The 120,760-nt window shown below is 33.8% G+C and overlaps 3 protein-coding genes across 3 annotated transcripts; 1 reads left to right on the top strand and 2 right to left on the bottom strand.

The window, feature by feature from the left end:
* Positions 1-47,731: 47,731 nt before the first annotated feature.
* Positions 47,732-85,077, bottom strand: LOC140436750 (myeloperoxidase-like). The gene is made up of 14 exons (XM_072525822.1): positions 84,947-85,077; positions 71,672-71,928; positions 71,486-71,612; positions 71,160-71,377; positions 67,497-67,734; positions 66,488-66,755; positions 66,211-66,430; positions 65,824-66,053; positions 59,433-59,694; positions 59,096-59,379; positions 54,531-54,700; positions 52,123-52,631; positions 50,491-51,403; positions 47,732-47,960 (listed from the first exon to the last, which is right to left on the bottom strand). The coding sequence occupies exons 1-14, from the start codon at positions 84,949-84,951 to the stop codon at positions 47,831-47,833; spliced, it is 3,831 nt and encodes a 1,276-aa protein (XP_072381923.1). The 5' UTR covers positions 84,952-85,077; the 3' UTR covers positions 47,732-47,830.
* Positions 85,078-98,750: 13,673 nt separating this feature from the next.
* LOC140436742 (zinc finger BED domain-containing protein 5-like) lies at positions 98,751-99,620 on the bottom strand. Its single transcript, XM_072525810.1, has one exon. The coding sequence runs from the start codon at positions 99,618-99,620 to the stop codon at positions 98,751-98,753; it is 870 nt and encodes a 289-aa protein (XP_072381911.1).
* A 5,412-nt stretch (positions 99,621-105,032) lies between these two features.
* LOC140436734 (GPI transamidase component PIG-T-like) lies at positions 105,033-113,646 on the top strand. The gene is made up of 2 exons (XM_072525798.1): positions 105,033-105,174; positions 113,195-113,646. Exons 1-2 carry the CDS (start codon positions 105,033-105,035, stop codon positions 113,644-113,646), a joined length of 594 nt encoding a protein of 197 aa, XP_072381899.1.
* Positions 113,647-120,760: the final 7,114 nt, after the last annotated feature.

Below are 120,760 nucleotides of genomic sequence, written 5' to 3'. Positions count from 1 at the left end.
ATGTACTATCCTTTTATGTCCTTTCATTTCTTTCTGAGCCGATAGACACGAGAGAATTCCAAATTTTATTATACCACCTTTTGATTAATCTTTTTTTTAAACCAAAATTTTAAGTTTTTAAAATTTTGACGAGAACTTTTAATTGAAAATTAGGATGCTTTTTTGATACTAAATCAAAATAAGGGGACAAAATAATGTTTTAAATCAATAAAATTACAGTGTATTTGGGACATAAAAAGGTAAGTTTACGCCAAACTGCGTAAAATTTTTTTTTTTTGGAAAAAAAATAAAAAAGCAAGAACTCATTTTTATTTATTTTTTTTTTAAATGAATTTAAATGTGAAAAAAGGATAAATGCAAAAGTTATAGATCTTTTTATTACCTACAACTTTACCACTTAACTTTTTTTCATTTGACGTTTATGCTATTAATTATGTTATTAGAATATTGGACATTAGTTTATGTTATTAATTGTGTTATTATTATTATTTAGATTTAGCTATACGGCTCACATTCCCTCGACGGGGAAAATTCACTTATCCCAGACACCTACGGTATCAAAAGGATTGAGCTCTGGTGGGACTTTTTCCGTGTTATCGAGCCCTAGGTGACTTGGTACGTTGGAGTATCTAACAAAAATGTTTGTACACATCTGGACGTTGCGAAGAGTACAGCTTTTTGCATGGCCTTATAGAGATGTTCATTTAGACCCAGAGATGTTTTATATTTTTTAGGAGGTTTTCTGGAATAACACCAGTAGTAGGTAGAATAATAGGTACTGTCTGGGTACTTTCCATTCTCCATTGCCTCTTGATTTGTATTTCTAGATCTCTGTACTTCGCTATTTTTTCGTTCTATGTAACACTCAAATTATTGGTATTGGGTATCGCCACATCAATAGGTGTTGTTAGCCTAGTTGTAGCATTTGCAAATTCTTTGAAATATATATTGAAATATATTGAAATCCTCTCGTATGTATTAAAAGACGAAGTAATTTTTTTAATTCCTCTTAGCGTCGCCGAGTAAAATAAACCATTTTTAGAGTTGTTTACATTTCCTCGGTGTCCTTTGATCATAAAACCGCTCGATATATGCGTTTCAAATAAACATCCATTTAGATCGCTGAAAAATTTTCGCCGGAAAGATAATTGTTCACTCTCGCTAAGGCGGCTGTCGGTTATAGTCGCTTACAGTGTTAGTCAAAAATGTTTCTTCGAATTTATATTGTTTCCTTGTCCTTCGTCCTTTTTTGATGGAAAAATGTGTAGCAGTGTTCACTCTCGCTGAGGCGTTGTCAGGGATAACTGCTTTCAGCGTTATGTCCAAATTTTTCGTCAAATTTGAAATGTTTCTTTGTTTTTCGTCTTATATTATGGAAGATTAGTAGCTTTGCAGTTAATTGTGCAGTACGTGTTACGTTACGTGCAATGGTTCTAGTTTTGTAAAAATGTGCTGCTGATTTGTTTCTACCTCGCCTTTATTTGTCTCTGGTCGTCTTTCCAGACCATTTGAAGCAGCCCTTTTTGTCGTGCATAGCAAATTCCAGTATAATTTCAGTTTAATCCCGGAAGTGTTAGTGCATTGTTTTTTGTGAAACCAACGTAATTTTTTTTGAAAAAGACAGTCAAGATTTAATTTCACGTACAAAGCGTCTATGTATCTGTTTATACTTATTTCGCCTTAATAAGGCTCATCAGAACAGATATTCATAGGCGTTCTCAACGTGAAAAATAAATCTTTCCTGTCTTTAAGAAGCAACACTAAAATGGCTTCGAAACGGACGCATTAGCGACATCTAATAATAAATCCGTAAAATAGTTTCGAAACACAATTCAGATTTCTGCCTTAATCTGAGCCTTCTGAAAATTGCAAGGCAAAGCAGACGTTGATAAATATGTTAATAGAGATATGGGGAATCTAAAATTTGCATTCCACGACATGTCTCCTGGAAGAGGAGAGTGCCTTTCGCACAGTTTCGTTTATTTTGCTTGCCCTATCTCCACACCCAGTAGTTTCTGTCCCCAGTCTTCGAACCCCTTATAATTATACCCTATGTGGTAGGCAAAATATTTCGTTACATAGTAAGTTTATTAACTAGTATGAGATCCGGTCTATTATGTGCCACTGGTTGGTCTATGAGAACAGTGCAGTCCCAGTATAGCTTGTAGTGGTCATTTTCAAGTATTCTGTTAGGGACGTATTGATAATAAGGAAGATGGTCGGTTTGTAGAAGTCCCAGTTTGTCAGCTAGTTCTTGGTGGATAATCTTTGCTACTGAGTCATGACGTTCTTTATAATATATTTCTTGTGCTTGGCATCCATATCAGCATTTGTCATTTTGGACTTGAGGATATTTAACAATATATTTCAAGTGATTTTTAGTTGGAATAAATTGATCCTGAATGGCAAGTAGGAAACCCTCAGTCTCGGGAAACATCTTTCCTGATATCAACCAATAGTTCGACGCTGTATTGTCGACATATTCTTGGCTGATCTCATTGAAATGTCGCCCATGCAGAGGTTTACTCTTCCAGGTGCTCATTTTTTCTTGCTTATTCAAGTGGTTTGTGCGCATTCATTTATTGTGAAAAGTTCTTAAATTAATAAGCTGTTTATCCAGTTACTCACCTATATCCATAAGTCCTCTTCCCCCTTGATATCGCGGTAATGTTGTTCTCTCTACTGCACTGCGTGGATGGTGTTTTTACGCCTTTGTGAGAACTTTCCGCTGAAGACTTTCTATATCCGTTTTTGAGCACTTTATAATACCAAATGAGTAGCTCATCGTGGAACACGCGTACGTATTTTGTAGCATTTGTAAATTTCTTAGTATAAATTGAAATCCCCTCGTATATGTATTAAAACACCGAAGAATAATTTGAATGTATTTCTCTTTCCTTTCGTACAAGTTAAAATACCGAAAAATAATCTTTTAATTCCTCTTAGCGTCACCGAGGTCGATAATAGACACATTTTAAAAGTTTGTTTATATTTCACAGATGGATATTTCCTCGATATTTTTTGATCGAAGCCGCTTTTAGGATATTTTGCGTTTCAATTCCCGTCTAAGTGTTTTCTTTATACCAAGTTAAGCAAATGCTTTTTAAGAATTAGCGTGAAGAGTGGTCGATTTCAGCGTTTGTCCAAATTTTACGTCAAATTTGAAATGTTTTCTTGTTTTTTGTCCATTCTTATAAGTATTATAGTTTTGTGGCAGTTAATAGTAGCAGTTCAATGTGTAGTTGCAGTCTAAGTGAGATTTTGAAAGATAACCATTTTGCCATTGTGTTCAGTTTTACCTGTTTCAGTTTTTTAAGGAGAAAAGTTTCCAAAGTTTGTATTCCAGTGCCCCAATTTCCAACTTCAATAATTCGCAGTGTGATATGCAGTTTTTGTTCGTGTGGCAGAGAGTTTAAGCCCAGTTCTACCCTCAGAAATTCCAGTGAAGTCTAGTTTCCACCCCCAGCATTTTTGTGTAAAACCCCAGCGCAATCCAGGTAACTTTTGTGTTTAGATTTTAAAGGAAAAGTAAAAATAAACATTTTTATAAATAATTGTTTTCATGGGAGTTTGTAAAGATAAATTTTTATTTGCAATAATTTATTTCTGCCACAGTCCAGTAACAATTTTTTGTAAGTTTTGTAGCACCTCCCACTTGTAAACAGAGTTTGTAAACAGATAGGACATGTAAGTTTTCTTTGTTATAAATTTTTGTAACTATGTCGCTACAATTTGTCACCTCGAAGCGGCGTCCTTATTTTAAATAGCTAGAGGTCCTTCCTGTTGTTTTGTTTCTCCATTTGTTCCTGGAGATTCATGTAAGTAGCCCTTTGTTTCATTTTTGTAGTTGCCCCAATCCAACCCCCTTGCCATTCACTTATCCACGACCCAGCTACTCCCAATAAACTTTGAGTACCGTTTGCATAAGTTTCGTTTATTTTGCCCTATCTTCACCCCCAGTAACTTATGTCCCCAATTTTCGACCCCTTATAGCAATATCCTATGTGGTAGGCAAAATATTTCGTTAGAATTTATTGCCCTAAACAAATTTTTACTATTAAGATATGACCGATTTAGTTGTCTTACTCTTCGTACGAACTCGGAAGTTAGTTCGGTTTTCATTTGTTTATGGTCAGTTTTCCGCACTTGCTTTACTCCGAGGTATTTGTACATATCATTTTCACCCATTGCCTCGATGTTTTGGCCATCTTGCACATCGTAACCTCTGGGCTGAACCTTTCCTCCGACTATATTTAATATACGGCACTTGTCCAGTCCAAAATGCATACTGATATCATTTGAGAAAGTTTCTACAGTTTTTAGCATCTGATCTAGGTGGTTTTGAGTGGAAGCCATTCATTTCAAATCATCCATATGCAACAGATGATTAAGCTTCGTCACAACAGTATTGTTATTTTTGATGCTAAAACCTGGGTCAGTGGAGTTCAGTAGCTGAGATGTGGGTTCATCTCTAAACAGAACCAAAGTGGACTCAACGAGTCCCCTTGGAAAGGCCCCGGTTAATTGGGATATCTTCAATTTCAATGTTGTTTTTACCGGGTATTTGAACGTGAATTTTAGTCTTCCACACCGTCATTATATGCTTTAAAAAGGTTACTATATTATCAATCGACTTTATATGTTTTCAATATATCTATAAGCTACATGCGGTACATTATTATTATTATTAAGTTATTAACTAGGTTTTTTTTTAGATTTTTGTTATATTTTCTTCCTTTTGCAATGGGTTCCATCTTGTTACTATTTTTGGTCTCAAAAATTATTGGCTCTTTACAGATAAAAAACAACTATTCAGGCGCATTTATTTATTCTTTTATTCTTTTTTAAACAGTTATTCTGCTATTCCGGTCAGTGACAAATCCAACGTTATTAAACTCCAATTCTTGAGTTGTAAATGGTATAACTAACATGATTTTGCAATTACATATAATTATTGTGATGCTAATATATCACCTGTGATATATTAGCATCACAATAAGCCATTTTTTATTGTTTTTCATTTTTATATGTTTTCTTTTAATTTTCCTATTAATAGCTTTACTTTTAATAATTAAGTTGCGCCTAAAAAATGTTCCGGATAATGCCGGCATCCTTTCTTAAATTTAATTTCTCCTTTAATTGTTACAATTAACGAGGTGCCTTAAATTATATCTGTTGCTTTTTTAAACCAGTAAAAGAACAAAACAGACTTGAAAAAAGTAGAATAATGATCTTTTTTAACAATTCTGTGACACTTTGTTTAATTGCTTCATCTAAGCGAGATAAGTCGGGTAAGAAAACCGACACAGACTGGTTTTACCTCGTAAATACATCTGTGCAGTATTTAATCTTGAATCGAGCGAGGATTAAATATGGCAATCGAGATGATATCCGGTTGACATACATCCGGAAACCATATTTTTTCGCCAGACGTGCGACAGATTGTTTATATGGCTGATCAAAATCTTCGATCTTTTTAGAATAATTTGTCTTTGTAGTGAATTTTTAAGCATTATAGTATAATATAGTATAAAATAGTAATACATATTTATATTAAATCATAAATAAATTTTAAATAAAGAATAATTTGATTGATATTGGCAGTAAAAAGTGAATGTTTAGGTAGGATAGTCATTTATACTTTTGCGCATACATTTGAGTTGTTGCTCTATATTGCTATGAGTCGATTTATTTATTTAATTACTTTACAAATACAAACTTTATTTGTAGCAAGTCAAGAATACATAGTATAATAATAATATCGTATGGCATTTTTGCAGGGAGATCCTTTCGGACAGGTTTCGGCGATATTTGCATCATTAACCCTATTTCAAATAGCTAGTGTCGATGCACGCAGTAGCCTAGGGGGGCCCACGACTTAACGTGCCCTCCGAAGCACGGTGAACGGCTCGTATCATTTTAGTAAGTATATAAAAAAGAAATATAAAACGTGACTTAAAATTATCACAAACAAGAACACAGATTAACAGAACATTATTGATAGCAGTTGAGTGGATATTCTCCAATGAGTCATATATCTTCTGAGCAGTAAAATTAATGTTTTAGCAGATATTTCTTATAACTTTCTTAAAACTGTGGTGTCCGTACACACTTTGTATATATTTTGGTTGATGTCTTCAGGATTGAAATGAAATAATGAATGTACTTGTAATTTGTAAATTACATCGTATATTTCTGATATGAATAATGCAGTACAATGAATGTAGGTTAACTCCCCACCGCAGAACAATGACAGCATATCATGTCCTTTTATGACAGTTGGTGTGTTCCGTAGGTGTAGGTCGGAACAGCAGTTTGTAATATTATAGAAGATATAACACTCTTCCCCCCCTAAAATGTAATACTATGGTACCATTATAAATCTAACCTTTTTGGTGCTACTATAGTTCTTTTGGAACGGCGCAAAGGAACATCTGAGCAAGGCGAGGAAATGATACTTGAATCACCTTGACTATGTGAAGATAATCTATTGGCATCCATTCGTTTTGATTGTACTTCAGGTATATTGGTATTATCACCATTTGGAGTTGACTCACAAGCAGCTGTTTGTTTCTCGATATATTCATTTATAACTGTGGGCACATAAGGCATAACATTATTTTCAGACTGTAATGGTGTATTTTCCCCTATAGCTCTTAACTGGTCAATGTGTCGTTTCCAATACTGGCCATCATCTAATTTGATTATATAGTGCAGCTTTCCCAGTTTTTCTACTACCCGTCCAAATCTCCATTTGTTTGTATGTATGTAATCTCTAGCTTCCACTCTTTCCCCCTCATTTAAAACCCTGTAACTATCATCTTGAGCTTTGTCACAAACAACTTTTGGTTTAAAAGTATCTAACCTTGACCGTATCACTCTACCAAACATAAGGGTTGAAGGACTTAAACCTGTAGTAGTATTAGGTGTAATTCTATATTGAAATAGAAATTTATTTAACTTTAGCTCTTTTTTAGGGCATTTATTTGCTAAGTGTTGCCCAGACCCGCACCTAAAACAGTTTAAGACTTTATTTACATGATTTCCACTATTTGACACATTTCTTGATGTTGTATTAGCTGATTTTTCAGTCTTATTTTCCACACTAACTTTATTCACCATCCCTGCATGTGATTGATGTAACTGGGCAGCATCTCTTGCTGATGTTTTCATACTCAAGGCTACTTCAATGGCCCTTTCGATGGTTAGATCTTTTATCTCCAGCAATCTACTCTGTATACGTTCATTACATAGGCCAAATACAAATTGATTTCGTAAGGCTTTCTTTTGGTACTCACCAAAGTTGCAAGTAATTGCCAATCTTTGTAGGACTGTTAGGTAATCTTTTACACTTTCCCCTTCAATTTGTTTTCTCTGTAGGAAACGAAAAATTTCTGCTATTTCTAGGGGCTCTGGATTGTAATGCTCTTTCATAATATTCACTACTTCATCATATGATTTCGCATCTGGTGTTTGAGGAGATAACTTATCACATAATATATCGTACGCTTCTGGTCCCATATAATGTAATAAGTAAGCTGATTGCTTACCCTGTGGGATGCCGAATACTTTAAACGCACTTTCCAACCTCATCAGCCATCTATCGAATTTCTTTGATACGTCGTACGATTCTATGGAAAATACGGTCTGTACTGTATGATGGACCGTCTCAGCTAGTCCGCCTTGGTTTGGGGTAATCGGCATGTCTACAGTATTTGGCATTTTCCAGGTTGTTTTGCACAATTTTTAAAAAATATTAACGTAATTCGCTCCGTTCTCGTCGCCAACTGTTGTGTCCGTACACACTTTGTATATATTTTGGTTGATGTCTTCAGGATTGAAATGAAATAATGAATGTACTTGTAATTTGTAAATTACATCGTATATTTCTGATATGAATAATGCAGTACAATGAATGTAGGTTAACTCCCCACCGCAGAACCTTTTATGACAGTTGGTGTGTTCCGTAGGTGTAGGTCGGAACAGCAGTTTGTAATATTATAGAAGATATAACAAAAACTATTACAGCTTAGCTTTTCAATATTTTTTGGTAAAATATTGTAATAGTTATAGTTAAAGCAATTTGTATCCGAAAGGCGCAATCTACAGCGATTTTTTTGTAAGTAGTAACAGTTCCGCGTATTGTGAACGTGACCATCAAACTACTTTATTAAATTGGTCCGTTTTGCTGTGAATTCCAGTCAGAACATGAAATATCAACAAAGTATGAGGTAGCGGCATAATTTTTAATTTTTTGAAGATAAATGTTCTAGATAACTACCCCTGCTAAAATCCTGATAGCTGAAAATTTAAAGTGCGTTTGTTAAATTGCCCCATATGATTAATCCGGAGCTTAGGTGTGAGTGAAATAAAGAAAAATATGTCATTTTTAATGTTTAAAGTTGACAACCATTGCTAGTTGGCGAATAACAATAATGAACTTCATAGTATGTTTCCTGATATAACGTATGCCATGTCATCTACGATTTGTACTGATTTGTATGGAGACATGAATTTAGGTAAATCGTTGACATAAATAATAAACAAAAGTGGTCTTAAGACCGAGCCTTGTGGAACTCTATGTGTTGAGTGAAATAAAGAAAAATATGTCCTTGTTAATGTGTTAAAGTTGAAAACCATTGCTAGTTGGCGAATAACAAATAATGAACTTAATAGTATTTTCCTGATATAACGTATGCCGTGTCATCTACGATTTGTACTGATTTGTATGGAGACATGAATTTAGGTAAATCGTTGACATAAATAATAAACAAAAGTGGTCTTAAGACCGAGCCTTGTGGAACTGTATGTGTTACGGATAGAAAATCGAAGAGATGACCCTAAGAAACTCCCTCCTGGTGCCTACCACATAGAGAGAAGTTATAAGCCACTCAATCACCTGGCTCACAGCATTATATACCGCGTTTGTAGTAGAACGAGTACTTTGAATTCATCTTGTGAGTTGCTAAAATAATTGTTGGACTCAAAATAGGAATATAATTGTTGTTTGATAACCTTTTAAATCATCTTTCCAAAACTAGAAACAATGCTTATGGGTCTATAACTGTCAGATTTTGAGGAATCATCTTTTCTATAGATAGGTAGTACTTTTAAGTATTCTAGTACTTCCGGAAATGCTCCAGTTAATAAAATTAAATTAATAAGCTGAGCGAAAGGTGTTAAAACTACTTGGTAAGTGTCTTTTAAAATTATCTATTAATTTCGTGAACGTCCCTAATTGTTTGAGAAATCTCTTCTTCCATAACGGGACGAAAAAAGGACTTGCTCAAGGACGAGGACGATATAACATCTCAAAATTCCCTAAAAACAAGTCAAAGTCACCTTTACCCGATCTTTATACAGTTTAAAATATTGGTTTTTATTGAAGATACATAAATTGCTCAAAACTCTGAACTTTGCTCTACATTATAATCATTTAGATTAAGAGAAGATTACATAAGATTTTCTTTTACATAAATTGCAGCTCCACCTTGTCTCTTTTTTACCATACATAAGAAATTAGTTAATACAAAGCTGGAGATGCTAATTAATTTTAGATTTTCTTCAGTTTGCCAGTGCTTTGAAAAACATATGATGTCATAGAAATTTTGATCCGCAAGAAAAGCATTGATTGTATCGACTTTATTTGAAATAGTTCCTAGGTTTCTTCTTCCGTCTTTCTTTGAAATTTTTAAATTTCTTTGAAATTGATCTTAAAATGATATACTTTATTTGGCAATTTACGATGATTTCCGATGTTTGCGAAATCACGCAATTGGATCACTTTTGTAGAGGTCTTTGACCAAATAAAGCAATACAGATTTTTCTGTTACTATGTGTTACATTCTCTTTCATTATCATTCATAATTGACCACTCATTATAGACCTCCATTAATTCTACAGCATTCCAGTTCTGGCTCTTATAATTACATTTAAAACTCTGTCTAAGTTAGAGCTAGAAGTATACCTAGAGGTTAAAAAGACGTGAGTTAATTAAAAATAAATATAAAGCAAGCAGTTCGTCAGGGTTTCATTTCTTCTCCCTTGTTATTTAATGTGCATGCTGAACACATCAGTGTATCCCTTCAGGGGCGTTCAGAAGAAGCCAGAATAAATAATATCATCATTATTAATATAACATGCAGACGATTTTGCGATATTAGCGAAATTAGAAGTACTAATGAATATAGCCCGTTCGTTTCCGTATCTAGAACACACATTTTATAAACCAAAAACAAATTGGAACTCTACAAATAAAAATTAAAATCTAACAAAAAGACAAATTGATACAAAGGTGTACCATCCCTTAGTATACATTTAAATTTTTATATTTTAATACACCAGAACTGTGTGGCAAAAAGATAGGTATACACGGTTTTTTATATCTGTATAGACTATTAGATGACCAGGAGTCTGTATTATTGTTCTAGAATCACATTGGTCAACCTCAGCATAATCTCACTTCACTTTATTACTCCAACAATTTGACACTCCTCTGCTCAGTCGGTTAAGACTTGTCCAATTGTTATACCGTAGCTCATGTCCAGTTTCTGTGGCTATTTGTTTTTTAAAACAATTCTCGATGAACTTTGTGAGGTTTAGAATCTGGCTGCTTTTCGTACACATCTTAGCCAATTCTCTTCAAAACCATACACTCGAACACCTTGTAGAGATGGCATAACAGCGAGGCCGGACGAAAGTTTTTTAGTTCTATTAGTGATTTCTCCGGTTTCAAGAGTACCACTACGTGGACTTTTCTCTAGAGTTTCGGAAAATATCAGCTCTCAAAGCCATTAGTGTGTAATACGTCCAAAACACTTTATCTGTTTTGTCCTGATGTCATCGGAGTAAGAGTTTATGTGCTATTTTATCTAGCCTTACTCTTGAGACGTCAGGGTGTAAAATCTATCATATGATTTCTTGAGATCAGTCAATAACATATGAGCATTGAGTTCTTTATTCCTGTATTTTTGTATCAACTGCCTTATAATGAAAATTGCATATGCTGTTTTTCATGCTCAATCATATTATCTTATGGATACTTCCAAAATTCTATTAAATAAACTTATTAGCAAACTTCTTGATGTCTCTGCTAAAGCTATTCACACTTCCCTTGGTCCAACTGCCTTTCCTTCTTTGTTCTTTGAAGTCCTTTATTATCTTCCTTGTTTTGTTATTTTGGTGACTATTTTCACAAAAATCACATTTGTTTACCATTGGCTGTTATTGTCTTCGTAAGCTCAACTGTTTTCTGTCAAATTCTTCATCTAGTAAACTATCATATATATATATATATATATATATATATATATATATATATATATATATTAAAGACATTTTAAAATATATGTAAATGTTAAATTCTCAAACGTTCTCATGAGACTCCGATCTAGCACAACCTACACACATCTATTCTTGCAGGTGGTTTACTGTTTATCTACTTCATAAGTATTGTAATTCTTTATCTATAAATGTATTCATTAAAATTATCTTAATTTCATTAAACCGAGCCTCGGAAAAATGTCAAAACAAAATGATAATTTGATTTTGAAATGAGTCACGGCGTGACCCACTTGCACGATGGCCTGGTATAACGAGGAGGGCCAACAACAATTTTGTTATTAGTCTGGCGGCTTAATACATTTTCTTCTTTAAATGCCAAATATAAGAATTACAAAAGAAAAATTTGGAAACTGTTTTTAAAATCTGTTGACAAATACAATGTTTGGTGGCACGCTTGGTAATTGAGTAGCAATAGCACGGTACTATAATCGTATCAGAGTTAAAACACATCATCAAAAGTGTCATAAACTAAGTTTTACTATCCTTACCTAAATTTTAGGATGTATTTTGTCCATTATTTTATATTTGTGTTAATAATGTTGAGTGTCAAAGCTTTTTATAAATAATCTCAACGACTAGTAAATTGCACTGACGAATTGTGATAGTTTGTAAACATTTACACATTTTTTTATCTATATTACAGTGTCTTGAAAAAGGAATAAAACTATTCAAAACAAAAGAGTGTTTCTTTAACATCCCGGCCAAACTTCTGACTGCAGCCCTAATAAACTGCGTTGTTTGTATATATATATATATATATATATATATATATATATATATATATATATATATATATATATATATATATATATATATATATATATATATATATATATATATTGTATATATATATATATATATATATATATATATTTATATTTATATATTATATACTAGCTATATATATTAAGACAATACTAGCTTTATTTCTTCTTGCATGTTTTTATCGTGTTTTTATCGCTCCAAATCTCCCATACAGATCTTCTGTACGCTAGGGAGCCTACGAGGTATTTTTTACTGTAAGTGTGTTAATTAATTATTCAAAATATTTCCCCCAAATATCTACAATCTTCGTTTCAGTTGTCATTAAGGTTTAAGTTACTTACAAAAATAAACAAATAAACAAATATTTTGATCTCGAATCAAATCGAAACGACTATATATAAAGAAGTCGTTTTGATTTCACATAAGAAATAACTAATTTTTTACAAAAGCAGCAATATTTATACGGTACTATGAATAACATAGAAATTCTGCATAACTAGATAATAAAAAAACAACTCATTTTCAACACTATAATAACGTAGGACTGATTATCTACCATACTATAATGATATATTCTCGTTTCAAGAGCACCGCTTCAAGGACACTTGATTTTCGAGGTCTTCTGCCATGTAATTGGCCGCAATCGTTCATATCTACACTCCACGAATAACCACAAAAAAAACGAGAAAAATTTCAATGAAGACGGACATGGAGTTATACCTTTAAAGCAAATAGGACAGAACAACTAAGGATTTAGACAGAGAGAAAAAATTGTGACACTTAAAATAAGGAATACTTCTGTAGAAAACTACAGAAGTATAAACTTGTTAAATACTACGCTAAAACTTACAACGAAAATTTTACAAGTGCTAATAAATCAGAGGATAGGTTTAGCAGATGAACAACAGGGTTTTCGTAGTGGAAGATTATGTACAGATGCAATATTGGTTATAAAGCAAATTACTGAGAAATCACTAGAGTATAATAGACCAGCATTTCTATGTCTGATTGACCTAAAGAAAGCGTTTGACAAAGATGTGATCCATCTTCTGTATGGATCACATCTTTGGAATGGATCACATTATATGGAATAGAGAAGTTCCCCTAAATATTATACAAACTATCGAAAACATCTACCAAAACAACAAAATGGAAGTCAGGATGGATGGACAAGTTACAGAACCTATAAAAATAGGCAGCAGAATAAGATATGGGGATTCATTGATCCCCATGCTCTTCAATTTGATCATGGATGAAATCATCAAAAGCGTTAACAACGGAAGAGCATACAGAATGGGAAACAAAGAAATAAAAATACTCGGTTAGGCAGACCACGCCATATTGATAGTCCAAGATGAAGATAGTTTGCAAAGACTGGTCCACATATTTAACATAAAAGCAAAAGAATTTAATATGACAGTCTCATCTCAGAAAACTAAAATAATAGTAGTCAGCAAAGAACCAACCAGATGTAAAATAGAAATTGATGGCATTAGTATTCAACAAGTAATGAAAATAAAATACCTAGGAATTACACTCTCTAGCTATCTTCTTCTTCAAGTGCCATCTCGGCAATCATCATAGCTATTCGGACTTTTGGGACGGCTGCTCTGAAAAGTTCATTTGATGTACATCCGTACCACTCTCTCAGGCTGCGCAGCCATGACATTCTACGCCTCCCTATGCTTCTCTTTCCTTGGATCTTTCCCTGCATAATCAGTTGGAGCAAGGTGTATTTCTCTCCACGTGTAATAAGTCTGAGATATTCCAATAATCCTTCTCATAACCTCTTTGTTTGTGATGTGTTCTGTCCACGATATTTTCAGAATTCTTCTATACACCCACAGCTCGAATGATTCCAGTTTTTTCATTGATGTCGCATTGGCTAGCTATGGAGACCTGGGAAAGAAAGGAGAGATTAAGTACAAAAGCAAATAGACTGGCAGGATACTCTAATAACACTATATGGCGAAACAGACACATTAACACTGAGATGAAGTCAAGAATTTATAAAGCCAGTGTAAGACCAATAATGACATATGCCTCAGAAACAAAATCCGACACAGCCACAACAAAAAGACTACTGGAAACGGCAGAGATGAGAGTACTAAGAAGAATTACAGAAAATACGCTGAGAGATCAAAAGAGAAGTGAAGACATTAGAAGAAAATGTAACGTACAGTGTATAAATGAATGGACACAAAATAGAAATAAAGAATGGAATAACCACATAAGCAGAATGAAGGAGACCCATGTCGTCAAAATAGCAAGAAATAAGTCACCAATCGGCAGAAGAAGTATCGGACGACCGCGAAAAAGATGATGACAACCTTCACAGATATTAATCCGCAAATGAACAAGCAGAATTGCTTATAAAGAGGAAGAAAAAGAAGTAGAAGAAGAAGAAAATAAGAAAGTCAACGTCGGCGTCGTCTTAATCACCCTTTTTTCTTCGTTTTCCAGCCGTCTTCAAAACTTCTCTTTAATACCACCTGCTAAATAAATTTTTTATTTAGTCATTTTATTACGTATCTTGTTCACGTTACAGTACATTACGTACAGAAATCTTTTAAAATATAAAGAGGTTCTACATAAGGGTCATCTTCCACCAGCTTATAGTGAAAAGCCCTATGTATTGTTCTCAATAAAAATCAAAACAGAATTTTTTAATGATGTCCATGGTCCCATATTTAATACAGAAACTCAGAACAGATGGCCTAATTATTATTATATGTTTACTGACGGTTCGACAAAAGCAAATAACATTGCATGCGAAGTATACCAACAGAATTCTGGACAATGGTATAAATATAAGTTATCTGATGAAGCCACCATCTACACAGCCGAAATGCTAGCATTAAAGTTTGCTTTTTCTCACGTTTTGACAAATAAAATGAAGGACTGTGTAATATTTACAGATAGTAAAAGTGCAGTAGAAAGAATAGGTGTAACAAATCAATCAAAGCAATTAACCTATCTTAATATAGAGATTCTAAAATTGTATTACGAGGTTTGCTAAAGGTTTGCCAAGGTATTGCTTGGATTAAAGGCAAATCCGGGATAAACGGTAATATAGGTAACAGATGTCTTGGTCAAAAATGCATTATTAAGCGGAAAAAATATAAATAAAATATTCTATTGGCATCAGAATAAATTGACAAGCAAGTTATATGAAATCCGAAAGAGAGTCATCCTTTAAACAATGGCAACACGAACTTCTTCAAAAAAGATGGTTTTATTTAGAGTCCAACAGAATTTTAATGAAAACTATTAATAGAATAAGGTCAAACCCTGCTAGAAACCTAGAATCTCTTCAAGAAACTACAAAATTAATTTAATAGATACTCCAAACTGTACCTATGAAAAAGATGGAGATATATATTAACACACATCCTATTAGAATGTGAAACAAAACAGGAACTAATTGCATGTTCTTATGAAGACTTGCCAAAACTAAATGCTTGCATCCCATTTCTCTTAAATGAATCAATTTTGTCTGGAAATATAAAAATATTTAGTTGCATTTTTATATAATTACAGAATGTTAACATAAACGTCAAACAAAATAATGTACTAAATATAGAATTAAAGGCTAAACTTGTAAGCAATCTGCGAACTACATCAATTTTGTAATAAACCATATGATACGAAAAAATTAAAAAAGAAAAAACAAGAAAATTAAAACAAAATTAAGATAATTACCTCTACCTCTATACCTTGTACATGCTTGTACCTATCTAACGTACTTTATAGAATTGAAATTAAATTATTTAGGCGGCCTCAAGAATGTTTTAAAATTATAAAAAATGTTTGGCTTATAAACAAAAGTTTTATTTAAATTAAATTCAGAAAGGGCGTCAGAAAAAACTCGATTAGATGTTGCTTTTAAAATAAAAAAAGTTGAATTATGAGCTGGCGTTCCTGAGATACAACCGATCAAAGTTGATCGGCATTTGCGATAAAGTTATAAATAAACAATGGGATGGTAATCTTTGAACCTTTACCTTTTGCTTTCGGAAATTATAGAGTCTTTCTTGATCTTAGTTTTTTTTTTAAATCTTTTGTCCTTCTTATATCTACAAGTATTCGGCTACTTTTGTTTTGCAATTCTCTACAACAAATTACTAAACCAAAGCTATAGAGAATATGTAAATTACATTTATTCATATAGAAATAAAACGTAAACACTAAAATCCTTGGGTTTCGTGAATGAAAGTTCAAAAAACTTATACAAGAGATTGAATGTCAATGTTACAATAAAGTTTACTACAGACAAGACAAGTACCTACATTGTGAGCACATAACCTTGGTTAACATTAAACCGTTCCCATATTAGGTGTACACAAGTGTTTATTTAGAGATAGAAGAATTTACAATTGTTATTTACTTTTTGCAGTTTTTTTTTAAATAGATGTGTAAAAGTCGTCTTTTGAAACAAATATGATTTGATGCAATCTAAAACTGTTAGTTCAGATCATCATTTGGTGAGATCAAGAATATACCATATCGTTCACAATAGTCTAATCTAATACAAATAAAATGTAATCAGGGTAAAAATATAAAATCAAAAAGCTACCATACAGATAAACTAAAGGACGAGTCGATCTCTTTTCTTTATAAATTTAAACTAGCATCAAAAACGAAAGATATACAAGAAATAGCAAATGAAGAACTATATAAAAACATGGAAACCCAAACACATCTAGCAGCAAAAGAAGCCATTGGAAGGGAAAAGGTCATAAAAACATAAAAAGATATTGGTGGACAACAAAGAAAAAGAACCAAATAAAAGAAAAGAAGAAAGCTTACCAAAAGTTGCTGACCACAGGAGATCTAGAAGACAAAAGAGAATACAGAAGGCAAATGTTCTCATTCCTTGAGCCCTTGTCAGGGCATGGTCATGCTAAATATTGTTAGCTTGCTGTCTGTATTGGGATCCTGTATCATATAGACGGATTCATGTAGGGATTTTCTCACCAGAGTCTTCATTTGGTCTTCGACCTTCTACCTTACCTTCTACTAGGTGGTTAGGTACTTTCATATTTTCCATTATACTCCAGAGGGGATCCCATTTAACTGAATCGAAGGCCTTTGTGTAATCTACGAAACAGAGCAGCATTGGTATGTTGTGTTCCCTCCCTTTTCGATTATCTGTTTGGTGTTGAATATTTGCTCCCGCGTTCCTTTTCCTGGTACAAATGCCCATTGTTCTTCAGCTATCTCTGGAAGTCGAAAGTTCTTTAGCCGTTCATTGATTATATGTAGTAGGATTTTGTTTGTATGAGGAATAAGGACAATGATTCTGTAATTGCTGCACATGGTTAGTGATGCTTTTTTATGGATGTAGATAAAGGTTGATTCATACCACTCATCACATATCCAGTATTACATCTAAGTCAATCTCGCCCATTGCTTTTAGAGTCTCCATTGGTATGCCATCGATCCCTGGGTTTTTTTTTGGTTCTTACTTGGTTGAGTGCCTTCTCTACTTCAGCTCGTAAAATTGTTGGTTCTGCCTATGTTTCTTGTGTTCTTAGACTGATGCATCTTTTGAAGTATGTATAATTCTGAGCAGTAATTTTTCCAGATCTCTGCAATGATCTCTATGTCGGTTTTTAGTTCTGCATAATGATCTTAAATAGCTAGGTGTTGTAGCTTGAACTCTCCAGCCAAATATTTATCTTTTTTGAATAATTCATGACTTTCATGGCGGTTTGCATGTCGCTCCAGTTCTTGACCTACGTTATTTATATGCTTGTTTTTATCTCTGCTGCACATAAATTTTATTTTCCTGCTTAACTCCGCTTTTTCTTAAATATTGCTTCCTGTTTCTGTGGTAGTTTGTAGCACAACTCTTCTTGTTTACACTAATTTTAAGGTTTTCTTTGACATCCAATGTTTGTTCTTTTGGGTGTTAAGTGGTGTGTACTCTTTTCTGCTGACTGTATCCAGATTTTTATTCCATTCCACGTATTATTTATTACACGTCTTCTAATATTTGTGGGTTTTCTTTGTTTATCAGTTTTATCTGGAATTCTTCTGCACTAATAATTGAAGTCAACCATTTACTGCTAAACAAACTTTACCTGTTATCACTAGATTGTTTTCACTCGCAAACTGTAGAAAAAGTTCTCCTTTGTTGTTTCTAATGCCCAAACCAAATGACCCGAGAATATCTCTCAAATGTTAAAGTCTCCAATAATATATACTAGATCTTTTTTGTGAGATTTTCTTCAAGATGTTTTCTATATTGTTGTCAATGTAGTCAATGTCTTCATCTTGGCATCTGCTGTGGGTATATATACCTGAATGAGATGAAAATTTTCTGGTTTTACTTCTAATGTTATTTTTATAAGTTTATTGTTCCATATTGCCTGACATATTTCGATATTCTATTGTTTATAAGTATAACTACTCCATTATATCCTGTATTTTCAGATCCTGATATTTAGATAGTGTGGTTTTTTGTTTTAAAATATCCTTGATCTCTTCAGTGTGTTTTTGCTAGACCACATATGTTTATAGTTTGCCTTTTCTTTCTTTCTCTACTATATGAAGTTTTTCTGTTTCGAGAAGACCAATGTAAGACCTTGGAAATCAAATAGAAGGAAGAAAAACATACATATTTACAATGGAAAAAAGAGATGTAGATGTATAGATGTAGAAAATTGGGATGTACTAAACGATTAACAGAATATTCTGTGTAAAACCTCCGATCGGGTCAATAGACATAAAATTTAGGACATAGTTGAAAAAATATACCCAATCCACGTAAACTTTTTCCCTTCAACAATCATAATATTATGTACACCATATCATTGGCATTTGCAATTTCATAGTTTTCGTTTCATATGTACTTTAATCTGGTTTATTTTTTAAAGTTAATCATAAAATTTAATAACTTTAATAGCAGCTACTATTTAAAACACATCGATATTACTGTTCGGATCGACTATATTATGCGGTTTGGCTAACAACCTACCTGCAGCTTTTTAGGTCAAGTTCATAAAAGTCCTGTCTGCACGTTCGTACCAAAAATACCCACATGCACAGCGGTACTGCCTACAATTCATAACATCCTGAACGAAGCGTTCTGTAATAAAAATAACCGTTAGCTAAATTTGGGGGTCCTCCTTCTCATCTCTTTTTTCTAGGTTACAGTACATCTTATTGAGGATGTCGTGTTGCGTAATTTTTGATAACTATCCGATGACACAGGTATGCAAAACATGTTGTAAGTTGATTTATGAATTATGAGTGATTGCGAAATATTGTATGTGTCTACATATTTTGTTAAAGGAATTAATAGTTATAATAACAAACAAGCAAGTTTTTTTAAGTACTAAAGGTGAATAAATCTATAAAGTGAAAACTACAAAAGCTGTTCCATAACTACGTGACCTAACAGATATTTCGAGGAAATCATCTTTATCATTCTCTATAATCACCTTTTATGCTAAAGAAATATTGAGGGTGGATAACTAAAGGAGAGTAGTCAAGGAAAGATATGCTTTGAGGCGGATGCTGGAGAAAGAGAGAGGAAGATAAGAAGATAGAATTCCCTTATATCCTTCCAAATTTCTACAGTTTCAGGAGTTTTGTGGAATCGAAGTAAAGTCATTGTGAAAGAATATGAGTTTACAGGTTTATATAAATATGAATATATTTATTAACATCAGTCTCTTAGTCTTCAACTAGATCGAGGATTCAAAAGATAGAGAATTGCTAAAGACTGTGGAAAATGTCTTATCTGAGCCATATAGTGAGGGGAAATCAATATGCTTAATTATAATTCATCCTTGAAGGCAGAATAGGAGGCCATAGAGGTGTAGGAAGAAAACAGGTTTCTTTGTAAAAAAACATTCGTGAATGGACTCAGATAGCAAATGCAGAACAATTATTTCATGTGGCAAAAGATCGAGAAATTTTCGCAATGGTGATCGCTAACGTCGGATAACTCTGATATGACACGTGAAGAAGAAGTCTTTAATTCTGCAATTATATCCCAAAAAAAAGAAAGTATAGTTTCAGTACGTTGATAGTGCATTTAACAATGATCACTATCAAAACACTTTTCCCTATTTTATCTATCACTTTAACACACAAAAACCAAAATCTTGTAGAGGAGATATAAAATAATAGATACCTTCTCTATCTCGACTTATGATTCCTCGTAAGAAAATTTGTCGATTTAGTCTTTTGGTTTACAGAAAACCAATTTATACAACTAATTACTACCACGCTTCATCACACTACTGTCCAACCTAAAAAAATTCATTAGGTCAATCAAATGATCAACTAGGTTATGCCTTTTGTTTAACCGGGACAAAGATTAGGAAGGTATCTTCAACAGACCCTTCTTTCGAACGGTTACCTTAAGTCCAAAATCCCAAAAACTACCATCCTCCTCCTCCTTATTTCTTAAGTCCTTGTCAGGGCGTGGTGACATTTTAAATATTGTTACCTTGCTACTTCCATTAGCTGACATATGAATGGCTTCATGTAGGGATTTTCCTATTCAAGTTTTTATTTGGTCTGATCATCGTGTTGGAGATCTTCCTCTTGTTCTTAGGTTTTCTAAAGGAATTGCAAAAATAAGGGCATTGACTAACTTGAGCTTAGTATTCATCGTTACTGTTCGGTCTTTCCATATTTTAATTAATTTAGTTGTTGCGGTTCGATCCATTGCTAGTCTACGCTTGAATTCTGAGGAAAAATCGCCTCACAAATTGTTGGTTATCAGGGAGGCCAAGTATAGAAAATTTGTCTACCACTTCGAAATTCGCCACTTTTTTTCTGCCTCCTATAGTGATTCCTACATCCCATTCATCTAGTACTTTTCTCATTATATATTCAGAATGTATGTTGTATAATAATGGTGATACTATGGAGCCCTGTCTAGTTCCTCACTTTGTTTTGAACGCATTTGAATATATTCTGACTTTTAGCTGAGTGCATTTTGACTTTAGCTGAGTTTTTATCGTACATATTTCTTATTCGGTTAACTAGGTGGTTAAGTACCCCCATATTTTCCATTATACTCCAGAGGGGATCTAATTTACTGAATCGAAAGCCTTTGTGTAATCACGAAACAGAGCAGCATTGTTATGTTATGTTTCCTCGCATTTTCTATTATCTGTCTGATTTTTAGTATCTGCTCCTGCGTTCCTTTTACTGATATGAATTGTTCTTCAGCTATCTCTGGAAGTAGAAAGTTCTTAAGCCCTTTATTGATTATATTTAACAGGATTTTGCTTGCATGAGGAATAACGGCAATGGCTCTGTAATGGCATCATACATTTATTCAACCTATTTTATGGACAGGGGTAAAGGTTGATTCGTACCACTCAATGCAATTCACCTGTGATCCATATCATGTTGCACATATCCAGTATTACATCTGCACCAATCTCGCCTATTGATTTTAGAGTTTTAGCTTGTTTGCCGCAAATCTCTGATTTTTTTTTGTTTCATAATTAGTTGAGAGCCTTCTCTACTGCTGCTCGTAAAATGAATGCTTCTGCCTATCTGATTGCATGTTTCTTGTGTTCTGAGACTGACGCATCTTTTGAAGTGTCTATATAATTCTGAGCAGTAAAATTTTCAGGTCTCATCCACATCTAAATTCCTACCCATCCACAGAGTTTTCACAGGGAGGTCAAGTACAAAAAAACAAATAGACTGAAGATAAGAATACTGAGGAGAATTACAGGAAATACCCTAAAACAGAAAAAGTGGTCTTTTTCTTCTTCTTGTCTATCCTGACCTTGTTTACAGCTGACCTAAACAGTTCATTAGTGGTACAGCCAAACCACTCTCTCAAATTACGCAACCATGACATTCTTCTACGGCCTAGATTCCGTTTTCCTTCTATTTTTCTTTGCATTATATTTTGAAGTAATGCGTATTTATGTCCTCTCATCAGATGACCCAAATATTCGAGTTTTCTTCGTTTGATCGTTGACTAAATTTCTTAGTCTTTTCCTATCCTTCGCATTACTTCAAAGTTTGTAACTCTTTCAACCCAACTTATCTTCAGCATTAGACGGTAGCACCACATCTCGAAACTTTCAATATTTTTTATATTTTTCTGCTTGAGAGTCCAGGCCTCTACACAGTATAATATAGTGTTAAATACGTAGCCCCTTAGCATTCTTAATCGTAGAGGGATGCTTATATCTCTGGTGCAGAAGAATTTCCTCATCTTTATGAAAGTGGCCCTGGCAATTTCGATAGGTCTTTTTATTTCATTGTTATGGTCTCCAGTTTCGTTTATTGAAGTACTCAAGTATTTGTAACTTGATACTTTTTCAATTTGAATGCCGTTTATACTAATATGTGCTGGTTGTGACATATTCTTACTGAAGACCATACACTTGGTTTTTTTGATATTGATACTTATGCCATAATTGTTGCAGGCAATGTTTATATTTGTAAATAATTGTTGTAATTCTTCTACTGTTCTTGCGACTAGTACAGTGTCGTCTGCGCATCGAATATTATTTACAACATCTCCATTGATTACGATTCCTTCGTTTGCTTGCAAAAGGGTTTCCTGGCAGATGCTTTCACTATAAACATTAAATAGCAGCGGTGACAAAATGCATCCCTGTCATACTCCTCTACGTATTTTTATAAAGGGATTTCCCATAGTCTGAGAAAATTATGAGGTGATTATTAAGTCGTTAAAGTACTATTAAATTGAATCTTAATGAGAAATTTGCCACATATTTTGACTATATAAACACTGTAGTTACCCTAACACATTTATGCGCTCTTTGATTTTTGATAAAAAGGTCAAAATGTCATCCCAGACCAAACAAACTAAATTATCGGACGAAAAGCGTTTGAATTGATTATTTTTCACCATAAAAACGACAAATCTAGTCGCGAAATAGCATCCGCAGTAAACTGTAATCAATCTACAGTAATTAGAGTCATTGAGAAGTATGCTGAACAAGAAAAAATCGACGACAAACCGCGTAGTGGCCGTCCAAAGAAAACTTCTGTTCGGGATGACGCTGCGTTAAGAAGAACAAGTCTTGCAGACAAAAGCCTTAATTCCACCCAATTGACGAAGCTGTGGTCGGAATCTACAGGTGTAAGCGTGTCAACTTCCACTGTGAGAAAAAGACTGCTTAGTTTTGGACTTAGAGGATGTAAGGCACGAAAGAAACCACTGCTTTCAAAAAAGCAAAGATTGTACCGTTTGAAATGGGCCAAGGAACATCGAATCTGGACTGCAGAGCAGTGGCAGAGTGTACTGTTTAGTGATGAATCCACTTCAAATATTAATAATCATGCAAGAAATGCGTACGTCAGAAGATTTCCTGGTGAAGAATTTTCTCCAAAATGTGTTCTTCCCACAATTAAACATCCAACCTCCGTTATAATATGGGGTTGCATGTCCGCTCGAGGAGTTGGTCGCCTACACGTTGTCTCTGGGATGATGAATGCTACCAAATACATTGAGGTACTACAGAATAAGATGCTGCGTAGTGGAAAAGACCTGTTTGGCGAAGAAAAATTTATTTTTCAGGATGATAATGCTCCTTGCCATAGAGCAAAATTGGTTAAAGCTTGGATGGAGAGTAATGAAATTGATAGGATGGACTGACCAGCGCAATCCCCGGACCTCAATCCCATCGAGAATTTGTGGCAAAGGATATCAAACATCATTTCCAAAAGCAAACCCACAAATAAAACGAAATTAATCGAATCTCTAATCCACGCTTGGTATCACTGTATTTCCATGAAGGAACTGCAAAAATTAATAAATTCCATGCCCAAAAGATGTGAACTTAAAATGTGATTAAAAACAAAGGCTGGCCAATTAAATATTAAAATTAAATTAAATTACTTCAATGTGATGTACAATATCGTCTTGATGTAAATAGCCTAATTTTTGTAATTTTGAATAAACAATTTTCCGAACTACATTTTTTTTAATCAAAATTTTTGCTGTGTTTCCATTTTATAATATTGTGTTTAAGGGCTTGTTTGATGTAGATAGTAAATGGTTAAAAAATATTTAAGGTAAATGCCTTAAACTTCTATTTTCATGTATTTGGTAAGGTGATGCAGGACTTATTAACACCACTGTATGTCCTTTCTTTCAAGAATGTCTCTTAGCTTATCATGGCGTAAAAAGTGGTCACAAGGTATCAAAAGACAATATAACAAGAGGTTAGAGAGAATTAAGAAAGGAATAATTATAAAGCACAAGAACAATAATAAGGGAGACTAGAGTGGTCAAAATAGCAAAACACAAATTACCAAACGGTAGAAGAACGGCCAACCGCGCAAAACATGTAATGAAAACCTTCTATAAAGGTTTCATGGTATCCGCCCATAAACAAGCAGAATTGCTTATAGCGAGTAAGGAGAAATCTTCTTTTTCATGTGCCGTCTTCTACCGAAGGTTGGCGACCATCAAACTATAGGTTTCTCTGTTTTGTGCCGCATGTATTACGTTCGCAGCTTCTGGTATTTGAAACCATTCTCTCAAGTTTCTTAGCCAGGATTTTTTCTTTCTGCCCCAACCTCTTCTACCTTCAATCTTGCCCTCCACGAAAAGCTGTAGCAGACTGTACTTATCATTACGGAACACATGGCCCAGGTATGACACTTTCCTCCTTTTAACAGTTGTTAACAATTCCACCTCTTTACCCATTCGTCTTAATACCTCTGTGTTGGTCATTCTGTCTGTCCAAGGTATTCTCAGTATGCGTCGATACAGCTACATTTCTAGAACCGCTAACTTCTTTATAGTTGCTGCTGTTAACGTCCACCCTTCAACTCATTGCTTTCCTCAGCCAACTAAGCATTCGCATTTGTAGAACATACATTCTTTGTTCTTCTTTCTGTTTAAGTACTTAACAATCAGTGCCCTATATCATAACTGGTGTTATGACAATGTGGAAAAATTTACTTTGCAGTTTCATTGAATCTTTGCTATCACTTAACACTCAACTCGTTTTCTTTTAATTGGTTTATTCTCCTCTAACTCTACTACACGTACTCTTTTAATTTTCAAGTATATTTAAATATTAACACAAATAAATGCACTTAAAATTTAGTACAAACTTAATAAAAAATTCATTTTTTTTTCAGACAACAGATTGCCCGTGAAATCGTGGAATACTGTTATTACCCAAACCCCTATAAACATTTCGGTCCGTTTGACATATGCCAAAAGTAATCGAACCCTTTTTTTCTCTTAATACAATAAAACGATTTAAGAAAATTGTTTTTATAAGAAATTGAACGGTATACTTACCAGTCAATAAAAGGGCGTGTATAATGAAGGGTTATATATAATAGGACATGGTTGTGTCTGGATTTAAGTGGGTCAAACAGGGGTACCTGCGTGAGGACGGTTTTACTGCTTTGGTAATACGTTAACCGGTGGTACTTAACGGCTAGTTAGATATTAGTTACACAATAGAGATTCTTCAGTTATAAAATTGTTTCATAAAGAATCCTAATTTACTTATTGATATATAGATACTGTAATATTTAAATTTTTATTTTAAACCTAATATTTATAAAAAAAAGTTTTTATAATTGTAACAGAAATCTGTCTTTAAAAACGGTTCTATGGTTTTATAAAGCTAATCTTTTTTCTGAACTGCATACATTTGCAAGACTTATCAACCAAGGGAACAGGCAGGATTCCGAAAAAGTTACGGAACAAATGACCATCTACAAAGTATAAAAACCCTAATAGAGAAAGCAGTGGAATACAATAAACCTCTAGTTCTAATATTTATCTATTTTCACAAAGCCTTTGACACAGTTGAGCTAAGCAAAATATTACAGGCGCTTAAAGAATGCAGGCTAGATTATAGATATACTAAATTATTATACAAAATATACCTGCAGGCAACAACCACTGTCAGATTACATACTAACAGTAATCGCATAAAAATAGAACGGGGGGTTAGACAAGGAGACCCAATGTCACCTAAACTTTTTAATACGGTGCTAGAACATGCTTTTAAGAGTTTGGATTGGATGACAAAGGGAATAAAAATAGATGGAGAATATCTAAACAACTTACGTTTCGCCGATGATATACTTATAATAGCTGAAGATCTAGGTATGGCAAGAGAGATGGTACAGGAACTCGTTGTGGCTACAGAAAGTGTAGGTTTAAATATAAATATCTCGAAAACAAAAATCATGACCAATTTGGTACCCAACCAGAACATCAGTATTGATGGAAAAGAAATAGAACTCGTAGATAGATATAAATACCTGGGACATGAAATTATGATTGGCAGGGATAACCAGACTCATGAACTGAAGAGAAGAATCGGCCTTGGGTGGGCAGCATTTGGAAAACTGAGAGAAACTTTTAAAAGTGAGCTGCCCGCATGCCTAAAGAGAAAGGTATTTGATCAGTGCGTCCTCCCAGTCTTGACGTACGGAGCAGAAACACTTACCTTAACAAAAGCAGCAGCTACCAAACTGAGAGTCACGCAGAGAAGAATGGAGCGGTCCATGTTAGGAATAACTCTGCGAGACAGAATAGCCAACGAAGACATCAGGAGAAGAACCGGAGTGACTGACATCATCGAGAAGATAGCCAGACTAAAATGGAGATGGGTAGGACACATAGCCAGAATGACAGATGGGCGATGGACAAAGAGGTTATTGGAATGGAGGCCAAGGGAAGACAAGAGAAGCGTCGGTCGACCACCTACAAGATGGACTGACGATTTAAGAAGACTCGATAAAAACTGGATGAGAGCGGCGCAAGATAGACGGGGTTGGAAACATGAGGAAGAGGCCTATGTTCAGCAGTGGACTCTTGAGGCTGGATGATGATGATGATGATACATTTGCATGCGTTCGAACCAACTGTCATTTTTTCCATTTTACTCCAATCAGCTCCTACATAAGGTTTTAAATGTGTCGCCGAAGTTTCTGCTAGCACAAATCGTTGTTTTGCAATTGATTATTGATATTTGGGTTGGGACCCCAATAATTCGATTTTATGAGTGCTAATAGAGTTGATTTTTAGAGGAGATGTGCGGCAGCTAGTTTGCCACGATTAAAAAAAATCAGATGTTGCTTGTTTCGAGTTTCTTTTTCGCAGGAGATATTCTGTAGAATAGTTCTAGGACGGACACATCATACGCAGTAAACAAATTTGTAATTAGGACATCAGAAAATATTCTAGTACACTATACTAGAACATTATAATACGATAAACGACTATTTTGTTTTTTTAATTTGGTAGAAAACTTCAGACAAACAAACAAATGGTTGTGAACATAATTCTTCGAAAAATAGACGAACATTTGTTTGCATGTTCTTATAATACAACACAACAACAACAACAACAAGACAAACAACACTAATTGAGGTAGCGATACCTAACAACAATAATCTGCATGTTTTAATACAATGAATAGATCCCCAAGTATAGTGATCTGAAAATTCAAATACGAAGAAAATAGAGAATGGAAAGTACCTAGACAATAACTATTATTCCCTCTGCTAATAGGGTAATTCCGAAGAACTTCATAAAAACATAAAAAAGCTGGGTCTGAATGAATATCTCTCTCAATGAAAATTTTTGGGAGATATTCCAGCATACTTAGTCAAATAAGTCCCGATAACACGGAAAGAATCCTTTTGGTACGTAGGTATCGGAGATGAATGAATTTTCCGCTAAGAGGGGAAGTGTGAGCCATATGGCTAAATTTTTATTACTTAATAGTAAAGATTTATTTAATACAATTAAATTAATTAAATAGGATGTTCCGCGCTTAGCTATTTGGTATTATTAAGTGGTCTAAAACTAATACAGAAAGTATAACATTATAGAGAGTTAACATTATAACATTATACAAGAGAGGGAACAACATTACCACAGTATCTAAGGGAAGAGAACTTATGGATATAAGTAGAAATTGGAAAAACAGGTTGTCAATTTAGGAACTTATTTTCAGAAACAGGGTGAGACATCTACTTTACAATACGAAATTTGCGCAGTATGTGATTCTTTTTTATGTGCCGTCTTCTACCGAAGGTTGGTGACCATCAAACGATAGGTTTCTTTGTTTTATGCCGCACGTATTATGTTCGCAGCTTCTGGTATTTGAAACCATTCTCTCAAGTTTCTCAGCCAGGATTTTTTCTTTCTGCCCAAACCTCTTCTACCTTCAATCTTGCCTTCCACGATATGCTGTAGCAGACTGTACTTATCATTACGGAACACATGGCCCAGGTATGACGCTTTCTTCCTTTTAACAGTTGTTAATAATTCCACCTCTTTACCCATTCGTCTTAATATCCCTGTGTTGGTCACTCTGTTTGTTCAAGGTATTCTCAGTATGCGTCGATAAAGCCACATTTCTAGAGCCGCTAACGTCCACCCTTCAACTCCGTAAAGTAGCGTAGAGAGTACGTAGCATTTCGTGGCGCGCCATCGGAGGTTAACGCTTAGGTGGCGGTTGCTTTAAGAGCTTTCTCATTTTGATGAATTTGAATCTTGCTATTTCAATTCAATTTTTAGTATGTGATTACACCGCTTAACTGAGAAAACAAGAAACGCACATAAATCATCTTTCAAAGGAAGAGATGTGAATTTGAATGAGTAAACGTCTGAACTGGTGACATCCCAATGAAGTCAGCGAAGACTATGTCGACAATATAACGGTAAAATATTGGTTGACGTTATAAAAGATGATTCCTGAAACAGAGTGTTTCTAACTCAATATGAATATATAACTAATTATAAAGAAAGGCATAACTAAGAGTAAAGATTTTCATCAGAAACTAACTAAAAAACTGGAACACCTCCAAACCAAACACCTCCCTGACTATCAATACGTTCCTGCTTTAATACGTCAATGCTTTAAAATGACAACTACAATATATAGTTGGACCACACTGTGCTTACAGACCAATCAGTGGCATAATAGACTAGATCTCATACTATAGTGTATTTTAAAAATAAGATCTTCCCAGAGTATCTTCTCAAAATTTTAATTTCCTAGACCCAACATACATACGTGTGAAATGTCTAAACGTTGAAAAGATATATTTCATGAGTATGTGATGAAGGTTTTTGTTATGTATGTATTTATGGAAGGTTAAATTTGATCGGTGTGCATACAAAAACATCTGCACATAAATTTAAAACATAGTGTTAAAAAAACTGAACAACAAATCGAAAAAAAAACGTAAAATATTACGATTTTACATTTTTACATCTGTTATATTTGTTACTTTTGATCGTCTTCTTATTTCTTCGTTGGCTATGCAATCGCTGAGCTTAATGTTGGGCATTCTTTGTTCCATAGCTCTCTAAGTCCCTTGAAGTTTGTAAAATCTGTTTTTGTTGTAAGCCCATGTTTCAGTTCCGATAATGACCGGCAATACTGATACCGAAAATTCTTTCTTTAAATGTATTTGGTAAGTTTAATTTAAAGATGCTTGTAACCTTCCAAATGCTGCCCATATTCAGGAACATCTTCTATTTAAATCAGCCTTTGGGTTAAGTTTTGAGAGTTTGATTTTTTGTGCGAAGTATATATACGACTCTGTCTTTTTTATATTATCCAGAGTTATATTCTCAGTTATATCTAGAGATTAACTTCTTAGATATTTCATTTTTGCTAGATTAGTTTTTAGTCCTACTTCTTTTGTTTTTATAGTTAGGTCTAATAGTATTTCCTGCAATTCTTCTCTGTCATTTTCTATTAACGCTACATCATCGGCAAATCTCATATGGTTCAGGTTTTTGCCCTCTATCGTCACCCCTTTATTTTGTAATTGTAAAATTCGAAACATATCTTTTAGGACTACAATAAAAAGCTTAGGTGAGATAAAATCTCCTTGTTTGTCTAACTCCTCTCGGTAGTTTTATTTTTTCTGTTTTTTTTTCTGTTTTTATATCTGATGTTGCATTGTAATATATACACTTTATGATTTTTGTATATCGGTCAATAATTCTTAGTGTTGCTTAAGACATTGAAGATTGCTCAAATTTCTATGGAGGTGCTGATTGTCCTGTACCCGGCAGGTAAATCTGTCATCTGTGTGATCCGGCTTTTAAAATTCTGGTTATTTAATTTGTAATATTACCCAGATTTAGCCATACGGCTCACACTCCCTTTCAGGGGAAAATTCACTCATCGCAGATACCTACGGTATCAAAAAGATTGAGCTCTGGTGGGACTTTTTCCGTGTTATCAAGCTCTAGGTGACTTGATATGCTCGAGTATCTCCTAAAAATTTTCGAACACATCTGGACGTCGCGAGAAGTACAGCTTTCTGCATGGCCTTATAGAGATGTTCATTTAGATCCAGCTGTTTTAAGTTCTCTAGGAGGTTTTTGGGAATAACACCAGTAGTAGATAGAATAATAGGTACTGTCTGGGTACTTTCCATTCTCCATTGTCTCCTGATTTGTATTTCTAGATCTCTGTACTTGGTGATCTTTTCGTTGTATTTAACACGTAAATTATTGGTGTTGGGTATCGCCACATCAATAAGTGTTGTTTGCTTAGTAAGTGTATTAACTAGTATGAGATCTAGTCTATTATGTGCCACTGGTTGGTCTGTGAGCACAGTGTGGTCCCAGTATAGTTTGTAGTTGTTATTTTCAAGCATTATGTCAGGGACGTATTGATAATAAGGAAGATGGTCGGTTTGGAGAAGTCCCAGTTTGTCAGCTAGTTCTTGGTAGATAATCTTTCCTACTGAGTCATGGCGTTCTTTATAATCAGTACTGACAAACGCCTGGCTGCCACCGGTAAGATGTTGGATGGTTTCTTGGGCTTGGCATCCATATCGGCATTTGTCATTTTGGACTTGAGGATCTTTAACAACAATTAAAAATAACAATTGTCTTTTATATGTCTCTTTATAATTATTATTATTAATATATTAATTTAAATATGGTATTTATTTATTTGATCTTTACAAGTAGGTTACGGTTATTCATACCCTACTGAGTAATCAGTCTGTTCAGTTGTTTTAGCAATCCTGGACGGTCTTTCTAATTAACTCTACACAGTTCATGAAGCTTTTAGGAATTTGAAGCATTGATGGTTAGCTTAAATAACCGAATAATGTTCTAGCTTTCTGTAGAACCACTATTTAAATATTCTTGATGATAAACAAATAGCCCTGTTTTTCTAATATTCCGCTATATCTCATTTCTTATATAGTGACACTAATATGTTAATCCCTTGGTGTAGTACCTACTGTCTATGCTTTTTTAATATAACTTATAGCAATTTTTTGCTCATTTTCCTTACCACTTTATCATCCTTGATTGCACTCCCCGATTTTCTTATATATATTCTTGCTTTTCCTTTCTTGATGTATATGATGTTGATTTTTTTTATTCTAGTATCATTATTCAATCTAAATCTAAAATTTAAAGACACATTAAAGATTACTTTACGACCAAACCAAAAATCAAGAAAATCTGAAATCGGAAAACCGATTAAAATAAAACTAATGCAATACATATGTCTCTGATTTGTTTTATTTATTTATTTTTTGTTAGGCTTAATTACCTTGCGGTTTTTAATTTCAATCTTTTTCCGTAATTTACTAAATTACTGTATTCACGTCATAGATGTTCTATTTTTAGCAGTTTTGTGATAAAATTAGACAATTAATAACCTGCTATTCTATTTTCGGAGTCGATTCGGTAAATTCCTACACAAATGTCATGAAGACGTACTTAATTCGACTGAAGAATCATGGAAGAATACAATTTAGGTTGCGGTTGAACAATCGGAGTCCGCGTTAAACATTGATGCCAAGTATGACTTTGCCAATTTTTTTCTGTTTTAATGTTTTAGTTATTTTTCATTAACGGTCGAGTAAAAATTGATGACACTTTTTAAATGAACCACTTACAAGTTTTTGTTAACAGCAATGTACGGTAAAGCCGCGAGGAACTGTTGATTATATTCGTACCATACAGATGGCGCTAGTACGTTTTGACGCAAAATTATGTTTAAAGGTCAGATAATTTTAGGGCAGAACTATTTTATTTCTTCGTGTCTAAGCCTTACATTTTAATTACAACACGTTTTTTAAAGTAGATCGGTGAAGCAGAGCTTGGTGAAATCGAGCGATATCATCAATAGAAAAAAATGGGATAAACTGACAAGAAAATGACCCAATAACCAGATAAATGACTAATATGTGGCATATCTATAATTATTCATTATTTTACTGTTAAGACTAAGATTCGTGCGAGACTAGCATCATCAGAGATAGTGAAAGATCCTCCTCCAAACGCATCACTTGAAGCCAAATTTTTTGTTTATTTAATTTAGAATACAGCCATCTAAATAAGTCGAATGCTGAAGTTTAGCACCCCAAGGTAAATTAAAGAGAACACGTAGATGACAAATCTCGTAATAACAGTCTTGTAACACAGTACATTTTCAAAATATCATTAGAACTATTCAGATAGGTCTGTGAACTTATATTGGACTGAACGCTCACCAAAATCCAATAAGGATACAGATCTATCAGAAAAAAATGATACATGCTTCATAAGTATATTAACAATCGTTTTCAGACAATCTTCTTTTTCCAATTACTGGAGGTTTGCGATCACTACATCAAAATGTTCTCTATTCTGTGCCACTCTTAGTAATTGTTGAACGTTCATGCCCGTCCAAGTTCTGATATTGCGGAGCCATGACATGACTCTTCTGCCTACACCACTTCGGCTCTCTAACTTCCCTTCAATTATTATTCGTCGCAGGTTATATTTGTCATTTCTCATTATGTGGACTAGGTACGAGGTCTTTGTTTTCTTAATCGTTGCTCTTTATTTATGGTGTTAAATACTGTTCGATTCGTAATGTGTACAATATATTCTGAGCATTCTGCGATAAAGCCACATGTCAAATCAAAGCTGTCTCATGGTATTTAATTTTAATGTTAAGGCTTTAATTTCATATAGAAGGACCTTTTTGCTAATCACCATTATTTTAGTTTTTTGAAGAGTTATTGTCAGTCTCATTGCTTCACTTGCATTATTAACTATGTCTAGTATTTTTTGTAAGTCTTCCATTTTTTCTGATATCAGAACGGTATCGTCTGCATAACTTCATAACTATTAAACCCAGCCTGTGAGACATGTGCATCCCTTAGAACTCATTGGAGTGAAATGTATTAACTCGAGTAAAACAGTCGCTCCTCCTCGCTCCAATGCTCCAGACCATCCCTTTCCCCTATGGCCTCTGTTGCGCGATATGGGCACAAGTATCAGCCAAATGCTCTTTATGTGGGAGTCCTGAGTAATAGAACTCCATCATGGTTCCCTAATCTATTTTAAATTCAGTACAGCATGACGAGCTTTATTCCTGTTATTCTCATGTGAATTATGTGAATAAAGCGTTTGCTCTGAGCTGACGCCCAGTTCAAGGACTTGGTGCTCAAGACTTTGGGCCCTACGTGCTCGGGTTTTTTGGTTTTATTAAATTTTTTGGTGGCTTGCGCCGGTTTTTAGTTAGTATTTTTATTAATTTCTTTTGGTAGCCGAAGCATTTTTTATGTTTTTTATACATTTTTTTGGACTTGTCCTATCCAAACCCTGAAACTCCGGCAGCTGAAGTACGATGAGATTAGTCTCGTGATTGCCCCACTGTATGCGTAGCCTCTCATTTTGTAAATTATCCCTTTGTGGGGAGACTGCTCCTGTGTATCGTTGAATCCACATGCTATGTAAATCTGAGTACTTGTAGTTCGCTGGAATGTTCTGATCTAAATCCGAATTGTGCTTTAAGTATTGCCTGTTTGTTTTAGCTTGGATATTGTTAATATATTTATCGTTAATTTTTGTACCAATTTCAGCGCCGTCTAGTGTTTTTTGAATATGCACAAGTTAAAGATCAATAGAAACATGATAGAGCCTTGTCGAACGCGTCTTTGAATACAGACGCTTTTCGTAATGGGGTTAGAATATTTTAAGTTTGCTTGTTGGTTCCAATAAAGGTTTTGAATTATGCGTAGATCTTTTTCAACTAGCTTTAATTTCTGTAATTCATACAACAATTTTTCATGCTGGACTCTATCAAAAGCCTTCTGGTAATCGATGGAACAGACATATACTACTTTCTGGTGATCAGGTATTTCAAGATTGCGTGGTAGAAATGTATATCCACAATATTGTATTTTTTGATTACTTTTATTTCTGATTTAATGATTTCTTGGTATGTTTTTAATCTTTACATGTTTCAATCACAACACATAATATCTTGAGAAAATACTAGCATTTTGTGTCCCAAGTATTGATTGGGCTCTAGAATGTAATTCAAAAAAAAATTATAAAAGTTTTTTTATAAATTCCAAAAAAAAATGAAGATTACTTTTAGAAAAAGACAAAAAAACATTTTGATATGAACCAATGTAGTTCAAGGTTGACGAAGATAGAAGTATGAGGCTCTAATTTATAAAAAATGGAAAAATGTAGTCCCAGGTCGATAAAAATAGAAAAATGTGCAGCATAATTATAAGAGAAACAGATAAATAGATAAATCTCAAATTGTACAGCTATGTGGAATACAGTATTCATTTATTTATTTGCCTAAACCTACAAATAACCCTAAAAAAGCTTTTAATAAACATTCTTGTACTAGAATATTTACAAATTCCACTTAAACATTTTGATTAATGGCAACATTGCCGCTCCAAATTGCTAAACATGTTTATGATAATTGGTTTTTGTTGGGTACGATCAGATAAATGCATAATGCAAGTATAAACGTACACGGTACCAGTACTACCTGTTTAATTGATCTTATTGATTACACAATCTGTTCGGTTTTATATTTCGTTTAAGGCCCGAGGCGCCTCTTCCTTTACCTCGCACTGGGTCAACAGGAGCTGCTACAAGGCAGTGAAAAAGATGTGTATACTAAAAATTTTGGTCATAAATTAAGAATTTTATTGATGAATAATAACTGAATAAGCAACTGAATGGAAAGTGTTTAACAATAAAACATTATTCGCTTTGTTTTTTTACTTTTTTTTATATATTTTTTCATTTCTTTCTTTGAAGGACCAAAAATCTAAAAAAATTAGATTAAATATGAATTACGACAAAACAAAAGTAATGGCAAATCGCGAAGAAAAATTAAAATTCTACTTAAGAAATCAAAGAAGTTGCTTATTTTAGTAAACTTGGTCGAATAAAAATAAAATACTGTAACGTTTATTTTAATTTACTTAAACTCTTAAAATTTGTATTTTATAGTGACTCTAAAAATCTAAATTGCTCTTATATGTACTTACCCCGCTATTCGAAACCATCACAGGATTTTATTGGCCACCTTAGAACAGCTGTGGATCGAATCGCGTAGTATATTCTGCAGGCTGGCGTAAGATTGTCCCCTTCTTAAGATATTGTTTCTTCTGAATTCCCCCTTCTTAAGATATGGTTTCTTCTATCTTGATCAAAAGCTTGGTAACTTGACCCTCTTTTACAACTCCCAGTTGTATAAAAGTGGCAAGGGACGGTTTTCGCTTTGCACCGGCAACCATGCGGATTACAACAGACTAGTACTTAGAGTTCGCTGTCTTAAAGATTTCTTCCATCATATTTCGGACCACCCTCCAATCCAATTGACGGCACTTTCCATTTGGCGTGAATAATTTTTACACATTTTACTTCAGTATGTGCTCCCTTAATTAAAGTAATGTCTCCCATACATCCCGGTAGGTATGCAGTGTCTAAACAAACCAGATGGAAAAGGTATCGTGACACATTTTAGAATTTCAAAGTTTTTCCGGGAGCTGGTAGTTAGTATTGAAGTTCTGCAACTCGACCAAACTTCCTTTGAAAGAACGATACAAATCCTTGTGTGTCTTTCATACTGACCGGAATGGTATGGACAAGTGAGTAGGCATCTGGAAGTGCTGGTAGATTTTGCCTTTCTTCCGTGGTTACACCATGCCTTGCTTTACTGGTACGTCCATATGTCCCCATGAATTCCTCAACCGTGAGATCAGATACGTCTTGGACTTGGTTTACTTCTACTTTTTCGTCTATGTTGCGCTCCTATTTAAATGGCTCCCTTCGGTTATGGTGTACTATCATCGACTTTCCCCTCGGAATCTTGTTTATTTGATAGATAACATCGGCAATCTTCTCTCTAATAAGATGCGGACTTTCCCAGAACTGCTAAAACTTGGGATAACAACCCTATTACTTCTTTGGATCATCGAGTTAGACTTTGTCATTCTTCTTAAAACATTCCTCTTCGTCTTGGATATCGTATCATTTCTTCAGTTAGTCTCTAGCGATCTGAATCTGGGAACGAACCAACTCGTGTATATCATCCATTCTTCTTCGAAATTTATTCACATAATCTTCATCAGGTATATCTTTTCCAGGTCGACATCCAATTCGACCTCTAATTCCTCTGTGTGGTGCCTGTTTCCTCCATACTATTTTCAATCTCCTTTATTGTTTTTTCAAAAGACGAAATATGGCAGCAACTGTGTTTTCCAACGGATGTAATCAACGAAATCACAGCAGCCTTCTTATCCTCAAATGCATACGTTTTTGGATAAAGATCCTGTTCTTTCTCTTTCCTTCAGCTTTCTCTCCTTCAGCTGTTGTAGTAATTCAGCTTTTTTTAAATAATTTAATTCTATATCCTCCAATTTAAGCCGTAAATCGTTTGCCTTTAAATTACTAAGTCGTGTAGCCATCTTTTACAGAATGGATGTAAATATCCCACTTCTGACACCAATGTAATGTTTATTTTAATTTATTTAAAGTCTTGAATAGATGGGAATCGAATCGCGTAGTATATTCGATCAGAGGCGTATCAAGAGTTTGGCGTAACAATTTATCCCCAGTATCAAAACACAAAAGACATGCATAATATAGAAATACATAAGGAACCAATAAAAAGTAAACTAACGTAAAAATAGAAGTGCTCATGGATCGGGTACTGGATAAACAAGAATTGAATTTGTTTTAAAACAAATGTAAAATGCAATTCTCGTTACAATCAATTGTGGTTTATTTTCATATAAATACATACAATATGTAACTTAAACGTACCACAAGAAAACAGTTTCAGAATCTACTTTGCAGTAGGTGTAACCAATATTCTCACTCCCGATGGCGCGTCATATTTTCCTGAATAATATAGACGAGTTCTACTTATTGTTTCAGTATAACCTTTTCCTTTCCATTTTACCTTTATCATTTAAAATCATAAATTAAATCATAACAAATATTTTATTTACTCGATTAAGTCAAGGAATGGAGGAGCTTAAGGGAGGCCTATGTCCAGCAGTGGACGTGATAAATGAAGGCTGAATGATGATGATGATGACCCGAATAAGTGCAATATTGACTTGAAACATAAAATTAGATGAGTAATTGCTCAAGCTAGAAATAGTTCATTTAAACTTTTCGACCTACTTTAGGATACGCATCTTAATATTAAAGTGAGATTGAAATTTGTCAAATAATACATTTGATCTGTTGTACTCAATACAGTAAAATGAACTCCAATGATGAAAATTCAGAATAATATAAAGTTTTTTAAAATCTGGGTGTCTCTGAGAATTTTAAAAGTTCATGGATGACACGAAAACCAAATTAAGAAGTCCTATACAGATCAAAAATATAGACGCACAAGTATTGAGAACGACAAAAAATAATAATAAATAATACAATATTTAATTAACTATTTTGGTATAATCGAGGCTGTATCTTTAATTCTGTGAGCCAGTATGGATTTTTTTACCCCAGGTAGGTGGCCAACCTCACCTTAGGGACCCTCCTCCTTTATCCGGGCTTGGGACCGGCAGTGTCATCCGATGAGCTACTCAATCCACCCATCAGACAACTCAGGCAGAGTTCTCAGATGTAAGTAAGTGGTTGAGAACAATCCCATAGAACAGGTGATGCAATTCAGATATCTGGGCATAGATATATCAAGCACACACGACCCAGTAAAGGACCCAATGATTCAGACCAACAAAGCATCCGCATTGTAGGGATGTCTGCGGGAGATAGTCTGGTCAAATCCGTATATGCGCACAGATAGTAAAATTAGAATCTACAAGACTTGCATACGACCGATCATGACATATGGCATAGAAGTGCGCGAAGATACCAACAAAACGAAACAGATGCTAAGGGTTGTCGAAATGAAAACCCTAAGAACAATAGTGGGCAAAACAAGAAGAGACAGGGTGAGAAATACATACGTCAGAGAGCAGTGCCAAATTCAAGATATTGTAAGATGGGGAAGGCAGCGTAAGAGGATGTGGTACAATCGTGTAAGAAAAATGGCTGAGAATAGACTCCAAAACATTGCCCTAGAAAACAACCCGCCCGGTTCAAGACCTCCCGGAAGACCATCTAAAAGATGGAGAGATAGTTGGCAATCTACCTCCCAGGAAATTAACCAGAGGCAGCTTCAGAATTAAACAGATCGAAAGATCTCCAAAAAGTAGAAGAAGAAGGTATAATCGAGAAAAAGGTATTAAAAGACAAAACTTGTTCAGATCGCCGAATAATAAAAGTTGGACAGAATTAGATTTTAGAGAACGAAAACAGAGAACGATTTCATACGATAACCAGAAACCTAAAATAGTGTAGACGGTACAATAAGAAGAAAATACGAAAATACTAAATATAAACTAAGAAACCAAATGATCACGTGTCGTTGTCTAATAAAACGTATTGTTCCAGAAAATACTGAGTTTTTCACAACATTCTAAATTTGACATTCTAAAATATTTTGTATAATTTTAATATATTGTAATAGCGTCTAAAGGTTAAATATTATTTCATATTATTAATTTATTACCTTACATCTTAGTAGATTGCGGCAAAATTACATATTTGAAATTCAATCAAGATGTACCGTTCGAGATGTTAATCAAAATAGTTTTTAATATAAATATTCATGTTTTTGACGTAGCTGTACCTTACCGAAATGGTGATCGCTGAGTTGGTATTCTTGGTTACCTAGTAATTAAAAGGATTTTATGAAATCATTTTTTTAAACAGTTTTTGTTCTGTGTTTTATTTTAAAAGTTAAAGAATATTCCTACTCATGTTTATGATATTATGTTAATGAAATGGCCACCTAGAGTATTTATTGAAAAATAATAATAATACTCATATTGTGGTTGCCGTTGATAGGCTTATATTTTTTCCAGAATACTATCGATCATTACCTATATTTATTTTTAAATTCATAAAATTTATTGTCGATTTATTTTGGGAAGATTTTATAAAACTCATATTTTACCGTCCTCATCAGATTTTGTCCCATACTTATCCCATATTATTCTGTCCCATTAAGTTCCTATTGTCCCATACTTATTTTTTCTTCTTGGACATTTGTAAATTTAGTGGTTTTACAACTGACATAACTTACGTGTAAGCCCAGAAATGAGGATGAAAATATCTCTATAAAAAAATCAGTGTTCAGCTGACTCAGCTGATATCACCCTTTAAGGGTCCCAGTCTAGAGAACGAGTGAAGCAAAAGCCAATGAGCCAAAGAGCAAGTAAGGAGACAGAATCCTAATGATATGAAGAGCAAATAAGCAAGTTGTATACTATGGGGTAGGTTGAAACCCCGTAGTGTTTGAATATAAGCAATCCCCCACTTACTGACCCACGGCTTTAGGCGGATGACTAAGTGGTACAGCACTATTTTGTTTTAGGGTTAGAAGAAATAGGTCAAAGACGTAAGGATGTAGCAGACAAGGAGAAACTACTACTTTAAAGATCCATATAGATATCTCTTGTACATAAATCATGGCCAAAGCTTTGAGAGTGAAAACTGATTCTGTATACTGGAATACAAGATCTAACAGAAGAGGAATAACGCAACAAAACTATGAGGCCAACCAGGTCTTAGCAAGCAAATTCCATATTTAAAAGGGCGCGTCCAAAAAATCAAAGTTTATTAAAATATGCACCTGGAATGCGAAGACCATGTACAAAGCAGGCAAAATTTAAAATGCCATCCATAAAATGGGGAGACTGAATATCGATATAATGGACATCAGTGAACTGCGATAATCTGATGCTGGAAAATATATTACTCTGGAAATACAGAAGGTACAACCATAGCGTCGAAATCATTTTAAATAAACAAATAAAAAAGCACGTTACCAAATTTATTTCAGTATTCGAGAGAATCATGCTCATCCAATTGGGTTTATTCTCAGCAAAAACCAACATAATCCAAATATACGCACCAACAGTGGACAAATTAGACGAAGAACTAGAAGCTTTTTATTACGATTTAAATTAAGTTAAAACTTAATGAAGTAACGCTAGTTATGGGTAACATTAATGCCAAAATCGGTGAGGGTATTTATGGTGAAGTAGTAGGTTCATAAAGTTTGGGAGAATGAAATGAGACAAGACAACACCTATTTACATTTGTTATGGAAGAAGAGTTAGTAGTCATCAATCTTCTTCTTCATGTGCCTTGTCCGTTCCGAACGTTGGCAATCAACATGGCTATTCTGACTTTGTTTACGGCAGATCTGAATAGTTCAGCAGATGACAATCCGAACCATTGCCGCAAGTTTTGGAGCCACGAGTGTCTTCTCCTCCCTGGACCCCTTCTGCTGTCTATTTTCCCTTGAACGATCAGCTGTAGTACTCTATATTTTTTATGTCTCATAACGTGACCCAAGTATTCCAACTCAATATATTCTTTAAATTACCACAAATAAGGTTGTACACATAATGATCATTCGCTGACACGTCAAAAATCCCATAAGAAATCAGATTGACTATATTTTAATAAACAAAAGGTTCAAAAATATTCAATCACATCAGTAAAAAACGTCTACACTGGTGCAGATATTAAGTCGGATCACAACCCACTTGTTGGTAAGTTTGGTCTAAAATTTAAAAAAATCCGCAAACCTAATGCTATCAGATGTGATCTTAAAAAAAGATTACCCCATATATAAGCTTTTAGAGAAAGATATAAGAAAAGCTGTCAGAGAAGCTAAAAATAGAATTAAGAAAGAGATATTTAACCTCCACAAATTGATCAAACAAACAGCAGGCCCCTATAAATCAAAAAGGCTGGGAAACAGAGACGATCAAGGAAATCCAATAGTTGATATTCAAGAAATGAAGACAATGTGGATGAATTATGTGACAACATTTAAAGACAATAAGAGTGTTGCTATCACGCAAAATAAAAATGACGATCCTATCATCGAAAAGCCGCAGGACTAGACGACCTCTACGCAGAATTTTTGAAAAATATAGACCAAGTCGCAGTAAGAAGACTCAAGCACCTTGATCTTCAACAACATATACCACAGTGAGAACAATTGTCGGAAATTATGATAAAGATTGAGAAGGCCAGATCGGACTTCGTCAAAATGAAGGAAATTAAAACTGGACAGTACTTTAACTGAAGGATTACTGAAAAGGATCAAAGCATTTAAAATGTGGTGCTATAGATGCATGTTGAGGTTTTCCTGGATAGATAAAGTTACCAATGAAGAAGTTCTAGAGAGAATGGATAAAGAGCGCCAATTAGTCATAACCATAAAACGTCGCAAACTGGAATACCTGGTTCATATAATGCGTAATGAAAAACGATACTACCTACTTGGGATCATACTTCTATAATAGGTAAGGTGCATGAAAAAAAAAAAAGGTCCAGGAAGAAAAAAAAAATCCTGGCTTCATAAACTACAAAAATGGTTTAACTTGACCACTACCGGACTTTTTAGGGCAGTAGTAAACAAAGTCTATCTGTAGTCTGTCCTTCTTACCCCTATCGTTCTTCTGAGGTATTTCATATTTGCTGCTTGTATCCTATTCGGGTGTCTTCTGTTTAAGATCTAGTTTTTGCTCCGTATGTCAACGTTGGCCTATATCGTGTTTCATATATTGTCATTTTTGTTTTCCTTGATATTTTTTTGTTGTTGAGGAATCCTCTATTTAGTGCCTGGAATAGTTTTCCTGTACTCTCTAGTCTGTTGTTAATATCGTCCTCGATGATTTCTCTGTTATTTATTGTATAGGTTTGTTTGTTTTAGTTTTTGTTGATTTATCACCACTTCGGTTTGGTTTTTCGTGCCTTTTTTTCTTGTTGTTTTCATTATCACTGTCGTCCTTCCGAGAATCCTTCATACCACAAGAACACGAAGGCATTATTTGTGTCCCCTACATGTATTCCAAAGTTAAGACAGGAAAGCTATGACAAGTAGAACATATCTAAGTGAACTAACGTTGACACAAAGCATTTGAGATCCAAGCAGATCCATGGATAAGCAGCAAACCTTGCTAAAAGGTTCTCTTGCCATTTCGGCTTTCCTTTGGTAAAATTTTAGCTCACATTTTCACTAATGGCTACTACCTTTGTTTATATGGATTTCACAATACAATCTATAGTAGATGTGACATTCATCCATTCGAGGTCGTCGAAAAGACAAATTTGGAAATTCGCGTTTGAAAATAGATATATAGAATTTATAGTTATGTTACTTTAGTATCTGGATATCGCTCTTGATAAGCTCTGAACAAAATATTAATATTCAATTCCAGGCTTAGGTATCTTTTACTGGACTTTACCTCATATAATGACCAATATCGCGGGGTATTAAATTAATGTGCTCTTTTATATCACATCGATCTTCAGAATATAGCGATTTTTTATGAGACATCCAATTATCTGAGAAAAAAGTTTCGCCAAGTTTCTTTTCATTTACAAGAACTTCCAGCTTTTTCCTTGTTAAAAAGGTATTCATGAATGTATTCTTACACACTTAAACAATGGCTCCATCTTAATTGAGCGGGGTGTAGCTTACTGTTGTTTGACGTCTACTATCTTCCGGAAACTCATAGGTACCATGTCGGCGCCTCCTAACTCGCAGGAGCTGTATAACACCCATCAGATAGGTACCTTGAGTTTTGGTAGTCTCTTGTTGAAACTTTACAAACAAGGATTTTCTCCAGCGATAACTGATAGTTGTACAATTAAATTTACACTTACAAATCACCTAAAAATAAAAGATATATAAACTAAGATGGAGTGCAACATGATAGATTATGTTACAAACCTCCTGCGTTGGCAACGTTTTTGTTGCTATATCTTTACGTTTTCTAGTTTTATATGCTTTGCCAGCCTCCCAAAATTGTGCTTGTTCCTTGCCAAAGCTGCCCGTACCATTACTTCTTTGGGTTTTCACTTCACTCATTGCAACAAACTGTACCCTTTAGTTACAATAAAATTAATAATAATAAATTTGACAGTTTGGCACGTAACCCCTTTGTAAAGCAACAGGCAAGACACATACTGCTAGCGCCATCTTACAGTCCCTATACTACAAAGTTTAATACTAGAAATGGCACCTAGCGCCTTTGTAAGGACGTAGAACATGGCACATACAACCTTTCTACGGCAATAACTCTAAATCAAAAGTTTTGGCACTTCGCACCTTTGAAACTTCCACTTTTTAGATTGTTCATTTCTTAATATAAATTTTATTGTCATTTTATTTATTGTTCTATTTGTGTTGAAAATGTGTATTTATTATCAATATCATCATGTTATTGTCTAAACAGAATTCAAGTAATAATTTGTTATTATTGTTAATTTTGTCCTCTCCGTACGGTCCTATATCACCCTTCCATTTTTCTAGTTCTTTTCCAACTCTAGCATTTATATCTCCTGCGATTACTATTTTTGCTGTACAATCATTTACTACTTCTTGCAGTTTGTCTCAGAACTCATTTTTTCATTTTTTGTTCTTCATCAGGTCCATAGCATATAATTAGGTTTTACATATTGCTTAGGTTATAATTGCTTCCTTTGAGCCCATGTCTATATCTACTCTAAGTATACGCTCACTGAAATATATCCAATTCCTTACTTTATTGATGATATTTTTCTTTACCATGCATGATACCCCTGCCTACGTCATCTTTTTTTCTTCTGCTCCACCATTTATTAGTAAGTTTCTATTTTCCAATATCGTCATTTCTCTTTCTTTTGCCAGTTTGACCTATATACTTTAAGCCTGTTTACGTTTACGTTATACATTATTTTATTTCATTCATAAATCGTCAAGAATATTTTAACCTGCTATTTACTTTTATAACCAACTAGTTTTTTGTCAAAATTATAAGTAAATACTTTAAATTCGTTATTAAATAAAAATGATTTATTAATGGCACAATTACTAAATTGATTTGTTTAGTGAATATATGTAAATGAAACAACTAATATCTTCATAATCTACATCAGTATTTAGGTAGTAACAAAGTAATTAACATTTTTTGTCTTTGTACTGCCGGTAAATATTCCGATTCAACAAAGTCATCAATTTTTGGGAATAGCCTCGGGTAAGTAAAACAAGGTCGCTTTGAAGGAATGCTTAAAAGACAATATTAGTATTAAAAAATATTTCGTTTTAGGTAATTAGAATAATGTGTTCTTGATGATAATAAAAATATATTCATATATTAAATAATAATAATTTAACGATGTAATACAGTACATTTATGACATTGTTTTAGTTTTCAGAACTTGTCTTTTAGTCTCCATGGGGGGGTTTAGTCATTTATATATCCCATGACTATTGCAAAGTCTCTAGACTTAGTTGTATCTTATTTTTCTAAAAAGGGAATAAATATTAATTGTGAAGTCACTTGCGTTTTGCCGATGATACTGTTATTACCTACAGATGAAAGTGTAAATGAAGCTTACAGGCAGTAGAACAAGTAGGTCTGAATATAAACTTTACAAAAACAAAATACATGACCAATTTAGCCCCAAGTGATGTAATGAGAGTAGGTGGCAACAAAGTACATCAGGTTTTTAATTATATTTACTTAAGAACTAATAGTAGAATATAAGACAATCAGGATACAATTAAGAAGACAATCAAACTTGTAAGATTCAGCCGGTAAGAAGGTTTGGTAAGATGCGACATATCCTAACAGAAAGGTAACCGATCTGCTTAAAAAAATTTGGACCAACGTATATTATTATAGGTAATAACATAGGGTTCCAAAACATTAACATTGGCTAAAAAATCTGCCAGAAAATTAAGTGTAACCTAAAGAGCAATGGGAAAAGCATAACTGGATATAAAAAGAACGGGTATGGTATAAAACAGAATAGTAAGAAAGAGGACCAAAACAACAGTTTGTACAATCCTGTGTATTTCCTTTAAGAAAGTTCTTGGAATTGGATACAAACAAACACATTGTTCTATACAAACTGCAAGTGGTCTGGGGTGACCCATGGAAACACAAAATGGGCAAATCTTGAGGATGACAAACATAGAATTGGGCTTCAGATTATCCTGGATAATAACAAAATGTAATCTTCAAAATTCCTCTCCTTAATTCTTACTTAAAACCATGTGGACCTCTTAAAATATTGGAAACGTTGTTTTTCAAGTTCCTCGCATGGGATACAACACAACAAATCGGTGATTAACTAACTCACTAAACAAAGACTGTCAAATAGCATTTTGAGTTTAAATTCACCTCTTAACTCATGAAATCAAGCAAAAAATTGCCGGTTTTGAAAAAACTACATGCCGAGATCTTATCTCCTCCAAATCTAATCTGCTTCTCCTAACTGCTACTACACTTTACACTATTTTCCGATGACAAAAAAACTAATAACAAATAATGAATTTGAAGAAAATCCGAACTAAACAATGAAACCAGCTGCTTTGGCTGCGGTTCGTCGGAGAGTGTCATATCATTCTCCCAAAAACGGTCTCTTGTCCGCATCAGCGAAAAAAATCCTGTTTATTTGCAACGCAAAACGGAATCAAGATCAAAAGAAATACCAATTTGTGTTTTATAAACAACTGTGCAATTATATTATCAATCTTAGCGACGCAAAAAAATTGAGAATATTTTTCGATGTTTTAATATATACGAGGTAAATCGAAATGCTACAAGCTTACAAAAGAAAAACAAGAATTTTAGGAAAGTAGCGATTTATTTCTCAACACAGTCTCTTTTTAACTAGATACACTTGATCCAGCGGTTTTCCAACTTCTTTGTCTGCAAAATACGTTTTCTCGAGGTCTGCAAAGTAGACTTCCGTAGCGGCGATGACCTCCTCATTCGTCTTAAATTTAGGTCCTACGGAGAATACTGTGGGTGGGGCAACAGTTCTTAGCCCAATTCAACCAATCTCGTTATATCGACGGCAGAAATTTGATGCGGTACGTTGTCATGGTGGAAGAGCACTTGTTTCTTCGCCAAATGAGAACGTTTTTTCTGCAATTCGACGTCGAATTGGTCCAATAATTCGGCGTAGTAGAGCCAAGTGACCATTTTGTCCTTCAGGTAGTCGATGTAGATCACCCCTTGCGAAACCCAGAAAATGGTAGCCATCACGTTTCCGGCCGATTTGACAGTCTTCGTCTTTTTCGCAGTACGTTCACTGAGTGCCGTTTACTGTTTTGACTTTTCCTTGGTCTCTGGTGTGTACCAGACAAACACGGTTTTTTGAGATACCTACTATCTCAGCTATCTCGAGCACCTTTAGTCGGCGGTCGTGTTATCCTCTGTGGTAGTCATTTTCGGGACACCGAGGCATGGCTCATCAAAAACCGACGTGCGACCACATTGAAACTTGTTTAACCAATTTTTGACGGTTATCTTCGAAGGATAAGAGTCACCGTACACAGCATTTAAGACCTCTTTGATTTTTCTGTGCGATTTGCCTTCCAAAAACAAGAATTGGGTCACCGACCGATATTGCTCTTTTTCAATTTTTCTAAAATCCTTGAACAAACCCACTTAAACACGTGGTCAAAACAAAACTACGAGTTCGATTTGACTGAAATTTTGGCATTACCCATCTATTAGAATGTATTACACGATAGTAGTTTTCTCTTGAACTAGTGGCGTCTTCGGACAATGAGGCAAAGTACTTATTGGACCACCTACGTACCTACATATTATACATTGTTATTTTATGACTTAATACTTACATAAATAAATTTGTGTCTGTGAAACAACCAATATCTAACAGCCAATAAGCGGCACAGCTGCTACTCCAATTTCTTAAACATTTATACCGCCAATTTTTTCGATGGGCGATAGAAATATGGAGGCAACTATAACTTGTCTCACTCTTCAGCTGTTCGAAATAATATTTTAAAGCCTAATCATGTTCAGTATCTATCTTGTCAGTTGTTATCTATGTTGTCCTAGCACGTTATTTAAAAGATAACAAATTCTTACATTGTAGTTAAGGATTTTTTTATTTTAACTTCCTGGTATGTCTTGTAGTATCTTAGCGTAAATAATTTTGAAGGTAGCTATAAAAAAGTAAGAAGTTTAAAGTAAATTAAAATAAAATGTAAATTGGACCAAATTAACCAATTACACAAATATTTGGAGACCGATGAGGTAGTTGTATGACCTGCAGAAACTGATATATAATTAAAATGATACTTACCAAATTATCTAAAATGTGTTTTTACATACAAACCGATTTGTATTCAGATCCGATAAATGAAAAAAAAAGGTAGTATTACACAATTTTTTACAGACTTCTCTTGTCTTATTCATTTTTTTAATCTACATATCAAGAAGAAAAAACAACAAATATTGCCATGTATTATTTTATTTGTTTTATTAAAACATTGGATCACTATTTAAATTACTATCTATATTAATAAATAATTTACATATGTCTATAGCAGTTCTGGTCTAATTGTTTCTATTCTTTGTTCCAACTTTTAAGTGGCCGTGGAATTTCATCACTACATATAGTTTGTATATTCATATGCGGCATACTTAATCTAGCACCCAGCGACTTAGATTCATCAAACAACAACCAGCTTTTGTCACTAAAAGAAAGGGAAATTAATTTTTGGGAGCACGAGGGATTATGGATATTTATTCGTGTATACTTGATACCTGAAGAGAGACATACATACAATACATACTATTTCTGTATACCTACTTCTTTTATAATTCAATAGATACTCTTTTCTTTTTTGTTTATACAAAAAACAAAATTTATTTGAACAACACTGTTCCGGAAAATTAACCGGATCTATAAATTAAAAAATTATAAAATAAAAAAGAAGTGTCAAAATATTGATTAATTTTACAATAAATAAAAAGTTTCAAATTTATTATTGTTATTTATTTATTGCCTGCTTGATATCCCATAGCTTGATAGCTCTCACTATTTTTGGCATAGACTGGATAAAAGCAGCAATCTTGTCTTGCGGTATTTGTTCCCACTCATTTACGAGTGCCATTTCTAACACTACCATAACACTGAGTTTCAAACTCAGATAGGCATACTTTTGCATATGTACTCTTCCCAAATTGTTGCACAACTGCTCTATGGGGTTAAGGTCTGGACTTTTAGAAGGCCAGGCTATTACCCGAATATCAACATCTATAAAATATTGCATTGTTACCCTGAATGTGATCGAGCATTATCCTAATTGGGAGAAAATGTTCCCCTGTAAAATGCATATAAAATACCACTTATTCTTCTAGACATTCCCTAATATTAACTTATCAGCATTAAGTCCACTCCCCCTAACATAACTGTTTATCTGTATGTGGTTCCAAAGATAGAAAGTTGAAATAGCACTTGCATCATTCATTAAACTTAAAAAGTTTCTTTGTTGTCGGGATATAAGGTTAGAACTACGCCTGAGAATGCTTCGACGTTACGTGTTCTCTACTCTTCTTTATGGCTTGGAAGCGTGGACACTAAAACAAGTCCATCTGAATAAGTTGGCTGCCTTTGAATTTTGGTGTTACAGAAGAATCCTACGAATATCATGGATTCAAAGAATGTCAAACGTGGAAGTAACTAGAAGGATAGGAAATGAGGCAGAAATAATATTAACTATCAAAAGACGAAAACTTGAGTACTTAGGACATGTGATGAGAGGGCAAAAATACACATTACTACAACTTATTATACAAGGCAAAATCCGAGGAAAGCGAAATGTGGGAAGACGAAGAATATCCTGGCTTAAGAACTTAAGGGAATGGTTTGAATGCAGTAGTGCAGAACTTTTTAGAGCAGCAGTCAACAGAGTCCGCATAGCCATGATGATTTCCAACCTTCGATAGAAGATGGAACTTAAAGAAGAAGAAGGTTCCAAAGAAATGATGCCCCATACCACTATATATGATATGAACAAAAACTTTGTTTTCCAATTATATAATTGACGAAATCACAGCAGAATTCGTGTCTTCAAACGCGTAAGTTTCTGGATCAACGCCTTTTTATCCTACGGCGTTTCACGGCGTACTCACAGATTCTCATAGCCATTTTTTCAAAAAAGATATTTAAAGTACTCCACTTCTGACACCAATTAAACGCAGTTTGTTATTTATTACAAATTGTGTTTTATATATAGCTCGCCTTTGCCTTTCTAAATCTTCAGATTATTCACTCGTGAACATCCTAAAATCTTTACCTGGGACTCGTCGATGGATACCTATTTTTACTCGTATTTTCTCTTAAGTCGCAGGTCATTCTTCTAGAATTTCAGTTAAGGTAACACCACCAAAATGTATTCTAGGAGAGAAGCGATATTGGCCATAGTATTTACCGATCCTTCTTCATACCCTTTGGCGACCAATAGGTTATTATCTCGTAAAACTAGTCGTCTGTAAACAGACCATTTCAATAATCTTCAATATCGCAATTTGCATGAGCACGAGAGAATTACAAGCATTATCTTTGATAAGCTGCGTCCAAGAAAAGGTCTGTAGCAGTTACATAAGACCGACGGTATCAGGTAAAACTATAATAGTACCATGAACATCTGAAAGTCTGGTCAGCCCTAGTCAAAATTCGGACAGTTACTGCTAGCAGTAACTGTCCACTCTTGAAGCACTTGAAGTATATGAAACCGACTTTCCACGGCGAATATTGTATTTCGCAGAACGCCAAACATTTTTTCGATATATCGGTTGAAACACCTATTATTAAGCAGAGCAACAGCTTACGCTACTTGATCTCTCCTTATTGTAAGTTATTCTTCGTTATTAAAAATACTTTTTTCTCCCGAAAAAGCAGCCGGCAATATACCAAAAAGAAATGTAATCGATTTAACAAGCATTATTGTAAGTTTTATCGAGAGCACCTGAACAAAAGTTTCTTTTTACCAACAAAAAAAGACAAACTTTTAAATAGCTAATGGCTAAAAGCAACTTATATGTTGATAAATATATTTATTTATTATACATGGTAATTTAACCAAAACAACGAAAAGAAGGAAACTTTAGAATTTCACGGTTAATTTTGGGGGGTAGTGTATATTCAGTAAAAAACAGATTAAGTATTTATTGCACGATTATACTGAAAAATTACTATTATAAATTACAATAAAAACTTACTTATTTTCACTGGGAGCAACATCTAGTTCGACCAATCTCAACATTTCGGACCCTTCTTCAATAATATCTCCATCTCCTTCACGCTGTAAAACTGTATTAATAATAGCAGAATTTCCAGATACGCTAGCGTGAGACTTGACTGAAGATATTTTAATTAGTTTGTTATCATTTTTGTTAACCAAGCGTGACTTGAAATCTAACTTATCGCTGATATCACTTGGATCTAATTTTTGGACATATCCTGTAGAATAAATTTTAATCGGACGATCTTCTGGTGCTAAACTATTTTCTTTGTCGTACTTGTTTTTATAGAAGTACCCCGAAATATCATCATCGTAAGAACTCTGGACAGGCCTCTTGGTAATAAATATTTGATTAAACAAGTGCTGGTTTGTACTGGGCCTATAGACGTTAGGTTTATTTGAAGTAACAAAAGGACTGTCTTCAAATATAACTTCGTCGTAGTCCAAGGAACTGCTAGGTTTATTAAAGGACGTACCAGGTCTATCGTAAGAACTAACTGGATTGTTAAACGAGCTACTTGGCCTGTCATATCCACTTGGTCGATCGTAAAAACTGTTGATTCCATCGTAAATGTAGTTTGGTCTGTTACTGACTGAACTTGAATCATATGCCGGTCTGTAGCTAACTGAGCTATATGAAGCTGCTGCAGGTCTATAACTGGCAGAGCTGTAAGAATCAGCCGATGGTCTACTAAACATCTGAGAAGGTCTGTAGTTGTCTGAACCATATTCGTTAACATCACTAGCACCAGTTATAGTAAAAGTGGGTCTGCTAACGGTAAATGTTGGTTTATTGCTAGGAGGTTTATTGTAAGTTTGAACCGAAGGCGATTGGATGAAGACTGGATATGACACTGGTTTTTCTTCTATGTAGGTGGAAGAAGGTCTATCTAAATAATTAAAAAATATGTATAAGTACACGTGTATTTTGTATCAGGTAAAATTTTCTAAATCAGGTTATTACTTTATCTATTAAGGCCAGGAAGATATTATTTATAACTATAATACATAAATACTTAAGTTACCTATCATTTTATAACCTTTTCTAATAATAATAATAAGAGAAATGTACAATTTTTGCGAAATAAATATTTATTTTAAATTGTTGAAACAAATTACTGGTTAAATAAACAATTCTCAAATTAATTATGGTTGATTAGAACGCAAGATATTGCGACTTTTATAGATTTGAAGTTATAAATTCAAATAAAATAGTAAAATCGAGAGTGCAAATCGCTCCGCTTTTAAATCCTTAATTTTGGTGCATCATGGCGCAAATTTTTTTGTCAAAACATGAACTTTTATCTTCGATATTAAAGTTTCTTAATCTAATAATAGATTTGGGGTCTAGTTAAGAAATAAGTTGAAATTTCAAAGTGCCAAAAATTACGCGCAGAAAGATAATTGCAAGAAATGTATTCGCCACATTGTCAAAAAGTGAATATGTAAAAACTTCACTGTTTTGATGTTTTTGTTGTTTAGTGATTGATTAGTGTTGTGATTAATTATTTTGTGTAATGTTTTAAGAATTTAGAGTAATGGTTAATACATTAATATTAATAAATATAACAATAAAGAATAATATAAAAATATAATATTTGTAACTTACTTAATTGTCCCCTCTTGGTTATTATAACAGAAGATGGTGTTTTTGTAGGATAATACTCTATTTTAATATTGACTTCAATAGGTCTCTCTGTGGTTTTTCTCAGTCTCGAGCTTTCCGGACCTTTAGTATTCTGAATAATAACCGTATGGCTATTAGTTACAGCTGTTTCTGGTTTCGGCTTCGGTTTTTTGTATTTTAGTTTCGTTGTCCTTTTCCTTTCCGCAGCTGTTTCCTCCAGATCATCTAAACCTTCTCTCGAAAACAATCTGTTTTCTATATCATTAGAAATATTTTCAATCCACGGAGATAAATCAAAGTTTTTCAAGACTGGATCTTTGCAAGAGAGTCTCTTGTTTTTATTGGTGTCTGGCGATAAGAATGAAAAAGGCTGAATCGTTTCAATCTCGTCCATGGTTTGACAAAGAATGCTTGATAATGTTGCTCTTCGTATTTGCTGTAATTGAGCTGGAGTGAATGATGATAGAAATTCGCCGTTTTCGTACCAAAATCTAAAAATGACTTTAAAATCTATCTATCTCAAATAATATTTTGTTGAATTTATGTACTAGTTTTACATAATACAATTCACAATTTTTGTCTAGTAAAAACAGTAAACTGCAAAGTTTTGCACCCAATTTGCCCCCAACCCAATTTTTATTAACGCCACTCAAAAATACTACGAACAAAACTTTGCAAGAATTAAAATGGGACAAGAAATCACCTCTCCTTTTTAAACAACAAAGGGACTAAGACAGTTATGCTGTCTGTCACCCACCATATTTAAAATCTATTTGGACAGATCCTTAGTGAAATGGGTAAAAAAATATAGAAACATGGGAATAACGGTGGAGGAAAACACACTTTTCTTTGCGGATGACCAGATAGTAATTGCCGAAGACAGCTACGATCTTAGCTATATGGTAAGAAAATTGCAAGAAGAATATGAGGTGGCAGGTCTAAACATGAATATGACAAAATGTGAATAGCTCTCAGTGGGAACAGATGAAATATGTGACCTAGTCTTGGAAGTCGAAAAAATCAAAGGCGTGCAATCCTGCAAATATTTGAGGGTCATTTTCAACAAGAAGGGAAATAGCGCAGATGAAATCAGGGAAAGAATAAACAAGGGCAGAGCAGCGACCCGTGCCTTAAACTCTCTTCTCTGGCAAAAAACAATTCGACAAGAAACCAAAAAACACATTTACGGTAGTATAGTCCAAAGTATTACACTTTACGGTTAATAGAAACAAACTTATGACGATAGAAATGGATTATCTGAGACGAAGCTGCGGTAGATCAAAACTGGAGAGAGTTAGAAACGAATGAATAAGAAACGAATTGAAAATGGAGCGAAATATCAATGATGACATAGAAAGAAAACAATTAATCTGGTTCGGACATGTTAAAAGAATGCGAGAGAACAGATGGCCTAAAAGAGTACTGGAATGGATCGCTCCTAAAAGAAGAAAGGGAGGACGACCACGGAGAAGTTGACCTTTCCTTTTCTTTTCAATGAAACATACAGAACCTATAGAAATAGACAGCAAAATAAGACAGGAAGACTCCTTGAATCCTATGCTCTTCAATTTAATATGGATGAAATCATCAAAAGCGTTCACAAAGGAAGAAGAAACATAATGGGGAACAAAGAAATAACAATACTTTATTACGCAGACGATGCAATATTGATAGCTCAAGATGAAGAAGTCTGCAAAGACTGGTCCACAGATTTAACATAAGAGCAAAAGAATTTTGAATCATTTTGAATTTTAAAAAGAATCAGCAAAAAATCAACTAGATGTAAAATAGAAATAAATGGCATCAGTATTAAACAATTATTTAAACAATTCAAACAAGTGATGGAAATAAAATACCTTGAAATTACACTGTCCGGCTATGAAAACCTGGACAAAGAATTGTTACATTAAGTACAAAAACAAATAGACTGGCAGGATGCCTTAATAATACTGTATGGCGAAACAAACACATTAACACTGAGATAAAGTCAAGAATTTATAAAGCCAGTGTAAGACCAATAGTGACATATGCCTCAGAAACAAGACCCGATACAGCCACAACGCAAAGGCAAAGGCTACTAGAAACGGCAGAGATGAGAGTACTGAGAAGAATTACAGGAAATACGCTGAGAGATCGAAAGAGAAGTGAAGACATTAGAAGAAAATGTAACGTACAGTGTATAAACGAATAGACACTAAACTCAGTCAAAATGACAAAAAGAAGTATCGGACGACCGCGCAAAAGATGGAGTGACTAGTTCCATAGAGGTATTATTGCGCCAATGAACAAGCATAATTGTTTAAAAAGATGAGGAAGAAGAAATATTTATATGATATTAAGCCACAATTGATTGTATTCAGAACCTTATTTGTCAAAAAATTGTCACTTACCTGTCTCCTTTCCTAAGATTAACAAACTGTTGAGCTATGATGCATGCAAATGTTGGACCTACCACTGCTCCTTTTACAGGTTTTTCTGCTAAACCACCACTGAAGAGATCAATGTCGTCGACATGTCGGTATACCTTCCGGAATTTTTTTGTTGTTTCCACGCTGAAAATCTTAAAAACAGAGTTCAAAAATAAAAGCACAGCAAAGCACCATTTTTGAGCTGGTACTTTAATAGAATGTTATTTAAAGTGTGAAATTAAAATAATTAGAAAAATCAAACTTGGTAATTTAAAATTCAAAAATGGTATTAAAAGTATCAACATTCTCTTCTGACTGGTAATAAAAGCTGCAGAAGAAACACCAGCAATAAATTATGCAGGCAGATACATCCCTAGAGCGGTTTAATCCGAAAAGAACGTTTAGGAACGGAATATACCGACACGTATTTCGAATATTCCAAAAGATTGGGTAGTTTCAAAATTTATTACGTTACCAACGAAACAGAGAGCGAAAAAGTGCGAAAAATATAGACTAATAAGTCTAATGAGCCGTACACTAAAACTGAATATTATACATCGCATATACAAGCTATCCGAAGAGAGAATACAAGACACACAGTTTGGATTGATGAAATGCGTAGGTACGAGAGATGCACTATTTAGTCTACAGGTATTATTCCAAAGATGCAGAGATATGACTTGTGATATCTACACCTGCTTTGTGGACTATCAAAAAGCATTTGACACAGTTGAACACCGAAAAATGATGGATGTTCTAACAAAAGCTCAAATAGATGATAAAGACCGGCGTATAATACAAAATTTATACTGAAACCAATCAGCAACAATAAGAACAAATCTTAGAGATAAACCGACAGAAGCGGTTGAGATTCTATGAGGCGTTAGACAAGGATGTATACTTTTACCTATATTATTCAACCTATATTCAGAAGAAATATTTAGTGAAGCCTTGGAAAATTATGAACAGGGAATCCTTTTAAATAAAAAACGCCTTAACAACATCCGTTATGCAGATGACACAAGTAAATAAAGTAAGTGAACGATTTGGACTACAAGTAAACATATCAAAAACGAAATTTATGGTCATCATCATCATTTGGCTCTACAACCCTATGTGAGTCTTGACCGCGTTTACTATTTGACTATTATTGACTATTATTGACATTGACTATTATGACTCTACAACCCTATGTGAGTCTTGACCTTTCCCAGAATGTTTCGTTCAGGAGTTTTTCGTCACTCGATCTCAGTACGTGGCCCGCCCATCTTATTCGGTTTGCTTTAATGTAGCGTACTATGTTTTCATCTCCATATACTGTCTGGAGTTCATCATTGTGTCTTCTTCTCCATTCTTCTGTTGTCTCTTCTCTGTAAGGCCAATAGATAGTCCACAGTATCTTTCTTTCTAGTACCAGTAATTTTGACGCTGGTTCAGACTCCATGTTTCGCTCCCATACGTTATTGTGGGATGAATTATTGTCTTGCACATTCTTATTTTTGCTGGTATTGAGTGTATTTTTGATTTAAGTACGGTCAATAATGAGTAATATGCCCTGTTTCCTGCAATGATCCTGGCTGGCACGTCCTTTTCATATTTATTTTCAGATATTATGATCGCTCCCAGGTACTTGAATTCTTTGACGACTTCAAAGTTGCATTCATTGATTGTTACGTTTTGTCTAACCCTTGGTCTTGGGTTCTTCGTAACCACCATGTACTTGGTCTTGTCCTCGTTGACCTAAAGACCAACTTCCTTGGCTCCGTTTTCGAATAGGGTGAAAACTTCTTTTGCATCTCTGGTGGATTGTGTAATTATGTCCACGTCATCCGCAAACGCCAATAGTATTTTTGATCCTTGGCTGGCAAATACGTTTCTCAGCTGTGGTTGAGCTTTCCTTGCCGCATGTTCCAGTGCAAAATTAAATAGCAGGGGGGAGAGAGGATCTCCTTGTCTAAGCCCGGTGTCAATGAGGAATTCCTCGACGTGGTGCTGCCAATTCTGATCCGTGCATCAGCAAAAATTAAATAAGAGACGTCTAACTGCTTATCAAGAATACAGCAGTGGACCGAGTAAAACAGTTTACCTATCTTGGAACAATAGTAAACGAACAATGGGATCACTCACAAGAAGTAAAATGTAGAATAAAAAGGCTAGAAGTGCATTCAACAACATGGCCAAACTCTTTAAAAGCCACAAACTTAATCTGGAAATAAAAGTAGGGCTCCTACGATGTTATATCTTCTCTCGATATTATACTACGGAGTTGAATCCTGGACACACACTGAAGCGATGGAGAAAAAACTTGAAGCCTTCGAGATGTTTCTATACAGAAGAATCCTAAGGATATCATGGACGGACAAGATAACCAACGAGTCTGTACTACGAAGAATGGGGAAAGAAAGAGAAGTGATGTATACGATTAAAAGGAGAAAGTTAGAATATCTCGGAAAGTATTCGGAAAGCGAGGAATTGGGAAAAGAAGAATATCATGGTTAAAAACCTGAGGAAATGGTTCTCCACAACAACAACTAATCTATTTAAAGCATCAGTTCGAAACGAATAGGCCCCAAAAGAAGAAGAATTTCGAAGAGATTCGGTGAAATTTTTTGTTAATAATAATTTGTTAATAACAATTGCCGGCCCACATGAAAACATAGAAAAATAATACATTTGAACTTTGAAAAGTATATAGAATTTATTAAAAAAGGTTTGCACTGCAAATGCAAAAAAATAGTAGGCATATGGGGCAGTATGAGGGTAAACCACTGGCCTAATATAATAATATAATCGCTTATTCTTCTTTAAGTGCCATCTCCCGATCGGAGGTTGGATATCATCATCACTATCTTTACTCTATCTACTGCTGCTCTGAAGAGTTCTATAGAACTGCATTTAAACCAGTCCCTTAAATTCTTCAACCATGACACTCTCCTTCTTCCTATACTCCTTCCTCCTCTTAACTTTTCCTGTATTATCAGCCTTAGCAGTTCATATCGCTGTCCCCTCATTACGTGTCCCAGATATTGTAACTTTCTTATTTTTATTGTGTTTATTATTTCGCATTATTTGCCCATTTCTCGCAATACTTCCGTGTTAGTTTTCTTCTGTGTCCATGCTATTCTAAGCATCCTCCTGTAACACCACATTTCAAAGGACTGTAACTTATTTAGGTGTTCTTGCTTTAATGTCCAGCTTTCAAGTCCATATTGCAGTATCGAAAACACATAGCATCTCAGTACTCTTACTCTCAGTTCTAATCTAAGGTCTCTGTTGCAGAGAATTGTTTTCACTTTTACAAACGCATTTCTTGCTATTTCTATACTTGCTCTTATTTCGGTTGTTTGATCATTATTGTCTGAAATCCAGGTTCCTAGGTATTTGTATTTATCAACCCTTTCTATCGGTACATTTCCCAAATGTATGTTTGTTGGTATATTTTGGTTTGTTGGTTTTTTTGTTATTATCATGTATTTGGTCTTTTTTATATTCATGTGTAGTCCATATTTTTCACAGAAACTATTTGTTTTGTTTAGCAGTAATTGGAGTTGTTCAGCAGAGCTTGCCATAATCTCGGTGTCATCTGCATATCTTATGTTGTTAATAGATCTTCCGTTAATTATTATTCCTTCACTTTGAGATAGTAATGCTTCTTTAAAAATGGCTTCGCTATATATATTAAATAGTATATCGCTTATTGGGAGGATATAAAGCTTTTTCAAGCTGATAGTATGAAAATTTGAAAGTATAATATTGTTACGATAAATAGCATGGCCTATAAAACTGTGAATATAATATGACTAATTATTTTTTATTCTAGTTATTTCGGCGCTCAGTTGAAAGACCTGTTTACCTGCCGGCAGAAATTTTTAGTCCCTTCGCTAAAAGACCTGTTTGGTTCCACGGCGATCGGGGAAGTTCCGGAGGGTCAATAAAACCTCGAGAATAACTGTATTTTATATTTAAAGAGGAATTTTGTTGGAAGGAGGACAGTTAGTTTCTGAAGATCGCGCCGCGTTTTAAATTGTAACGCACGTATTATAATAAATTATATAATCATTAGTGTAAGATAAATTAGTAATAAAGACTTTAATAAATTTGTAAGTGTTATAAATAGAACCTTCAATAATAAATAAAAACTATAAATTAGAATTAATAAAAACATAACAATATAAAAAGAAGCCAGCAGGGTATTTAGAACAAAAAATTTTCAATAATAAGTGACTATAAATAATAAAAGTATGGAAACGAGAGAAAACAATTTAAAGTGGATACGGTACATTTAATTTTAAAATTTTAATTATTATTCGAATTATTGAGCGTCAAGTTCCCAGAAAGGTTAAATAAGAGTGCCAAAAAATACTCGGCGAGACTTTGCTGTAACAGATAATAGATACACTTAAAAATAAGAACATGAATTAAATATAAATGTAATATGAGGAAAACATTACATTTATATTTAATTTAATAAATGTAATATGAGGAACATTAACAATGATAATAGTACTATAAAAAATACAACAGCAAGATCTTTTTTTGGTACTGACCTTTTTTAAATCATTCCAACCTTTAATAGGTGTGAGTCCGCAAGGCTCTCTCCAAGATGTGTAAGGTGGTATACCATGATCCCTCCCTCTTTGGATATTAATAGCTGCCAAATCCATACCAAACTGCATATCAGTAGGTTGAAATAAGTGATTAGATAACTCATCACAAATAAATTCATCCCGTCGTTGTGCTGGTTGGTTACAAAACCCCAAAATCGTTCTGTCTACAGAACCAAAGCTCCAAATATTTTCAAAATTCGTAAATTCTTCATGAAGTGAGACATCTACAATGTACATTATTACTTAAACTTACCCTTATATATGCTAGATTGCTTACTGTTAAAGATGGGTCGATGTCGTCCGTCAGTTCTTATGAAAGAATTCTGCACCATACTGTGTCCAAACCTATAGGCTGCAGTACTAAACGCATTTGCTATCATTGGATTAATTTTAGTGTCGTAGCCCTTATAAAATCCTTTGAAGCCGAGTTCTAACTCAAATAAACGCAAAACTTCTGGACCTAAGAGTATAGGCAAGAATTCATTGTAAGTGATGTGTTGGATAAGAGAATAAATAATTTTTCTTGTTTCTTGGTAAGTCTAAAAATACAAATTTCTAAAGTTTATCTAAAATATGTATGAGGATATATAGAAACCAAAGTATTTATAAAAGTGACGATTAAGAGCAAGATTATTAAACAAGCATAAAACCACAGTTATCTTGGCACAATCTTTTTATTACACCAACAAGCTGAGGGTACTTTGTACTACAATCTGGTCAAGTAAATCACTGAGCAGTTCTATTCTAACCTTAATTATTACAGTTGTCATTTTATGAACAATATTTTAATTCAGTAATATTTCTGTAGGTATTAACTTACTTACAGCAATATTTATACTTTACACATGTATGTTATGTTTGCACAATCCTCTGCTTTTTAACTAACTTAATTGGGTTATCTCCTATTTATAGTCCTTTTTCATCATATTGATAGCACATTATGTATGCAAATCCTCAACAGGTCAAAAAACCATAGGCGTCACCCTATACTTGTTTTGAAATAAATAAAAAAAATTAATATTTTAAGATGCCGTCAACAATTCATTATCTTTTAAAAAATCTTCTGTAAAATAAGTGTCCACTAATCTCACTATAATTTTTTTGTGCGTAAAAAACGTCGGTATATATGCCACACGATTATTGTTAGTTATACACGGGTGATTAACGAGAGAATTCAATGTTTCACAAAATAAATTAATGTAAACAGTAATTTAAAGGTGATTATTGTTTTCTATACAAGTTATCTCCTGACACAAAAAGAATACCTTCTTTGAACAATTACCTGGAATTACTGGTGATAAGGCTTCACTAATGATAGTTTAAGTAGTTTTTATGCCACATTACAGCTTATGCCAATAATATAAATTAGAAATTGTTTGCAACTTCCATTTAGTTTGTAGATGTACATTGTTCATGTCTTACCTACCTACGTTTTTGGTGTCGATATTTTGTTATTTGCATTTAAAAATGACGTCGACAACAGGTTTTATCCCGGTTAAGTGTAAGTGTAAAGGTGCCTTCAGTCTAAGAGAGAAAAATATAATATTAAATGTACACGATGCACTTGTACATCAACGCCCTTTAAGTAATGTTCGTGAAATCGTTAACATGTGTTCAAATATGACAGGGGTTGGAGAAGCAACAATTTATAGATTCCTAAAAGAAAGAAAAGGAGGAAGTGTTTCATCTCCCAAGAAGAGTGGAGGGAGTAAACCCTTGGAAATTGAAGAAATACATAAAAACATGATAAGACGCAGCGTCCACTCATTTTTTTTTAACAAAAAATTTCCAACATTGGATAAAATCCAAACATTAATTAGAGAAAACGAAGAGTTACCAATCATAAACAACAAGAAATTATGGGGACTATTGAGAGAGATGGGATTTCGTTGGCAAAAGAATAGAAGAAAATCCGTTTTAATTGAAAAAGATTACATTGTATGTTGGAGACGAGATTATCTAAGAACTATTAAAAAGTACCGAGAAGAAGGGAAAACAATTTTTTATTTGGACGAGACTTGGCTAAATGAAGGTCATACTGTACCATATCTATGGGTTGATACAAATGTGAAAAGTTCCCGTCTGTCATTCATCGAAGGTGTATCTACTGGAATAAACAATATTCCCGTTGGAAAAGGACGCAGACTCATAATAACCCATATTGGAAACGAATACGGTTTTGTCAATGGTGGATTATTAAGTTTTGCCTCAAAATCAACCAAAGATTACCACGAGGAAATGACTGCTGACGTTTTTGAAGAATATTTTGAGCAAATGTTGGATTGAATTTCAAAAAATTCTGTCATAGTCATGGATAATGCTAGTTACCATTCAAGACTAGCAGAAAAATTGCCAACAACGGCATGGAAAAAAGGAGAGATAATCGAATGGTTGGATAAACACGCAATTGAGTACAAGGAGAATTCGACAAAAAACGAATTATTACCTATTGTAAGGCAACATAAAGCAACTTATAAAAAATATATAATTGATGAAATGGCATTAAACCGTGATGTAATTATTTTACGTTTACCCCCATATCACTGTAATCTGAATCCGATAGAAAATATATGGTCTCAAGTAAAGGGTGAAGTCAGACGCAACAACAAAACTTTTAAATTAGAAGACTTACAACAAAAATTAGAACATTCCTTATCAAAGGTAACTCCAGAAAATTGGAAAAATGCTGTTAGTCATGCTCACAAGGAAGAAAATAAAATGTGGAATTTGGATAATATGACTGATGCAATGCTGCAACCGGTAATAATTAACATTGGAGTTGAAGATTCCTTAGATTCTGAAGAAAGCAGTGAATCTGAAATGGAATTTGATTAAAATAATATTCATTTTTTTACAAATCGGCCCCTGTTACGGCCACAAATTATTTTATATATAACCAATAAAATAAACATCTTAAATTTCTTGCAAATTCATTAGTACCTGTTAATTTCCATCACTCCGACACTGGCAACTTTATTTAGGGATTAGTAACCCTCAAAACTATTGTATTTTATTCTGCTTCAACCTTTATACCTGGTGGTCATACTCAATTTAAAATTGTTTTCCTATATACTTCTGTAAACTTGTTGACAAATATCTATTTTTCATTGAGTCACCCGTATCAACAGTTTAGGGATTTGCATACATAATGTGCTATCAATATGATGGAAATGGACTATAGGATTCTTTACATATCTATTTACATGTTAAATTAGACGTTGTTTATGTCTGCTAGCATATTTGGCAATTATTTGTTCAATTGTATCAATCTTCATGCGTCCATCTTCAGTTTTGATGCTCCATAGAGTATCAGTGCTGCTCCTTAGTACCCTATTCTGAAACTTCTGTATTACTTCAATGTTGTTTTTACTGTATGTTTATACTGATATTAGTATGTGTTTGTAAATCAGTATTTTGTTATCAATTGATAGTTTAGAATTTCTTCCAAACATCCAGTTCATCTTTTTAAATTTTATGTTGATTTCTTCTTGTTCTTTTCAACGCAGTGTCTTATTCAAATGAAATCTCAGTTATTTTGCAGAATCTGCAACAGGGACCTGAATATTCGAGTATGCTGATATCGCTCTCTTTTATAGGTGAAATTGACATGCACTGATTTTGTACCTTTAATTTTAATTCTACATTTTTTTGCCCAATGATTTATTTTATTCCCTGAGATCTGCAGTTTTTTGCAGCTTCTTCATAGTCTTGTCCAGCTGATATGATAGTTTGGTCGTGAAAGTACCTATCTTCTTCAAGGTTTGGAATATCATTAGAGTATAATAGGTAGAGTAACGGTCCCTGTACACTACTTTGCGGTACTCCGCTTTGATTTCATTCCGGCCAGAATAGGCCTCCTTCTGCTTGACTTTGAAGACTCTGTTTAAAATGTAAGATTCCAATAATTGAGAGAATTGTTTTGGTAGTAATTTTCTTCATATGTGAATGGGACCCTTGTGCCATACTCTACCGAATCTTGAGCAGCACAATGCATTCCTCCATTGGTTTTCTATTAATTTAGTTATTCGATGTAGGTATTTGATCCAAGGTCGAATAATTTTCCCTAAAACCAAAAGTGATATGAGATTCCTTTCGTCTGTTATTAGTTTTAATCTTTTTAGCAATAGCTTTTCAAATAGTTTCGATATTATAGGCAAGGCATAGGTCTGTATGATGAAACTTTATTCTGCGGTTTACGTGGATTTACTATCATTATGACTCAAGTCTGAATGATGTATTTAATATAATAAATTTTTACTACGGTTTCTTGTGAAAGCTATTTTAATATTTCTTCTGGTATCAGACGGAATTCATGGGATTATTGTAATTCTGTCGAGTTTCTTCTATCAATTTAGATGAAGCCATTTAATTCTTATACAAATTAGTAGGTATGACTATTGATATGATGACTATTGGTATGACTAGTGGTATGACTACTATATTTCTAGAGTGCCTAAAGACAGCGATTATTATTCCTCTTTATAAGGGTGGTGAAAAATCTAATATCTGCAACTATAGGCCTATTGCCTTACTACCGGTCCTATTCAAAATTATTGAGAGACTTATAAAAGCCCGATTTATGTCCCTTCTCGTTGAAAACAACATTTTATCACAAAATCAGTTCGGCTTTTTATCTAATAAATATACCAGCGATGCTATGTTTTCTGTACTATATGAGGTCTATCAAGCACTAAACAATAATCTTTATACTGCCACTGTTTTTTATGACTATGCCAAAGCTTTTGATTTGATTTGATTTAATTGTGTAAATTACGACATTTTGATAAAAAAAAACTAAATTTCTTTGGAATTCGAGGTATTTCTTTGAATTGGTTTCAATCTTACTTGAGGAATAGGAAACAACTAGTTAGAGCAAATGATACTGACTCTAGTCACAAAGGCATTGTATGTGGAGTACCACAAGGTTCAGTACTGGGTCCTCTACTTTTTCTTATCTTTATAAATGACATCACTAACTTAAAAATTGATGCAAAATTTTTTCTTTTTGCTGATGATACTAGTGTTACCTGGAGGAACTCTAATATTGTAACTCTTCATGCAATTATAACTTCTGATCTACTTCAAATAAAAACCTGATCTAACTCTAATTTACTCTCTTTTAACGTGGGTAAGACAGTAACATTATCCTATAAAGGAGCTCTTCAACCCTTGCTTTTCTTGGTATTTTTATAGACAGTTACCTTAAATGGTCCCTTCATATCGATTTGTTAAGTAAGAAACTAGCCTCAGCCTGCTATGCAATAATATCTGTTTCGAAGGAAATCAATTTAGCATCTTCCAAGATAACATATTTTTCTTTGTTCGAGCCTCATATTCGATATGGCCTTCCTTTTTGGAGTTCTAGTACAGCTGCCCAATCAGATGTTATTTTTAAATTACAAAAAGAGCAATACGGTATCTTTTTGTCCTCAGTAGAATAACACATTGGAGAAGCTACTTAAAAAATCACGGGATTTTAACTCTTCCCTCTTTACATATTCTAGAAACTGTTTGCTTAATTCGTAAACACTTACATGTTTTTCTAGCAAGACCTAATCATGACTACTCCACCAGAAATTGAAGCTTTCATGTGTATTTACCGATCCCGTCCACTGAGTTAGTAAAGAAATTTAAAAAACCACTGAGTTAAGTTCAGTAAATTGACAAAGGCCTATATATCTGAAAGACCATATTTTTCGGTAGAAGAGTTTCTTAACGAATAACTAAGAAATTACAGTACGTTTAGGTAAAAGCAACTAAAGTATTTTTATATATATTTGGATATCACATGCATCAACTTAAACTTATTCGTAAACTAGTTCGTAAGGATTTATTATGCAATTTGCAATTTCGTTAAATTTTTCAATGGATTGTATACTTTATTATCTTTTATTTTGTGATTCTGTGATATTGACGATTCATGTAATTTTAGTAAATTTTTAGTTTTATTTTTAGTTTTTTTTTGACTTTTTGTAAGCTTTGTCCATAAAATTGTACAATTTTCAGTGATAATAAAGCATATTTCTATTTTATTCTAAATTGGCAATCAATAAAGTATATTTTTCATTAAATTTGAAAACTATCTTTATTATATCTGTTGCAGGAACCAAAGGGCACACCAGAAGGAATAAAAATTGATGAATAACCAAATTATAGTATCAGATATGCTGATGATACAGCCATTCTCCCAGAAAGTATAGAAGAACTTGTTAAACAAACACACACTGTTAAACATTTGATTAATGTAATAAATCAAAGTGAATTACAGTTGGCAAAATAAATATAGCTCAATACCAAATTTGGATAAATGGAGAGAAAGTAGAATGAGTCTGATAAGATAATAACACGAATTACAATACCACGTAAGGCATTTATTACATGAAACTCAGCTCTGTGTAATAAAAATCTGTCATGTAATCTAAGTCTTTAACTATTTTATAGTTGCGAGTCATGGACTCTAAAAGCAACAACGTTGAACAAATTTATTCTGCTTTAAGTTTATGTTTTTTATAATTTTTGATTAGATATTATATTAATAAATACGCTATTTGCGGGTCTTATTTTGATACGATATAAATAAATAAATTAAAAAGAAAAAAAAAATGTGTTATTTTTAATTATAAATTTAAAACGACGAAAAATGTTAGAAAACCTATGCAACTATTTACTTTTTCGTCACTCCAATGCGTATTAAGTCTCGATAGCACAGCAGCTACTTGATTATGGTACCGAATCCAAACCGTATGTACAGCAGTAAGTCCAGGCTGTTCCGTAACTCTACCATCTCCTGGCTGAAAGCAGTCTGTTGTCAAGGCTCCTGCGTTGCATAGCTCACCTCCTGGTGGATCTGGAGGTTGAAGGGGTCTATCACTAAGAGGTCTACCGTAGAAAATTTTACCTGTAGTTAACATGGTATATAATTAGCATACCCAATAGCTCATTAAAGTAATATAACAAAATTTATATAAAATATAGAAAAGTATAAAACTGGTTGAAAGTTTATCATGATCCTAAGATTTGAATAAAAGTGAGAGTAGAATAAACTAATTTCTTACCCTGTCTAAAGGTTCTTATCGAGTCAGCTCTCTTCAAATCATTTCCATATATCATGGAAGCGTCAATAAATGAAGTTGCTTGATTGATTTGTTCTCTCCATCCCAAATCACAGTTGATTCTTGTCGACGGAGCACTTCTTAAAAATTCCATGCATCCTATCTTAAATTTACTAAGGAACCAATCATCTTCAGGTACTTCAATAGGAAGACAAGAGGGATGCTAAAAATATAAATAAAAACTTCTGAACTATTTATCGTTTATAGAAAATCTACTTACTAGTAGTGCTTCTGATAAAACCTTCTTTCCCGTTTTTTCACAACAGCGCGGTACTGAACCATTAAAACCTCTGGATTTGACAACTGAGGTAATGTCATGGTCAATAAACTGACCCCACTGCATGAACATTAAAGTGATAATATTCAGTTCCTGATCCTTGTCTTTGTGTATTTTAGTACTTATTTCTCTAGCTGAAGGAAGTCTTGTGCCCAATATAGATCGCCTAATACTCTGAATACCTTTAAAATGAAAATTTGGTTGTACGCAGTTTTAAAGTTTGTTTTAATAGTATGTTTATGTCGGTTTTGGTAGCAATAATACCATTACGACAGTTATGTAAGATATACAGTTCCATATACAAAAAGTCCCTTAACGAAAAACACAGTATTAAAAATCAAGAATGTTCTAGATGTCATAGATATATCCCGAAATTATGTCTCATAAAGTCTGAAACGTCAGAATGAATATAAATGAATATAAAATGAATGATTATTGAATGAATGAATATAAACATAGCAAGTTGATAGTTGGAATACCGGTAGTCTTTGAGTTTTTGAATAGTTCTATCATTCAGTTAAAATTGTCATTAAGTATTGTAATACTGTTTGCTGTTTTGCTGAGTAACATTGGCGACAGCGGTGGGATACAAAATGTATTAAGTAATTTTAAATGATTAATACAAGATCTACTGAATTTTATAAAGAAATGGATGCGTTCGGAACCACCGCATGGTTTTTAAAAATTTTAGAGGAAGAGAAAGAAGAAGAAGAAAATTGTAGGCAAGAGAAGAAAGAGGTAAAGAAGGGACGTAGACATCTGTATCTGTATCTGTAGAGTAGGAAGGGCGAGTTAAGTTCCATAGCGCTTAGGCCACAATTGACCCATTGTGCACCCTCCCAGGGAGTTGTCACCCTTAGCTCATTGTCCATCCTGCCATTTCTAGGAAGGTGGACAAGTCACCAGGAGACATCTCTCTTATGTGGTCAGGTGTGGGCCAGGACTCGCGTACTATCGCGATTCTGATAAAACCTTCTTTCCCGTTTTTTCACAACAGCGCGGTACTGAACCATTAAAACCTCTGGATTTGACAACTGAGGTAATGTCATGGTCAATAAACTGACCCCACTGCATGAACATTAAAGTGATAATATTCAGTTCCTGATCCTTGTCTTTGTGTATTTTAGTACTTATTTCTCTAGCTGAAGGAAGTCTTGTGCCCAATATAGATCGCCTAATACTCTGAATACCTTTAAAATGAAAATTTGGTTGTACGCAGTTTTAAAGTTTGTTTTAATAGTATGTTTATGTCGGTTTTGGTAGCAATAATACCATTACGACAGTTATGTAAGATATACAGTTCCATATACAAAAAGTCCCTTAACGAAAAACACAGTATTAAAAATCAATCTTTTAGCTCTACCATCTAAGTGGGAGTTCCATTTTAACTTTCTATCAAGGGTAATACCAGAGAAGCGTAGACATGAAGAGGAAGAAAAAGGAAAGGGGCATAGACAAGAAGAGGAAGAGAAAAAGGAAAGGCATAAAAAAGTAGGGGTGAAAATCATAAACAGTTTATCTTAAATTCACGAAAATTTTAAGTTAGAGGTAAGTCAAATTAATAGTAGAATAGACAAATTGGAGATAAAGTATTGGGTCAGTTATCCAAAACGAAACAACTGGTTTGATTAGGAATGTACACGAGTAACTAAAAAGAAGAATGCTGCGTATCTGAAAATGATCAACAGAGGAAGTAGGAGCATTGTTAAAGAATATCGAGTAATGAGAAGAAAGGAAAACAAAAGCACAAACATAAAAATCGGCAGTAAATCAAAAAAGGCCTCGAAGAAATGGAAAAATTAAATAGAAAACACGAACACAGAAAATTTTACAAACAAGTTAACACAAAAAAAAAGATTTTCAAGCCACAGGCGAACCAAGTTAAAGCACATAATTGAATTCTTTTGAACGACAGAGTAGAAGTACCGAAAAGGTGTCAAGAACACTTTAGTATGTTTTAATGGAGAAAGTAGAGCTGAAGGTAGAGATAATATAGAACTAGAACTGAGGAAGCTGAGCAGCCAACTTTGGAAGAACTGAATAAAACAATTCAGTCTCTAGCCAGAAACAAGTCACCTGAAGTAGATAACCTACCGGCAGAAATATTTCAATGTGGCGGTCAAACATTTGTAACCCTCTTTCACAAACCATTAATAAACGTATGGATAGAACGCGCTTTACCAGAAGATTGAATTACTGGAATTCTATGCCCTGCACACAAAAAAAGGAAACGTGTTTGACTGTTCCAACTTAAGAGATTTTCCTTCTTAATACGGCATACAAAATTTTGTCCCTGATACTTAACGAACGACCGGCTCTGTAAATACTGACAATATAATAGAATCCTATCTACAGTATACTGACAATATAATAGGATCCTACCAAAGAGGCTTTTTGAAGATCTACCATTGATCACATAATATCCATCACAAAAAACGACGGAGTACGACATGGACTACATTACATTTATAATAATGACTTATATATTTAAATAATGACGTATGCTGATAATGTCGTGATCATTAAAAGAACACAAAATGAAGCAGTTGAATCTTTCACACGTATCTAAAACGCCGCAGAAAACATCGGACTTCTGGTTAACATCCATAAAAGTAAATATATATACCGTCTATATTAATAATGCAACAAAATAACTGCAATAAATTAGAGGGTCACTGGTAGACTGCAAAAACGACACATCCAAAGAAATAAGAAAAAGAATGTGCGACAAGGCCAGTGTGCGACGAAAGCCAGATAAGTGAGATTTTTGTTTCTCAAGCATGAAGAGATTGGTAGATATCGTATATACTCTGAAATAGTGGATGATGTATAGATATATCTTCTTCTTCTTTGATTTCTGTGCCCAAGTTTTAGGCATGGGTAGCTTCCATGACGATTTGCCGATATAGTTCTAGATCTTGCGCGACATGTAATAATTCATCTGCTGATAAGCCAGTCCATCAACGAAGGTTTCGGAGCCATTAGTATTTCTTCCTACCAATTTCTCTTTTTCCGTCGATCTTTCCGTTGAGTATCAACTGCATTATCCTGTATCTACTTTCTCTCATTATATGCCCCAGATATTCAAGCATTCTCTTTTTTATCATCTTTATTAAATCGCCTTCACCTTGACCTATTCTGTTCAAGACTTCTCTGTTTGAAATGTGTTCAACCCATGATATTCTGAGCATTCTATGATATAACCACATCTCGAAGACTTCTAATTTGTTCATCATGTTAACCTTCATAATCCAGGTTTCACATCCATACAGTAATACAGGATACACATAAAATTTTAGGAACTTATCTCTTAGGAACTCTCAGCTGTAAGTTCAGCTGAGAATTGCTCAGAATAGATCTAAATTTTATAAATGCTCGTCTTGCAATAGATATAGATATACATACATATCATATATATATATATATATATATATATATATATATATATATATATATATATATATATATATATATATATATATATATATATATATAACTATAGACTTTTTAGTGATACAGATATCGTAAAAACCATCAAAATAAACCGGTTAAGATGGGTGTGCCACGTTATAAGGATGGATGAGAGTGATTCTGCTAAAATAACCATGCTATAGAGGCCACTCAGAAGAAGAAGAAGTAAGACCCTAACTTAAATATCTGGACGATTCAAAAGAGATTAGCGTAAGGGGATGGAGAAGACATATACTCGACAGACGACGGAAGAATGTATTGGCTCACGAAGGGCTGTAGCGCTAACTGATGGTGATAGGCAAATTAGAAGAACAGCAGAACGATATATAAACCGATTTAGAAAATAAAATAGAACAACAACAATGCCGATATTCTTTCTAGACGACCCTGTCGACAACGACAATGCCAGTACTGTAAAAGACTAAAAAAAAAAGAGAATTTAACCGAAGAAATATTGATGATCACAGTTAAACAGGAAGACGATAATGAGCAGACTTCCCTGAAAAACGTTAAAAAGAGTCAAAAGAAGAATAATGGCTTGATAGTCATACGAGAATGATTTAAAAATAAGGTATTAAATATTTGGCAGAAAGTAATTACACATAGTGGAACTATAAAGGCGTACTAGGCTCAATGGGAATCTCTGTACTGTTTCAATGATTTCCATAATAGGTATCGAAAGTGGGAAAGTCCCGATGGAGTAGAGTACAGTCAAAATAAACATATTTTCAAATGAAATTGTGGTTAACCTTGATTACAGATAGTAAAATAACAAATTCCTCAAAAAAATAGCTTCAGAACAATAGTAAATTGCTCATTTTTCTGAATGATTAGATAGTAATTGCGTAAAAGCAATAAAAGGTATTTGTTTAAAAAAAATTATTGTTGAGTCATCCGCAAAAGGTAAATATTGAAGTTTTTTTACAGGGCAAAATTATTATACTTGTTGGGTACTTTGCATAAATTCTATCATCTTTGATAGTTTAATTTCTCTAATTTCTTCAATTTATTCGGAAAATTTTCCATAAATCTTAAGAAAAGTTTTATTAAGTTGTATATTTACTGACTCATGCTCAATATAGCTCTATGGTAGAAGGAAAATTGTAAATGCAGTGTTTACTGTATATTTCCAAAAATGACTTACCATCTTCATAAACTGGAGGTAGAAATCTTTGCATGGGAAGAAGAGACGCACCACGCCATGGATTCTCCAAGTTATTACACGTACCATCAAAAGTTCTGTACCTCTTAGATGACAATGGACATCTCGGCTTTACTCTCAAAGGACAATCTTCTTCAAGAATTTTAGATTTTAAAGATATGGGTGAGTCGCTTATTTGGCGACTTACATTTTCTGGAAAGCTAAGAACAATCATTAATTTTTGCACTCCATTAGTATCCCTAAACATAATGTAGAAATGAATGAAACATATTAAAAAGAAACTAAAAATAATACTACAAAAAACTTACGATTCTATAATTTTTCTTGTGGCCTCAAGTGACGCCATTCCAAAGTTAGATAACTTTTGAGCTCTCTTATTAGGTTTTCCAAATTCAGCAACTTTACTAGCAGGATGATGTTTGTTCAAAAATAAACCTACAGAGAATTATAAGCCTATAAAAATGATTTACTTATCAACCAAAAGCCAAACTTACCCAGTTTAAACCAAAGTGGCTCCTTTATGGTCAATAAATTTTCTACAGAATCTAAACCATATTTGACAGCTTCGTCGACATTTTGATGTTCAAGAGTGTTCTTTTCAAATAAATTTCGACTTTTTTGGTCTTCAAATACTCTTTGATGTTCTCTGTATATTTTGGTGTTATTGGCTATATACAGCTTTATTGCTGATGTTACAATAATGGATTGGATCAACAGAATATGATATAGAAATAATATCCTGCTTGAAGGCCTGTGTACATGAAGCAGACATTTTATGTTTTTGTAATTTATTTTAGTATTTTTTGAAAACCATAATTTATTAAAAGTGCGAATAAAAATATTCTTAAAAAGTCATGAGAAAATATAGTAAAAATCATTAAAAGGGAAAGACAAAAGGCAGAACAAGGGAAAAATATATCAAGAAAATATAAATTATACACACAATATATTTATTTATTTATTAATATACGGGATGGCCCCCATTACAAAAAAAATATATGTTATTTTTTTTATGTTTTTTATAGTTTTTTTATAGTTTTTCTGCCGTATTTCGGTACATTGCAATCAATTTAAAAGTTTCAAAAAATTCCCACGCATAGTTTAGGCTTTTTCAAAGATTTTCTATTTTTTATTCGCTCCGTGCGTGACTGACGCGACACCTACCGCCTTCATCTGACAGTTTTGGACCTCCCAATTTGAGGTTAAACATATGTTAAATACATAAAAAATTGACAATTATTATTTAGTTTTTTAATTATATTTTTCCAGTTTATGAACAAAATGGATGTAGTATTAAGAACTGGGTTTCTAAAAATTCATCATAATTTGTCTTTTCAACCCCAAACGAAAAAGAAAGGGAAAAATCTAGTACTGGCAAATCACGGTTGTCGTATGGGAGAGCATTTAATTAAAAACAATAATAGTAAAAGTTATCACATAAAAGCTAAAGTCATTAGGCAGGCTGCGGTTAGCTTGAAGCCTGAAATATCTTTAAAGGTTATTTATTATATTATATTATTTAATTTTTTCCTATTTCAGTTGCATAAAAATGAGATTTTGCACTTTTTCATATTAATAGTACGAATCCATCTTTTTCTTTTCTCTAATTTATATGTAATCTTTGGAAATCTATATAAACTACACTCACTATTTTTGCTATTATTACAGAATTAAATACGCAAAATCTATTTGCACCCATTTTTGACAAAATTTATGCGTAAAAAGATAGGTCCAATTTTGTCATATTTCGCCGCTACGCAGTCTGGCATTGTTTCAAGGTACCCCTACAATGGTTACGCACGGAGCGAATAGATCCGTAGGTGGAATGTAGATTTGTGAAAATATATTTGTGATTCTTTTCAGATTTTTTCCCAAGGTACGCCCCTGTTAAAAACCCGAAAAACTGGTTTTAGGGGTTTTTGGGAATTTTCTGCATTATATAGACTTCAAAATAGATCAAATCAAGGTTTTATTTATATGTTATATATAATTTGAAGTAACTGAGACCTTTGAAACATTTAAAAATTGGGCAAACCCCTTTAAACCCCCAAAAACATGATTTTTCAACGTTTTTAAGGGTTTTTGCCAGTTTTTGCGTGGGTTAATCATGTTTTTTGAGAAAGATACAACTTTAACAATGCGTCTTCAATTTATATTAAACAATATATGAAAAATAATATTTTCCCGACTCAAAAATGCAAGTTAAAACTATCAGCGATTATGCAAAAAACGAAGCTTTTAAGAGTTATTCGGGGGATCTCTATTGGATTTATCTAACTCTTTCTACCTTTTCCCTTTCTACTTCTTCTTCTTCTTCTAGTGCCGTCTCCACTAATGAAGGTTGGCTATAACCATTGCAAATTCGTTCCTATCTCCTGCTTTTCTTAAGCAGAAAAAAGGCTCTTCTGTTTTTCAGCCAGGATATTTGTCGTCTACCAGGACCCCTTTTTCCTTCAATTTTACCCTTTTTAATCAGCTTCAAAAACTCGTACTTATCACTTCTAAGTATGTGCCCCAAATATACTGTTATACTGTCTTTCGCCTTTTCTTCTTCTTCTTGCAGTACCATCTCCTATCGGAGGTTGGCTACCATCACAGCAATCTTTATTTTGTTGGCTGCAGCTCTGAACAACTGTATTGAACTGCACCCATACCACTCCCTAAAATTTCGCAACCAGGAAATCCTCCTACGTCTCACATATCTCTTTCCCGAGATTTTTCCTTTTATTATGAGTCTAAGCAGAGAGTACTTTTCTCCTCTCATTATGTGGCCCAGATATTCCAGTTTTTTCGTTTGTATGGTTTTTATGACTTCGCATTCCTTCCCCATCTTCAGCAGAACATCTTGATTTGTTACTCTTTCTGTCCATGGTATTTTCCACATTTTCCTGTAACACCACATCTTGAATGCCTCAATGTTCGCCTTTTAATGGTGGTCAAAAATTCTCTGTCTCTTCCCATTCTGTGCAACACCATTTCATTCGTAATATGATCGGTCCATGGTGTCTTCAAAATTTTCCTAAAAGGCCACATCACAAAAGCTTCCAGTTTTCTCATTAAGTCAACATTAACAGTCCATGCTTCGATACCATAAAGAAGAATATAGTGGATATAACATTTTACCATCCGATATCGGATTTTCAGATTGATTCTTTGGTTACTCAGAAATTTCCTCATTTTCAAAAAGGCTGCTCTTGATTGCTCTATTCTTGAAGCGAATTTCTGATTTCGGATTCAGATCTTCCGTAATCCAGACTCCTAAGTATTTCATTTTGTCCACTTGCTTAATATCTTCATTTTTTATCTGGATCCTTGTAATGACTTTGCTCCTCTTACTGATAACCATGGTTTTTGTTTTCTTTGTGTTTATTGTTAAATCAAACTGTTCTCCAGTATCACAAATTGTATTTAGTAACGTCTGCAGGTCTGTCTCACTTTCAGCGATAATGACCGTATCGTCAGCATAATGGATGTTATTTATATTTTCACCATTTATCTTGATCCCTTCTGTACAGTTTTCAAGTGCTTGCGTAAATAACTCTTTGGAATATATATTAAATAGTAATGGTAAAAGTGCACAGCCCTGTCTCACTCCTCTACTTATCTGTTGCGCATAAAGGTAGCACCTTCTACTCTATCATTAATCAGCATGTTTTTAATATTGATATAAAATAACACGAAACGATGTATTTTCCATATTCAGAGAAGCTAGAAATATCTTGAAACATGCGAAAAACCTAGTTTTTCAAGGTTCACCAAGCGTCTTTTTAGGATTTTACTGTAAAAAAAGTTGGGTAAATTCAGTAAAAACCCCCCCTTGAAAATCTGGTTTTTTGCATAAAAGAGGGTTGTATTTGTATTTTTGAGGCCTGAAAATATTTCTTTTTATCGATGTCAAAAAACATGCCTAACCCCGCAAAAACTCGCAAAAACCTTTGAAAAGATTGTAAAAACATGATTTTTAGGTTATGTATACTCAATCTACGAGTCTATAAAGAATGCAAAAGTTTTATAAAAGTCTCAAATATGCTTGTAAATTTTTTAAAATTTTGAAATTTGTTGCAGCTTACCCGAAAAAAAATAAAAACAAAAGATGATGTTTTTGTGGGTAGGTGGTTTGGGGAGGGGACGGTGGGTCAAAATTTTGAGTTTTGTTTTTAATCATATAGAACGAAAATAAAAACGAGATATCAGAAATGAAAACGGAGACCTTCTGACGGACCTCTGCAACATAAACGCGTATTAATAATAAATACATTTTTCCCTCACAAAGAACAATACATATACACTTTTAAAAACAGTAGAGGACAAAGATCTATGATAGACTACATTCTATCTAACAACTATTGAAAAAAATAAGAGTATGAAATGCCTCAGACCGACACTAGGACGACGTCAGATGATATCATTAATGGGAAAAGACGAAAATGAAATCACAACTAGAGAAAACATACTGACACGAATAGAAGAATTTTACACAGAACATATCAACAAGATGATGAGATGAGACCAGCACGGAAATTAATAAAAAATGTTGGATCAGAAATAATGCCAAAAGTAACAATTTCAGAGGTAACTACAGCATTGGAAAACATGAAGAGAAATAAAGCTGCAGGAGAAGATAGTATTAACACAGATATGATATTAGAAGGAGGTAAGGAACTAATTGCAATTGTAACTAAGCTTGTGGACAGTTGTTTACATCAGGGCAAAGTCCCTAAGAGCTGGAACAACTCTAAAGTAATCTTATTATACAAGAAAGGTGATAGTCGAAAATTGGAAAACTACAGACCCATCAGCCTACTGTCATACCTGTTTAAAATACTCACCAAAGTCATAACTACTCGACTAACAAAGAAATTAGACGAATACCAACCATATGAACAGGCAGGTTTTAGAAAAGGCTATTCAACTTCCGATCACCTGTTAACCACAAAAATATTATTAATAGAAAAATGTAACGAATACAAGTTTGCAGTTTTCCTAGCATTTGTAGAATACGAAAAAGCTTTCGATACCATAGAACACACGGCCGTAATAAACGCAATGCAAAATTGTAGAATAGACAGCAGATATATTAACTTAATAAAAGAAACTATGAACCAAGCTACAGCTACATACTACCTAAATGAAAATGAACACACGAACCCTGTACCATTAAACAGGGGAGTCAAACAGGGAGATACTTTATCACCCAAACTGTTCACCTTAGTTTTGGAGGACGTTTTTAAAAACCTAAATTGGAAATATAAGGGAATAAACATCAATGGCCGCTACCTCAGTAATCTACGATTTGCAGATGACATAATCCTGATAGCTACTGACCTACAAGAAATGCAAACTATGCTTTTAGAACTACATACCGAATCTTCTAAAATAGGACTGAAAATGAATTTAAACAAAACAAAAGTCATGCACTCCGAAGACACCGTGACAATAATAAACGATAAAGTTATAGAAAAAGTTGAAGAATATATATACTTAGGACAAAAAATAATACTAAATAGGGAAATTCAAACTGAAGAAATAAAAAGAAGAAGAAAGTTAGCTTGGGCAGCATTCGGTAAACTGAACTATATACCCAGAAATCAACAAATTCAATTACATCTTGGATCTAAAGTTTTTGATGCATGCATTATTCCGATATTAACTTATGCGGCACAAACATGGACAATTACAAAAAAGAATATGAATATACTTAGAGTCACTCAACACGCGATGGAAAGAGCAATGCTAGGTATATCACTTAAGGACAAGAAAACAAACACATGGATAAGACAGAAAACCAAAGTCACCGATGTGGTACAAAAATCATTAAAGTTGAAATGGGAATTCGCTGGACATGTAGCTAGGAGCGATCTAAACAAATGGCACAGATCAATTTTAACCTAGAGACCATACCAACACAAAAGACCCAGAGGCAGATCTCCTATGAGATGGACAGATGATCTGAAAAGGACTGCCGGGAAAAATTGGCTACAAGTAGCGTACAATAAAAAACAATGGAAAGGAAGACTTGAAGAGGCTTATGTTCAGATGTGGACGTGAATGGCTAGACGAAGAAGAAGAAGAAGATCTTAGCCTCGACCAAGGAAGTTCTTGGTGAAACAAATATAGATAAAAATAAATCGTTCCCAAGGCGAAGAACTTCATGGGTTTGTACAAAAGTTAAGGAAAAATGTAAAGAAAAGAAAAAAGCCTATCTGAAATACATGTCAACCAAAACACAAGAGGCATACCATAATTACAAGACAATTAAAAACGAAACACATGCATTTGTAAGAAAAATAAAAAATTATCACTGGGAACGCTTTTCGAAAGAAATGGAACATGATGAAAAGAAGCATTTTTCTTGCTGATTGGTCGAAGCAATTATGAAAATAAGAACAAAAATTATTAGTTAAATAAAAATAGACTTTGAGCAATATATTATCTTAATTATATTCACATACAGTACTAAACACTACAAGAGGTTAAAATATAATGTTTAAAGAACATCAACAAAGGAAAGGAAGAAGCTGAGACTTAGCTGAAATAGAATACAAAGGGTCTAGAATGTTAATAGAAGTAAAAAAAGATATCGGGGAAATAAATAAGAAAAAAACCTAAAACTCAGTTTTATAATTTTCACACAAGTTTTTCGCATTGATATATGAACTGAAAAACTGATAACAAAACATGAACTTGTAGAAAACATTATATCAAACTACTCAGTAGTTTAAAAATGTTTACAAAACATATTAAATTTTTCAGCCACGGTGATTGAATAATTCTCTGAAATGTTTTAAAGAATAACGGAAATTTTTTTCGTGCTTTATATATTTTAATATTAATTAATAATAATGTAGTTTATCTAAAATATAATGCTTTTTTTAAAGGAAAATAATTTGATTTTAAATGCAGCAAATGAAAAAGCACTGTATTAAAACTATTTAATGACTGTCAATTAGTACTAAATTATTATTTTTCAATTAGCAGTGAATACGTGCGCAATTGTGCTTAGGCTACAACGAACTATTTCAGTCTGTTTTACCTACTTAATTGAACGAAACATTCCTTTATATTTGAATAATAACATACCCACCAAAATATTATTCTCGCCATGCAGAAATAGTTTTTAGAAAAGTATCAAATCCAAAAATGGAAAATATGGTACTATACTTGTAATAATATTGTTATACGAAAACGTGTTTAGATGTCAGCTATTTTGTATTTAACAAATTCTAAAACATCTCTTCAGTACTGACAAAATATTTTGAGCGCAACATTGCAGAGATCTTTACCTTAGTGACCTTATTGTTCTCTTTTGACTGTATGAGTAGATCAAACATATAATCACACGATAAAACAAATAATTTTCTACTATTGTATACATATCCAAACAGATTCAATTTATAAAAGTGTATCATCATCATCACCTAGCTTCTAACGTCCACTGCTGAACATAGGCCTCTCGCATGCTTTTTCACTTAGTCCGATTTTGCACCATCTGAATCCAATTTGTAGTCACTCTTTTTATGTCATCTGTCTATCTCGTTGGGGGTCGACCTCTATTTCTGTTAGCTTGTATTTGGGGTCTCCATTCCAAAATTATTTTTGTCTACCGGTCATCAATTGATTTTGCTACATGACCTGCCCAGTTCCACTTTAGTGTTGTTATCCTTTCAATAACGTCTGCTACTCCTGATCTTTTGCGTATAGTAGCATTGGGTATTCTATCACGTAGATAAATCCCTAGCATTATTCTCTCTATTGCCCTTTCCGCAACTTGTAGTTTACTTACTGTTGTTCTTGTGAGTGTTAGAGTTTCTGCGCCGTAGGTCATCACTGGCAAAATACACTGATTAAATACTTTTCTTTTCAGACACATTGGAATCTTAGACCTAAAAATATCCTTCATCTTTCCAAATGCAGCTCAAGCGAGGTTTATTCTTCTTTTCAGCTCGATTGTTTGATTGTCTCGACTTATTCTGATCTCATAGCCCAAGTATTTATAGGAGTCAACTGGCTCATTATCTTTGTCTTCTACTGAGATATTTTTGTTGTGGACTAAATTCGTAATAAATTGTGTTTTTGAAAAATTTATTTTAAGACCAACTCTTTTTGTGGCAGTATGGAGTTCTTGGAGCATTATCTGTGCCTGTTCAAAGCTTCAAAGCTGTCTGCAATAAGAACGATATCAGCTGCAAAGTTAGGGTTATTTCAAAATTTTCCATCTACATTGATGCCCTTTTCGTTCCAATCTATTGTTTTGCAAGCGTATTCTAGCAAAGTTGTAAATAATTTAGGAGACATGAGTTTGTAAACGGATAGGACATATAAGTTTTTCTTCTTTGTTATTTTGGTATAAATCTTTGTAACTATTAATATAGTATTTTGTGCCATTTATATTTTGTAACTGTTTGTGGTGAGATAACAATAAATGTTTAATTTACTTCACTAAAAAAATTTGTTTATTGATTTTAAAAAAAGTTTATAACCCCTTTTGTGTTTCTGTTTTAGGACGGAAGAACCTTTTCCTCCAGCAGTAAGTTTCCTCGAAGCGGCGTCCCATTTTAAATAGCTAGAGGGTCTTTCTTGTTGTTTTGTTGTTCCATTTGTCCAGGAGATTCATGTAAGTACCCTTGTGTTTTATTTTTGTAGTTGCCCCAATCTAATCCCCCTGTTTCATTCACTTATCCCCGATTCCAGCTCTCCAAATGAACCCTGAGCGCCGTTCGCATAAGTTTCGCTTTGTTTTGCTTGCCCTATCTCCACCCAATAATTTCCGTTTCCAATTTTCAACCCCCTTTAATAATATCCTATGTGGTAGGCAAAATATTTCGCTACAGCCTCCTATTTAATATTGCCTTGGAAAAGGCAGTCGGAGACACACAATTAGAGACGGCGGTACTATTTACAATAGATCAATATAAATTTTAGAAGACGCTGATGACATTAACATAATAGGGCGTAGCAAGCGAGATGTTGAGCAATATTTCCTAGAATCGGAAACGGCTGCGAAACAGGTCGGTCTAGTGATCAACAAAGTCAAAACCAATTACATGTTGGTTACTGTGGATTCTATAGCAAATGAGGAACCGAAACGGCATTTGGAAGTTATATCTCTGAACGTGTTGACAGCTTTACATACCTTGGCTCGCTAGTGACTACTATCACTAAAACAAGTGATAGTAGTCACTAGCGAGTCATACTATGGACTCGAAAAACAATTCCACTCAAGAAATATCCAAAGAAAAACTAAAATTATTATATACTAAAGATTGCTGAGGTCGGTCCTCACATACGGGCGGAAACATGGACTCTAACGCAGAAGAATGAAAGATTTCTGGGAATATTCGAGCGTAAGACACTCTGCAAAATATTTGGTGCTATAAACGATCAAGGGCAGTGGCGCAAAAGATTTAATTTCGAATTATACCAACTCTTTTATGGACCAGATGTCGTAAGGTTCATTGAAACACAGAGACTTAGATGGGCCGGACACAAAATACGAATGCCTGCAACATGATTGCTAAAAAGCTAAAGACAGGAACACCTATAGGAAGAAGAAACAAAGGTCGACTGCGAATTAGGTGGTTGGATAGAGTTAAGACCGACTTAGGGGTACTAGAGATCAGAAAATGGCAATACGTTGCTAGAAACCAAACAGATTGGCGACTAATCTTAGAGCAGGCCAGGATCCACAGAGCATTGTCAAGCCAAAGATGAGCCATGATGATATTTAAGCCAAAAAGTGCCTTACGGGTCTCCAGAACATCCTTAAATTAAAACTCGGTTTCATCTAGGTCTCTTTTATAATAATGAAATATGCGAATGAATAATGCGAAGACAAATTTTCAATTTGTGGCTTTCAGATTACTTAAGCTCTATTCTAATAAGGACACACAGATGAGAGAACAATGTTCGGAAATACAGTTATTATAACAGAAACACGATTCATTCAATATGCACAAAAAAGTTAAAGAAACTGCAGGCTTATAAAAGCCTAGAAGAGTTGTATGTTTGGCAGACAACCAAGGTAATCCATTATTAAGTGTGGAAGAGAGACTAGACACTTGACTAAAGACTAACGACTTAAGACTAAAAATGGTAAAACTGTAGTGCCTGACAAATTTTATACGAAATTCCTGAAACTTATGGACGAACAAGGAATAAAATAGATAACGACTATATTTAACAAAATATATATTACTGGAAATATTCCCCAAAGCTGGTTAAAGTCGACCTTCGTAACTATACTAAAAAAGTTGAATGCAAAAACATGCTAAGACTACAGAATAATTAGCCTAATGAGCAACTTACTTAAAACGTTTTTAAAAGTGATACATAACAGAATATATAAAAAATGTGAAGAACAAGTGTCATGGGCACAATTTGATTTCCGCGATACCTTAGTTAGGTACTCGAGAAGCTCTATTCACTATTTTTTTTTATATACAAGTGCTTATTCAGAGGTGGAGAGATGTCAACTGTGATGTATATATTTGTTTTATCGACTACAAAAAGGTATTTGATAGAGTAAAACATTGACAAGCATATCCATCTTGAAAGAAGCGGGCTTTTCATGTTAGAGACTTGCGAATTATACACTGTGTGTTTTCCATAAAAACTTTTTATACGGGGTGTATCAGGATGTAATTCCAACTTGCTTATTTTAAATAGAACACCCTGTATATTAATTAATTTTTAGAATCCTCAGATCATTTTAGACATTTTTTAATACAATGTCCTATTACTATTTTGACTGTTTCGGAAATATTAAGTAAAATGCAAAAATTCACATTTAGAAAAGAAAATTATCTATTTGTCGAAAGTAGCTACAACATATTCAAAAACTTCTAAATAATACAAATCTAAACAATAATATCAATGTAGGAGATGTTTAAAATACTCCCCACGAACGTCTTGGCAACACCTTAAGCGTGAATAGAAATTTCTTCTAACGCTACTCAACACCTCATATGTGATCGATCTAATCGCAAGCGTTATTCGTCTTCGTAAGTCATCTAAGTCAGTGGGTTTAGTTTTTCACTAAACTTATCCCCATAAGAAAATACTTTTCACATATCCCCATAAGAAAAAGTCTAATGGCGTCAAATCGGGGGATCATTATGGCCATTCCATTGATCCTCGGCTCTCTATCCACCGATTGGGAAATATTTGATTAAGGTACTGTCGGACATGGATGTGGTAGTGGGGTGGTGCTCCATCTTGTTGAAGCCATAGCATATTCGCTGGAACTTTTGGGTTTCTGGATCAAGATACAAGTTGGCCAACGTTTGCACTACATTATTTTGGAGCAATGCTAAATAATTGTTGCCATTCAAATTGCCATCTATGAAAAAGGGACCTATGATCTGATCTTCAATAATTCCTGCCCACACGTTAACCTTTTCAGGGTATTGAGTATTGTAAAGGTGCATTCATCAGAAAAAAAAACATGTTCTAATTGGATCACATTGCTGTCTAACATTGCCATCATTTGTTCACAAAAATACGTTCTCCTGTTAAAATCGTGTTCCATGAACTCCCGAGTGTGTATAATTATATAGGGATGCATTTTGTTCTCTTGTAATATTCGAATAACCGGTGAATAGCTAATATTGAGTACTGGGCTGCTTTTGTTCTGCAAAAATGTGGGTGTTCCTCAAATTCAAGCATAACAGCCAATTTGGAATCGTCACTTATTGCATCGGCAGCTTCTTTTTTTACCTTCCTAACATGGCCCAGCTCGTGGAATTGCTTCTCTATTTTACTAAACGACTATAGCACTGTCAACTACTCCTATCATGGAACAATAAAACATTGGCGTTTTAAACCAAAGTAAACAGTTTTTTGTTATAATATTACAAACAAATAATTTTCTTTTCTAGATATGAATTTTTGCATTTTACTTAATATTTCCGAAACAGTCAAAGATAGTTATAGGACATTGTATTAAAAAAATGTCTAAAATGATCTGAAGAATCTAAAAATTAATTAATATACAGGGTGTTCTAATTAAAATAAGCAAGTTCGTATTGGCCACCATTATCTGATACACCCCGTATAAAAAGTTTTTATGGAAAAAAATGCGCAACTATAAATACTTATCGACCGTTTTTTCGAATACTCCCTCATTTATTTATTAGCTAATTTATTCCATTTGGCTGACACACAGTGTATATAATTTATTATATTTAATTATAAAATTATTATTACAACCAAACTGCCAAAATTAAAGGGGATAACCAGTTGACACAGACAATCTCCATAGATAGAGGTGTGAGACAAGACATGCATTCTATCTCCAGTGCTATTTAACATGTACTCGGAGCGTATCTTCGAGCAAGCACTGAGACAACTATAGGAAGGCGTCTCACTTAACGGAGTGCGTCTAAACAACATTAGATATGCTGACGACGCAGTAGTTTTTGCAGATAGCCTAGATGATTTACAAGCAATAATGTCGCGCATATCATACTCGTATATAAGTCGAGAATATGAGCTGGATCTCAATACGAACAAAACAAAGTACATGGTAGTTAGTAAGCGCAAAATAATAAATACACATATTTTGGTAAACCAACAGCCAATTGACAGGATAAACAGCTACACATATCTTGGTACTAACATAAACAGTCAATGGAACCACTCTACTGAAATAAAACAACGCATAGGGAAAGCAAGATCAGCGTTAGTAAAGATGAAGTCTCTTTTCAGAAGTCACGATTTACCACTTAGTACTAAAATCTCTATCATCAGATGCTATGTATTTTCTACACTATTATACGGAGTAGAGGCATGGACGCTCTCTGACGCTTCTTTAGAAACGCTGGAGGCTTTCGAGATGTGGTGTTACAGGCGCATTAATATTGAGGTGCTACGTAGAGTGGGCAAGGAATGCAAGCTCAGTAACACAATCAAAGAGCGCAAATTAGAATACCTTGGCTATGTTATGACAAATGTACACAGATGTGGCTTATTACAACTCATTCTTCAAGGCAATGTATTTGGAAAGAGAGGACCAAGGAGAAAAATAATATCTTGGATTCAAAACCTAAGGAAGTGGTTCAATACGTCTACAAGTGGACGACTCCAAATAGCTGCAAGTAAAGTGAGGATAGCTATGCTGATCGCCAACATCCGGAACGGATAAGCACCGTAAGAAGGAGAAGAAGAAGAAGATCTATTCGTCGCATCTTTTTGTCCGCTGCTTTTCCGGAATTGCTATAAAAACAGGCTTTTATTCTAATCCTTCGGAATTTTTCACAAGTCGTTAAAAAACGAACTCGGCCAAGAAATGTTGGTACTACCTCTTATCACTGCGAATTCAACGCTGGTGAATTGGTAGGTTAGCTGGTGGAGTATATTGATTGGACAAAAAGTTGAAAAAAATGTGTGAGGCATACTCATGAATTTATAAAAAAGGGGTATATTCGAGACAAAAATATGGTTGACATTAACATTCAACTAATCATAATAGATACTAATATGAATAGCTTAAATTCTGACGTGAAGAAATCTTAAATTTATGTATCTTATATTTAAAAGGAAGATGTAGATAAGAAGATGTGTATGTTAAAAAGGGAAATATGGGAAATATTTTTAAAAAAGTGATCAAATATAGAAACAAATAAAAAACTAAGGTTAATAAAATAAAACTTAAGGTAAATATAGTCCTGTTTGTTCTAATAAATCTACGATAAGATCTTAATTTTACTTAAAACTAAGCTACCACCATTCATTACTATAATGTACTATACACATTAATCTTAATTACTTACATCATAAATGCCTTTAACTATTAGAGTACAGTAGTTATACTAACACTGATAATGCACAAAAAGTTCAATTCAACATCACATACCAAAGCTACACGATGGAGTGTTTCATCTCAAGAGAATCTCAAAATTATTACCACATAAGAACAGTTACATATAATATTAGTAAGACGCCCAAAGGCATCATCAACTTTTTTTGGCGATACATACTCACGCAGAATCTATAAAAACTGCGAAATGACTGTGGAAGCGGTCACCAGTTCAGTCAAAAACGATACAAGAGTACGAGGGGAATACTCAAATGTGATGAAATATAAATATCAGAAGAAAATATGCAAAAACTGCTCCTTTGAAGAAAAATACATACATACTTCGATTTTTTATTATTTAAACGTTTGTTTTTTTTTCGCTTTATAACGGTTTGCGATGAAAATTGAACCGAACTGAAATAATTATTAACTATAAGTAGAATGGCTAAAGACAATTTTAAAAACACTCTCGGGCGCTTGACATTAGAATTTTTTAAGCATGAACTATAGTTTTCTTATTGTATGAGCTAACTTATTTATTATATGTAGAAAAAGTAACGTGTATTTAAATACGGTGTTAATTGTCTAAATTCATTATATGAGATAAACTAGCGACTGTAATTTATCACGAGGCGCAATACAAAAAATTGAAGAATACCAAGAAACACAGCTGAAAGGAGAGCTTAAAAGGACATAAAAGATAAAATAAAAGTTACATATATATTATATATACAGAAGAACTTTCGGCAATTCACCAGGCCATGAAAAAATGTGGTTCTATCAATGAAAGCAAATTTGTTATCATCACCGATTCAATGAGCGCATTACTTGGAATAAAACAACTATTTACAACTCACGCCATACTTTTTAAGATCAAAGAAGAGTTATCTTATCCACAGACTCAACAAAAAGGTATTTCCTTTATCTGGATACCTTCCCATATGGGAATAAGTGGTAATGAGGAAGTGGACTCTCTAGCAAGCAATGCAACAACCGACCAAAGTATTACTATCATAAATCAAATGCCTTGGACTGATCACAAAGTAAATATCAAATCATACATGTACAGAGCGTGGCAACCTACTTGGGATCACACTGCCAACAAACTCAAAGACTATCTAAGTCAAGTAGGAACAAACTCATCTTACCAAGTAATAGAAAAGACCAAGTCATCATCAACCGACTCCGAATAGGACATACTTTCCTTACCCACAAGCATATCTTCAACCAAGAGGCTGCTCCGATGTGTACCAAGAGCAACACTCGGTGGTCAGTGAAACATATAATTGTCGAGTGTCCAGTGTACCAGAACGAAAGAATCGCGTATGCCCTTAGTGACAATTTAAAAAGTGTACTTACGTCAAACTGTCTTTATTAAGTTATCTTAAAATGACTAAACTATATACCAGATTCTAAAAAAAAAAGTGGTTTTCTTTTATCTAAAAATATGTATCTTACTGTTTGTGTATGTCTCCCCGCTAATAACCCTTAGTGGTTGATGCGGGTATATTTGTTTAAATAAAAAAAAGTTACATATATTCCCAAAACAAAACAAACATGGATATACTTAAAAATACCGATGGATAGCTAATCATAAATATAAACGAAAAAAACGAGAATACATTATTCTAGAAATTGTTCGAAGACAATAAGTTTCAACAATTTGAGAACAACAGAAACAACGAAAGCCATATATCAATTTTTCTTCTTACTGTGCCTTATTCCTTAAGGACATTGGCTATCATCATGGCCCATGGTCTGCAGAAGTTCTGAAGAGTTCTATTTTTGTTTTTCCACTCTATTGCCTTAAATTTTTCAACCAGAACGTGCGGCGTCTTCCTCTTCCACCTTTCTTTGTATAACCAACCGCATCAACTCATATTTTTCATTTTGTAGTATATAACCAAAGTAGCTCATTTTCTTTCCTGTATAGTGTTAAGTATTTCTTTTTCTTTTTTCATTTTTCTTAAGATTTCCGTATTTCTTACGTGTTAATGATATGTTCCACATTCTTTGGTAACCAACATATAAAAGCTTGCAAGTATTTTTCCAGCTACATCCGTAATTCTCTAGTCTTCAATTCCATGACTCTTAAGTGGAACTGGGCGGGCACATAGCTATAATGTCGGATAACAGATGGACACAGCGAATAATACAGTGGAGACCGAGACAAGAAGCACATCGAAGTAGAGGTCGTCCACCAACAAGATGGTCTGATGACATAAAACGGATCGACAAAAATTGGATGCAAACAGCACAAAACAGAAATACATGGAAAAGACTGAGGGAGACCTATATCCAGCAGTGGATAGATCCTGGTTAAATGATAAATGATATGTTCCAAATTCTTCGGTAACCAACATATAAAAGCTTGCAAGTATTTTTCCAGCTACATCCGTAATTCTCTAGGCTTCAATTCCATACAATAGGACATAAATTAAGTAACATCTCAATACTCTAGCTCTAATTTCTATTCCCAGTTTTCTGTTGCATTATACTGCTTTCATCTTATTGAAAGAGCTTTTGGCCATTTCAATGCGTCTTAATACCATATATCTTATCCAACGCTGTGTATCTTTAAATAATTCATAAAAGGATATTTAAAAATTACCAAAGAATAGTGGCAATATACTGGAAGTCAATTTGGCTTCAGAAGCAGAGTGAAAGCAAAAGAAGCATCATTTTTATTAAACGTATAAATACAAATATGGGTAGACATGAATTAAAACATTTATGTTTGCTAGATAGATTTAGAAAAGGCATTCGATAAGGTATGACACAAAATACTGATTAAAATATTATCCCAAAATAATAATTTTCAGAATGACAGGCTCAAATAAATAAAGAAGAATTTACCAAAAATGTACAGATAAAAAAATTGAAATAGCCTTCAAAGATGTCAGTGGAGAACTCTAGAGTTCAGTCATACAAATTATTTCTATTAAAATTATTGATTAAAGAAAGCTTTAAAAGGATCTAAATTATAAAAAAAAAACCAAATATCACTGTGCATACTAATATATCACTCCAAGGGAATGTCCAAAAATTGGCACGCGGAATATTGGCTATATCAAAAAATCTATTATCGATATGCAATTTCGTTTTACATTATGTGATTCATTGTATATATAAAATGTCTTAAGGCCCGTTTTCACGCTACGTCTTATTGTACGTTTTGTTGGATAGGACAAATCCTATACAATAAAACGTGGCATGTAAACAGCAAAACGTAGGTCTTGTCGAATCGAAATGAAATCCAAGGTCAGATCGTAGAAATGATGGGAGAAGTATAGTTTTGCGAGAACTGATAGGATAAAACGTTACGTGAAAATACATGTTCAGACAAGTCGTCCGATCTTGACTTATTTGACGACTAGTTCCACTGCAGTTCGCTTCATTTTTCTTAAGACAGTTTTACATTATGCTATTTTCATGCTAGGCAAGAGCCATGCAAGACAGATCATGGAACTGCGCATGCCCACGGGCTATTTCTATGCAATTCCTGTGCTAGACGAAAAATTAGAACATGTTCTATTTTTCATGCTATTTTCTTGCAATTTATCGTTAAAATTCATGTTGCCAACATAACAATTTATAATAGATTACAGAATAAAACATAACCTTATCTCTATCTTTAGCGTATATCATAAATTGCCCTACACACAATGGGAATAAATTGAGATATAGCTGATTCTGATACTCTAAAATTGTACATTAGAGATCGAAACGTTTCACCAGTTGCCAGATACCTTAAAGTTATAATTAATTTTGTCCTTGATAGAATGCACTGGCGAAAATTGGTATCTCTTTTCTGAATTAAGGGATTAATTTTTTCCAGGAGCTTAAGGAAAGTGGACTCGTTCATTCGAAGAAAGTTGTTAAAACTTTGAAGGTCTCTAACATCCAAGAACTCTTGGGGGTGTCTTGGGGTAACTTCAAATTTCCCAGTCCTGCATTCAACCAAGGTTTGACCCAGCATTTTCTAGGTTTTCTTTTTCTATTATTTTTCATGATTGTTGCTACAACAGCAATATTCAACAATAACAATGTTTTCTTTTCTTTGGTTGACATCCTTCACCCTTTTAATAACCATAAATAGTGTATATTTATTTATTATATTATTTATTTTAGTACTTAATTATATTTATTTAAAATAAAATAACCTCAAATTGATAAATATTTTCTCTGTTGGCAACAATGAAAGTGGGATCTAAAGTTGCACAGAAATATCTCTGATGTAAAAAGGTCAAGCTAGGCAAGAGATGTGCCATGCAAGACGAACTTGCATAGCATGAGACTTGCATAGCCTAGATGTAAAGCTGCCTTTAAAAAAACCTAATAATGTCAGATTTGCGGCAATGCATCCACGATTTTCTAGGGGAATTTATTGAATTGTATAAAAGTTTTTAAGTAGTTCTGTTTTAAAACCAAGTAGATTGCATTACAGGTTTCAGGAATTATTTGGCTTAACGCTGATTTGGATATTATTGTTGTGAACTCTAAGTCCTTGACGCTGCGTCCTGTTGTAAGATATCTGAGAGTTGCTGTGAGTCTTTCATGGGGTGTAATGGCTTTTCTTATGAGGTGTCTTATTTCAATATGTATGGTGTTACCAACTCTAGCAATTGACAATAGGCTGAGGTGTCCGTCTCGAGGTAACGAGACGTGGGAATACTGGCTTCTTTTTAGAAGAACATTGTCCTGACCATCTTGTCTTTACCCTCCTCAACCCCTTTTTCCTCAGTCATAGTATCGTTATGGTTGAAAAAATAAAAGAAAGCAGCCGTGTTTCATCCATAATAAAAAAAATCACTAAACAAACTTCACACAACTCAAGACTCTGAATTAGAAATGAGGTAGAAAACGGAAGGAAAAACGTAGTGTGTATACACTGGACAAAACGTACATTTTGTCGTACGTTTTATATGACCCACAAAACGTACAATAAGACGTAGTGTGAAAACGAGCTTTTAAAACAATCTCGATAATTTTTGTTGTGTTTTGTTTATGCAAAATTTGTTTTCGTTTGATATTTTGGAGCAACTTTTTAAACACTTCTTATACTGCATTTTTGGTTTTTGAATTATTATCAACGGAAATCTGAAAAGAAATATAAATACTATTAATTTTTTATGTGTTTAAAATATAAAACTAAAAAACAAATTTCTTATCTTATAATCTAGCCTGCGATCAAATTGTGCAAACTTACATTGCAAAAAATTACAGGCCGAACGGCCAGTTATTTACGATCCATACGCCTGCCATCAAATAATGTAATGTAAAATTAAAAAAAAAACACGATTGTAACTACTACCCTTTTTAGTTTCAGAACATTTTTAATTAACCATTAAAATAAAATTATTTTAATGCACATATTCTACTGGTGTCGATAGCTCCATTTCTTTGGTGTCATCATCATCATCACTGGCTTGACAACCCTTTTTGGGTCTTGGCCTATTCTAGGATTCTTCTCCATTCCGATCTGTTTCGTGCTTTTTTTCTCCAGTTTTTTATTTTTAAGGTTGTTATATCATTTTCTATTTGTTCTAAGTATCTCAGTTTCGGTCTTCCTCTTGTTATTTTTCCTACTGGCATCTGTTTGAATATTTTGTTTGGTATTTCGCCTTCTTCCATTCTTTCTACATGTCCTATCGAACGCAGCCGTCCTATTATGATGAATGTTATAATATCCGGATCCTGGTATATTTTGTATAGTTCAGAGTTGTATCGTCTTCGCCATATTCCGTTTTCTTTTGTGCCCTTATATATGTGTCGCAAGATTTTTCTTTCGAAGGTGGCTAACAACGTTTCCTCTCTTTTAGTAAGTGTCCAGGTTTCTGAGCCATATGTGAGTACCGGTCTTATTAGGGTTTTATATATTTGGCATTTTGTCTTTCTTGCGACGTTATCTGATCTTAGGTGTCTAATTAAGCCATGGTAACATTTATTTGCAATAAATATTCTCCTCTTCACTTCCTCCGTAACGTTATTATCAGACGTGACTAGGGATCCCAAGTATATAAAGTTTTTTACCTCCTCTATGTTGTATTCTCCTATTGTTATATTTTGTGGCTGCCTTATTTCTGCGTTTTTTCTTACCTGCATATATTTTGTTTTGGTCTGATTGATTTTAAGACCACTATTTTGTGCAGCTCGTTCTATTTGGTTGTATGCCTCTATCATTTCTCTTCTTGATCTTGCGATTATGTCAACATCATCTGCAAATGCTAGTATTTGCACGCTTTTATTAATGATTGTTCCTCGTGTATTGACTGTTGTGTCCCTCAGTATTTTCTCGAGCACGATGTTGAACAAGATGCATGATAGAGCGTCTCCCTGGCGTAGTCCCTTTTTCACATCTATTGTTTCCGTTAATTCATTTTGTATCCGGATTCTACTTTCTACTTTTAGAGATTCTTTTATCAGTTCTATTAGTTGTGTTGGTATATTAAATTCTTTCATTGCTTTTATTAAGAATTCTCGATTTATATTGTCATATGCGCTTTCGAAGTCTATGAAGAGATGATGGGTGTCGATGTTATATTCACTTGTTTTTTCGAGGATCTGTCGCAGAACAAATATCTGGTCTATTGTTGACTTCTGTCTACAGAAGCCACTTTGGTATTTGCCAACTATTTTTTCAGCGTGTGGTCTAAGTCTTTCATAAATGACATTGGACATTATTTTGTATGCTGCATTCAGCAGCGTGATTCCACGGTAGTTTCCACATTCTAACTGATTTCCTTTTTTATGTAGTGGTACAATAATACCGCTATTCCACTCCGTTGGTAGCTGTTTATTCGACCATATCTTTGTTATCAATTCATGTATTGTTTTTTGTAGTGCGTCTCCTCCTTCCTTTAGTAACTCCGATGCTATTTGATCCGATCCCGGTGCTTTATTGTTCTTTAATTTTTCTACTGCTGCTCTAATCTCGGCTATTGTTGGTGGAGTCTTTTCTCTGTTGTCTGCTTGGTCTAATGGTATGTCAGGGGTCGTCTCTCTCCGATCTCCTTCAAACTTTTACGTAAAATGTTCTGTCCATCTACTTAGTATCTCTTGCTGTTCTGTCAATATATTACCTTCCTTATCTCTACACATCGTTGTTCTCGGTTTGAAGTCTTTTCTGCTTTTGTTTAGTCTCTGATAAAATTTTCTTGTCTCTGTTGATTTACTTAGTTCTTGTAGTTCTTGAAGTTCTTTGTTCATATATTCTCTCTTTTTTCTTCGGCGAGTTTTCTTTTCTTCTTTGCGTAGTCGTTTGTATTCTTCCTCTGCTTGTCGGGTTCTGTGCCCCTGTTGCATCAGTAAATATGCTCTGTTTTTTTTGTCTGTGATGATCTGACATTCTTCGTCAAACCAGTCATTCGTTCTTGTTTTTCTTTCTCTACCTTTTATGCCTAGTACTTCTTTAGCTGCCTCTTTTATGATGTCTCTGCATTCTTCCCACTCTTTATTTAGGTTTTCATGTGTTATTCTGTTTTCTAGTTTGTTGTTTATCTTTTCTTTATACTCTTTATTTTTGTTTGTTTCTTTAAGTCTTTCTACCTTGTATCGTTCATGTTTAGAGCCTCTTTCCTTTTTGATGTTTGAAATTTCTTTGGTGTATACTGGACAAATTCCCAGCAGAGGTCAAAATAAATAATCCTTCCACATGCTACCAATGCAAAATTTAGAGCCAACACTGACAATGGCATCTATAAACATTGATAAAAGCAGTAAGAGCAAACAAGAAATACTGGCAGATTATTGTTAAGTAAAAAACCTGGACATCCCATTCAACAAATGATGCTGGCATAGAACTGCTTACAGATGAGTATTATGAATATTTCGTAACTTCCGTATATAACCTACTATCAGCACCGTTCATCTTCATCCCAAGAAGTCACTTTGGATCACATCCAAATCTATTCATTCTTGGTAACTTCAATAGCCACAGCATCGAGTGGGTATACAGGGAAACAGACAACAACTACCGACTGCTCAAGGAATGGGCAGAAATGCACAATATTACCATTATATATGACCTATAGTTGAAATATTCTCTCCAAAGTAACACCTGAAAGCCAGGATACAATCATGACCTTTGCTTTGCCAGCAGCAGTCTCTAAAATCTTAACATCAATCAATGAAAAGTAAAGGCATCCTTAAAAATTGCTTATATTGCCCTCCCAAGAAGATGCAACTTCATGAAAATAAACTGGTCAGACTTTTCAGAGCAATTACACTTTTTTTTCGCCACTATAGAGCCCTTCGCCACTAAAAAAGGATGATTAAAGACCTCAAAACAAATCAACAACTTCAAACACGAGCTCGAGGAATATATGGAGCACCATTATACGAATAGCCTAGTCTTAATCCTGGTGTCATACGCCTCCACTGGAAAAATATAGAAGTCACTAAATAGAATAAGACCAAGTGTTGCCCTTGTCAATACAAATAAAATAGGGTGGAGTAGGATGAAACACAAGACACTATGTGAATTTGGTAAAGTTCGGAGCATGATACACCTAATGAAGTGCAGATTATGCCCTGGTAGATGCACCCCTATAAGCGACTATGTTACTACACATATAGATCATTCCTCACTGGTACATTTAGAGTCTGCGAACTGTACCTAAGGCGATAATGTGATAAAAAGTGATAGAGCTTTATTTCGACTACCTCCCATTAAAATACCAATAATTATATATTTTTAATTAATAAAATAAAAAGAACATTGGAAATTTGTTGCTTTATATGAAACACATATTACAATCAAGCAGCCTCTATCTAAATTGGTCGTATTTAGTCGTACTAAAAAATTACCCATCAAACGTGAAGTACAACAGGGTAGTGTTTTGTCACCCAGTCTTTTTAATCTGTACTCTGAAGCAATCTTTAGGGAGGCTTTGGATGATAGACAAGAGGTAGTAAGACTAGGCGAACAACATCATATACGCTGACGATACAGCTGCTCTTGCAGAAAATTTACAAGATCTCCAAACAGTAGTAAATCTAGTCAGTGAAGCAAGTTACCGGAGAGGCCTCAAACTTAACATTTCTAAGACAAAGAAGATAGAGGTCGGAAAGATTAATATAGATCAAGGTTTGCTTTTTCTTAATTTAGAGAAGATAGAAGGCGCGAACCATTTGAAATACCTCGGCAGCTGGTTAAATGTAAATTGTGACTCTGATGAAGAGATAATAACCAGAATCAAAATATCACGTAAGGTTTTTATGACCTAGAAACCAGTTTTATATAACAAAAACCTGTCGGTACAATTGCCATTTGGATTGCCAACCTTCGAAAGGAGACGGCGCCATGAGAAGAAGAAGACATGTACATTAAAAACCACAATGCTTAACAAATTAGAAGCATTCGAATTGTGGTGCTATCGACGGATCCTAAAAATATCCTGGGTTTCGCACACTTCCAATGAAGATATTCTTAAAATGATGAATTAAGAACGATTGCTCAGAAACATCATAAAGAGAAGAAAAACAGAATACTTCCGCCATATAATTGGAGGACCCAAATATCATTTACTTCGCCTTATAACAAAAGGAAAAGTGGAAGGAAAGAGATAGATTGGTCAGACAAAATGGTGTGGTAACACAGTAAAAGAACTATTTCGTGTAGCAGAAGATAGAAAACGGTTTCAGGAAATTGTAAACATGATGATGGCCAACGTCTGAATACGGATACGGCACCTAAAGAAGAAGAAGTATTGAACACACGATTTTTTATATAGAAATATTATTACTTTGAAAATTAGCATAATAAAATTTATAAACATATGTACAAAATTGGAAATATTTGCATTAAAAATGTACAAAATTCAACATATCAAGAAATTTGGTGATATCCACTGTAGTTTCACAGATAAAACTATAGTATTAATCATTCTTATTTTCGTTGACATTATGTAAAGAAGATATGCGCAAAATATATTAATAAAGCAATTCCCTCGTATATCAAGACAGTTATATTTCCCCTGTATAACTTGTTCATTTTATTGCTCCTAATGTCTATAAGAAGATTGGTATAATTATGTTTCACTTGTGTGTTTGGATTTTAAGAGCAAGTATGAACTTAATTACATACAGGATGTTTCAATCGCTATATTAAATGATTTATAGATACTGATGGCTTTTTTATAACAACGAATCTATGAAATAAATTGGATTTTGTTAATGAAAAAGGCAATGTACTGTTTGTGTGACTTATTTACATAAATTTAACAATCCTATAGCAAATAATATACAGATTTAAATCAAATGTTTAGGAAATAAATGGAACTATATTATCGACAGTTTTAAAAAGGCGTTGGATCCCTTAGAATACTACTTCTTAACATGATAATCTGCCTAAAAAATGTCTGTTAAACTTCAATTTGCATATAACTATCTAAGCCAAAAAATCTCCACAAAAAGTAATTTATTGACCAATCAATTTGTTCCCACTGGTATGTAAACCACTATAAAACCTAATCCATCATCATTCTCTTTGCTTCTATCCTAATGCGCGGTTAGTTTCTCTAAATACATTTCCCCCTAAGCTTACAGCTTACAGGATGACTCCACAAGATATCTATCCCAAAAAAGAATAACAGAAAGAAGCAGAAACATATTATTTATCGCAGAAAGTGAAGTAGTCGAAGAAAGCTGCCGTCAATAAATAAGCAGAATTGCTTATAAAGACGAAGAAGAAGAAGAAGAACAAGACATTTTCCTATAAGCTTCTATGGTCTTTCCCTCTTACTTCTTCTAGAAACTAGCAGATCAGCGATTCTTTGGTGATTAGGTGATTAGCATGACATTGATCATGCTTAAATTATCTTAACCTATGCTCTCCCATTTTGGCATCAATTGGTGCATTGTATACACATCCTCTTGGCATTCATTCGTTGTTTCCCGTTATTTTAAATGCCCAACATTTAGTTCTGTACAATATAGTTTATCTTGACAGTCTTATAGAATTTTCCTTTCGGTTTCATTGGAATCTTTCTGTCGTACAACACACCACTCGCTTCTTTCCACTTCATCCATTCCACCCCAATTCTACAGCGTGGATCTTCATCTATTTCCGCATAACTCCATAATACCGATACTAGGGACTTAAAACTGTTACCTACTTTTTACTATCATTTCACCGTTCAAAGATATCATTTTATTTGTAGTGGTATGTAGTCCCATGTTCAAATAAACATTAAAATTACTTGTATTATCCTGGTTGTTACTCCGTTGTACATATTAAATATTATGTTTATATGGGATTAACTACAATAAATTGATTGTAACGAAAATTACATTTTCAACTACTCATGTTTGACGTTTCAATTTCCACTCCGGAAATCGTTTTCAAAAAAAGATTATTTTAAAAAATTCTGCAAAAATGTATAACTAATAAGTTGTTGTCAGTTGTATGTTCTTCAAAATTGATGTTTGAATTACAGTAAAACATCCCTTAACCGAAACCTTTTAAAAGAAACATCGTTTAACCGAAACGGCTGACAGTTTCAATAATTTCGTCAATAAAAAGTAAATTTTTATCGCAAAACGTAAACAATTCCATTAATTTCACTCACCGATTGATGCCTATGTGTGTTGGGAAATCAAGCCATTTCCACATCAAATCATTTTAAAGAAGCCAAAAAAGCTGATGGATGTCGACCACTTTATTTTCAGAATGGTTCGAAAATGAATTCGTCCCAAGTGTAAAATCCTTTTTAAAATCAAAAAACCTTCCCATCAAAGCATTGTTGCTTGTTGGCAATACGCCAACTCACCCTCAAAATCTACAAAATGGTGACAATTGTCAGATTTTTGCCACCGAATGTCAAGAGCTTAATTCAGCCGTTAGATGAGGGAGTAATAGAGACATTCAAGAGACATTATAGAGGAGCATTCTTAAGACATCTGTTATTACAGGAAATTCTCAAATCTTTAACAATGAAACATGTTGTTTATTGGTGTGCTGAGTTGTGGACCAAGATCAAATCTTCAAATGCTGGAACAAACTTTTTGATGGGATTTTGATTGACGATCCCGAAGAAGAAAATGGTAAAGGAACGACAGAAGAAATTAAACTTTAAAAAAAAATTTGCCGGGATGTGACGAAATTAAACAAGAAGAAATGCGTGAGTCGTTAGCAGCCGATTACTCAGAAAGTAAATATATGGTTCTTCATCCAGATAACCTGAGCGTATCAGACGCCGAAGATGACGACCCAACAGACAACAGGCAGCACGAGACCGCCGACGAAATTTTCAATGCCTTAGAGATAAGAATTTTATACAGTAGGACTAATGAGTTAGGGACACGACAAGGTTCTTAATTTTTGTTGTCATTGCTAAAGTTTTGTCCTTTTCAGATTGCTTTACGTTTCGTCGAATAGTCGAATGATTCAAATTCATGACGTTCTGCAAATGACCGATGGAGAGATATAACTGCTAAACATCGTTGTCAAACGAAAACGCAAAAGAAAATAGAAGATTTCTTTAAAAAAGAATGTTAAACTTGTTTATTTTCCGTGATTTTATTACTTTATTCTGTATCTACTTATTAGAAAACACTATGAAATCACCTCATAGTATTTTTTAACACCAATACTTTGACCAAGAATACTATAAAAACAATGTTTTTTTTTTAACGGAAATTCTTGTTATCCGAAACAGCCTTTCCCCCAATTATTTCGGTTAACGGAGGTTTTACTGTACTTGGACTCGATTTTGTAGATAATTGGTATGGTTGAAAACATTTGAGGGTGGTGTTTTTACCCCCAGAATATCAAATTCTGACAGTTTTGTATGTTTTTTATATTAATTATTTGTGTAATGTGTGTTTACGTAGATTATATGTTTGTGTATTATGTGCTGCAAGTGTTATTATATATTTTGTATAAAACCTTTGTACAGCTGGTTCCTAAAAAAACCGATACGAGTCTTAAAGCATATTTTGTAGAAAATTGAGCAGTGTATTTTGAAGGATAAATACTTATTATTTACATATTGTCACTATCACTGCCAAATCTTAAAATTTATCACATATTCTGTTCAACCTCAAAAAATGGCTCCACATGCTAACAAAGAACTAAAAGCAAGAGTTGTAACGAAATTAGAAGATGGTTGGTCACTATTTGCCGTAGCGAACCATTTTAAAGTAAGCACCACAACAGTTTTTAATATTAATAAAAGATAGAGAGAACAAAAAAATCTCGAAAGAAAGCAAGGTTCTGAAAGTCCTAGGCTTTTGGAGAGATTAGAAGATAATCCTTTTGAAGATGCGAAAACTGCAAGAATTATGTCACAGTTTCCGGGAACAAAGACAACAACTTGGCGCAGAATTGAAGCATCACGTCTTTGGTACCAAACTGCAGCAAAAAATCAATCTCTTACACCACAACAGAAACGATCAAGACTTATATTTGCTTTAAACCATCAGCAACAAAATTAAGATTTTTGGGACAGGGTAATATTGGACTGTATAGACCAGATAATAATAGATTCGAGCAGCTGATAGATATCGAGCAGTTGGTCATTTTAGCGCCAATGTATGAGGATGGATTTCATCTAGAGCAGGGGTTCCCAACTAATTTTTTCCAAGGACCCCTTCATCAAGGTACTACAATGACGAGGACCCCCACTATTTCCTAAAGACCTAAACAAACCTAAAGTTACCTGAAAAGAGCCAAAATATGTGAAAACATAAATCAAACTAATGCTATTTAGGATTTATTTGTGAAAATACAGAGTACCTACACAAGTACATTATTAGTTTTAATTTTCACTCCTCAATTAATGATATACGTTGAATTTAACCTTAGAATCCATTATTTCTGTAATGTTAGGTTCCAAACTTGAAACTTTCACTCTGAAATCCGACCGCCTGTCAAGCCGATTCCTGTATTTGTATTTCATGAAGCACGTGGAAGAAAATGCTTGCTCACACCTATAGGTTGTTGCAAACGGAAGGATTTTTTTCATAGCCTTGTCTCTAAGTTCTTTATAATCCTTGCGTGCTGTTGCCCAGAAGTCTGCTATTTTCTCGCCATTAAAAATGTCCTTCATTTCAACACGAACTTCATCTCTAGGTTTAAAAAATCTTGTTAATATCCTCCCTCGAGAGAGCCACCTTACTTCTGTATGAATAAGAAGGTGTTCATGCTCACTGTCAATCTCTTTGCACAACAAAGAAAATAATCTGGATTGCAGAGGTCGAGTTTTAATGTAGTTAACGATTTGAACTACTTCGTTAAGTATCTTCTGCAAAGGTTCAGGCAATGTTTTGGCTACCAAGGTTTCACAATGTATACAACAGTGTGTCCATTTCACCTCAGGAGATACTGCTTTTACACGAGCTTGAAGTCCTGCTTTGTGGTCAGCCATTGATTTTGCTCCATCCGTAGACAAGCCCACACATTTTGTCCATGTGACGTCATGTTTGTTGAAAAAATCATTTAATGCAGTAAAAATATCTGCTGCTGTTGTGTGAAGTAGTTCGCATGAAAAAAGAAAATCTTCCAATATCTGGTCCTCCCACAAAAATCGAACAAAACACAACATTATTGCTTTTTTTGATATGTCGGTTCTTTCGTCCAATTGAAGAGCAAACATGTCGCTCATGCTAAGTCTGACCAGCAATGTGTCTTCAATGGTATTGGCCATATTTGAAATTCGTCTTTGGATAGTGTTGTTAGAGAGCAGAATAGTACTTATTATCTTAACAGCCGCATCACCCAACATTCTCTTGCATAGAATTATTGCTGATGGTAGTATAAGTTCTTCAGAAATTGTATGGTTTTTTCCACATTTAGCGACATAATGTTTAGTTATGTTTTTACGAGATCTTTTAAGCTCTACTAGTTTGTTTTTAAAAAAACTGAATGACTTACTCTTGTACTCTGGATGTTTTGTCTCAAGATGCCGGCGGAGTTTTGCTGACTTCATACACTCATTCTAAAGGCTTTTGTAGCAAATTACACATTGAGGTTTAGGCTGCTGCTCAGGGCCAGTGAACGTGAAACTCATTTCCAAGTAATCAGAATTTTTGCAGCATTGATCTTGGTCGAATTAGGTTTAAGAGACGCCGACAAAAAATCACCAGATATTAAGCTTTTTAAAAAAATTTTCACCATATCACCAAATGGGTTACAAAATCACCAAATCTGGTGAATTTTCACCAGACCTGGCAACCTTGAGACAGCGGCGCATTTTAACGGCATAAAGCCTAAGTAGGGTCCCATCTAGTTCCAGTGCCAGTGGTGGTGAAGAGGGTAGGCCGAACTGTCTTACACGAAAATATTTTTTTTAGGTATATAAACAAAATTATAGTCAATCTAAAATTTGATATAACTTTAAGTTTGCGCGATATATGTTATTAATTTTAAAGATTTAGGGAAAAACTTTGTTTTCGCTCTCCTAAAAAAATTTGCAAAATGGACTTATATCGTTTTTCTCCCTGGCTCTTCACATATTTATTTTTATATCTTGCGGGCCCCTCAGCCATACCTCGCGGATATCCAGGGATCCGCGGACCACCAGTTGGGAACCACTAATCTAGAGGAATGGGAGTGGTATGGCGTATTGATGGCTAGAAAACATCATGTTTCCCAGTGTAGAACAGTTGTATCCAGAAAATAATTTAATCCTCCAACAAGATACTTGTCCTGTTCACACTGCAAATATAATAAACCAGTGACTTCAGAATAACAACATCGAAACCTTACCATGGCCCAGCTACAGTCCAGATTTAAACCCAATCGAAAATGTGTGGGGGGTTATTATAAAACGGTTGTATCGGCATAATTTTATACCTCAAAATGCTGAAGAGCTGTGGCACGGTATGCAACAGATTTGGGAAGAGCTCTCTGAAGAAGACAATTTCATAGTTCCTTTCACACAGATGGACCAAAGACTACAAGCTGTTATCAATGCTGATGGAGATATTATAAAATATTAATTTTATTTTTACATACCTAAATTTATTATAGTTTTGGTCTTCCAGACCCTCGCTTTCTTTCGAGAGTTCCTTGTTTCCTCCATTTCTTATTAATGAAAAAACTTTGGTTCTGCTTGTGTTAAAATGTTTTGCTGCCTCTGATAGTGCCCAGTTATCTTTTAATTTAGTTACAATTCTTGCATTAATATATTGTTGAGTTAAGTAGTTTGTTTTATTCCTTAATAATAATAAAAACAACCCTATTTTATGTAAAAACTATCATTTATATACTCTTTATAAAATACAGGATTCAAAATAATATCAACATTTAGATCTTAATAATTATTACAATTTATAAATTAACATATGTAATCAGTTGTTTGTTATTTGTTTGTTTATTTTATTATTTGTCTGTCATAATAAATATAATAAAATGCCAGACCAATCAAATACACTGCTCAAAATGATCAATTCTTACTAAAAGTAGTATCAGTTTTTTTAGGAACCAGCGGTACATGTTTTTCACAATGTTCAAATACTCACCAGGAACTTCTTTCTTATTAAACTTCCACTACAGCACCACTCGAGAAACTCTTGAGGAAATAGTATTTGAGTGTTTGTTTCTTTATTCTTTCACCTACCCATCAGCTGTCTTATATTGTAAATCCATTGTTGATATATTTGCATAAATTAGTAATAAGCTGGCTGGGTACTGGACCACTTTGGTAACCTGACCATCGAGTTCTCTGATGTAGAGGGTGTAGTTTTCCTGTCGCAGAACAAATAAAAGCAGTGATCGACAATGACCAGAGGGTTTTAAGAAGTGCCCACTTTCGCTTGATCTCTTCTTTTTCCCGAACAAGTGATCGGCAGTAACCAGAGGGTTGTAAGAAGTGGTCGCTTATCTCTAGATCCCTTTTTCTTCCCTTAAAAAGGATTGTTACCTGTTCGTTTTTCACCTGTATGACGTATTTTATTTTTCCCAAAGAAATGATCGACAACGACTAGAGGGTTATAAAAAATGGTCGCTTATCACTAGAACTCTTCTTCTTTCCCTCTGGTCATTGTCGATTACTTCTTCGAGAAAAATATAATAAGCGACCACTTCTTACAACCCTCTGATCCTTTTCGATTAGTTCTTCGACAAAGAAGAAAAAAATCCCCTCCAAATTATTTTATTTTGCAAACGCAAAAGTCCAAAATTGTCGTTTAAATTATTTTTTATAGGTCTTTGGTCTTTTGTCAAAAAAGAGACTTTGCCGATATCTTTTGTATACTTTGGACCATAAGTTAAATCATACCTTACGCTATAACCACGATATAGCAGTTTTTCCCCACAATAGCACTCCAAACGCCATTAGACTCCTGATATATAAATTAATTATGAAAATAGTTAAACGGTAACTAGATATACACATTAAACAACCATAATTCTGGAATTGCAGTTCATTTATCAAAATTTTGTACGGTACATCGCATGCATAAGGCTTATCAAATCTAAATCAAAGTGAAATCCTAGATTCTGTTAATTATTTAATTATTATAACAATCCAGAGCACAAGTAAAAGTAAAATCAGCGGCCGTGGCGGAATATTCAAGCACCATTTTAATTAGCAATTGCGCTTCTATTGTCATACCGTACGAATAATAACTGTAATGATAAATATATAATAAAAATATGTATTGGGGAATTGCGCGGTGCAGTGTGTTTCACAATGTAGCATGTGGGTTAATTGCAGCGAGGAATTTTTGCTTTTAGTGTAATTGACAAGACTAATTCGTTAAGAATGAAGGCAACAGTACATGTACCACTAAAAATCATTACAAATATCATGTTAAAAGATACCGTCTATGCAATCGGTAATTTTATGTCCAGATTTTTTATGAGGATGGTCACATAAGTATGCGGCCTAAGAAAGCACAAGCTATTGGTAAAACGTCTTTTATTTTTTAACTAGCTGACGCGGCGAACTTCGTACCACCTTAACAATGTGTCAAAGTTAAATAAACTCCCCTTTTGAGTCTGTTAGGTAACAGAAATCTCTGGGTAATGAAATGAATTAGGTTGAGCTGTCAATAGCAACTTTACCATTTCCAATATCTAACAACTGCTTCGACAACACAATTTTGATCTTGTTACAAAAACACTTGCATGTTAGTTTTCAATTGGAGCGTCTTTATGTGTTGCCACAAATTGGACGAAGTTAGGCAACAAAGCAAGCAATTTAATTTAACCTAGCCTGTAAGACTTTTACACGACTTAAAATGACAATCAAATGTTACACTTCATTGAGGTAAGGAAGATTAATTAGTGCAATCAGGAGTCACTCCACCGCGCCCCATTACTTCATGAAAATCACTTTCCCACCTATAACACCCTGATGCACGATAGGGGCTCTCTTTTGGCAAAGTGCTTCTCGTAAGGATTATTAAATAATAGAATCATGGGTCCAATAAAAATGTTTTTGATTGTCACGAATATCTTTAAAAGCTCTGTCCAGTCATGACCTCTTGTGAGCCAATGTATATTCGTTCCAAAAGATTGGTAACAAGCCTGTAAAATCTTTACCAAAATGTGCGTTTGTCGCCTTCTAATAAAGTTGCAAATATTCCAGATGTAGCCAACACTAGGAGTACTGCGATCTGATCTTTGACAGTAACAATAAAATTCGTCCATTCGTCGTAATGTTTTTTCTATCCCTCCCAGAGCACCAAGGAAGTAAATTCTTCTTCTTCTTCTCATAGTGCCGTGCACCTATAGTGCGTTGGCGAATTATCTTAAGGCCAGACGTCTGTCTCTTGCGGCATGCAAAACATCGGCAGTGTTATTTATGCCTATCCAGTTCTTTATGTTCCGTAGCCACGACATTTGTTTGTGTCCTACTCCTCTCTTGCCTTCCATCTTTCCCTGGATGATTAGTTGTGGGATTTTGTATTTTTTCCTCTCAGAATATGGCCGAGATATCTAATTTTTCATACCTTGATCAAATTGAGTAGTTTCTCTCTCAGTATTTGCCTTTCTTAAGACTTCCTCGTTTCTCACCCTACATGTCCATGGTATACGGAACATTCTTTGCAACGTCCACATTTCAAAGGCCTCCAACTTATTAATGGAAGGTACTCTTAACGTTCATGTTTCCATGCTGTATAACAATATGGACCATACATAGCATTTAACCATCCTGTAGCGGAGATTGAAGGAAAGATTACGATTACATAGTAGCGGTTTAAATTTGATAAAAGCTTGTCTTGCTTGTTCGGTACGGTATTTTATTTCTTGTTGAGGATCCCATTGGTCATTCATCATCATTCCCAAGTATTTAAATGTTTTCACTTGATCGATTGGAGCATTACCTACTTGCAGTTGAATTCTCAAAAGTGCGTTTTTTCTTATTGTCATGCATTTAGTTTTTCCAGCATTTATCTTTAAGCCATATATTTTTTCCACGGTGTTTATTTTATTTAACATCAACTGCATATCATGTTCGTTGTCTGTTATTATCGCGGTGTCGTCGGCGTAACGAATGTTATTTATCGGGAACCCGTTTACCTTTATTCCACACTCAGAGCCTTCCAGTGCCTCTGCAAAAATGTTCTCCACATAGAGATTGAAGATCATAGCAGAAAAAATACACCCCTGTCGCACCCCTCTTAAAATTTTAAATTCTTCTGTGTTGGTTGATTTGTTCAGTCTTACTCGTGCTTTTTGATTCCAATAGAGATTCTGGATAACTCTTATATCTTTCTCGTCAATGTTAGCGTTGTGTAGCATTTTTATCATTGCGTCATGTTTTACGGTGTCAAACGCTTTTTCATAATCGAGGAATGTTATGACTATATCATTTGGTTGATCCATGCAGTTTTGTACAAGCGTATTCAAGCAGAAAGCTGCTTCATGTGTTACCAGTCCGCTCTTGAAACCAAATTGTGTCTCACCACTTAGATCTTCCAGCTTTCTGAACATTCTTGTGTGAAGAATGCGAAGAAACACCTTAAGCAAATGGCTCATTAAACTTATCAGTCTATGGTCTTTGCATTTTGTTCCTCATTATGATTTAGGGATCATTATAAAGGTTGAATAAAGCCAATCCGTTGGAATGTGGCCGGTGTTATATATGGCATTGAAAATTGTTACCAGCATGTCGATGTTATTATCTTCCAACATTGTTATGGCTTTCGTAGTAATTCCATCCGGTCCAGGGGCCTTGCCTAGTTTTGCTACTTTTATACCGTACTCCACCTCGGCTCGAATGATGGGAGGACCGGATAAATTTTCCGTGGGTAAGTCAGTAGTTGGCAGATTCGGTCTATTATCCCCAAAGAGGGACGAAGCATAGTCTGCCCAGATTTTAGCTAGTTCTTCCTGGGTATGAACGTAGTTTCCTTGATCATTCTTCAGGCGAGTCTCATGGTGTTTCTTGTACATACTCAAAATTTCTTTGACCTTTTTATGTAGTCCAAAGCAAAGTCCCTTTTCTTGTAGTGATTCCAATTCTTTACAACATTCTTTCGTCCAGCTTTCCTTTGCGTTTTTAATTCTTGCCCTTATCGTACGTTGGATTTCCTTGTATTCCTGTTGATTCTGATGTATTTTGTAAATAGTAAATTCTACCAGATTTAATTTTCACAGCTTGTATCAAAGTATCATACGCAATTAACTGTTGTTGATTTAATTGTAGAAAATTTATCAAACTATTTCGGCAAATGCTTCAGTTTTGAACTGTTGTTCTCTTTGTAACTGTTGTTTTCTTCTCTTATACAGTCACAAAGGAAATGAATATCAGTTATTTACTGTTAAATATTATTAATTCGTCATAAATTTTCTTTAAAAAATATATCAAGCTACATAAAAAAATAAATAAACTAAAATAAAATAAAAATAAAATAGAAGATAGATAAAATGGCAAACCAAACAAATGAATTAGCATATTGCGGGTCTATTGGGGAATATTTGTCAAATTAAAGATTAAATTTTATTATATTTTATTTTATTTTATTCTACTGATTAATTCCATTTTATTTTATTTTACTCTTTTTTATTCTACTTTATTCCATTTTATTGTAAATTATTTTATTATATTTTATTTTAGATTAATTTTATTTAATTAACTTTATTATTATTTTATTTTGCCCTTTTGCATTCCATTTTATTCTACTTTATTTCATTTTATTCTAATTTATTTTATTTTATTTTAATTTAATTTTTATTTCATTTTATTTTATTCTATTTTATTCTATTGTATTCTATTTTATTGTATTTTAGTCGACTTTAATCCATTTTATTTTATTTTATTTTAATAAACACTTTCTGAGAACAATCAAAGAGAGGAAAATGCAATACTTGGGTCATGTGTTGAGAGGCAAAAGATACGAATTACTTCAAGTTATACTGGAAGGAGATGGGTAGTTTTCACCACTTAAAAAACAGAAACTACACATCATATTACTTTTGAAGAGGAAGGTAAGCCTTCTTGCAAAATTTCATCAAAATCAGTGCGGTTCTGTAAAAATTTTATGTGAAAGAATAGACTAATTATATTTTATGGCACTCTGTCATTTATGCGTGTAACATATTTTTAGGCGTGTTTCTGCCAAATTTTCTATTTTATTATTTACCTATTTGTAAATAGGTATATTCATTAGTATTATAGCTAAAATTCTTGCCCTTCCAAAGTTGTCTTTCTGAAAAGATATTATCAATACACTATATTACATTAGATTTATAACTTCTTGTCATTATTACGCACTAAAATAACCCAAGAAACGACAACCAAATCACGCAAATGCAAGTACCCAACCACCATGAAGTGTTACACATTGGTACCAGCGGGTACCAAACATGCAATCGCTTCGGATACAATTCCGAACGAATATGTGTAGTAGAGGATTTTAGACCGATTCGGTTTACTTTGTAAAATGCTAATAGTTTTGATAATAGGAAAAATTAATTACGTGGATTGTTATTCTTGATGATGGTCGTAATAATGTATATTATTACCGTTTTATATCAAGCTGCAAAGTATAACTCCCTATCAAAATAATAAAGTCAATGACATATGTATATTGAGGTATGGGATAAAATTACTAATTGTGATCTGACTTCGACAAAGGAAATAAAGACTTGATGGAATGTTATGTTAATTATCTATATTACTTATTTAAAAAAAATGGCTAGGACTAACACAAGATGTCAGATCATATAGTGGAGGATACGCTGGTTTAGACCACATACTAGTAATAGCAAAATTAAAAATGAACTTAATAAAAACGCAAGCTCAACGAAATAAGAAATAAATCTGGTATCTTGACAAAAACTAAAAACAGAAGAAAAACAAACGGTCAAAAATGAAGATATAGAAACTTACTGGGACATCAAAACAAGCATAATAGAGGCAGCAGATGATAAAATAGGACAAAGGCAAAAGGGTACATCAAAAGAGTGGTTTGATGGATAATGCAAAGCCAAAACATAAAGAAGAAACAAGCATGAAAGATATAATCGGAACATAAGATAAAAATCGTAACAAATGAAAAACTAAATGAATACAAATAGAAGAAACAGGGTGTGGCAAAACTATATAAAAACAAAAAATTAGAATGCATTAAAGAGCAAATAAAAGCAATACAATCAAATAACAAGGACAACAAAAAGCTGTACGAATATGTTAAAAAACAATGTAACAACAATAAAACAGCAGTACGACCTAAAATTCGTAAAGAAAACTAAGGCTAGCATTTTTATAACTTATACAAAATTAAATAATGTAGTAATATTGAGGAATTAGAGACAAGTGGTGAAAGAGATGAAGAAGAAAATGCTCCCATGTACAACAAAATTATTAAAAAAATGCCTTGATGGGCCCCTAGGCGAGAAGAGAGTGACCCTGTTTACCTGTTTACTGTTTTGTATATTTATTTTAATATAAACTCAGACAACCTTTTCTACCATGTTGAGTCTGGCTGAATGACTAAAAGTCTATGCCAAAAAAAAAATGTCATAGATCTTAATTTATCAAATAAAGCATTCTTCTTCTTCTTAGAGTGCCGTCTCCCTACGGAGGTTGGCAATCGTAATGGCTATTTTTAAAAGAATTAAATTATTATAACTAAATACACAATATTTTCAATAAGGGATTACAATTACATACACAACAGATAAAAAAAAATAAAGATATAAGTATAGAAACAAAATAATGAAACGAATTTTTTATTATTACAAGAAAATATATCAAGTAATATAATTTTATATATTATACCTATACAATATCAATATAATTTTATATACAATATCTATTTTATGTCGATTCTAATACTCATATTATAAGTACATCATATAATGTTTTTAGTATGCTTTAAAAATATATTTAACAAAAAATTATCATCGGTAAGCCGCTAACGTTTCACTAACAATAGACTACACCTGATCGGCATTTTACTGTAGTACCAACAACAGATAACACCTATACAAACTACCTCACGGACGATTTACCTGAACATGTATTGCAAAATGAGATCTTTCGACTTTATTTATTACCTTTTAATAATGACAGGTTGGGCTACCATAAAACCGAAATATGTCAAAACTCAATAGAGATTTTTTCTTTCAGGTTCTTTGCTGAAATTACCGCAATTCGAATGTTTCTACAGGTTAATTTTATTTATTGGTTCTTTCTTGAGAATTTCAAGGTGACTAGTAGACCAGGCTGGGGGTGAAAAATGCGCATTAATTAGTGAATTTTTGAAATATACTCTATGTTTTAAAGGGCGATATCAGAAACCAGTTACCATTCCGTGCAACAGTAAATCTTTGGTTATTATTTATTTATAAGAGAAGTTTTATATAAAAATCCTTTATAAAAGGTATACAAGTATATACATTTTATAAACTATTTTTAAATAAAACTTTTATGATTTATGGTATACAGCTAACTACAGGACTTACTTTGAAGCTGGATATTTAGTTCACCTACCAATGTATCAACAATTATGTATGTCCTGCTTTTTGTAAGGTTACTTACAAATTGTCTCTGTTAATTAAATACTTTTTATAAAAGATTTCTGGAAAATATTATTTTCCTTCTGGAATATTTATAACACTTTGAAGGGATAAAATATACGCTTTTTGATTCGGATTGTCGAAAAGCCTATGGTATACGTAAGTTTATAAAATGTGTGTATAACAATGTGCGCTTTTACAAGTATATTTTCGATCTATTGATATTGAAAAATTAGCCCTCAAAGGGTACCCCTTGTTAAGATAGGAAAAATGCTCTCATTCCCAGAATTCAGATGTTTTTATTTTTTACATTCTATGTGATTAGAAAATAAGGCTCAATACTAACCCGTTCCCCCGTCCCCTTGGGATGTAGAGTTGTGTTATAGAGGTAGCACCTTTTATTGGAACGACCACATCGAGTATCATATTATACGGGAGACGGTCCTTGATAACTGGTCCTCATAAGACAACGAACGCTAACTTATGACTCCACGTGCCACACCCCGGACAACTGGTTTGGTCTGCAGGCTAAACTAAGTGACGGTAGCCAGATATGGCGAAAATTCCACCGATCGATAACCGGTATAAGCAATCCTCCGTCTACTGGCCAACAGCTTCGGGTGGAGGAGCTAGTGAAAGGTAGGGCAAACCTTTGTCCTGGAGTTTTGGCTTCAACTGGCGGAAGAACCGTGGAAGCGGTCAACGGCATAGAGATGAGTAAGAAAGAGATTGGGACAAGACACCTCATTAAAGATTCGGATTCGATGAGTCCTAGTAGAATCAAATGGCTATGCTTGCTGCAAAATTTAATTCCGGAGTAAGCACCTTAATCGGATCTCTGGGAGAAGCAGTTACAAGTATAACAAAAAGATTAAAATGCAAAGAAGACATCAAAATAGGAACATGGAATATGAAAACCATGGCACAGGAAGGTAAAATCCATAATGCAATACAAGAAATAGCACACATGAAATTAAATATTCTGGAAATAAGCGAAATGCGTTGGCCAGGTTCAGGAACCGCAAATATAAGGTAACACCGCGTTTACTATTCTGGAACAGATAACGGCAAACATAAATTAGGTGTCGGCATTATATTGACAAAAGAAGTGGCAAAATCTGTTAAAAACTTCATCCCAATTTCAGCAAGCTCATACAACTAAAAGCAAGACCAATCGACATCAATATAATTCAAGTGTATGTACCTCTACAATAGAAGAAACAAAAGAATAGGTAGAAAAACCTTACCATAGCATTAATCAAGTCGTGAAAAGGTTGAAAAAGCAAGACCTAACAATTGTCACGGTTGACTTCAACGCCAAAGTTGCGGTCAGTAAAACTTCATCTGCAGTTGGACCATTTGGACTAGGAAACGGGAACGATCGAGGAGATACATCGGAGATTTTTGCAGAAGCAAATCAATTATTAATTATGAAAACCTGGTTTAAGCTACACCCAAGAAAATTGTATACCTGGAAATCTCTACAGGATTCTGTGGGAAGGATTGTTAGAAATCAGATTGATTACATGATAGTAAATAAGAGGTATAGGAACAGCTGTACATCTGTCAAAACATACCCGGGAGCAGACATAAATTCTGTACATCACGTACCAGTTGTAGGTAATTTCAAAGTCAGAATGAAGAAGGTTTCAATGTTCGAATGAAGGTAAATGAAAACCTCAATACAAAGGTGCTAAAATGCAGAAATGCAGGAACTATAAAGGAAAGTCTGACCATCATAAAAGAAACGGTGAGAGAAATAAAAGAACAACATCTCAGAAAAGGTAGAGAAACGGAAAGTTCCGAAAACGCAACCTCGAAAAACTAACAGCTGATGAAGGAAATCTTGCCATAATCAAAGAAGATAAAAAGAAAGTAAGTATGGAAGAATACTTGGAGAAACTTTTTCACGACCTTAGAACAATACAAGATCCCACTATTGAAGAAAATCCAACTCCCGAAATCCTACCAGAAGAAACAACGGTAGCCGTCAGACAAATTAAGGATGGAAAGGCACCGGAACTTGATAAAATTCCTGCAGAACTGCTAAAGCTATTAGATGCAGAACAATAATAACTGAAATATTTAATGAAATATTCAAGGCAGGAAAAATACCAGTAGAGTGGCTCAAGTCGGAGTTCGTACCATTACCCAAAAAACCAGGAGTACAAGTTTGTGGAGACTATAGGACCATAAGCTTAATGAGCCATCTGCTAAAGCTGTTTTTAAAAGTTATCCACAAAAGAATTTACTGGAAATGCGAGGAACAAATTGCGCCCATTTTGTTTGGATTTATGAACGCCGTTGGTACGAAGAAAACTTTATTTGGCGTGCAGGTATTGTTTCAGAAATGTAGAGATGTCAGCTGTGATGTTTTTCATCACAGCTGTTGAAAATCTTAAGAGGAGTGAGACAGGGGTACATAATTTCACAACTGATATTCAATATGTACTCGGAGCACATTTTTTAAGGGGCTCTAAAAGATATTGACGAAAGCATCTCAATAAATGGAGTCAAGCTCAATAACCTGCGGTATACAGATGATACAATAGTGTTTTCCAATACCATAGAAGGGGTGCAAAACTTAATGAAAAAAATAACGGAAACAAGTAGAACATAATATGGACTGGATAAAAACACCAGCAAAACCAAGCTAATGATCATCAAGCAAGGAAAACTGGAATACTGGAACAAATCTGTATGTGAACCAAATGAAAATTAAACGTGTCTCACAGTACAACTACTTCTTCTTCTTCTTCTTTTAATATAGACATGATTCTGTCTGTTTTTCAATGTACCTTCAATAAGTTGTCGTTCCATCGTTTTCATGGTCTTCCTACTGATCGTCTTCTTTTTGGGGAACCGTCTCTTGCCATTTTTTGGGGGGCTTAAAAGAGTTTCACCAAATTTTTAAAAATTGCGCTTTATTTTTTAATCACATAAAACGAAAAAAAAAATGAAAAAAAAATTGTGGGAGTAAGGAGGATGTTTTGCCTATCTTAACGAGGGTACTCTTTAAGAAACGGTACTTTATTAAGATTGTTTTGTAAAAATGCCTGTATAATAATTTAAACTGCTCCGGTCCATTTGCTGCTAAGATATGATTATTTTTTATACCAAGACAAAAAAGTACAAAGCTATAACTTAAAATAAGCAGGGGGTTAGACAAGGAGACCCAATGTCACTTAAACTTTTTATTACTGTGCTGGAACATGCTTTTAAGAAATTGTATTAGCTGACAAAGAAAATAAAAATAGATGGAAAATATCTAAACAACTTACGTTTCGCCGATGATATGGTTATAATAGCTGAGGACTTAGAAATAACAAGATGATACAGGAACTCATTGTGGCTACAGGAAAGGTAGGTTTAAATGTAAGAGAAACTTTTAAACGTGAGCTGCCCACATATCTGAAGAGAAAAGTATTTGATCAGTGTTGACATACGGTGCAGAAACACTTACTTTAACAAAAGCCTCGGCTACCAAACTCAGAGTTACACAGAGAAGAATGGAGCGATCCATGTCCGAGAAATAACTCTGCGAGACAACACAAAAACGAAGATATCAGAAGAAGAACCAAGGGGACTGACGTCATCGAAAAGATAGCTAGACTAAAATGGAGATGGGCAGGACACATAGCTAGAATGAGGGAGGGGCGATGAACAAAGAGGTTATTGGAATGGAGACCAAGAGAAGACAAGAGAAGCGTCAGTCGACCACCTACACGATGGGCTGACGATTTAAGAAGAAAAAATAAAAAGTGGATGAGAATGGCACGAGATAGACGGGATTGGAAACATGAAGAAGAGGCCTATGTTCAGCAGTAGACTTTTTAGGCTGGATGATTACTTAAAAAAATTCTTAAGTTCTTTTTTAAGACTTACATTTATTAACTATAATGTAAAACGGCACCTAGTGTGGCCGTTTTTTTAAAGTATCATTTCTTATACATTTACATTATGTATTATTGTATTATTTCATAACTACTTTGTGTTACTGTATTATTTATTTCTACTTCTTTTGTGTGTACCTAAAAATGACTGTTTTATTTCTATTGTGACATGACATTTAGTTTTACTATGTAAAAATTTTCAATATCGATCAACATATCTTAAATAACAATCGAAATTGTTTAACTTAATCTTATTTGGTCAGTAATGGCTATTATACCCGTCTCCTGTTTTTAATTCATTTAAAAAACAATATTTAAACGCCTGTTATGATTCTGCAACAACGTTACAAAATTCTAATACTTTATTTTTAAAATACATATTTGGTTCATACCTATCTATCTACATTGAAAGTGACGGTTAATGGTAAGGACATCAAATCTTTACATTTAAGATACATACCTGCTAGGCAAAGGGAAAGACCCAATTATTTGGAGGTTCTAATAAGAATTCCAGCTTCTGCAGCTACTTCAATAGTAGTAAATTTTGACTACGTGTTTTTGAAATGGCAAGAGTATACAGGAATTACTCAACATGGTACTTTAATTTCAGATAGCTTGAATGCATCAAGAAGCGGATATTTGGTGAGAGTAAGGACAGAGAATATAGTGATAACTCTCCCAACTCCTAACTTTAGTATGCCCTATAATGGTATAAGTCTGGCTTGTACTGTAGTAGCATTGGCTTTTGGTCCATTACATAACATTATTACTAGGAAACTTGTGTTTAAATCCAAGAAAGGTGCTTCTTTGGTGGAAAGAGTAAAAGGATTTGTAGGGAAATTTAAAAAAGAAAAGTCAGAGTAGGTGTTGTTGTAGTATTTTTTATTGTTTTGTTTTTACATAATATGTAAGAAACACTTGGGTATGTTGCTGTGTTGGGTATGTATATTACTAATGTTTGTAGCCTTTCTTTGCTGTATATAAAAAGAATGTTTAAAAATACGTAATTTTCTATTCATAGAAAAACAAATATATCATTTTTTTAAATATACAACGTTTTTTCCAGATTCGTTAAAACACTTGATACACATCAAGTAAAATCTGATAATCAATTAAAACTTTAATAACGTTGTCCAAAATAACTTCATTTAAGCGCTTAAAATAAAAATATAATTATTAAGTCATTAGGTATGTCATTTTACTGGGTTACCTGCGTGTCCGCCTATTGAATTCTCGCTTCGTAATGACGTCCTTGACGTTACAAAGAAACAATCGGCTCTCCTGCTGATAAATAAATCATAATCTGTTGTACAAGGAATTCCATCGATTTGTAGATAGTTGCTACTGAGGAATTTAAAAATTGGAAAACTTTGGGAAAAATGTAACTGGCGGACCTGTGGATTGATAAAAAGACATATATAATGGTTTCTTCTTTTTTATGATAATCTTTAGGAATTTTATTCTTCTTGTTAAGGTCACTTTTATTTTATTGACAGGTCAACTTGACTTGTGACACAAATCTTTTCATAACGCATTAAAAACAAAATCATAAAAATAGGTGCTTGGCGTAAAATCTTGTAATAATTATTAATGTTACGATATATCGATAAGTTGGATCTGTCATAGGTAGAATGATATAGATATATCATAGACTTTGTGTTGTGGCTGTATCGGGTCTTGTTTCTGATGCATACACCATTATTATTGGCCTTATACTGACGTTATAAATTCTTGATTTCATCTCAGTATTAATTAATGACGATTAAGATTTTTTATCACAGGAAGGTATTTTGACCATAGTGGTATTTACTGAACGATTATGTTTAATATCACTATAGTTTGTCAGCTACTACAAATTGTTGAGTCTCTATAAACGTTTCCCTTAAGACACTTCAAGATATTATATTTTTCTTACAAATTACGAATAAACAACGTATCATTACCGTTGGAACAATATTATCAATCAATCAAAACATAAACTACACCGAATATGGCAACAGAGCGTAAATACAGTGTTGCTCAAGCATCGTTGGCGCGTGGATTTGGCGTTTAATATCAGTGGTCGGTGTCGATATAGACTAAATTACTGAATTCCTACGAAATGGTTGTTCAAAAAACCGTAAACATAAAATAAAACATTGCAGATCCTTTCGTAATAGTTTGATCAAATAAATTTATTTTTCAGAAATTGCGCATAGACGGTGTAATAGAATTTTTTCTGGGTACACTATTTCGGGAGAAATGATAAAATTTAGGTAAAGCTTTTTAAAGCATAGGCGTACATTTTTGTCTTAGCTTGTTCAATATCAGTCATTTTACTGTATAAAGCACCTATGACTTAAAGTGACTTTTTCCCGTCTAGCTGTTTCATCTTAATGTGATAATGGGGCTTGAGTCAGACATCCTAGTACAATTCAAGAGAATAGCGACAATCACTTTTTTGCAGGTCATAGAAAGAGAATCGTTATATCAAGGCACACCAAATAAGATAGGCTGAACTGTACTAAGATCGAGTGATCAAATACTCCTGATTACAATATTTTGAAAAAAGCTTGATAGTAGAAGATCAGTTGGTTGTCCAAATAAAAGATGGAACAATGCACTAATAACGGATAGACGCAAAATAAAAGTCACTCTCTTGTTACGTAGTATATTTACTATAATGATCTTTTTCTTTAATGTATTTAACTGCAGGCAAAATATTGGACTTTCGTTTTTAACCAGTCGTATGAGATAAATTAACTGTTCTTGATTTTTTGCAACGAGGGCTGTGTCATCTGCAAAACGTAGGTTGCTTATTTTTCGGCCATTTATTGGGATACCTATTTCTTGTCCTTCAAGCGCTCTATGATGGATGGATGTAATCCATCTTCTGTATAATAGAGAAGTTCCCCTAAATACATTACAAACTATCGAAAACATCTACCAAAACAACAAAAAAGTGAGAATAGATGGACAACTTACAGAATCTATAGAAAGAGGCAGCGGAATAAGACAAGGGGATTCATTGAGCCCCATGTTCTTGAATTTGATCATGGAAGAAATCATCAAAAGCGTTAACAAATGAAGAGGATACAGAATGGAAAAAATGGCAATAAAAATACTCTGTTACGCAGACAATGCAATATTGATAGCCCAAGATGAAGATATCTTGGGCTATCTTCTGTATAATAGAGAAGTTCCCCTAAATACATTACAAACTATCGAAAACATCTACCAAAACAACAAAATGGAAGTGAGAATAGATGGACAACTTACAGAATCTATAGAAAGAGGCAGCGGAATAAGACAAGGGGATTCATTGAGCCCCATGCTCTTGAATTTGATCATGGAAGAAATCATCAAAAGCGTTAACAAATGAAGAGGATACAGAATGGAAAAAAATGGCAATAAAAATACTCTGTTACGCAGACAATGCAATATTGATAGCCCAAGATGAAGATAGTCTGCAAAGACTGGTCCACAGAACAATCTCGTAAAAAAATGCACGACTCGTGATGGACGAGCAAAATTACAAATTGAGGGCCAAGAGCAGACAAACGTAGTAGAGGAAAACCACCTACACGTTGAGCAGACGACGATCAGGTGTATCACCAAAAATTGGTAACAAAGAGCACAAAATCGTAAAGAATAGAGTATGTCTTACTGAAACTTTACAGGCCAGGATCTCTCGGTAAAGACTGCCTTGTCAGCCAGCGTATTTTTGTCTGTATCTCTCTACTAATAGGCGCATACTGTGGGTAAATCACAAATTCAAAGATTGTCCATTAACATTTAGAAAATTAATAAGAATCTCATTGTTCAACCATATTTACTTCCGGCTATGAAAAGTTTTATATCCAAGTTAAAATTTTTGTCGAAAATAAAAGTTAATATTGTAAGACTAAATAGTCCAAATCAATTATAGTTATGTTTCTTATATTTCTCATGCCTGAACATTCCCGACAATTACTGATGTTGCTGTTTCTGTATATCTATCTTTAACATAAAATATGAAAACACTACTCTTTTATTACTATATTTACAACTAATAAACTATCTGATAAAATATTTAGACACTCCGCATATTGTCTGTTTATTTGCGTTTCATCTAATTACTGTCAACTTGTTTACCACTATATTGACAAAGACTGAAACCTATAAAAGATGTCTCCATCTATTTGATAACAATATCCACTCAGAGAGCAGCCACTGCTCATGTCGAAATACAAAAAGCTTCGTGCAAAATTTGAAATATGATTAGTCATAGGCTAATGAACTTGCAACTAGTTCAGTGCTCACTGAAATGCACACATGTACACGACCAGCTACTAGATGTTGCGAACGGTATGTTTTGATTGGTTAAGGATCATCGGGGGTATATGCCTACTACATTTTATTAATTATAGATGTATGCGTGAAATTCTAATAAGAATGATATAATTTTCATGGTAATTTGTACAAGTGGAGGTCAACCATCACTAATTTGGGTTTTCTTTTTAGATATATTGAAATACTAAAGATATATTTCGTTAATTGCAAAACAAATGATAATTGCAACAATATTTTTGTTATTTAGATGAAATATGTAATAATAAATATTATAGATGACTGAACAAAAACAAAAAAGTGCTAAACAAAATCTCGTTGAGTTAGTAATCTGAGGATCCTATCTTCTGTCTTCTGAAATATGTCTTCTGAAAAATGTTGTCACATTTTTTTATTAAAATATCTTATTCACGTATCGCTGAAAATATTACTATATTTATTTTATACTCTACAGGTGCTATCAAACCAAAATAATAATTTATTACTTATATTAATATATTTAATTGTAATTAAAAGATCAAATGTGCACATAGTGTGCATCTCATTTAATATTAGCGTATAACAGATATCAACCAATTATTTTATATGTAGAAGCACTGAAACCTATTTATTAATGGCAACGGTGTTTACATTTCTCTGTCTTATGGCTCTACGTCAAACTTCAAATGCTGTTCCATGTCATGTCCATGTTTGTTTACTTTTTAACCAAGATGAGGAAAAGTTTCTCGATATTTTGGCTGTATTTTAAGTGATATTTGTAAATAGTGAAATAAACAAATTATAATAATGGTGCTACAGTTTTGCATTTGCAAAAAAAACGAAATATTTACATCCCAATGTCTCATTTAATTTGTAAGTACTGTTTGTTTACATTATTTAAGATGAGGAACTGAGGAAGCCTGTGTGTTTATATTTGAAAATATGTCTTTCATAGGCGTACCATTGGGTTTATTCATATTAATTAATGTATTGAACAAGATATTAGTTCAGTAGTAGTATAGACATTTTTAAATTGTAAGTAGACATCATCTGATTAAAAAGATCTGTTTAGTAGCTTTTTAATTTAATATTTCTCATGAATTAACAATAAATTAGTGAAATGAATAAAGCCATTTATTTTTCTATGTAGGTTTCCAAATAATATTGATTAATGATGGAACTTACTCTAAACTTCAACAGAGAAAACAGTATAAAAACACCTTTCAAAAGCATCCTTTTTGGTTATTTAAACTTGTAAGGAAGCTGAAAAATATTTCAGATTTTTATAAATAAATAAAACTATAAATATCTACAAGAGACTAGTTAAAAACCTTATGAATATTTTGATTAATAAAACCATACAAAATGTCCCAAAATCAATCTATGAGCATTTTGGTGACCATATTATGTATGATGAAGATGCAATCGATGGTCACTCTATGCAACTTTTAAAATTGGTTCTCGAGAAATATTTTAAAATTGGAATACATCATGAAACGAGGACTACTTTAGATGCTAACACCGTGCGCATAAGAAGCGTTCTTAATAAGACTATTTTATTTCGCAATCAATAAAAATTTATTTCTATACCAACGTCTTCTATTATGTCTATTTACCTTAATATTTCTGTTCGGTAAATAGCTTTCCAATAATTTATACATTTTCACGCCTACTTTTTAATAAGTAGGTATATTTGCAAATAATTTTATGTCAAATGCCAGCAACAGCTTTGGAATGATCAATAAATAATTTTGTAGCAGAAACCCTTACTACGTGGAATCTATTGATATTGTATTAAAACAAATTTGTCACAATTTGAAAAAATATGTTTTAACACATTATCAATAAATATAGGTATGTACTTAAATTTGACAAATGTATATTTTTTAATTGTTTTTTTTTTATCGTAGGATTATTTGATACCTATTAAAAAATTAACTTCAGCTATATTTTATTGTATTAATTTTAAAGCAAATAAAATTGTATTTTATTTTTTCTATAAAAACGTGTTTTTATACATTATTACTACTTCCAATTATTAACGTCTGAATAATTATCCCCGCGAGTAAAAATTCAAGCAAGCTTATGCTCATTGAGGAAGTATCACAGTCTATCGATACCCGTTTTACTCCCCTTTACCCTCTCGTCCAGGAATAACCAAGCTTCAAAACAATGTGTGTTTAAGGTATCTTATTGCTGGGTCCATTTATGTTTATACGTCCATGTTTCCATGGCAAAAGATGAAAAACTCTACGAACTAGAAGAGGAGTTGGCGAATATGAATTGGGAGGTAATGGAACTATCAGAAGTTAAATGAAGAAGGGAATGGTATGTGAAAGAAAGATTAAATACTCTAAAAACAAGACACAAGACGCACAAATATACTAGTTCGCTCCGGTGCGGCGGTCAGAAGTTCGGTCAGAAGTTCGGTTCCCGAAATTCTGAAGTGCGTGCAGAAAGTACATGACTCATTGAACTCCGGGGAAGTGACAACCAATCGAAAATGACAATTTTTATTAAAAACTGTTTTGGTACAAAAATCTGTTGCTTTTTCTTTTGTATCCAACTCAACATTTTTAAATAAATTAAAAGCAATTTATGTTGATGGACCTTAAGTTTTAAATACTGTATACAATTTTTTATTTAACTATTTAGAGTTCACGGACTCGAAAATGGACACTATGCGCAATTGACATTCTTTTTGCTTTCAAATAAATTAGGAAATTCATAGGTGACTGCCTTAAATTTTTTAAAGACGGACTGTGAAAAAAAAGTTTTAAAGACGGACTGTTAAAAGACTGTTGAAAATACTGCAATTGAGAGTGTTAATAACTATAAATACTTAGGAACAATTAGACCAAACCAAAGAAATTAGGACACGCATTGAAATAGCACGTGCATCATTCATTAAACTTAAAAAGTTTCTTTGTTGTTGGGATATAAGGTTAGAACTACGCCTGAGAATGCTTCGATGTTACGTGTTCTCTACTCTTCTTTATGGTTTGGAAGCGTGGACACTAAAACAAGTCCATCTGAATAAGTTGGCCGCCTTTGAATTTTGGCGTTACAGAAGAACCCTACGAATATCATGGATTCAAAGAATGTCAAACGTGGAAGTAACTAGAAGGATAGTAAATGAGGCGAAAATAATATTAACTATCAAAAGACTAAAATTTAAGTACTTAGGACATGTGATGAGAGGGCAAAAATACGCATTATTACAACTTATTATGCAAGGCAAAATCCGACGAAAGCGAAATGTGGGAAGACGAAGAATATCCTGGCTTAAGAACTTAAGGGAATGGTTTGAATTCAGTAGTGCAGAACTTTTTAGAGCGGCAATCAACAGAGTCCGCATAGCCATGATGATTTCCAACCTTCGATGAAAGATGAGAAGAAGAAGGACTGTTAAAATTAAATCTAAAGTTTTGTTCCAAGATTGTGTATGCCGAGTTCTAGGAAGCGATCCATGCAGCTGTAAGTGAGTAGTAGATAGTCTATACAGATCTAAGCTCATCCCATTAATCGCAACCCCTAAAATCGCAACCCCGGTCGTAACTGCCAAACGGCTTAACGTAGAATGACGTACGAGGGCTCGTTAGAAACGAGCAAGACACCTGGACACCGTTCTCTCTTAGGCACTGTACGGAAAAGAAGAATGTTCGAACGTTGACATGGCTTCTGTGTCAAC

This window comes from Diabrotica undecimpunctata, chromosome 1 (assembly GCF_040954645.1).
Source record: "Diabrotica undecimpunctata isolate CICGRU chromosome 1, icDiaUnde3, whole genome shotgun sequence".
NCBI lineage: Eukaryota > Metazoa > Arthropoda > Insecta > Coleoptera > Chrysomelidae > Diabrotica > Diabrotica undecimpunctata.
Note: the sequence above shows the minus strand (reverse complement) of the source record. Positions and strands in the feature narration are given on the sequence as shown.

Bases quoted from the DNA above. Each gene is read 5' to 3' on its own strand.
- LOC140436734 (XM_072525798.1), top strand. From the start codon at position 105,033: ATGTCGATGTTATTATCTTCCAACATTGTTATGGCTTTCGTAGTAATT. The intron at 105,175-113,194 runs GTAAGTCAGTAG...CTACATTGAAAG, and splicing joins ACCGGATAAATTTTCCGTGG to TGACGGTTAATGGTAAGGAC.
- LOC140436742 (XM_072525810.1), bottom strand. From the start codon at position 99,620: ATGGCCAATACCATTGAAGACACATTGCTGGTCAGACTTAGCATGAGC.
- LOC140436750 (XM_072525822.1), bottom strand. The intron at 66,054-66,210 runs GTAAGAAATTAG...TGTTAACTACAG, and splicing joins GATAAGAACCTTTAGACAGG to GTAAAATTTTCTACGGTAGA. The intron at 54,701-59,095 runs GTCAGTACCAAA...TCTGTTTTTAAG, and splicing joins GTTGGAATGATTTAAAAAAG to ATTTTCAGCGTGGAAACAAC.